Raw genomic sequence first — 144,179 nt, 5'->3', positions numbered from 1 at the left:
CTTTCTTTTCATAGGGGAATCGTAAGTATTCAACGAATGGGACAGACAAAAAAAAATCACTGCCAAAAATGTCTGTTACATGGATATAACAGCCAAGCTGACGAGAGGGTGTAGATATAGGTGTAGATATAGGTGTTCAGTGTTTTTGGTGACAACAACAAAACAAAACTTTAAATCATGATTCTTGTTCCAAAATAATGTATTTCAATGTTAGAAAAAGATGTTACCATGAAACATTCCACTGTTTTACTCTGTCTCTCCTCTCCCCTGTTCACAGTTCAGTCCCTGTCTTTCACCAGTCTCACCGTTTACAAGTTTGTTGTTTTTCCTACCTTCTCTAGGCCTATTCTTCCTGTGTGACTGTCGTCTCTAACTTGACCTGCTGTTTGTTAACCTGTGTCTCTAGCTGTACTGACCTGTGTCTCTAGCTGTACTGACCTGTGGTTGCTGTGATGGTCTTCATGACTAATGTATAGGGACAGGGTTGTGACCAAAGGGAGTATAGTCTACTACCGGAAGTTACTTTTCATAGCAGTTTAGGAGAAAATTTGAGCTAATCCTAACCTTTTTCCTAACCTTAACCTAAGTATCCTAATCTGCTACGAAAAAGTAACTTCCGGTCATAGCTGTACTCCCTCCAGTCAGAACCTAGGGACAGCAGTTATTCCTAACCATGTGACTTAGAACAACTCTGGGCCCTGGTTATAGTCAATACCAGAGACGGAAGAGGAAGCAAGACATCTCGTTCCCTCGTTTTTTTCTGGTTCATATACAGTCAATTAACTAAGTAGACCAGACCCAGCTGCTATCACATAAGATATCTTCATTTATCCACAGTCTTTGGTCTAAACCTATAACCAGGGCCCAGACTTCCTGTTCAGGTCACATGATCCTGAAAAACACCTGTCCCTAGTGAAGGGAAGAACAATATGATGTATTAATAAATCCCTTTAATTATCAATAATCTCCTTCCTCTCCTCTATCATCACAATGTGTTTCAGAAGAAATGGAGTGAGAGGTCTAGAACAAACCGTAAGATCTAGAGTCTCTGTCAGGATTCCACAAGCTTTGCTTCTAATAGAACCCATTTGAAAGGATCTCCCTGCTTGTAACATAGCAGCCTATCACAGAAGGGAATCGGGTTTTGTGTAACACTGCATAGACCATAGTTATGCTTGGTAGCTAGTAGTTTGAGGGGAGGATTCTAACACTTGTGGATTTGGAGTATTTTTTGAGTATTTTTGCACATGCCATTGTTTCTTCAGCAGCTTTTTTTTGCCTTTTGCCTATAAACAATAATAATGCTTGTACATACAAAACAAATGTACTTCTGTAATGTATCTTAGTCCTTGTTTTTTATTTGAAATCTTTTGTAGTACTGCTTTTTTATGTTTATGTTGTGTGATGGAAAAGTGGAACCGTTCATTGTTTTTTAAATAAATACTCCTGATTTTTATGTCCTCTGGTGTATTTTCATTAATTTGAAAGTAATCTAGGAATTAACAACCTATTTTATAAATGTAAATTCAGTTAGTTTTTCTGGCATCTCTAGACAGTGGTGTAAAGTACTTAAGTAGTACTTTAAAGTATTTTTACTTAAGTCGTTTTGGGGGGTATCTGTACTTTACTATTTATATTTTTGACAACTTTTACTTTTACTCCACTACATTCGTAAATAAAAATGTTGTCGTTTTTACTCCATACATTTTCCCTGACACCCAAAAGTACTCGTTACATTTTGAAGGCTTAGCGGGACAGTAAAATGGTCCAATTCACACACTTATCAAGAGAACATCCCTGGTCATCTACTGCCTCTGATCTGGCCGACTCACAAAACACACATGCTTCGTTTGTAAATTCTGTCTGAGTGTTGGAGTGTGCCTATCAGTACATTTTAAAAACATGAAAATCGCGCCATCTACATAGCCTAATATATGTGTACATTAGAATGAAGAAAGGGAACACCTCCTGCCTCGACACCGTGCCCCTTCCCCGGGGGGGGGGTGATGTCATAACGCCAGGGCTGAGGCTGTGGATTGTGGGAGAATTCGGACAACAGCCATTTTCGGGTAGCGACTGTCATCCTTGGAACACACTTCTCAAACTGTGAGAGAACGTACCAGTCCCGCACTATCTTTAAAACAAATTCTGAGGATGGATAGAACGATGCCGACTCACGGCAAATAGTGTTCCTGTTTTTAGAGCGCTGTTCCGGTTCAAGTTACGGAAGACGAGAACATTGACTAGGCTAATTCGTGGCAGGCTCGAATTCATTAGCTAGCCAGCCAGCCATGCTAGCATAATTGGTTACAATGTATTGCTTGGAATTTGCTCGCTTTTAGACGGCAGCGACGTTATACAACGGGATTAAAGCCAGTGGTGTGTCGTGGGTTTATTTTTATAGTGCAGCAGACCGAGTAACGTGTCATCAGGATTTAACCGGCGGGTGGACTGGGGAGAGAGAAGGTAAATAGATGTTTATCGTGGTGCACAGACCCACTTTTGTTAAGTTACCTGACTACATTTAACAATTTGCTTAGCTGTAGAAAACGTATCATTTTAAAAATCGGTGATATTATACCGTCAATCTTTATGTAAACGCAGGTTAATATCGGTACCGTTATCTTTTCAGCCTTGCGGTTCAGGAGCGTAGCCCACTCTTACAAAGTGGAGCATCACAACAGTCCGTGGTGCTTTGTTTGAGCTCGAGGTTACCGGCTCTTGTCTTGGGGGAAATAGAACCGTTTCGATTAAGGTAACGTGTGGATTGAGAGTCATTACGAGGTTTGTCAGTGTATTTTTAACAGTATATGAATTGTATTGGCTTATATTCTTACGTCCAATCGAGAGAGTTAGGCTACAAAATCATACCTGTGCTCCTCTCCCAGACCAGGCTCGTCATATCACCAACGTTATACTATGTTGCCAATCGAGCTCTTCTTGGTTCGCTACGTTGTTTCGACGAGTCATCGCTTATTTTAAGTGTTGGGGAAATTGTCACGACCGCATCCATTGCAGAAAGCCCTTGCAGAAGCATATTTTGTTCTGGGCCTCAAACCTGCCTCTATGCTTACAAACATGTCGGAGTGTTTTTTTTTTATAGGACACGAGCCTGCGTGTGACATTAAGGCCTATCATTCTTTGTATGATAAAGGCCAAGATCTTATAATAGATTAGGTCTCTCAAAATACTGAATGTATTTTATTTCCTTGTAATGCTCTGCTCTGTCGATCTCCTTAATTCATCCTCTGACTCACATTTCTTGTCATCCCGTGAGAGGGGCGATTCCGAAAGTGTGTTGGTCCATATACTAGGCTACTATTGACAGTAAGATGGATCGACAACAAGCGTTGCAAATTTGTCAAACGTTCCATACAGCGTTTGAGAGATTTGTTAGTTGTGGCAATCGGATGGGAAATTACGGGATCGCTCATATTGGTGCATTGCAGTCAATGGATTGTGCGGGTGGGGAAGGGAGGAGGGAGGTGATTGTGTGGGCGAGGGCCTCTTGGCGACGCGAGAGGAGAACAGGTGCGCGTCTACAGCAGAGGAGTGGAGGAGAAATCGCGGAGTCGCGCATTTCTGCTCGGTCCAGCTATAAATCTGCGACGATGCCTGTCTTTAACTTCCATGAGTCCATTTAGTCAATTCTCTTCTCTCGCGAGTCGCGATATAGATTGACTATAAAGGTAGTGCCACGCAAACTATGTATCGAATAGCTTTGTAACTGAAATGCTCACAGCTCATTAATTGATTTATTCAAGCTCAAAAGATTCGAGCCCCATTGGAACAGAGGCAGAGGGCCCAGAGGAGTGAGCTGTGGCATGGTTGGTTGTTGGCAACAGACTGAACAGTTGTGTAAACATAATCTCTTGGAGGGATTTTGTTCCTCTAATGCTCATCCTTGAAATAATCTCATAATCGGACATAATTTTTTTCTGAGTCTTGTAAATATGATTAGATGGCTCGTCCTCTAACTAGCCTTGATTCTAAGAGCTTCGAACAAGAATATGCTAACTCAAAACTAATCTCTCTCCCCTCCAGTGTGTGTGAACTCAGGTTATGTCCACCATGGTGTACCCACACAGCGAGGAGGCCCTGGAGCGCCTGACCCAGGATGAGATCGTGCTCAACACAAAGACTGTGATGCAGGGCCTGGAGACACTCAGAGGGGAGCATGCCCAGCTCCTCACGTCCCTGCTGGACTGCACCCAGCCACCTGCTGCCCAAGAGAAGTCAGGCCTGCTGCGGAAGAGCCTGGAGGCCATAGATTTAGGCCTGGGAGAGGCACAGGTAGGAGAGAGATGTGGGGGAAAGAAGGGGTTGAGGGATTCAGTGAGGGGGGGGGGAGAAGAGAGACAGGAGAGATGGGTTGAGTGGAAGATGCTTACTACTCTGGTTTAGAGGTACAGGATGATGATGATGCAATGATGACAAATCATGAGTGAAGGGGGGAAAGATGATTCTGGTCCTCGACGACGACGTGGTACATTGTGTGACTAAGACTCAACAAGAGGATTTATTTAGAATAATGTCTCTTGTAGAAAGAGCGGACGTTGAATTATAGAGAATAGGGGAGTTGTTCTTCCTGTAGGAAGGTGCCAGTGGGAATCTGCCTTAGACACTGATGGACTGATATAACATGAAATGGGTAAAAGAACATCCCAAAAGACATTCAAAGCTTTCCCTCTGACTCAACTCCCTCCTTCACCTCCCCACCCTATTTTGAATAGAGTAGAATAGAACAATATATTATTGTCATCCAAAAGAGGACGTTATTTGCACTGGTCTCAGAATAGGTTACAACAAGCAGTCAGTCATGGGAGGTAGCCTAGCGGTTAGATCGTTGGGCTAGTAACCGGAAGGTTGCTCTTCGATTGCCCGAGCCGACAAGGTGTGCTCTTGAGCAAGGCACTTACCCTAATCGCTCCAGAGTCTCCGTTGATAATAGGATATGCAACAAAAAACCCATTTCCAATTAAACCATGTATTAAAACACACGTGTACATGTGTAAAATAGAACAGAAAAAACACCCACTAAATTAATAATATTATACACACGCGACCCCCCTTTGAAACCAAAACATTATCAAAGCTTTCCTGTATTATTTGAATCCACCCCCCCCCTATTTGCCAGGGTGTCATTTAAAATGAGTTAGCTCCTAATTGACCTGCCTAGATAAATACAGATGAAATAGATCAAACAAAGTCCCTCTCTTCAGGTGATCATCACCCCAAGGCTAGCCGCTTACTCTTTAGAAACGGAAACATTCTCAAAGCTTTCTCTGTTCCTTCAATTAACCCTCTTGAATCCATTTCTGTGGCCTTGCGGAAATCTAATTAGCATAATATAGTTCCCCATAAATATCTGTCTAAGCTAGAGATCTTCTTTTTTTTCCCGTGGCCTGCGTCTCAATCGCCAATATCGGCCTTCCGCATCTGCGGTGAAAGGTGGCAGAGCGACAGCGGTGTTTGGCAGACCATGAGACGTCTGTATGACTATATGTTTTGGGGGATACCTAAATGGGTCCTTATAAGGATTCCATAACTTAGTAGAACCCCCCCCCGGCTTAGACTCTAGAGGGTTAACCCCTCCTTCCATCCCTCCCCCTCTCTCTCCCCAGGTGATCATTGCCCTGTCGGGTCACCTGAGTGCTGTGGAGTCAGAGAAACAGAAGCTAAGAGCCCAGGTCAGACGACTGTGTCAGGAGAACCAGTGGTTAAGAGATGAGCTAGCAGGAACACAGGTACGTGTACAGCATATCACTACATACTGCTTGCACTGGTAGTTCACTCTAATATCAATGGTTTTCAGATGTTTCTAGACCCAAAGTGATTAAAGCGTTATGAGTCCATGTCCCAACGTACACCGTCGATGATGTGGGCTCATCTCGTCAATTTAGATTTTGGAGTATGCTATCATTTTATACCCTTCCAAAGCAAAACATTTGTCGAGCTTCACCTCCCTCACACTCATATCCCCTCTTCTTCCCCTCTTCTCCCCCTCTTCTCCCCCCAGCACAAGCTGCAGCGTAGTGAGCAGAGTGTTGCCCAGCTGGAGGAAGAGAAGAAGCACCTGGAGTTCATGAACAAGATCAAGAAGTTTGACGACGACGTGTCCCAGTCTGAGGAGAAGGCTGCAGGGGAGACGTCTAAAGACAGCCTGGACGACCTGTTCCCCAACGATGACGACCAGGGACAGGGTATGATGATAATTGACTGTTTTGATTGATTAATTGATAAAGAAGAGGACCATATAGGGGAATCCCACAAGTCTAAATGATTAACATCATTTAAAAAAAATCTAAATATGTTTACTATGTGTCCAACCCAGAGACTGTAATCAACACCCGCAGAGAGCAATAGAGAACCCAAACCTGTGTCCTCATCAGCTGTAGCAGAGCACTAACTTTGATGTCACAGGGTTTCATTCCCAAATGCCTATAGACATATTGAGTAATGTTTCCCCTCCCTTCTCTGCTGTGTTTCCCCTCCCTTCTCTGCTGTGTTTCCCCTCCCTTCTCTGCTGTGTTTCCCCTCCCTTCTCTGCTGTGTTTCCCCTCCCTTCTCTGCTGTGTTTCCCCTCCCTTCTCTGCTGTGTTTCCCCTCCCTTCTCTGCTGTGTTTCCCCTCCCTTCTCTGCTGTGTTTCCCCTCCCTTCTCTGCTGTGTTTCCCCTCCCTTCTCTGCTGTGTTTCCCCTCCCTTCTCTGCTGTGTTTCCCCTCCCTTCTCTGCTGTGTTTCCCCTCCCTTCTCTGCTGTGTTTCCCCTCCCTTCTCCGCTGTGTTTCCCCTCCCTTCTCCGCTGTGTTTCCCCTCCCTTCTCCGCTGTGTTTCCCCTCCCTTCTCCGCTGTGTTTCCCCTCCCTTCTCCGCTGTGTTTCCCCTCCCTTCTCCGCTGTGTTTCCCCTCCCTTCTCCGCTGTGTTTCCCCTCCCTTCTCCGCTGTGTTTCCCCTCCCTTCTCCGCTGTGTTTCCCCTCCCTTCTCCGCTGTGTTTCCCCTCCCTTCTCCGCTGTGTTTCCCCTCCCTTCTCCGCTGTGTTTCCCCTCCCTTCTCCGCTGTGTTTCCCCTCCCTTCTCCGCTGTGTTTCCCCTCCCTTCTCCGCTGTGTTTCCCCTCCCTTCTCCGCTGTGTTTCCTCTCCCTTCTCTGCTGTGTTTCCCCTCCCTTCTCTGCTGTGTTTCCCCTCCCTTCTCCGCTGTGTTTCCCCTCCCTTCTCTGCTGTGTTTCCCCTCCCTTCTCCGCTGTGTTTCCCCTCCCTTCTCCGCTGTGTTTCCCCTCCCTTCTCCGCTGTGTTTCCCCTCCCTTCTCCGCTGTGTTTCCCCTCCCTTCTCCGCTGTGTTTCCCCTCCCTTCTCCGCTGTGTTTCCCCTCCCTTCTCCGCTGTGTTTCCCCTCCCTTCTCCGCTGTGTTTCCCCTCCCTTCTCCGCTGTGTTTCCCCTCCCTTCTCCGCTGTGTTTCCCCTCCCTTCTCCGCTGTGTTTCCCCTCCCTTCTCCGCTGTGTTTCCCCTCCCTTCTCCGCTGTGTTTCCCCTCCCTTCTCCGCTGTGTTTCCCCTCCCTTCTCCGCTGTGTTTCTCCCTTCTCCGCTGTGTTTCCCCTCCCTTCTCCGCTGTGTTTCCCCTCCCTTCTCCGCTGTGTTTCCCCTCCCTTCTCCGCTGTGTTTCCCCTCCCTTCTCTGCTGTGTTTCCCCTCCCTTCTCTGCTGTGTTTCCCCTCCCTTCTCCGCTGTGTTTCCCCTCCCTTCTCCGCTGTGTTTCCCCTCCCTTCTCCGCTGTGTTTCCCCTCCCTTCTCCAGCCCAGCCCAGCGGAGAGGTGGCGGCCCAGCAGGGTGGCTATGAGATCCCGGCCCGCCTGAGGACTCTCCACAACCTGGTGATCCAGTACGCCTCCCAGGGGAGGTACGAGGTGGCCGTGCCCCTCTGCAAACAGGCCCTGGAGGACCTGGAGAAGACCTCCGGACACGACCACCCTGACGTGGCCACCATGCTCAACATCCTGGCCCTGGTCTACAGGTGTGTGTGTAGGATGGATGGATGTGTGGATAGTTTTAGATACACTTGCTCAGATGAATAGCTGGCTTGAAGACTTAATGATTAACTACAGGTAGCACATGTATTCATCTTCTAACATGAGATGTTTTGTTCCAGGGACCAGAACAAGTACAAAGAGGCAGCCCACCTGCTGAACGATGCCCTGGCCATCAGAGAGAAGACCCTGGGGAAGGACCACCCTGCGGTAGCCGCCACTCTCAACAACCTGGCTGTGCTCTACGGGAAGAGGGGCAAGTACAAGGAGGCTGAGCCCCTCTGTAAGAGAGCCCTGGAGATTAGAGAGAAGGTATGGATCATTACAGAGTTCTTCCTGGTCAGATAAATTCATAGCCCATGATAACTCACAAGTGAAAGTATATGTATGACTTGTCGTTTCCTGTAGGTAAAGTATTTAAATGGTTATGTGTTCAGGTCCTGGGGAAGTACCACCCTGACGTGGCCAAGCAGCTGAACAACCTGGCCCTGCTGTGTCAGAACCAGGGAAAGTATGAGGAGGTGGAGTATTACTACAGACAAGCCCTGGAGATCTACCAGTCCAAACTGGGGGCTGACGACCCCAACGTAGCCAAGACCAAGAACAACCTGGTGAGGAGGGAGGGAGGGAGAAGGGTTCTAGACATTGTAGTAGAGGGTTGACGAGCTATATTTTCAGTAATGAATTACCCCTGAGAGATTTAATCAAGTTTATTCAAATTGAACAGACTGATGTTTTTTTTTTTGCGATCTTGGTATTGTTACATTTATTGGCTTGTGTATTGAGTTGTATTTTCACATCAAACCATTTGAGGTTTCATCTCATCTCTCTAGGCTACATGCTACCTCAAACAGGGGAAGTTCAAGGATGCTGAGTCCCTGTACAAAGAGATCCTAACCAGAGCACATGAGAAGGAGTTTGGATCAGTCAACAGTGAGTCTCCTACGACCAGCAGTCCTACAGTGGACATTAACACAACACTCACTGACAAGCTAGGGCTGCATCCTAAATTCCCAACCTGGCCCCAGCTAATCATGGCCTCATTCCTAATGGGCATACATCACTCCTCACCTCTCCACCTGATAGATGATGTGTGGTGAACATTCTGGCACAAAATGGTTGCCATGCATCACCCAGGTGGGTACTACACATTGCTGGTGGATGAGGTGAGTTTCCCCCTACTATGTAAAGCTTTTTGAGTACCTCGATAGAAAAGCACTATATAAATCCAATCAATTATTATTCATTAAATGGCACCCTATTCCCTATGTAATGCACTACTTTTGACCAGAGCCCTGTGGGAATAGGGTGCAATTTGGAATGCACCCTACTACTACATTTACCACCAGACCAACGACCTCCATCAACTCTTCATGTAGCATTAGAAGATGTGTGAATCAACAGTATGTCCATTCTGGCCGGGACTACCCTGTAAACCCTGTGGTCATTGGCTGACCATGCGTGGTCGTGTCCTGGCCAATCAGTTCAGGGTTAATGCAGGCTATCTGTCGTGTGTAAAGCATGTTAATGCAGCACTGCCTTGAAGCCAATCAAACCCTTAAACACTGTCACGCTCAGTAGAGCACAGTACATGGGTCTGGCATGGGACACTTTGTGTTCCCACACACACTGTAGGTTTCACGGAGTTAGCGTTGAGGTGGAATAATCTTTAATGATATGCCATAAATTAATCCATTTTGGTTTTAAATACAAATACCTTTTATTTGTCGTGTGAGGGAGCATAAGTTATACCAAACGTATACGGTTCATAACATATGGTATACGGTTCATAAGGTACGGTATATGTGTGGTATACAGTTCATAACATGTTGTATACGGTTCATAACATATGGTATACGGTTCATAAGGTATGGTATATGTGTGGTATACAGTTCATAACGTATGGTATATGTGTGGTACACAGTTCATAACATGTTGTATACGGTTCACAACATATGGTATACAGTTCATAACATATAGTTTAAGGTTCATAACATATGTTATATGTGTGGTATCCTGTTCATAACGTATGGTATAAGTGTGGTATACGGTTCATAACTTGCTATACGGTTCATTACGTATGGTATATGTGTGGTATACGGTTCATAACATATGGTATACGTGTGGTATACGGTTCATAACGCGCGGTATACGCTTCATAACGCGCGGTATACGCTTCATAACGCGCGGTATACGCTTCATAACGCGCGGTATACGCTTCATAACGCGCGGTATACGCTTCATAACGCGCGGTATACGGTTCATAACGCGTGGTATACGGTTCATAACGTATGGTATACGGTTCATAATGTATGGTAAACGTATGGTATACGGTTCATAACGTGTGGTATACGGTTCATAACGTATGGTATACGGTTCATAATGTATGGTAAACGTATGGTATACGGTTCATAATGTATGGTAAACGTATGGTATACGGTTCATAACGCGTGGTATACGGTTCATAACGTATGGTATACGGTTCATAATGTATGGTAAACGTATGGTATACGGTTCATAACGCGTGGTATACGGTTCATAACGCGTGGTATACGGTTCATAACGCGTGGTATACGGTTCATAACGCGTGGTATAAGGTTCATAACGCGTGGTATACGGTTCATAATGTATGGTAAACGTATGGTATACGGTTCATAATGTATGGTATACGGTTCATAATGTATGGTAAACGTATGGTATACGGTTCATAACGCGTGGTATACGGTTCATAACGCGTGGTATACGGTTCATAACGCGTGGTATACGGTTCATAACGCGTGGTATACGGTTCATAACGCGTGGTATAAGGTTCATAATGTATGGTAAACGTATGGTATACGGTTCATAACGCGTGGTATACGGTTCATAACGCGTGGTATACGGTTCATAACGCGTGGTATACGGTTCATAATGTATGGTAAACGTATGGTATACGGTTCATAACGTATGGTATATGGTTCTGGTCCGTGACACACAATATATGAATATACAAATAAAACTATGCCACTCATCCCTTCTTCTCTTCATCCTCTTCTCTTGCAGATGACAACAAGCCAATCTGGATGCATGCGGAGGAGAGAGAGGAGAGCAAGGTGGCTGCAGTATGACTGATCTGAACCATGGTCCTTCTGTATACCTGTTAATGGCAGCTTATGAACTCTGATGGATGGGTAGACCAATAGGACTGAGATAAAGACGGAGAATATTCATGTATTAATAATTGAGGCTTCATAATAAGGTCATAATTCATGTCTACTGCTGCTAACTGCCCCTCTATTCTCCCGGCCTTTCCCCTCTCAAATCAAATTTATTTATATAGCCCTTCGTACATCAGCTGATATCTCAAAGTGCTGTACAGAAACCCAGCCTAAAACCCCAAACAGCAAGCAATGCAGGTGTAGAAGCACGGTGGCTAGGAAAAACTCCCTAGAAAGGCCAAAACCTAGGAAGAAACCTAGAGAGGAACCAGGCTATGTGGGGTGGCCAGTCCTCTTCTGGCTGTGCCGGGTGGAGATTATAACAGAACATGGCCAAGATGTTCAAATGTTCATAAATGACCAGCATGGTCGAATAATAATAAGGCAGAACAGTTGAACTGGAGCAGCAGCACAGTCAGGTGGAAGTTGAAACTGGAGCAGCAGCATGGCCAGGTGGACTGGGGACAGCAAGGAGTCATCATGTCAGGTAGTCCTGGGGCATGGTCCTAGGGCTCAGGTCAGTTGAAACTGGAACAGCAGCATGGCCAGGTGGACTGGGGACAGCAAGGAGTCATCATGTCAGGTAGTCCTGGAGCTCAGGTCCTAGGGCTCAGGTCCTCCGAGAGAGAGAAAGAAAGAGAGAAGGAGAGAATTAGAGAACGCACACTTAGATTCACACAGGACACCGAATAGGACAGGAGAAGTACTCCAGATATAACAAACTGACCCCAGCCCCCGACACATAAACTACTGCAGCATAAATACTGGAGGCTGAGACTTCCCCTCTCTCTTATCTCTTTCTCTATTTCTCTCTTGCCCCCCACTCTCTCTCAGGGGAAGAGGAAGGAAGCTAGTCCCTGTGTAGAGTATGGGAGCTGGTACAAGGCCTGCAAAGTTGACAGGTGAGACTTAGTATTAAACTTAATTTGAATGGGAGATAAATACACAGAACTCAGTGTTTTAAATTATATTAACATTGTGGTTTAATGATGACATGATGTTGACATGTACCTCATTCCTGTCAGTCCTACTGTCAATACCACCCTGAAGAGCCTGGGGGCGCTGTACCGCAGACAGGGTAAATTACAGGCAGCTGAGACACTGGAGGAGTGTTCTACCAAGACACGCAAGCAGGTACTGGTAATACGCTGTCAGGTACTGGTAATACGCTATCAGGTACTGGTAATGCGCTATCAGGCACTGGTAATGCGCTATCAGGCACTGGTAATGCGCTATCAGGTACACTGCTATCAGGTACTGGTAATGCGCTATCAGGCACTGGTAATGCGCTATCAGGCACTGGTAATGCGCTATCAGGCACTGGTAATGCGCTATCAGGCACTGGTAATGCGCTATCAGGCACTGGTAATGCGCTACCAGGTACTGGTAATGCGCTACCAGGTACTGGTAATGCGCTACCAGGTACTGGTAATGCGCTACCAGGTACTGGTAATGCGCTACCAGGTACTGGTAATGCGCTACCAGGTACTGGTAATGCGCTACCAGGTACTGGTAATGCGCTACCAGGTACTGGGAATACAGTATTAGTGATACATTATCAGTTACTAGCAATTCATTGTCAGGTACACAGTTGGGTACTAGTCATGCGCAATTGGGTACTCGTAATGTGCGATCGGGTACTCGAAATGCGCGATCGAGTACTAGTAATGCGCGATCGGGTACTCGTAATGCGCGATCGGGTACTCGTAATGCGCGATCGGGTACTCGTAATGCGCGATCGGGTACTCGTAATGTGCGATCGGGTACTCGTAATGCGCGATTGGTTACTTGGAATACGCTATCACTATCAGCTACTAGGAATACACTATCAGGTACTAGTAATTCACTGTCACTATTAGGTGCTAGTAATTCACTGTCACTATTAGGTGCTAGTAATTCACTGTCACTATTAGGTGCAAGTAATTCAGTACCAGGTACTAGTAATACACAATCAGGTACTTGTAATTCACGGTCAGGTACTAGTAATATGCTATCACTATCAGGTACTAGGAATACGCAATCAGGTACTAGGAATACGCAATCAGGTACTAGGAATATGCAATCAGGTACTAGGAATACGCTATCAGGTACTAGGAATACGCTATCAGGTACTAGGAATACGCTATCAGGTACTAGGAATACGCTATCAGGTACTAGGAATACGCTATCAGGTACTAGGAATACGCTATCAGGTACTAGGAATTCACAGTAACTATTAGGTGCAAGTAATTCAATGTCATTATTAAGTACTAGTAAATCATTATCCAGGACTTGTAATTCACTGTCAATATCAGTTACTTGTAATACGCTATCACTATCAGGTACTAGTACTTACGCGATCAGGTACTAGTACTTATGCGATCAGGTACTAGTACTTACGCGATCAGGTACTAGTACTTACGCGATCAGGTACTAGTACTACGCGATCAGGTACTAGTACTACGCGATCAGGTACTAGTACTACGCGATCAGGTACTAGTACTACACTATCCAGGACTTGTAATTCACTGTCAATATCAGTTACTAGTAATACGCTATCAATATTGGGTACTAGTACTACACGATCAGGTACTAGTACTTACACGATCAGGTACTAGTACTTACACGATCAGGCACTACACAATCCAGGACTTGTAATTCACTGTCACTATCAGTTACTAGAACTACACGATCAAGTACTAGAACTACACTATCCTGGACTTGTAATTCACTGTCAATATCAGTTACTTGTAATACGCTATCACTATCGGGTACTAGTACTTACACGATCAGGTACTAGCACTTACACGATCAGGTACTAGCACTTACACGATCAGGTACTAGTACGTACGCGATCAGGTACTAGTACGTACGCGATCAGGTACTAGTACTTACACGATCAGGTACTAGTACTTACGCGATCAGGTACTAGTACTTACGCGATCAGGTACTAGTACTTACGCGATCAGGTACTAGTACTTACGCGATCAGGTACTAGTACTTACGCGATCAGGTACTAGTACTTACGCGATCAGGTACTAGTACTTACGCGATCAGGTACTAGTACTATGCGATCAGGTACTAGTACTACGCGATCCAGGACTTGTAATTCACTGTCAATATCAGTTACTAGTAATACACTATCAATATCGGGTACTAGTACTACACGATCAGGTACTAGTACTTACACGATCAGGTACTAGTACTTACACGATCAGGTACTAGTACTTACACGATCAGGCACTACACAATCCAGGACTTGTAATTCACTGTAACTATCAGTTACTAGAACTACACTATCAGGTACTAGAACTACACTATCAGGTACTAGCACTACACTATCAGGTGCTAGTAATTCACTGTCACTATCAGGTACTAGTAATTCACTGTCACTAGTAATTCACTGTCACTATCAGGTACTAGTAATTCACTGTCACTAGTAATAGTACCTGATAGTGACAGTGAATTACTAGTACCTGATAGTGATAGTGAATGATTAGTACCTGATAGTGACAGTGAAATCATTCACTATCAGGCACTAGTGATACGCTGTCAGGTAGCAGTGATACGCTGTCAGGTAGCAGCGATGCGCTGTCAGGTAGCAGCGATGCGCTGTCAGGTAGCAGTGATGCGCTGTCAGGTAGCAGTGATGCGCTGTCAGGTAGCAGTGATGCGCTGTCAGGTAGCAGTGATGCGCTGTCACTATCAGTTACTGCACATTCAGTCAAAGGTTTTACTATGCAATCATTCAAAAAAGCAGGTCCTACACAATCACTGAAAAAGAAGGTACAAGCACTGAGACACTGGCAGTGCAATTATCAAAGGCTGTAGTCTAGAGTCTTGAAGCTCTCACACACTCTGTTTCAACCCTGCTGACATTTAGGATTCATTATCATGTTCTCCCCCAGGGTATAGATGCCATTAACCAGAGTAAGGTGGTGGAGCTCCTGAAGGATGGGGCCCCAGGAGGGGGTGAGCGACGGCAGAGCCGGGAGGGTCTCAACGGGCCCCAGCGAGGGGACTGTGAGGGGGACGACGGAGCAGAGTGGAACGGGGTACGAACCTCCTTTGTCTTATTATTGTTGAAAGATGAAGCATTCGTAAGTGTGAACATACAGTCAAATTTGGGATGGGCTATATATCGAATGAATTCCAATACATGTTGTTAGCAAGAATCAATGTTTTATGGTCTTGTCTCCTTCGCTCCTTCTGTGCTGTGTGTACTGTGCACCTTCCCACTCACACACAGACACCAAGCCCCTCCCCTACCACTCACAACAAAGAAACTAAATATCACCTTATTTCTCTCTGACAACAAGCAGTTTAAATTTGCAATTTGATTTCAACAACTAAACAAAATGAACAGGTTATGTTGTTCAAACAGTTGGAGACGGACTGGAGGGTGTATTCATAACAGCTCAACTGTTCTACCTTATTAGCAAGCAAATAGATCCAAGTTGGCCAGACTTTAAATATAAAGAATAGCTGGCTACTTACTAGCCATGGGCTTGTGCTTGAGAGGCTGTTAATGAGACCTGTGTTCATGTTCTATAATACCTGCTACCAGAAGATGGTCATTATTAGTGGATTTGCATGGTTCTGGTTACATTTGTAAGAAAAGGGGCATTTTCGTAGACTTGAATGCTTGATCAGTGATTATTTCAAAACAGCAGGTTAAAATAATGTAATTATTAGTGGGTCTTAAGGTTGAAGGCTTTTATTTAGCCTAGGTATAGTTTTACAATTCATAAAATTATTCAAAACTGTTTGAAATGCAGTGTATATACCTATAATTGTGCAGCAAATTGATTTAGAGAAAAAAAACAATTGAGATATATATTGTGAATAGCCCGTAAGTTTGAAGAAATTAAGTGTTTTGACACTAATGCCTATGTAGCTTAAATCTAGTGTGATGATTGTTGTGCCTGATAAAAACATTGATATACAGTACTGTGCAAAAGTTTTAGACAGGTGTGAAAAAATGCTCTGAAGTAAGAATGCTTTAAAAAATAGACATGTTAAAATATTATATATCAAGTAACTAAATACAAAGTTAGTGAACAGGAGAAGAATCTACATCAAATCCATATTTGGTGTGACCACCCTTTGCCTTCTCAACAGCATCAATTCTCATAGGTACACTTGCACAAAGTCCGGGATTTTGTAGGCATATAGTCAGGTGTATGATGAAACAATTATACCAAACAGGTGCTAATGATCATCAATTCAATATGTAGGTTGAAACACAATCATTAACTGAAACAGAAACAACTGTGTAGGAGGAATAAAACTGGGTGAGGAACAACCAAACTCCGCTAACAAGGTGAGGTTGCTGAAGACAGTTTACTGTCAAAAGTCATGCACCATGGCAAGACTGAGCCCAGCAACAAGACACAAGGTATACTGCATCAGCAAGGTCTCTCCCAGGCAGAAATGTCAAGGCAGACATGGATTTCCAGATGTCCAAGCTCTTTGGAAGAAGCACAAAGATACGGGAAACTTTGAGGACAGTAGACGCAGTGATCGGCCAAGGACACTTACTGCAGCAGATGAGACCCATCATGCTTACTTCCCTTCTCAACCGGAAGATGTCCAGCAGTGCCATCAGCTCAGAATGGGCAGAAAAGTGGGACCCTGGTACACCCATCTACTGTCCAGAGAAGTCTGGTCAGAAGTGGCCTTCATGGAAGACGTGCGGCCAAAAAGCCATACCTCCGACATGGAAACAAGGTCAATGACTCAACTATGCACGAAGACACAGGAACTGGGGTGCAGAAAAATGGCAGCAGGTGCTCTGGACTGATGAGTCAACATATTTGGCTGTAGTAGAAGGCAGTTTGTTCGCCGAAGGGCTGGAGAGCAGTACACAAATGAGTGTCTGCAAGCAACAGTGAAACATGGTGGAGGTTCCTTGCAAGTTTGGGCTGCATTTCTGCAAATGGAGTTGGGGATTTGGTCAGAATTAATGGTCCCCTCAATGCTGAGAAGTACAGGCAAATACTTATCCATCATGCAATACCATCAGGGACGCATCTGATCGGCCCCAAATGTATTGTGCAGCATGACAACGACCCCAAACATACAGCGAAAGTCATTATGAACAATCTTCAGCGTTAAGAAGAACAAGGAGTCCTGGAAGTGATGGTATGGCCCCCACAGAGCCCTGATCTCAACATCATCATGTCTGTCTGGGATTACATGAAGAGAGAGAGAAGCAGGCTGCCTAAATCCACAGAATAACTGTGGTTATTTCTCCGAGATGTTTGGGCCAACCTACCTGCCGAGCTCCAAAAATGGTGTGCAAGTGTACCTAGAATAATTGATGCTGTTTGAAGGCAAATGGTGGTCACACCAAATATTGATTTGATGTACACTACCGTTCAAAAGTCTGGGGTGACTTAGAAATGTCCTAGTTTTTGAAAGAAAAGCACCTTTTTTTTGTCCATTTTAAAATATCAAATTGATCAGAAATACAGTAGACATTGTTAATGTTGTAAATGACTATTGTAGCTGGAAATGGCTTATTTCTTTTTATGGAATATCTACGTAGGTGTACAGAGGCCCATTAAAAACAGACGCCTTCATTAAATAGTACCCGCAGAGGCTACTCTGGGATGCTGGCCTTCTAGCAAGATGGGCAAAAGAACACAGACACTGGACAGAGATACTCTGCCTAGAAGGACAGCATTCCGGAGTCGCCTCTTCACCTTTTGACGTGAACACTGGTGTTTTGTGGGTACTATTTAATGAAGCTGCCAGTTGAGGACATGTGAGGCGTCTGTTTCTCAAACGGGACACTAATGTACTTGACCTCTTGCTCAGTTGTGCACCGGGGCCTCCCACTCCTCTTTCTATTCTGGTTAGAGACAGTTTGCGCTGTTCTGTGAAGGGAGTAGTATACCGCATCATATGAGATCTTTAGTTTCTTGGCAATTTCTTGCATGGCATAGCCTTAATTTCTCAGAACAAGACTAGACTGATGAGTTTCAGAAGAAAGTTATTTGTTTCTGGCCATTTTGAGCCTGTAATCGAACACACATGCTGATGCTCCAGATACACAACTAGTCTAAAGAAGGCCAGTTGTATTGCTTCTTTAATCAAAACAACAGTTTTCATAACATAATTGCAAAAGGTTTTTCTCATGATCAGTTAGCCTTTTAAAATGATAAACTTGGATTAGCTAACACATTGGACCATTGGAACACAGGAGTGATGGTTGTTGATAATGGGCCTCTGTACGCCTATGTAGATATTCCATAAACAATCTGCCGTTTCCAGCTAATAGTCATTTACAACATTAACAATGTCTACACTGTATTTCTGATCAATTTGATGTTATTTTAATGGACAAAATGTGCTTTTCTTTCAACAACATATTTTTGAAAGCATTCTTACTTTACAGCATTTTTTCACACATGCCTTAAACTTTTGCACAGTACTTACTGTAAGTAATAAAACGTTTTTGAAAATAATAAATACATAAAAAATGACATTCTGTTAATATGCAGTGGTTGTCTTGTACTCTCAGGAAGGTAACGGTTCTTTGCGTCGGAGCGGCTCCTTTGGGAAGATCCGTGAAGCGCTGCGTAGGAGCAGTGAGATGCTGGTGAAGAAACTACAGGGCAGTGGCCCCCAGGAGCCCCGCAACCCAGGGTGAGAGAGACTGCGTGTATGTCTGCACCCTAGCCCATCACTGCTCATACTGTGTGAATCAGTTTTGTGTTTGCCTCAGTGGGTTTGTTCTTTATTGGGGAGCCGACAAGGCACTTGAGTTAGTAACCTAATGTTAAAGGAAAACCCAGGCAATAACACTGTTTCTATTGAGGCTAATTGAATCCTTAATGTCTGTCTGTTCTTCAGGATGAAGAGAGCCAGCTCCCTCAACTTCCTCAACAAGAGTGCAGAAGACCCCTCACAGGTACCTGGTGTTAGCCGTCCATCACTGTCACTGAGCTATTAACCTGTTAGTTACTAGCCAAGGACTGCTGTCACTGAGCTATTAACCTGTTAGTTACCAGCCAAGGACTGCTGTCACTGAGCTATTAACCTGTTAGTTACCAGCCAAGGACTGCTGTCACTGAGCTATTAACCTGTTAGTTACCAGCCAAGGACTGCTGTCACTGAGCTCCTGAGATGTACGTCTGAATGAAATGATTTGACTTTCATTAGTGTCAGATTTAGTTAACACTTGTTTGGTGCCTACCCTTTATCAAACATTGTAAGTATTTTCACCTCTAGAGCCTATTTATTGCCTACCTCCCTACTCTTCTACATTTGCACACACTGTACTTCTATTTTTCTTTTCTATTGTGTTATTGACTGTACCTTTATGTGTAACTCTGTTGTTTTTGTCGCACTGCTTTGCTTTATCTTGGCCAGGTCGCAGTTGAAAATAAGAACTTGTTCTCAACTGGCCTACCTGGTTAAATAAAGGTTAAATAAATAAATAAAAACATCCTTTCTATTTTCTCCCTCCCTCTCTCCAGGACACCAACACCGGCCTATCAGAATGCAGAGGACTGAGTGCCAGCAATGTGGACTTGTCAAGACGCAGCTCCCTGATTGGTTAAACAGAGACAGGAGGCGGGACCAGGAGGAGGAAAGCCCAATGAGGAGAGGCAGTTTGCCGCCCAAAGCGATCAAAACACTTCCGATCCAACACTCACATTCAAGACATATTTTCTAAAGAAACAAAGAAACCTGACTTGACGCTTTTAGTGACTCAGACGTCTCTGTGTCTGCTTTACTGTATACTTCGCTGGCATCTATCAAACAAGTAGAGAAAATCCTATTTAAACGGCATGCTGCTTACTAGAAGGTGGAATTTTTGCACTAGACACTCATCATGGTGAGTCTGAGGCATAGCATCATGACAGAATCCATATTGTTATCGCAGTGTGACGAATTTCTATCTTAACCCGCACACTCTCATGCAGACACTCAACCTTAGGTAGGCTAGTTCTATTCTGATTTCTATCTTAGAGAAGTGTAACCGACGTCAGTGTGCCGCTAACGGTTTAGCTTCCTCCACCGTCCCTGTCTCCATCCCTGGCTCAAACCAGTGATCCTCTGTTTTGCAACACACGTGTCCGCCTTCCATGACAACGTGGGAACACGATTGAGCTATACAAAAGGCACCAATTGGTTAGCTCCATCGGCAACATTTCAAGCTAGCTGCGGAGCATTACGGTACATTCCTAACTCTGTTACAGAAGCATCACACTCAGCTCACTAGTGGCATGATTACTGAAAATGCTAACAACCCATTCAATGGAAATCACAGTGAAGAAAGCCATATAAATCATATACGTTTTTAAGACGAGGTATGAACTACAGCTGTTAGAAACTTCAGTGATGTAAAAGACAGATGGTACACAATCTTTTTGGGATGTCAAGTAATTGTATTTAAACATCATCTGGGAGAAAAAAACAGTGCTGACCAGTTTAACCTCTCCTTTTTGCTATCTGAATGGCTATGTATATACAGGTTTAAGTTATTTTCTATTTCTTTCTTTGTATATAGCGCACAGACAGGTTCTTGTTTAAACTGGTTAGAGGTTAGGAGAACCTCTGATTTGGAGACAGACGCTGGAAGAGGACAGTCAGAAAAGTGAAGAGAGAAACGGGGAGAATATCGGCACTTAATGGGTGTCCTAACTTCTAGTCCAATTTTCACTTAGTCTCCCACTGATAGGAAGTGAAATTTTGACAAAATGGAGGTTAGAATTTCCCCCTGAATCTATAGCCTGATCTGGTCAGATATGTTTGCTCTAATCAACTACTGTTCCGTTTGTTGCCTTGTCAGACAACTATGAACATGACAGATGAGAGTTGGCTAAAGGTCAAACATATCAGAGACCAGGTTTGTATTCATTAGGCACTAAATAGAAGAAAACGGACTGAAACAGGGAGGAACTACCTGGATTTTTACAATAAGAAACTCTCGTTTTCATTTTCTGTTGCAAAAAGGTTTTGTACGGTGTGCACTAATGAATGGCGAGACCAGGCTAACTTCGTTCATCTCAGACCTGGGGAATATACTGGAAATGCTGACGTGACAAGCAGTACCAGTGTATCTCAGTCCGTGTGCAGCCTGTTAGCAAGGCGTGGTACAAATGCCTGTTTAACTCCACCACTGAAGTCCCATTTCTCTTACGTGATCTGGTGGTGTTGGTACTGAAAAACACATTATTAGCCTGACTGATGCTGTGGAGGTGAACGTACTCCTATGTTGAGCGTTGGTTTTAGCAAATGCATGGTCACATGTCTACCACAGCACAACGTTTCTCCCCCAGCCAAATATTATTATCTCTACATAGTTGTAATGCCCTCGTATTAGTTAAGATGATACAATACAGTGCATCTGTTTCTGTAAGAGGGAAGCATTAGGCATGCCGTATGTACCGTATCATAGATATCTGTCCTTGGTTGGCCTTTACTGAATAATGAGAGCATGATATGTCCTTATCTTTTTATATACAACAGTGATCCTTTATTATAACTTGATGTTGTTTGGAAAGAATCTGATTGGTTTACAGAAAACATATCTCTGATCTAACCAATGACAGTCCTTCACCAAATGTTCTCATCATTTATGTCTTATTCTTGTCTGTGACTGGCTCCAACCTCGATTGACGATGTGCGGGGTATTGTTGTTGAACTCTGATTGATGATTTGAATGTTAGGTTTTACTTTGATGAGGGGCAGGGAGGGAAGAGGTTGACTGTGTACTGTGTTGTGTTGGCTATTTTAAGTGTCTGGTTTGTGAGTTAGGAGTCCCAAGACTGATACCAAGTGTCTTGGCCAACAGAATGTATATTAGTATATGTCCTAATGAGTTTCACTTCCTGATTGTGTTGCTCAGTGCAATGTAAAGTGGGAATGGGATGGATTTTTTTTATTTTTTACTGGGGAAACAGATGGAACGAAAGCTTAAGTATGTGACAAATACAGGCTAGAAGGGCTGAGGAGGAGAACACTGATGATGAATGATAACGGGGGAAATAGAAATATGAAGTGCTGTTCGGTGAGAAAAGCGAGAGATTCAATGATTGAAATGGAAAGTGGAACATTGGAGAGCGGAATATGGAAAAGTGCATTAAGTATCATTGCAGCAAATAATGTACAGAATTGTCAATCTCTGTCACACTCAACATGTGCAAGCACCCATGTTGTCTAGCTATGTAAAAGTCTGTTGAAACACTGGACTATAGTCTGTAGATCTCTGTAGATGCTGTATTTACACACCAACCTAAACAGTGCTCCTCCTACAAATGTATACCACATGTTCATGTAGAAGTAAGAACACCCTCACCATCTCTGAATCAGTGTGTCACTATGGAAACTAGAATGTAGCTGTGGGGGGGGGGGTCTCATTGTTAGTGGCCAACAACATTGTGTATGTTTTATTAAAGGTTCAATAAAGGAAAAACTCCACTTTTCAAGCTGATCCTGATCTGTTTGTTTCCTCATTCTTTTAACACAACGAAACGGCTTGATTTGAAATGAGTTTTAAATACAGATATTGCATGTGTAACCAGGGGCATCCTGGAGCACAAGTTACCAGATCTATTTCACATAAACGTGTGTGTGTGTGTTCATCCACACCCTGGGCTGAGGGTGTTAGTAGTGGAGGATGTACCACACAGAGGTGAGTTTCTCAGTGGCTTCCTGTCACTGTTATAAACCTACAGCTTCACAGGAGGAAACCAAAAGGTTCACAACAGTAACTGTACTTTTAAGAGGGGATGTTAAGGTGTCTGTTGAAGGAGAGGAGATCAGGCCTGGAAGGTGTTAGCTGGACCATATGGACTCTGGAATATCAAGTAAGCTTTTGTTTCACTCTTGGAAACCAATGTACTGTAGGTTAATGGAACCTGAAGAAGTGATGCATGTTCTCCGTAGCTTAAAGTGCCAGCAAAACATCTTCATTTGCAGCTACTACATGCAGTTGTATGTGTAGTAGATTCATGCCCTCAGTTGTTTTCATTTAAACGGTGCTATATGCAATAATCAGTAGTCTGATGCATTAACAAACCAATCAATCATATTGTTTATTGCTTTTCTGCCATGTCCCTCTGTCTGCACCTGTAGGTTCTCTCTCCAGCATGTCGATGACCCAGTCCAGCCCTGGTACCCCTGGTCGACCCCACCACGCTGCCCCCGGGCCCCTCCAGGCTCCTCTCGGCACTGCTCTGGTCCAGTTCCAGCTAGGCCTCTTCAGGGAGGTGGTTCGGGTGTCTGGGGGGCAGCTCAGCTACTGCCATGCCAAGAGACTGGCTGCAGAGATCATAGAACGCAAGGTAAACCCATAGACCTACATAGACCTGCAATCACCTCAAAGTACTGTCACCCCTGATAGAGATGAGAACAAAATACCATCAAATAAATAATACAAATACTGAGCTATAATGTATGCTCAAAATAAATGAGAGAATTGTATTATTTTAAGCTAAAATAGAAAAGTAGATTTTGTTTATCAAGTAACCATTTTTTTCCCCAAAATGCAAGGTGTAAAGGTTATTGCTACTACTAAAGATTCCTAGAGATGAAATCAAACAAAATTGAATCTGCATTAACATTTTACTTTTTTAAGAAACTGTATTGTGTCCTTCCATGGTTTCCTGTGCCACTGGGATATAAAAAAATGAGTTAACACACATGTAAAATCCATTTGTCATTCATCACCACGGGGAAAGCCATGGTGTAAAGTACTTAAGTATTTTTTGGGGGTATCTGTACTTTACTATTTATATTTGACAACTTTTACTTTTACTCCATTACATTCCTAAAGAAAATAATGTACTTTCTACTACATACATTTTACCTGACACCCAAAAGTCCTATTCACACACTTATCAAGAGAACATCACTGGCCATCCCTACTGCCTCTGATCTGGGAGACTCACTAAACACACAGGCTTCTTTTGTAAATTATGTCTGAGTGTTGGAGTGTGCCCCTCGCTATCCGTCAATAAACATTGTTTTTAATTGTGCCGTCTGGTTTGCTTAATGTAAGAAATGTTTTATAAATGTTTCTTTTACTTTTGATACTTATATTTGCGCAATTACATTTACTTTTGATAGTTAAGTACATTTAAAACCCAATATTTTGAGACTTTTACTCAAGTAGTATTTTACTGGGTGACTTTCACATTTACTTGAGTCATTTTCTATTAAGTTATAACGAAGAGAGAAAAATGGTTAGTGACCCTCATAAATCAGGCAATGGGCAAAACAAATTTGCTAAAAATATATATCACTTTCAACTATTAAGGCGGCAATTAAGAAGTTTAAAACCACTTGAACAGTGGTAAACTTGCCTGTGTATCTTGTCCCCACGCACAGTGAGGAAGATGGTTCTGGAAGCAAGGAAAAGTCCAAGGGCAGTTGGAGAAATACAGAACTGGGTCTCATCTTGGGGTCACCAAGTCTCTTAATCTACAATTAGATGCCAGCTCCATGGCAATAGGCTCTTCAGGGGGGTGGCCAGTAAAAAGGCATTTATTTACAGTGATTAACAAATGTAAACTCCTGGAGCTTGCTAAACTGCACTGGACCCGGCGCTATGGTGATATGATACAGAAATAGAGGTATTTGTCCACCCACACCAGCAGTGGGGTTGGCATTGAAAGATGGATGCAATGTGCAGAAAATAACCTCATATCTACTGTAAAATATAGTGGTGGATATTTGATGTTATGAACTTGTTTTGATCCCACTGGTCCTAGCTGCCCTTGTTAAGGTCAACGTCATCATGAACTCTACCAAGTACCAGAACAATCATTCAATCATTTAGCCAAAAACCTGGTTGCTGCTGGCAGTAGGCAGAAACTTGGCCACAAATGAATCTTCCAACAAGACAAGGACCCCAAGCATGCATCCGAATCCACCAAGAAATGTTTAATTGACCACAAAACCAACATTTTGCAATGGATTTGAGCCCCATTGAAAACCTTTTAGTTTTGAATTGAAGAGGGGAGTCCATAAGCACAGACAAAGGATATCAAGGATCTGGAAAGATTCTGTATGGAGGAATGGTCTAAGATCCAACCCAATGTGTTCTCCAATCTCATAAAACATCAAAGAAAAAGGCCCAGTGCCATTATCCGCTTGCAAGGGGAGGGTGCACCAAATATTGAAAATCATTTGACACCCATCTTTTTGAGAATCAAAAATATTACTTGTTAAACAAAATCTCTTTCTCTGACCAAATGTATTAGTGTGAAATGTTCTACTGTTTTGCAGCATACAATATAACTAAGTATTTGTATTTATTTTATTTTATACAACATTTTTTTTGCTCATCTTTAACAACTGTGCCAATAATTCTGGAGATGACTGTATAGACACTGAGTGTACAAAACATGAGTTTCACCCACTTTTGCCCTCAGAACAGCCTCAATTCGTCCCATTGGAAAGCATTCCACTGGGTTGTCCTTTGTGTGGTGGACCATTCTTGATAAAAAGGAAACTGTTGAGCTTGAAAAACCCAGCAGCATTGCAGATCTTGACACAGACCGGTGTGCCTGGCACCTATCATCCCCATTCAAAGGCTCTTAAATCTTTTGTCTTGCCCAATCACCCTCCGAATGGCACATATTTTTTATTTTATTTCACCTTCATTTAACCAGGTAGTCTAGTTGAGAAGAAGTTCTCATTTACAACTGCGACCTGGCCAAGATAAAGCAAAGCAGAGCGACACAAACAACAACATAGAGTTGCACATGGAATAAACAAGCGTACAGTCAATAACACAATAGAAATAAAACTAAGTCTCTATACAGTGTGTGAAAATGGGGTGAGGAGGTAAGGCAATAAATAGGCCATAGTAGCAAGTAAATATAATTTAGAAAATGAACACTGGAGTGATTGATGTGCAAGTAGAAATACTGGTGTGCAAAAGAGCAGAAAGTAAATAAAAACAATATGGGGATGAGGTAGGTAGATTGGATGGGCTATTTACAGATGGGCTATGTACAGCTGCAGCGATCGATTAGCTGATCGGATAAAAAAACGTATTTTGTAAATACACAATCCATGTCTCAATTGCCTCAGTTTAAAAAATGATTCTTCTTTAACCTGTCTCCTCCCCTTCATCTACATTGACTTGAAGTGGATTTAACAAGTGACATCAATAAGGGATCATAGCTTTCACCAGGATTAACCTGGTAAGTCTGTCATGGGAAGAGCAGGTGTTCCTAATGTTTTGTACACTCAGTCCCAGACCTGTGTGTTTTATTTTAGCCAACTACTCTGACTATCGTTGTGATACCATACAGTGGCTATATATAATCTTTCTCTTTCGGGCTCTCCATCTCTCTGTTTCTCTCTGTCTCTGTTAATTCAGTTCAGTATACTTTATGGACATGGAAAGAAAACACATTGTCAAAGTAAATATATAACAACGATGATCAAAGACCAACATATACTAAACTGTTTGTCATTTGTATTGCTTAATTACAATGTCACTTATATTAACAGCAATTCCTACACATATTAATAAAGAATAATCACACTCTTCTCACTGTCTGTCCCTCAGGTTGTGGCAGGAGGCCACACATTTGGCTGATTAAAACACAGCATTTAGTTTTTTTCACCAAGTTTTGTATTTAAGTTTGTCTTCATCATTTAAGATTTTTGCGAATTCTTCATATTGTTTTTTATAATTTTTGGAGAATAATGTATTTCTTATGTCAGAATATCTGTCACAGTTTGACAGAAAATGCAGCTGTCTCCATCTCTTCCTGGATGCAGAATGAGCACATCCTGTCCTCTCTGGGCAGCCAGATGTGCCTGTGACGACCGGTCTATGGACAGTGCTGTGCTCCCTTAGTCTGTACATAGTGTTTTCCTCGGTTTTCAGTCGCAGTGGTCAAATAGCATTAAAGTTTACTTCAAATTTTTTTGTGGTTGGGCCAGGTTGTGAGTGCCTGAGGCTTTGTTGGGCCAGATTGTGAGTGCCTGAGGCTTTGTTGGGCCAGATTGTGAGTGCCTGAGGCTTTGTTGGGCCAGATTGTGAGTGCCTGAGGCTTTGTTGGGAGTGCCTGAGGCTTTGCCAGATTGTGAGTGCCTGAGGCTTTGTTGGGCCAGATTGTGAGTGCCTGAGGCTTTGTTGGGCCAGATTGTGAGTGCCTGAGGCTTTGTTGGGCCAGATTGTGAGTGCCTGAGGCTTTGTTGGGCCAGATTGTGAGTGCCTGAGGCTTTGTTGGGTTGGTAGTGAACCGAGCCTCAGAAACAGCTGGCTGGTGAATGACATGTGTTGTCTCTTTTTAGGATAATAATCAGAACTAGGAATTGGGCTGATTCAAATTCAATCAAATTTTATTAGTCACATGCGCCAAATACAACAGGTATTACAGTGAAATGCTTACTTATGAGCCCTTAACCAACAATGCAGTCTTAATGCAAATAGTCTGGTTAGCCATTCAATTAGATGTTCAGGACTCTTATGGCTTGGGGGATAGAAGCTGTTTAGAAGCCTCTTGGACCTAGACATGGTGATACGGTACCGCTTGCCGTGCGGTAGCAGAGAGAACAGTGTATGACTAGGGTGGCTGGAGTCTTCGACCATTTTTAGGGCTTTCCTCTGACACCGCCTGGTATAGAGATCCTGGATGGCAGGAAGCTTGGCCCCAGTGATGTACTGTGCCATAAGCAGTACGCTCTGTAGCGCCTTGCGGTCGGAGGCCGAGCAGTTGCCATACCAGGCTGTGATGCAGCCAGTCAGGATGCTCTCGATGGTGCAGCTGTAGAACCTTTTGAGGATCTGAGGATTCTGCTCTGCATGTGTAGTTTGGAGTTTTTCTCTGTACTCTGAGGATGCTCTTGCAGAGTTTTAATTGGGTGTTTGTCCCATTTGTCAAATTCTTCTTTTGTAAGCGGACCCCACACTTCACTTGAATATAGTGCATTTGGTTATAGTATTGAGTTGAATATTTTGAGCCAGATGCTAATTGGTATGTTTCATTTAATAGATATTTTTAATGCCATAGAAAACCCACCTTGCTTTGTCTTTCAGTTCCTTCACAGCCAGGTTGAATGTGCCTCTGGAGCTGATTCTTATTCCTAAATATGTGTAGATGTGTGTTGTATATGAGTAGAGCCCAGTAAAAATGAATATTTTGGTATTTTTGAGATTGACTGTTAGGGCCCAGGTCTGACAACTGTTTGCAGATGATCTAATTGTTGGTGTAACACCTCTTTTGTGGGGGACAGTAGCACCAGGCCATCTGCATACAGGAGGCATTTTATTTCTGTGTCGTTAAGAGTGAGACCAGGGGGGCTGTTGTTCTAGTGTTTATGCCAATTCATGTATACTGTATATGAATAAATAGACTTGAGTTCAGGTTGTTCCTGGTTCACTCCGCACCCTTGGGAAAATGCATGTCTATGTTTATTTCCAATTTTGACTGTTATTTCTATACATTGATTTGATTACATGTTTTTCCAATTCGTCCAATTCCCCCCCACCCCTCTCTGTCTCTACCTCACCTCTGTGAGAGATGGCCATGTTACTTCATCAGCCAGAGGGGCTGCCGTGTGGTTTAGCTGTGTCTGCAGCTAACTTTCCAACCACAGCCTTCCACACACACACACACACACACACACACACCGCTGTGCCTGTCTCGCTCAAATCAGCCCCCTTATCCTTTGATCTTCTGACTGTTTCCAGGCAGCAGGTCAGTGTGCCCGTGTAGTCTTTGTGTGAGAACTTGTATGCGGTTTGTGTGAATAATCTGTATCTCTCAGATCATTGCACTTCTCCTGTCTATAGGAACAAACACCCAAACAAACACACACTCACACTTGTTTCCATTTCATTTGAAAATCTATTTTCTCATTTTTTTTATTTAACCTTTTATTTAACCAGGCAAGTCAGTTAAGAACAAATTCTTATTTACAATGACGGCCTAGGAACAGTGGGTTAACTGCCATAGTCAGGGGCAGAAGGACAGATTTTTACCTTGTCAGCTCAGGGATTCTATCAAGCAACCTTTCGGTTCCTGGCCCAACGCTCTAACCAATAGGCTACCTGCTGGTTCCTGGCCCAACGCTCTAACCAATAGGCTACATGCCACCCCTAACGACAGCGCTCACATTGTTCCGTGACCAGTCTCTCTCTATAATGGCCTACCCCTCCCTCAATGCCAACGTCTGTCAGCATGCTGTCTCTTCTGCTCTGCCTTGATTGATCGATCAGCCGATGTATAGATTTATTGACTAACTGATTGATCATGTTCTGTGTACTGCAGGCTCCAGACTGTAGTGTGGTGGGTGTTGGGGAGAAGGTCCTCCTGTTCAGACATCAGACAGGCTCGGAACACCTCCTCCACAGACTCACGGACCAGGATGCACTGCTGGACGGCGACCTCATAGAGATCATCCTCTCAGGTCAGCCCGGGGTTGTGTCCCAAATGGCAAGCTATTCCCTTTGTAGTGCACTACTTACGACCAGGGCCCACATATGGTTCATTGAATGTACTGAAATGTAGTACGTTAAGTGTCCAGATAAAGTAATGGAATATCTGCTCTTTATGATCTGACTCAGGATCAGCTACTGTGACGGGGATAAAGATCCGCCCACACTCCCTGGCTGTCCAATCATATCGCACCCCCACCTTCTGTCATCACTGTGGGGAGATGCTGTGGGGGTTGGTACGTCAAGGGTTAAAATGTGAAGGTAAGGAAGTAGATACAGTAATAATTGGTCCTTCATGTCATTAATCGCAGTAAGAACCTTCACTATTCATTTCATGTTGAATTGTGTTGAATTCTTTGTCGTATCTACCATTTTACCTAAATAGATTGTCTTAATTATGTCTCACATCTCTCTCGTCTCTGTAGGTTGCGGGTTAGACTTTCATAAGCGCTGTGCGCTGCAGTTGCCTAGTGACTGTAGCCGTGCACGCCGTCGTGTGTGTGGCCCCAGCCTGTCCTTATTCCCCCCTGCCAGGCCCCGGACACACTCCCTCTCCACACCTGCAGGGGGCAGTATGGAGGAGGTCAGCACCAGTTATTATGGGCCTGAATCCATTCCGCTGTTTAAGTGACATTTATGTGTGTGATACTAAAATCTGACATGAAATCTTTGTTATTCTCTCTCTCCCCCCTCTCTCCATTTCCCCCTCTCTCCCTCTTCCAGATCAGTATGTTCAAGCCCAGGCCCAGACCTCCGTCGTGGGCAGATCAACCGGTGTGGCTGGGGGTGGTCCAGGGAAAGGGTGGCGTGGCGGGCAGGGCCAGGGTGCCACACACCTTCCACATCCACAGCTACACCAAGCCCACCGTGTGCCAACACTGCTACCACCTCCTTAAGGGCCTGTTCCGTCAGGGCCTGCAGTGCTCCGGTGAGAGGGGCCTGAGGTCAGGGGTTGAAGGTCATAGTTCAGATTGGGAGGTTGGTCACTGGGGTACTAAATACATGTATGATGCTTTTTCTAATCATACGTTTCTGAAGCAGGTATGTCAATCACTTGGTCAGATTCCAGATCTTGTGTTACAGCTGTGTCAGTAGTCTATGTACTGAAGTTGATCCCTCACTTTCTCTCTCATTCATATATATATATATATATAGACTGTAAGCTGAACTGCCATCGTCGCTGTGAGTCCTCCCTGGTCCCCGCTGACTGTCCTGGAGTGAGGACGAATGCCAATGGGGAAGGAGGTGCGAGACAATGACAAACATAATGGCCTTAAATGTTAACTATTCCTAATGCTTTCAAGATGAAAGAAAAACTGCATATGTAATTGACTGTGTACTGTATTTACTTATTCAGTGACAGTTTAGTATTGCGGTTTAGTAGTGGTTTAGTATAGTGGTTTAGTGTAGTGGTTTAGTGGTTTAGTGTAGTGGTTTAGTGTAGTGGTTTAGTGTAGTGGTTTAGTGTAGTGGTTTAGTGTAGTGGTTTAGTGTTGTGGTTTAGTGTTGCGGTTTAGTGTTGCGGTTTAGTGTTGCGGTGTAGTGGTTTAGTGTTGTGGTTTAGTATTGCGGTTTAGTGTTGCGGTTTAGTGTAGTGGTTTAGTATAGTGGTTTAGTATAGTGGTTTAGTGTAGTGGTTTAGTGTTGCGGTTTAGTGTTGCGGTTTAGTGTTGCGGTTTAGTGTTGATGTTTAGTGTAGCGGTTTAGTGTTGTGGTTTAGTATTGATGCAGTAAAGATGTTACACAGACTCCGTGGCCAGTCTGGGCTATAAGGACGACACAGAGGAGGAGGATATGAGATGCAGTATGACATCACTAGAAGACCATGACGATGAGCCGTCTACTGAGGACCCATTCGCTGAGATCAAGGAGGTGGGACACCAGCCACCAATCACGTAAGAGGGATAACAAAATGCTGGGCTTTGATAGGATGTAAAGTTCAGTATGTTTCCACTTTGAGTTTTGATGATTACTTATGATAGAGTATAGTACATCAGTGTCTGTCAACTGAAGTTGTAATAGTTCTCTCTCCCTCTTTCATCCCCCCCTCCCTATCCCTCCATCCTTCCCTCTCCCCCCCTCCCTCCCTATCTCTCCATCCTTTCCTCTCCCTCCATCCCTCCCTCCCCCTCAACCCTCCACCCCCTCCCTATCTCTCCATCCTTCCCTCTCCCTCCCTCCCTCTCCCACTCCACCCCCTCCTATCTCTCCATCCTTCCCTCTCCCTCCATCCCTCCCTCCCCCTCAACCCTCCACCCCCCTCCCTATCTCTCCCTCCATCCCTCCCTCCCTCCCCCTCCACCCCCTACCTCTCCATCCTTCCCTCTCCCTCCATCCCTCCCCCTTCCCACTCCATCCCCCTCCATCCCTCCCCCTCCCTATCCCTCCATCCCCCTTCCTATCCCTCCATCCCCCTTCCTATCCCTCCATCCTTCCCTCTCCCCCCCACTCCACCCCCCTCTCTCCCAGTCCGTGTTTCAGTAGTTATATTCCTCTGATGCGGGTGGTCCAATCAGTTTGTCACACTAAGAGAAGGACCAGTGGAGTCCTGAGAGAGGGCTGGCTACTGCATCACACCAACACCGACACACTGGTGAGAACACACACACACACACAGTAGCTGCGGAGGGGGGAGGGGGGATGCAGAAGGACATTTGTTTTGCCCGCGCTGAAGACGTCTACATCGGTCTGCTAATACAGGACCAGTAAAGGCCCAGTGCAAAATATAAAATCCATGTATTTGTAAATGTAACTTATTTCTATGTGAACTGAAATAGTCTATTCATTTATTTTACTAGACTCTCTTAACCAGAGCAAGGTTCTAAGGTTCTAACCTAGATGACCAGCCTATATACAATACAGTAACGTACATTTACTTTAAGTGGTTTGTAAGGATGGTAAATGAAAACTGCACAGAAAGTGGTTGTTTTCCATTGTTATTTCATCAAGACAAATATGAATTTGACATGGATGTTTTGGGTCTTTGCCTAAAACAAAAGAGGGCTCCCAAGTGGCACCAGCGGTCTAAGGCACTGCATCTTAGTGCTAGAGGTATCACTTCAGACCCTGGTTCAATTCCAGGCTGTATCACAACCGGATTTGATTGGGAGCCCCATAAGGCAGCACTCAATAATATATATTTTTTATCCCCCCCCCCACACACACACAGAGAGAGACAGAGAACACCTATAACATACTTTCCTATTGTTTTTGTCAGAGGAAACGTCATTACTGGATATTGGACTGGAAGAATATTACTCTGTATCAGAATGAGACAAGCACCAAGTACTACAAGGTAGGTCACTGGTTGTTGCTTAGCCTCAGACCTCACTGCCTCTATCTGAGATATCTACTGCAGCCCTTTGTGCTGTTGTCTGTGCCCAACAATTTTTGTACCATGTTTTGTGCTGCTACCATGTTGTGTTGCTACCATACTGTGTTGTCATGTGTTGCTGCCATGCTATGTTGTCTTAGGTCGTGATGTGTGTTTTATCCTATATTTTTATTTAATTTATTTTTAATCCAAGCCTCCATCCCTGCAGGAGGCCTTTTGGTAGGCCGTCATTGCAAATATTAATTTGTTCTTAACTGACGTGCCTAGTTAAATAAAGGAAAAATAAAACATTTAAAAAGTTACATGGGATGAGAATCATCTAGCGTTTACCAAACCAAGGCCAGTCAAGGCACTGACCTCTAGTGGCCAAATAGAATATCAACATCAACAAATGTTTTTTTCTGTCTTCCACCGTTCCTTATTTTGGGCTCCCGAGTGGCGCAGTGGTCTAAGGCACTGCATCTCAGCGCTAGAGGTCTCACTACAGACCCTGGTTTGATTCCAGGCTGTATCACAAACGGCCGTGATTGGGAGTCCCATTGGCCCAGCGTCGTCTGGGTTAGGCCGGGGTAGGCGGTCATAGTAAATAAGAATTTGATCTTAACTGACTTGCCTAGTTAAATAAAAGTATCCCATGTCTCAGCCTTTTCCTTACATTTTCATCCATTCTCCTTCCCGTCTTCCCTCCCTCCATCTCTAGGAGCTTCCTCTGTCTAACGTGCTGCAGGTGCGAGGCCCCGCTCAACTGTCTGGCCCCTTGTTGCCAGACAACGGTGCGCACTCGTTCGAGGTGGTGACGGGCACGCTGGTATACTGTGTGCTGGCGGGCAGGGACGGGCAGGCCTGGGAGACCGCAGTACGCCAGGCTCTGATGCCCGTCCAGAGCAGCCGGCAGGCGGGCAAACGGGGACAGGGTGAGTCAGAGAGTTAGCTAGCATATTTGGACTGTGGTAGAAGTGTAGTCAAAGACAGTACCGTATAAAGATGGGCAGAATCACACTTGTAGGCGATGTCATAGCGACGTTGGCCAGCTAAACTCATGTGCATAAACATGTCATCGGGTCTAACGGTCGACTCGCGGCGAACTGCACATGTACAGGCCGTCAAATCAAATGCACTCCATCCATATAAAGTTGTTGATGAAAATGAAAACGTTAGTATGTCACTTTTTTACGAGGTAAAATAAGGACTGAAAACTACGGCTTTTTTTTTCAGCAGCTAGAGAGAAGTTAGCACAATTATTCAATAGGTTTCTCCGCAATGACAATCTCAATACGGTCAAATTGCTTCTCCGCATTTCTCCCTTTGTTATTGGTTAATCAAACCAAATGATTTAATCTGAACTATAGAAGTGAATGGTTAAGAGGTGGGGACCCTCAGCAACAGGGTTCCAGCCAGTGAGGGGCTGAAGGAGGTACATGCTGGTGATCCCCATGCCTGTTTGTGCTGCTGCCATTCCCCATCACCACATGAGACACAGAGAGTAGAGGAACAGACATAGATGTCAATGGGCAATTTATTTTCATGAAGAAACTGGAACAAGGCAATGGTAATGGTCATTGAATTACCAGCTGGAATGTTGATTATTTCTCCAAATCTGCTTATGATTTGAGAGTTTATTGCTGTGGTATCTTATCACCACACAGTTGCTTTTTGCTTGTACGTTTCATCAATAATCAACGAGTAAGACTCATTCCCAATGTCCTTTATTAGCTTAGGCCCTATAAATGCATTTATGAGCTCTGTGCATTTTGTTCTGTGGATATTGATTCCTTTATTAGCAATGTCTTCAACAACACATCCCAGGTGATCCACAGTTGCAATGCTGGAGCGACATGTAATATGTGCAGCCATCTGTAACTCTGATCGTATAACTGTGTTATTCTCTCGTACAAATGTAGTTCCTGTGCCAGACAATGTTCTTGCATTAGAAAATGGAGCCGCATTTCTCTTGTGGTTCTCCGTTTGTGCATGAGAATTAAGATCGGCGTGATGGACTCGATTTTTTTTGCAATAACGTTACACACCGTAAGCTTGTCTGTCATCTCCTGGGGTGCTCTTAGTCCATTCCTTTATATCCCGTTCTCTTTCCCAGTATTTGCGATATTTTCGCCCATATTTTGCCCATTTACCTGGCATTCTGACAGTAGAATCGTATCTTGCCAGTAAACTGTCGCGTCAAACCGGTTCGTTCCTCTGACTTCAACTTTCTGCCCAATGTTCGCTAGTTAGCTGGATACATACACAGAGGAAGCACATTGTTCGATCCTCTTTGAAACTATTGGACGATTATTTGTCAGTTTCTCTCCCTTCCTGTGTTGGCTTTAAATATTGGTAGGACTGGGGGCGGTCAGGATACAAAGAAAGAAGCACATCATTTTGAGGGAGAAGTATGTAGCTATCTAGCGCTGCTGTTCGTTGTTGAATTCATGGTGCGGTCACTCTCTCGACTGTACCACACACTCCCCCCCCCGTTCGCCCCTCACTTCCACTGACTGTACATGAAGCTCCTTCCCCGCCACCACTCACTAACTCTCAACAGCAGCCTGCCTCATATGCCTTACTGCCTGGTAGTCAGCAGCAGCCTGCCTCATATGCCTGACTGCCTGGTAGTCAGCAGCAGCCTGCCTCATATGCCTGACTGCCTGGTAGTCAGCAGCAGCCTGCCTCATATACCTGACTGCCTGGTAGTCAGCAGCAGCCTGCCTCATATACCTGACTGCCTGGTAGTCAGCAGCAGCCTGCCTCATATACCTGACTGCCTGGTAGTCAGCAGCAGCCTGCCTCATATACCTGACTGCCTGGTAGTCAGCAGCAGCCTGCCTCATATACCTGACTGCCTGGTAGTCAGCAGCAGCCTGCCTCATATACCTGACTGCCTGGTAGTCAGCAGCAGCCTGCCTCATATACCTGACTGCCTGGTAGTCAGCAGCAGCCTGCCTCATATACCTGACTGCCTGGTAGTCAGCAGCAGCCTGCCTCATATACCTGACTGCCTGGTAGTCAGCAGCAGCCTGCCTCATATGCCTCACTGCCTGGTAGTCAGCAGCAGTTGGTCACAGTGAAATTCATAGATGATAAAAAATACAAATGCCGTGGCGGCCGCAGTGCAATATAGAAGTAGCCCCAAAACCCGCAACCCATATATGCTCACCTGCGATATCGTTTTCAAAGTAGAACAATGTACAAGGAAAACCGCGAACATGGCAAACCTTAATAACATGTTCAACTACGTAAGACATTGGAATCTAGGTCATGCCTTTTGATTTTGAGAACATTTTAAATGAAGGAAGCATGTGTCACTTCTCTCAATGGCCGTGTTCGAGAGCATCAAAACGACTGCAGGTGACTGCCGAATGACTGATCTACAAATCACCTCATCATAAATAACGACTCGTTATCATTTGTAGATCAGTCAGTCAGTCACAATTTATCCCTGCTATACATTGCGTTTTTGATCCTCTTGAACACGGCCTATTGAAACTCAGCGTGGTCTGTTTCGCAAATGTTCCCGGTAGCCTCACAATGTTGCACCTCTGGGTTTAGAAACTCTGTGGTGTCGTATTGTTCTGAGACATGCAAATGAGTGACATCCGAGTAATTTATTTCGACAATTTGGTCATTGAGGTTTCTGTCTGAACCTTCTGTGAGCACCCCGCATCCTGTGTCACTTGGCCAAACTCTCCATATCTCTGTGACATGCCAAGGGATGGTCTCTCACATGGTTTGCATAAAGATGTTGAAGTAAAGCTGTCATCGTAAGGGATGTTAGATTTAGTTCATGTCCATATTCCTTAACTTTTGATCAAAGAATACTCTTTCTGTTATAGACCATGGACCCCAGAGTGGAGAGAAACCGGTAAGTGGGAGGGGTTGGTAGGATGGAGGGTAATGGATCTATATTGTGTATGAACTCTCAAAGACTCGTTGCGTTTGTCTGAAATGGATAGATAAGTAACTAACACTGTATTTGTGTGTTCTGTACATTCGTGTGTGTGTGTCTTTCAGGACATCAGTTCAGTGTATCAGATCTTCACCGATGAGGTGCTTGGTTCAGGACAGTTTGGAGTGGTGTATGGAGGTGGGTTTGACATCACTCTAGATACGATACGTTACACTAGAAGAGATCCTTTCTATACTGTTACCTGTTAGGAACCTTTAGTTTCTTCTATTCAGATGATATACTGTATTATCATTGTATTAGATGGCTAGCTGAGAGTCTACTCTCGTCCCCAGGCACCCACAGACAGTCTGGTCACCCAGTGGCCATCAAGGTCATCGACAAAACCCGTTTCCCAACCAAACAGGAGAGACAGTTGAGGAACGAGCAGGCAATTCTACAGGTGAAGGATCTGTGGGTTTGGATTCAATTTGTATTACAGGGAGTTAGAGTATTTGAAATGAACATTTTGGGGCGGCAGGGTAGCCTAGTGGTTAGAGCGTTGGACTAGTAACCGGAAGGTTGCAAGTTCAAATCCCCGAGCTGACAAGGTACAAATCTGTCGTTCTGCCCCTGAACAGGCAGTTAATCCTAGGCTAACTGACTTGCCTAGTTAAATGAAGGTTAAATAAATAAAAAATCCATTGTGTGTGTGTGTCCAGAATCTGTCTCACCTGGGTGTAGTTCTACTGGAGGGGATGTTTGAGACCCTGGAGCATGTCTTCGTTGTCATGGAGAAGCTCCATGGAGACATGCTGGAGATGATTCTGTCCAATGAAAAGGGCCGTCTGCCAGAGCGCATGACACGCTTCCTGGTTACACAGGTACTGGTGACGTAGCAAGGGAACACTGATTGTTTCTTCAACGGTCTGCGGTACTGAAGTAGTTCTGGGGAAAAGTAGTACTTTTATAATACTTGTCTGTCATAATTTGGTGCATATATGTGTGTGTGTAGATTCTAGAGGCCCTGCGCTACCTGCACTTCAAACACATTGCTCACTGTGACCTGAAACCTGAGAATGTATTGGTGGCCTCCCCAGATCCTTTCCCTCAGGTCGGTGTGTGTACACTTGTCAATCACCCTCAGTTTGTCTGTGAGACTCTCTACTTGGTTAATAATCCTTCCAACATCAGACTTTACGCTGACTCCTCTCCTCCTTCCTCCCAGGTTAAGCTGTGTGACTTTGGCTTCGCCCGAATCATCGGGGAGAAGTCTTTCCGCCGCTCAGTGGTGGGCACGCCGGCCTACCTGGCGCCCGAGGTCATCAGTATCCATGGTTACAACCGTTCGCTGGACATGTGGGCGGTGGGCGTGGTCCTGTACGTCAGCCTGAGCGGAACGTTCCCCTTCAACGAAGATGAGGACATCAGTCAGCAGATCACCAACGCTACCTTCATGTACCCCCGTCTGCCCTGGTCTAACATCTCACTAGAGGGTAGGTCTGCACCCAGCCTGCCCTGGTCTAACATCTCACTAGAGGTTAGGTCTGCACCCAGCCTGCCCTGGTCTAACATCTCACTAGAGGGTAGGTCTGCACCCAGCCTGCCCTGGTCTAACATCTCACTAGAGGGTAGGTCTGCACCCAGCCTGCCCTGGTCTAACATCTCACTAGAGGGTAGGTCTGCACCCAGCCTGCCCTGGTCTAACATCTCACTAGAGGGTAGGTCTGCACCCAGCCTGCCCTGGTCTAACATCTCACTAGAGGGTAGGTCTGCACCCAGCCTGCCCTGGTCTAACATCTCACTAGAGGGTAGGTCTGCACCCAGCCTGCCCTGGTCTAACATCTCACTAGAGGGTAGGTCTGCACCCAGCCTGCCCTGGTCTAACATCTCACTAGAGGGTGAGCAGAGTTTTCCGCTAGTGTTTTGTCAAAGGCGTGGAGCAGAGGCCAATGAATCAGCATTCAGGGCTGACATTGCCTCTCTCTCTCTCGCTCTCTGTCTCTGTCTCTGTCTCTCTGTCTCTCTCTCTCTCTCTGTCTCTGTAGCGGTGAGTCTGATCAACAACCTTCTCCAGGTGTCAGTGAGACGTAGGTTCAGTGTGGGGAAGGCCCTGGGACACGCCTGGCTGCAGGTAAGAGACCTCAACCTGTATGAATGGACAATCACTGACAGCCTGGGGGGTTATTTAGGATACTGTGTGTAGAGGTAGGGATTCAGATGTTTTCTGAAGATGCCAGGGACTCTGCTCTCCTAGCGTCATGGGGAAGCTTGTTCCACCATTGGTGTATCAGGACAGAGAAGGGATTTGACTGGGCTGAGCGGGAGCTGACCACCCGTAGGGGTGGGAGGACCAAGAGACCCTAGCCATAACGCTAACACATACCCTAACCCTATCCCAACCATTCTCCTAACCATTTACCATAACCCTATTCTTAACCAAAACCATGACCTTAACACCCCAGGACTTCCAGTTGTGGTGTGACCTGAGGGAGTTTGAGCAGAGGATGGGCTGCCAGTACCTGACCCATAAGGGAGACGAGGACCGCTGGAGACACCACGCCCAGGAGAGAGGCCTGCTCTTCCCTTCTCACCTCCCCTGGACCCCCGGGCATGACAACAGCCTGTGACCCTAGGCCCAAAGGTGAAAGGTCAATGGCCGGACAAGATGACTACTGGTGTGTTTCAGTGGTGACCAGCAAAAAGAAAATGAATTCTGATGAACTGATAAAGAAGCACACAGCGACCTATGTTTTTTTTCTTCAGCTCGGGTGGCTGAAGTCCTCGATGATCTTCTTGGCCTTCCTGTGACACCTGGTGTTGTAGGTGTCCTGAAGGTCAGACAGTGAGCACCCGATGGTGCGTTGGGCTGAGCGTACCACCCTCTGTAGAGCCTTGCGATCAGCGGCGGTGTGGTTGCCGTCCCAGGCCGTGATGCTCTCGATACCCCTGTCCACTTGATGGTGCTGTTCACCAAACAATAAACAGTCCTTCTCTCGGTCCCAGCTTTGAAGCACCTGTATTGACCTCGCCTTCTGGATGCTAGTGGGGTGAACAGGCCGTGGTTCGGGTGGCTGAAGTCCTTGATGATCTTCTTGGCCTTCCTGTGACATCGGGTGCTGTAGGTGTCCTGGAGGACAGGCAGTGTGCCCCTGGTGATGCGTTGGGCAGACCGCACCACCCTCTGGAGAGCCCTGCGGTTGCAAATCAAATCAAACTGTATCTGTCACATGCGTCTAATACAACAGATGGTGCTATATACAGCACCTGGTGTTGAAGGCTGAGCTGTAGTCAATGTACAGCATTCCTACATAGGTATTCCTCTTGTCCAGATGGTAAAGGGCAGTGTGCAGTGCGATGGAGATTGCATCATCCATGGATCTATTGGGTCGGTATGCAAATTGCAGTGGTTCTGAGGCAATGATGGGCAACTGGCGGCCCGCAGACCAATAAAAATAAATGGTTTATTTTTATTATTGGGGGGGTGGGGGACTCAGTCGGGGTCTCAATTTACTGTTGAGATTCAGAATAATAGAATACAGAAGGTGCCATTTATAAATTTGGTTGTGCATCAGCAGTCACTCAGTTATCCCATGTCAGATATTTTATTTATTTATTGGTAAGTTAGTCTAGCAGCCAGCTATCTCAACTTGTAGTAAGCATTACTGCCCGGGATGAGGCACATTGATCATCAGTTATCATATAAAAAAATTGCAAACATTTGCCTCACCTTATTGCAAAATCTGTAGAATTGCAGGAAATTAGCTGTAAAACGGAACATTTTTCTCTCCGCCCCTATGGCATAATGAGTAGAATTGTTTGAAATGAGGTATAAAATTGCAAAATGTTCTCTCAGCCCCATGGCATAATGAGTAGAATTGTTTGAAATGAGGTATAAAATTGCGAAATGTTCTCTCAGCCCCATGGCATAATGAGTGTAATTGTTTGAAATGAGGTATAAAATTGCAAAATGTTCTCTCAGCCCCATGGCATAATGAGTATAATTGTTTGAACTGAGGTATAAAATTGCTAAATGTTCTCTCTGCCCCATGGCAAAATGTGTAGAATTTCAGCAAACTTGTTTGAACACAACAGCATTGGAGTTGTATCATGCAGCATTGCAGGAAATTAATAAATAATAATTTTCGCTGTCATGAGGAGGTCCGCTGAAATGTTTTGCTCCCAAGTGAGGGGTGGGGTGGGGGGGTTCGGAGTGGTTACACAGACCGACAAGCCACTGCGCCCCCTCATGATGAGTTCCAGTGTTTTGTGGCTCCCACCACCATAAAAGTTGCCCATTCCTGGTGTAATGTGGAGGTGATATGATCCTTGACTCTCAAAGCAGACCAGAGAACAGTTCTTAAAATGTGGGTCTGTTTATCACAGAGATACATTCAATTGTTCTATTTAATTGTGTGCTCTTTATCCTGAAGTAACTAACAGTGTCTATTTACTGACACTCCTCACAAACCCTAAAATTTACATGTAAATATATAACAATAGTAGATATAGTCAGACTAGTTAGCTGCTTATCTGATTTTCATATTTCTAGAATCTCTACTCGGCTATAATCCGAGACAGGGCAGTATTTGACTTAACAATCTTATGAAAGCTTCATAAAGCCTTCATATTGGCTTCCTAAGCGCTACATAGATGCTTCACAAATCATCTATAACTGTTATGTGGTATAACTTAGTGACATAACCATACATTTATTTGCTCACATATATTAATCTATTATCGACCATGAAATACGGTTATAGATGACTTGTGACCCATTTATGCAGTGCATATGAAGCATTCATAAGATGCACTTCAAATACAGTGGGACCAAGTTAACTTATTGTTCTATTTATCTCCCGTCATTGGTCTCTGCTCTGCTATAATCAGAGACAGGGTAGATACAGTATGTGACTTAGAACAATAAGTTATCTATATCCCATCATTGGTCTCTGCTCTGCTCTTCTCCTAGACTCCTGTCAGCTCACACTGGACTCAAACACAGCACACAAACTGTCTGAGGAGAACAGAAAGGTGACATATACAAGACAACCCCATCCATATCGTGACCATCCAGGTCCAGTCTGGACGCTGTTACTGGGTGGTTGAGAGGAGTGTTCAGTATGTTCATACAACAGTCTCCTATAAAGACATCATTAGAGGGTCATCACTGAAACGTCCTGGAGTTTAAACTGCGCTAGCAATGATGATAGTCATAACAGTATTGTGGTAGAAACTAAAGTATCAGGGCCTCTGTCTTCCAGAGTAGGAGTGTACCTGAATCACAAGGCAGGTACTCTGTCCTTCTACAGCGTCTCTTCTGATACAATGACCCTCCTCCACAGAGCCAAGACAACATTCACTCAGCCCCTCTATCCTGGGATTATGCTTTGACATAAACTGTGGTAGAAATCCACATGCTTTTCCCCCCTCAAAGAATAGATATTTAGCTATATAATTCCTTCACCGTTGCTCTTTGGAGATTGAAGGAATTCAATATATTTTGATAAAACAATGTTTTAATCTTATACTGCATGTTCAAATTCATCAAGTGTTTCTGACACAATGACCCTCCTCCATAGAGTTCAGACAACATTCACTCAGCCCCTCTATAAGGAGTTTGGGGTTTGTTATCAGCACATTCATGATACTTCAGAGCTGTGTAAACTGTGGTAGAGGTCACCACACTAGAGTGAAGCTTTATAATGCTCTTTTCTGATTTGATCATGAGATATTTATTGACTTTGTAATCTCAGATTCATCACGATATATTTTCACTTTTATGTCAAATACTGAATATTGTTAATCATCACCAATTATCATCTATGTACTGTATGTCAATGAATCAACATAGGTTCCTTGGTATTAATCTGTTTTCCTACTAGCATGTAATGTGCTGTAATACGTATTTAGGTGAGAATCATAAACTCTACTCCGAGTTACATTTTCATTTATTCATGCATTGATGTCAATAGGAGACATAGTGAACATTTGGCTAAAGTGGAAGTTAGGATTTGCCCCTAATATCTTTGGATAGATTTCATTGAGATAGTTTGCTCTTAGGTTGCACATACCGCTTGATCAACTATCATAAACCTTTCCAGCTGATGGGGCTGTTTGCCAAACAATGAACAGCATTGCTAATCTGTAGATCTGACACTCAGTAAGTCAGTAATTAGCTACATTTTCTATGAAATCTTTGAAGATGTAGGGCGTTTCTAAATCTCTATTGTAGTGAATATTAGATTAACTGATTCTCCTGTTCAGGGGCTTGATAATAAAGGCTTTAAAACTCTTGTCTCTCTCTGTTGTTTCTTATTAAGGTGTGAATTTAACGCAGTGTGACTGGCTAGAGCGTTCCTTGAATTACGTCTAGAATGTTTGTTCGTTTTGTAAATTCTCATTTCCCCATTTAGTCAAAGCTAATTATTTATGTCTCACTCTCTCTCAATTCAATTCAGGGCTTTATTGGCATGGGAAACATAGCCAAAGCAAGTGAAATAGATAATAAACAAAAGCGAAATAAACAATCTGAAATTAACAGTAAACATTTGTAGGGTTAAAGTTGATTTTGGGGGTCTTCTAAAGAACCCCACTATTGATTATGTTGTTATGAATTTGCTTATGTGCCGTTGCACTTATGCTCACTGTATGGCTGAATACTGAGGCCTCTGTCTGTGTCTAGCTCTCTGCCAAAACCCACAGCCCCGTGTCTGTGAGAAAAGAGACTGCGTGTGATAGCGAGACACAGAGAGACAGCTTCTGTTTTTCTCAAACTAGGGTAGATTTGCATATTGCTGAGGCCGGTTCTCAGAAACCTTGGGTTAAGAATAACTTGTTTTTTAGCTGCACATGCAGGGTTTGACATAGGAGATCACACCGTAAGGTTTCGGGTATATAAGATGCTATCTTTCTTTTGTTCGGGGCAGAACTCAGGAGAGACAGCAGTTGTATGTTTGGTCTTTGACTTCCGTCTACAGCTGTATTTTCATTAACATTGTTATGATTTCTAAGTGCACATTTTGAGTGTTCCTTATTTAAGTAAATAACGGAGCCCAGAATAGTGGAACCAACACATTACACTCACAAATGTCTCAGATGAATAGAGACATTTCAAATGTCATATTATGGCTTTGTACATTGTCGTTATTCTTTCAATGACAAACCATCTAACTACTTAGGTAAACATATGAATTACCTGTTGCACAACGTTCACAACAATTTCTTACTATTCGAAAGTCGTCCTTATTCTCGCTAAATAAACTCCCGTGGTTTATTTTTTCAAATTGTCATGTTTCATTTCTAAATGTCTGTACAAGAGTGAAGGTTTCCCGTGAGAGAGTAACGGTTAATGTGATTGGGTGTTAATTATTTGACTAGGATACCTGTATTTGACATTGTTTTTATTTAGCTGAACACTAGATAGTTTAATTTTATTTTTGGTAGTGAAACGAGGCTACTCGGGCAAGAAAAAAAACTCACCCAAATGTATAGCCCCGTTGGAAAATATAAATGTACTGTTTGAAAATGTGAAGAAAAAATGATTATTAATTTTTTTTTTTTTAAATGAGGTTAGGAAGTGCAGCTAAGTTTCTCAGGAGAGAGGAGGACAGGAGGTGTGGGGGGAAACTACTGTGTAAAATTAAAGTGCTCTTTAAAAATGTGAGTATTTATACATTGCCTTTATCTTCACCAAGCAAATTAAAAGCCAGTTATTTCTCATTGTTTCATGTGGGCTACAGTTGGACTGATGGAAAACGTGCTGCAATGTGGATATAACGGCACAATCAGAAATGTAACTAACTATTTAATAGGTTATTGTTAGATGATTGCAAACAAATTTCCACTTGGCATCACTCCGAGTTTTTCCCATTAACGATGTACTGTTGCTACAGCACAGGTATCATAAAAAGTAACTGATCTGATCAGCCTGTGAGAAGCCACTTTTATACCTGCTTCTATCATGAGTCCTTTGTCCTGATGTGTAGACGATTAAAAGATGCATTGTGAACTGATTTTGATTAGATTTTATAAGTGTAAACTGGCAAGATCAAGACAAGGACAGGATCAGTACAAGACCAGGACAGGATCAGTACAAGACCAGGATCAGGACAGGATCAGTACAAGACCAGGATCAGTACAAGACCAGGATCAGGATCAGTACAAGACCAGGACAGGATCAGTACAAGACCAGGACAGGATCAGTACAAGACCAGGACAGGATCAAGACCAGGACAGGATCGCATATAAGTGGCAGGTATAAACAGTGCTCCTGAGCCTGAGTGTGTGATTGTGCTGCTCTGCTAATGTCCACTGATACTGTACTTCTTCTATATACCTAATAAACTCAGTGTTTCATATGATATTTTCTGCCTTTAGTGTTTATGCTAAATAACAAGTCTCAGTAGTCTTGCAGTAGTAGGCAGTCTGTCTGTGCCTCAACACTATTGTCTCTTCCTTAATTCTGACCAGGCATGAATGTATGAAGACCTTAACACAATGCTTGTGATGTGAAGGACATTTTTGTCTTAGTTTCTGTGATTTTTGTTTTGTTTACACTACCATTGTGTGGTGTCTCCACAGCACTGCATTGTTTTTGTGCAGATAAACTCTCTGTTGTATCACAACCATTGTGCCAAATGTGTGGTAGGTGAGTTGTACAAGTTGAGTGTGAACAGGGCCGTGTGTTTACATATTCAATATGGTCCTGTTAAGAATGACTTAGTCTGAGTGTCTGGTTGAGGTTCTCTGCTAATGTCCACTAATACTGCATTTCTACTATACCCCTAATAAACTCTGTGTTTAAATATGATATTTTTGTCTTTGAGTGTTTCTGCTATAAAGTGTGTATTTTAGTTGTCTTAGAGTCTCGTCAGAGTGTTTACATTTGAACAAACCTTAAAGAGTTATTTCTTGTACTTCTTTATTATAACTAGGAACTGTCCTGGACATGTTTTGTACTTCTGAACAGCTGCAACTGAACTAACTTCAACACTATTGCAACTCCCTTTATGGTGAGCTATGGGAAATAAAAACACAACACAAATACACATATAGTAATATACTGTCCTTTTAATATATAGTAATATCATTTTCCTTTTCCAAACGTGCTAGCGATGGTTACAACCACTCGCTAGACATGTGGGAGGTTGTGGGTGTGGTCCTGTAAGTCCCCTTCAACAAAGACAAGGACATCGCACAGCAGAAAACCAACGCTGCCTTCATGTACCCCCACCGGACTTGGCCCCGGGATAAAGTGGCTGAGGGGCAATTTACATTTTATTTGAATGATATAGAATCACAATGTACCAAAATAAATATAAGGTTCAAATGCAGAGATCATTAGGTTATTTTGAAATCTGTAGCCTATCTCTGATACACTGCAACAGCACAATGGACAGCACCCTACAGCAAGGCCTTTGGTAATGAATATAGGCTACAATATAGCTAGGCTGTTTGTAATAGGTGAGTTACCTTATGAGAATGCAGCTGCACACACAGCTGTCTTACCAAGATAATACAAACTAAATGCTGAACGTAGTAGCCTAGTTATTACTGCATGCCAACTAATATAGTGGATAGCAGTTTGTCCTAGAATACTTACACAACTACGAATGCGAACAGAAGAAAAACTGCGGTACCAAGTAGTAAGCCTATTAAACAAAATACCAGATCGATGAAGGAATGACACAATTTACACTGGGTACACCAAACATAACCACCTTCCTAATTCGGCCTCAGTTCGTCAGGGCATGGACTCTACAAGGTGTTGGAAGCGTTCCATAGGGATGCTGGCATTTGTTGACTCCAATGCTTCCCACAGTTGTGTCAATCTGGCTGGATGTCCTTTGGGTGGTGCACCATTCTTGGTACACACGGGAAACTATTGAGCTTGAAAAACCCAGCAGCGTTGCAATTCTTGATGCAAACCGGTGTGCCTGGCACCTACTACCATACCCCATTCAATGGCACATAAATATTTTGTCTAGCCTATTCACCCTTTGAGTGGCACACATACATAATTAATGCCTCAATTTGCTCAAGGATTACCGACCTCTGCCTGCCCTTGACCTATTGTTTGCCTGCCCCTGTTTTTGTTAATAAACATCTGTGATTCGACCTGTCTGCATCTGGGTCTTATCCTAAGGCCATGACTGACCCAGCAGACTCAGACCAGCTCCCCAACACCGTCTCCTCCTAAGGAGACACCATTGGAAGACAAGAGGAGTTACTTCAAGGTCTTATGGGAGGATTCCAGACCTTGGCGGAACGCCATGACCGTGCTTTCCATACATTGCTGGAGCAATTCTGCGGATTGTCTGTTAGGCAGCTCGCCACTACAGTAACCTCCCAAACTGTCAGTTACCGCGCTACCATCGGCACCTCACCCCAAACTACCCCAGCTTCCCGAGAACCCCACGGCTCCTATATTGATCCATCCCGACCCGTACCGTCAGCTTGTGGTGGAGGTAGATGGTTTGGATGTTGGAGTGGGGGCCGTCCTGTCCCAGCGTTCTGCCCTGGACCGTAAGCTGCTTCCCTGCGCCTTCTTTTCCCATCGTCTTAATGCCACGGAGAGGAATTATGATGTGGGGAATCGAGAACTAATCGCGGGGGAGATGGCATTGGAGGAATGGAGACTCTGGTTAGAGGGGGCGGAAACATCCATTCATTGTGTGGACGGATCACAAGAACCTGGAATAACTCCACACCGTCAAGCGTCTCAACTCCAGGCAAGCTCGATGGGACCTGCTGTTCACCCGGTTCAACTTGACCATCTCCTACCGCCTGGGGTCCAAGAATGTTAAGTCCGATGCATTTTTTCACGCCATTATAGCCCCGCTGTTACACCCTCGAACCCTGAGACCATCCTTTCTACCTCGTGTCTGGCGGCTTCACTGATCTGGGGAATAGAGAACCAGGTACGTGAGGCGCTTTTGGTGGCCCACCATGGTCCCTGACGTCTCTGCGTTCATTGTCGCTTCTACTGTCTGTGCTCAGAATAAGATTAAATCTAACCTCCCCCTGACAGCAGCAACCATCTTGTCAGCAATTAAAAGCTCAGAAGTGGGTTTGACCGAAACTTGATCTTTCTTGTGTGCTCAGTAAACCAGTGGTATTCTCAAAACCTCAGATAGCCACGACGGGGCCCAGACAGGAGGAGTATGAACGTACACGGTTTCCACCTTCTGATAGTGTCTGAAGAGCACAACACTCAAAACAGGTGTTAACACACACAAAGAGGTCTCCTAAAGAGGAGACCTTGCAGTTTATCATCACACGATTTGTTAACCCTTTAAAGGGTATATGAGGCCTTGGTTTAACCCCTCCACCTGCCCTGACCCTGCCTGCCCTGACCCTGCCTGCCCTGACCCTGCCTGCCCTGACCCTGCCTGCCGTCTCTGCATCTATCTGACACTGCCCTGGATTATCGACCTCTGCCTGCCCTTAACCTGTCATTCGCCTGCCCCTGTTTTTGTTCATAAACATCTGTGATTCGAACTGTCTGCATTTGGGTCTTATTCTGAGGTCTTATAAATACATGTGATTTCTTGCCAGCTGCTCATCATGAACAAGTTTTGACACTGGTGTTTCCATAGCACGTCAAAATAGTTTTTCTTTCCACAGTGCAGTGCATATAAATTGTTCTTTGTTTGATGCGTGCCTAGCAAATACTTTAGTACTGTCACTAGTATTCTTCCAGTTAGAATATCCACCTTGGGAGAAGGCCTTGTCTGCGTTAGTATTGGACCCAACACAGAACTTTCGACATTGACATTTCCAGCAGCACGCTGACTCACCTAATGATGAAGATGAAGCCATAGTCTAATCACAGATTAGTCTTCTCTTTTCAGCAGTAAGCATTTGCTTTCCAAACTATATGCTTTTCCCAGTGATCATATTTTGAAATCTTCAAAAGGCAAACCTACAGCCACAACCAGCCATATAAATAGAAACCATAGATGGCAGTTTTTTTCTCCGCTCACAAAGGTGTACAAATTTTGTTGGAGAAAAATATTTTTATTGTGATTTATCTGGGTGTGCTGCACCACCCTCAGCACCCCTACATCCCCTGGTTATGCATACTTGTATCTCCACCCTGTCTCTCCATATGACCCCTGCCTGCCCTGGTCTGACTGTAAGTAGCTCTGGTTAAGAGCGTCTACTAAATGACAGAAAAATGTCAATGTCAAATTTGATCTCTAGATTTGACAATCAGTAACTTTTTTTTTTTAATAATTGGAAATGTATGATGTTAAAAATCCACTATCTAGAGTGAAAATAGATCAAGTAACTGATTCTACTGTTTAGGGGGTTAATAATAAAGGTTTTAAAATAGTTTAAATCTCTTCTTGTCTATCTCTCTCTCTCTCTTACTCTCTCAATTGATTGTTATGAGAGATGCATATGTACAACTCACTGTGATTGGCTGTCATTTAGTTACTCCTAGAATGTTTGTCAGTTTAATAAGTCCACATTTTCCCCTTACTTCTCTCTCTATCTCTGTCTCTCTCAGTTTTAATTCAATTCAAAGGGCTTTATTGGTATGGGAAACACATCTTTACATTGCCAAAGCAAGTGAAGTAGATAATCAACAAAAGAGAAATTAACAATCAGAAATGAACATGAAACATTATACCCACAAAAGTTTCAAAAGAATAAAGGCATTTGAAATATTATAGTATGGCTATGTACAGTGTTCTCTCCCTCCTTCCCTCTAACCCCGCCCCTCTGGAAGTACCCCTCCTACACTATCTTCTGAGGAAACTGATCTGAGTATCTGTGCTGTCTGTCTGTGTGAGAGTGAACAACAGTCCAAATGGCTCAACAAGGATGTCTGCTGAACCAGGACCAGCTCTGTTGTTGTTCTTTCTGTTTGGATCTACTGAAGGAGCCAGTCACAATCCCCTGTGGACACAGTTATTTTCGAACAGTGGTACTCATACGGCCCTTCGTTTGCGGCCTGTGGTGATTATCCTATTTTCACATTCATAATACATAACAATGATACATTTTAAATTCAATGTGTTTAATGCAGGCCTGAATCACTTCTTTTAATATATCTATTGTTCCCTGGATGGCAGATAGATGACAGTATAGCGCAGCTGTTGAACAGAAAGGCCAAATAGAACGTTTACTGAAATAGAACGCAACTGCTCAGCTTCAGCGACCGACACATATCAGTTTGCTACTAGCATCAATTTATTATTTAAAAAAAGAACGTAACTCTATTGACAATGAGGGGGACGAGCTGGAGGACAACTTGACAGTTATGAACGAACAATCACTGGAGAACCAGGAGAACCAGGAAGATGGCTGCAGGGAAATGCAGCTAGTTAACGTGGCTCCGGTGGCAAAGAGAAGGATACCGTCGATTCAAGCAGAACACAGACAGTTTGAAGAGAAATGGACAGACAAGTATTTTGTGTACTGCATGATGGGACTTGGCTCACTTTGTCTTATTTGCTAGAAGGCAGTCAATTGTTTTAAATGAGCAAATTTAGAGCGTCATTTCCAGTCACACCATGCCCACTTTCACAAAACATATCTGCCACAAAGCTACCTCAGAAACAATTCAATTGCGCACCTCAAAGGACAGCTCAAAGGACAGCTCAAAGGACACCTCAAAGGACAGCTCAAAGGACACCTCAAAGGACAGCTCAAAGGACAGCTCAAAGGACAGCTCAAAGGACACCTCAAAGGACAGCTCAAAGGACAGCTCAAAGGACACCTCAAAGGACAGCTCAAAGGACACCTCAAAGGACACCTCAAAGGACAGCTCAAAGGACACCTCAAAGGACAGCTCAAAGGACAGCTCAAAGGACAGCTCAAAGGACACCTCAAAGGACAGCTCAAAGGACAGCTCAAAGGACACCTCAAAGGACACCTCAAAGGACAGCTCAAAGGACACCTCAAAGGACAGCTCAAAGGACAGCTCAAAGGACACCTCAAAGGACACCTCAAAGGACAGCTCAAAGGACACCTCAAAGGACACCTCAAAGGACAGCTCAAAGGACACCTCAAAGGACACCTCAAAGGACAGCTCAAAGGACACCTCAAAGGACAGCTCAAAGGACACCTCATAGGACAGCTCAAAGGACACCTCAAAGGACAGCTCAAAGGACACCTCAAAGGACAGCTCAAAGGACACCTCAAAGGACAGCTCAAAGGACACCTCAAAGGACAGCTCAAAGGACAGCTCAAAGGACACCTCAAAGGACACCTAAAAGGACAACAACAAATGATGGAAGGATCTAGCACTGTTGCAGAGAAAACGACAAAGCCAACATATGAGATTGCTTGGATACTCGCGAGAAACAAGAAGGCCTTCACAGACGAGGAGATTGTCAAATGATTGTATTTTGGCCTCAGCCAAAGTATTGTACACTGATTTCACAAACAAGGAAACTATTTTAAAGCAAATTAAGGGACTTGCAACTCTCAGACTCTACCATAACAAGACGCATAGAAGACATCGGCTAGGACATTGCTAAGAAACAGATTACTGACACATCCGTGGCTCCGTGTTTTAGTATTGCGTTTGACAAAAACACTGATGTAGGTGACATTGGCCAATTATGTGTTTAGGTCTGCTTCCCTCAAAAGGAGTCGTTCAGAGAGGAACTATTATGTTTACTGCCCCTTCAGGGACCAACACGAGGAGAGGATATTCTGAAAGACCTTTTTACATGTTTTGCTGGTAATAATATTGACTGGTCAAATCTGTCAACTGTGTGAACTGACGGCTCCCCAAACATGCGAGGGAAGGAGAAGGGACTCCTAGGCCTGATGAGAAAAAGAGAGGATATGCCCAAATTTGTTACGGTTCATTGTGTCATTCATCTGTGACTTACAGAATGCGATGCAGCAAGTTGTGTGCGTGGTGAACATTATTATTGCGAGGGCACTGAATCACCGGCAATTCCGTGAGTTGCTGGAGGAATGCCAGACAGAATACGGAGACTTGATATTTCACAATGAGGTCTCGTGGTAGAGTTTTGGAAAGATTTCTCTCTCTCCTCCCTCAAATCCATGAATGTGTTGCAAGCCAGGGGAGAAAGGAGAGAGAGCTGGATGATCCACAGTGGATATTAAAGCTGGCTTTTTTAACAGACATCACCTGCCACCTGAACATGGCAAGACACACTGCAACATTTTAGCTATGATGCATTTGTGCGTGTGTTAGAAGAGTCGAAGTTGGAGTCTGAGTCAAGATTCAAGGATGTCATGGAGTACAACAAGTTTTTCAACTTCTTTGAGAACCCCTTTCATATGCCAGTGTCATCTCTGACCCCAGTCATCACAGCCCTCTGTCCTGTCTGTGCTGGAATAGAGAGTGAGATAGTGTCATCTCTGACCCCAGTCATCACAGCCCTCTGTCCTGACCGTGCTGGAATAGAGAGTGAGATAGTGTCATCTCTGACCCCAGTCATCACAGCCCTCTGTCCTGACCGTGCTGGAATAGAGAGTGAGATAGTGTCATCTCTGACCCCAGTCATCACAGCCCTCTGTCCTGACTGTGCTGGAATAGAGAGTGAGATAGTGTCATCTCTGATCACAGCCCTCTGTCCTGACCGTGCTGGAATAGAGAGTGAGATAGTGTCATCTCTGACCCCAGTCATCACAGCCCTCTGTCCTGACTGTGCTGGAATAGAGAGTGAGATAGTGGAGCTGCAGGCAAGTGACACATTGCTAGGTGAACTAATATCAGGTGTTGCCCATTTCTGGAGCCTTGTGTCAGACACAGAGTATCCACTTCTGAAGCAGTGTGTGCAAAAGGTGACATCATTTTTTGTCAACACATTTTCCACAATCAACATTGTGAAACAAAAACAGAAAAACAGACTGACCAATGCACACCTGGATTGCCTCACAAGGATAGCAACAACAGACTATACATTTAGAATGAATTCAGTCAAGGAGCAGAAGGGGCATTTTCACTCATCCATCTACTGTGGTAACCCTTAGTATGGGTCTTATACATGTGATGTAGCTCATTTGATGTGTGTATGTAAATATTGTGATGTGCTGTACATCAAATCAATTGCATGTGCTCTATTGCTCTGAATTTGTTCTGAATTGGTAGTTGACCATTTTGGAAGAAAAAGTACAACAAATAAAGATCTGTGTAGCCCTCTGAATGATTGTCTCAACCCAAAGTGGCCCCCTTACAAAGAAATGGTGAGTAACACTGCTGTAGAAGATGTATTGAGGGACGCTGGGATCAAGATGTTCTGAAAGGGTTCTACAGCTGTGCTCAGTGCAGACAGACCTTCACTCCAAGGCCTACTCTGAGGAAAAATAACATGTTGGCTGAGTTGGTGGAGAAACTGAAGAAGACATGACTCCAGGTGCTTCCCCTCCTGCTCTGTGCTATGCTGGAACTGGAGATGTGGCCTGTGATTTCTGCACTGGGACCAGAAACCCCTCATGTCCTGTGTGATGTGTCTGGTGTCTTACTGTGAGGCTCACCTCCAACCTTGCTATGAAATTCCTGGACTTAAGAAGCACAAGCTGCTGGAGGTTTACTGTCATACTGATCAACAGTGTATCTGTTATCTGTGTGTTATGGATGAACATAAAGGCCATGATGCAGTGTCAGCTGCAGCAGAGAGAACTGAGAAACAGGTAAGACCAGAACAACTTGTTGAGGATTAATAAATAATTTAAGATACAAAGGGAAGGACGTCTGAATATGAGAGAAACAAGAATCATTAGCTATTCACATGAAAGATATTCTCCAAATGTATTACCATTTTTGTTGTCAAACACCATCTTATTTTATTTATTATTTCTACATTTTTTCTCCCCAATTTCGTGGTATCCAATTGGAATTTACAGTCTTATCCCATCGCTGCAACTCCCGTTCGGTCTCGGGAGAGGGGCGAAGGTCGAGAGCAGTGCTTCTTGACACAATGCCCACTGAACCCGGAAGCCAGCCACACCAATGTGTCGGAGGAAACACCGTACACCTGGGGACCGTGTCAGCATTCACTGCTCCCATCCTGCCACAGGAGTCGCTAGTGCACGATGGGACAAGAACATCCTTGCCGCCAAACCCTCCCCTAACCCAGACGACGCTGGGCCAATTGTGCGGCCGGCTGCAACAGAGCCTGGACTCGAACCAGGATCTCTAGTGGCACAGCCCATCATTTATTTTATGAGTCCCAAGTTCAGTCTGAGCTCTCTGATACATGTACTGTAAAGCTAAAGTCATTGACCTAACAACATAGATAATATGACTTTGCAAAGAGACTTCCTCAATATTTGAGCCCTATACCGGTATCTGTATGTTTGTAAGGATATTAGCATATTGGACTATTGGCTGTACAATATGGTATCACTTTATTTTGACATAAAACATTGACATTAGAAGAGTTTCTACCAATAAAGCTTGATTGGTCAATGAAGAGTGTTTCTCCACAGAGCCAGCTGGGGATGAGTCAGCAGTTCCAGCAGAGAGTCCAGGACAGAGAGAAGGTTCTGAAGGAGCTCCAACTGGCTGGTCACATAAACATATTATACAGATTTTATTGCAGGTGTAGAGGAATGCTTATGTTCCAATCTCCAATAGTTCAGAGATATCTAACAACACAAAACAAAACAAAAAGAATGTAGTAACTTAATAAGAAATATATAAATATTAGGACGAGGAATGCCAGAGTCCGCAAAATAAATAAATACATATATATGTATATAATGGGACGTATAGACATTATGGACATAAATATATGGATTGAATATGTTGTTTATTTGTAGAATATGTAGGATAGAATAGTATTTGTACAGCAATTATTATGTAGGATAGGTCTTGTCTAGAGTACAGTATATACATATGAAGGGTGTAAAACAGTATGTAAACATTACTGAAGTGACCAGTGTTCCATGACTATGTACCTAGGGCAGCGGTCTCTAAGGTGCAGGGTTGAGTAACTGGGTAGTTGCTGGTTAGTGACAGGAAGGCCAAGAAGATCATCAAGGACCTTAGACAGGGCATGGTACTGGGTGGAGGCTGGCTAGTGGTGACTATTTAACAGTCTGATGGACTTGAGATTAAAGCTGTTTTTCAGTCTCTCTGTCCCAGCTTTGATGCACCTGTACTGACCTCACCTTCTGGTTGATAGTGGAGTGACAAGGCCATGGTTCTGGTGGCTAAGGTCCTCAATGATCTTCTTGGCCTTGCTTTGGCCAGACCGCACCACCCTCTGGAGAGCCCTGCAGTTGCCAACGGTGCAGTTGCCGTAGCAGGCGGGGATACAGCCTGACAGGATGCTCTCAATGGTACATCGAATTTCTTCAGCCTAATGAGGTCGAAGACGCACTGTTGAGGATTCTTCACCACACTGTCTGTGTGTATGGACCCTTTCAGATTGTCAGTAATGTGTACGCTGAGGAACCTGAAGCTTTTCACCTTCTCCACTGCGTCCTGTCGATGTGGATGGGAGCGTGCCCACTCTGCTGTCTTCTGAAGTCCACGATCAGCTCCTTCATTTTGTTGACGTTGAGGGAGAGGTTTTTTCCTGGCACTACTCCACCAGGGCCCTCACTTCCTCCCTGTAGGCTGTTTTATCATTGTTGTTAAGGCCTACTACTGTTGTGTCGTCTGCAAACAATGATTGAGTTGGAGGCGTGCGTGGCCATGCAGTCATGAGTGAACAGGGAATACAGGAGGGGGCTGAACACGCACCCATGTGGTGCCCCTGTGTTGAGGATCAGCGTAGTGGAGGTGTTGTTTCTTACCTTCACCCCCTGGGGGCGGTCCGTCGAAGTCCAGGACCCAGTTGCACAGGGCGGGGTTCAGACCCAGGGCCCCGAGCCTAATGATGAGCTTGGAGGGTACTATGGTGTTGAAGGCTGATCTATTGTCAATGAACTGCATTCTTACATAGCTATTGCTCTTGTCCAGATTGGATAGGGCAGTGTGCAGTGCGATGGCGATTGCATCATCTGTGGATCTATTGGGGCCATAGGTCACGACACTAGAGTGAAACTTTATAATGCACTTTTCTGATTTGTTCTTTAGATATTTATTTACATTACTGTTGTATATCTTGTACATTCAGGTTAATCTCAAAATATTTTTTACTTTCATATCAAAGACTGAATATTGTTAGTCATCACTTATTATTATCTATGTATGTTTTTGAATCAATATGGGGTCTCTGATATTAATGTGTTCTTACTGACCTGTAACTTGTAGTAATAGGTACTTAGTTATGTGAAAATTCAAATTAAGATTTGATTGGGACACTTCGCAGATATTGCTTGATCAACCATCATCAGCCTGTACAGCCGATGGCAATGTTCACCAAACAATAGACACCGTTGCTAATCTATTGACGTAATAATCGTGGTCGATTAAAACTCAAAACCCCCTTTGCTACATACATTTTTAGAATACTCTAAAATCTCAAGGTATAAAATGAATGCTGAAAAAATCAAATGATTCATGGCAATAAGAACAATCGAATGAATAACTTATGATCTACAGCGATCCTTTAAGTGGACAACAACAAATATCCAATACAAGTCACTTAATGAGTGACCACAAACAACAAATATATTTATCCCATTACTCAAAAGTGTGAAAAAACATATACAGGTAACTAAATTTAACAATCTTCCCATAAATCTTACAGGTGGAATAAACCTCTTCAGAGTGGCATGGCTCCCAAAGTTTAGCTTATTATTCTCGATATAGTCATTTGTTCAATGCACTAAAGAGGAACAATGGGTACATATTGAAGATGCTCATCCCCAAAATCTTTTCAGGTGCCTATTTTCAAAAAGTAAAGCTGAGAACATGCATCATTTCATAGTTAAGAACACTAATTCAAAATTCAAAAGGCACTTACACATCTGAGCAATCTTTTTTTGCAGGTGCCTGGTAACAGTTGAACAAGATGAAGGAAAAAGGAAACCGCACACTGCTCTTGATAGTATCACTGAACTTTAATAAGCTTAAGTATCGGCCTCATGGCCTTCGTCAGAGATTTCTTTCACAAAAGCTTATTAAAGATCAGTGATACTATCAAGAGCAGTGTGCGGTTTCCTTTTTCCTTCATAGTTAAGAACACTATAACAACATGGAATGTAATTAAACGTATTCTACATGAATTAACATCACTGCCTAAAACACAAACCTATGGATCAATCGTTGGAAGCTTTTCACAATTCACCGACACGTTGGTCCACATGACTTGTAAATGACTTGATAATAGGAAATACACGTATTTCCGTGACAGAATTAAAAGCAATTATGGACTGACCAATGTAGATCATTTCAAATACATAAAAAAATGTAACATCCCGAAATGTTGATATCAAAGCTGTCTTTGGGGAATCCTTTTTGTATCAGGATGTTCATATAGTAAGTAAGATATAAAACCTTGCAGAGAGCCTATGCAACTGACAAAAATAACTGATATTGGCACTAGATGAAGGGAAAGTTGGAAAATAACTAACGAAATTACAGTTAACGAAAATGTATGCAGAATAAAGGAAAGTAAAGAATTTATAATAAAAGACACAACATTCACTAATTCTACAGCACGATGCATAATCATGTTTTAAGTGTAAAATAATTCATGTCTTCTGGGAGTACTTTCAAGTCCAAAAGTTATGTGCGGAGTTAGAAAGTTGGCTGTCAGAGGTTTTAGACCCACTGGCTCCAGGTCATCTATAAGTCCATGCTAGGAAAAGCTCCGCCTTATCTCAGTTCACTGGTCACGGTAACAACACCGACCCGTAGCACACGTTCCAGCAGGTATATCTCACTGATCATCCCCAAAGCCAACACCTCATTTGGCCGCCGTTCCTTCCAGTTCTCTGCTGCCAGTGACTGGAACGAATTGCAAAAATCGCTGAAGTTGGAGACTTTTATTTCCCTCAACAACTTTAAACATCAACTATCTGAGCAGCTAACCGATCGCTGCAGCTGTACATAGTCCATCTGTAAATAGCCCACCCAATCTACCTACCTCATCCCCATACTGTTTTTATCTTATTTACTTTTCTGCTCTTTTGCACACCAGTATCTCTACTTGCACATCATCATCTGCTCATTTATCACTCCAGTGTTAATCTGCTAAATTGTAATTATTTGCTCCTATGGCCTATTTATTGCCTACCTCCTCATGCCTTTTGCACACACTGTATATAGACTTTATTTTTTCTACTGTGTCATTGGCTTGTTTATTGTTTACTCCATGTGTAACTCTGTGTTGTTGTCTGTGTCACACTGCTTTGCTTTATCTTAGCCAGGTCGCAGTTGTAAATGAGAACTTGTTTTCAACTAGCCTACCTGGCTAAAAAAAAATTAAACTTTTAAATCCGTCTATCTGCAGATTTCAAGACAACATATGAGGGTGTGATGAGACACCCAATGGGGTGGACCATACTTTTCTTGTCAATGATTTTGAAAAAACGTCGGCCTAAAAACTTGAAATAAAATGATCCTCCATCATTACCACTGTGGATGAATCAAATGTAGTATTATTTAAATATTGAAAAGGTGTGGGCTATGGAGAAAAATATATATTTTTAAATTTTTTAAATTTATTTAACCTTTATTTAACAAGGAAAGGCTCATTGAGATTAAAATCTCTTTTTCAAGAGCGCCCTGGCCAAGATAGGCAGCACCAAGTCATTACAAAAAAATGACAGACAGACAACATGAAAAACTACAAGTAATCCAGTAAAAACCATTGAATTCACAAGAGTATAAAACAGCAAATTAAAAACATTGACAGGTCAGGGAATCAGCCTCAAAATCCTTCATCAGTGATTTAAAAACACCAATCGGGACAAGTTCTTCCAGTTTAAAAGTATTTTGTAAGGTGTTCCAAGACGATGGCGCAGAGTGCATAAAAGCCCTTTTACCAAATTCAGTTTGGACATTTGGAACAGTTAGCAGGATAAAGTCCAGCAAATGAAGAGAGTAGCCAACACATTTCTGAACTATAAAAATGCACAAATAAAAAGGTAGTAAACCCCAAATGGCTTTGTAAATTAGTAAGTATACCAGTGACTGAGCCTACGAGTGACTAGAGAAGGCCAGCCAACCCTGGTATACAAAGTGCAGTGGTGCGTAAGGGTTTTGCAGTTTAAAATAAATCTCAAAGTGCCATGGTAAAGAGTGTCAATTGATCTCAAACACTGAGCGGAAGCATTCATATATAAAATATCCCCATAGTCTAGTAAAGGCATAAATGTAGCTGACACTAGCCTCCTTCTGGCTTCAAAAGAAAAACAGGCCTTATTCCTAAAACAAAATCCCAATTTCAGCTTCAATTGTTTTGTAAGTAGTTGAATATGCAATTTAAAAGAGAGGCCGTCATCAATTAAAATTGAAAAAATACATTTATATGAGGTTACAACCTCAATCTCCTTGCCCTGACAGGTAGTAATAGGTGAAAGGTTCAGAGGTCTATTTCTTGCATTAGAAAACACCATTAGTTTAGTTTTGTCAGTATTGAGGATAAGCTTCAATTGACACAAGCTATGTTGAACAGTATAAAAAGCAGTTTGCATGTTCTGGAAAGTTTTTGTAAGAGACAAGGCACAACAGTAAATAACAGTATCATCAGCATAAAAATGAAGTTGTGCATTTTGTACATTTTTGTCTAAGTCCTTTATATAAATAGTGAATAAGAGAGGACCAAGTACAGAGCCTTGGGGCACACCATTCAGGACAGACAATTTAACAGACACTCGACAATCTCTGCCTTAGTATAGCATGATCAACTGTATCAAAAGCCTTAGAGAGATCAATATAAAGTGAGACACAGTGCTGTTTTTGTCAATGGCTTCAGTGATATCATGTAAAACCTTCATGGCTGCTGTAATTGTGCTATGTTTCTTCCTGAAGCCTGATTGGTACATTGATAAAATAGAGTTAGTAAATAAAAACTATTTTAGCTGTTCACTTACAAGGGTTTCAAGTATTTTCACCAGGGATGACAGCTTTGAGATTGGCCTATAATTATTTAAAAGAGTTGGATCTCCCCCTTTTAAAAGTGGTAGGACAAATGCTCATTTCCAGACCTTTAGAATTTCATTTCATTCCAGGGTTAGATTGAACAGAGATGTAAGTGGTTCAGCTATGAAATCAGCTGCCAGATATAAAAAAGCAGGAATCCAAAAGATCAGGACCTGCAGGCTTTCTCTGATCTAAGGATTTCAGGGCTTTATGTACCACCTGCACTGAGAATGGCAAAAAGCTCAAAGTTTGACCAGCTTTCACTGGTTCATCCACACAGGGTTGTACAGAGACAGAGGACACCGAATCAAACAGCCTACCAGATGATACAAAGTGCTCATTGAAACAATTCAGCATTTCAGTTTTGTCATATATAGCAACAGAGTCCTTCAAAACTCATGGCGGTAATTCATTAACATTACTGTTACCAGACATAGACTTAATAGCCTTCCAAAACGTTCTAGGGTCATTCAGGTTATCCGTGGTAACAGACATAAAATATTCAGACTTGGCCTTCCTGAGAAGAAAAGAACACTTGTTTCATAACTGCCTAAAAATAAGCCAATCAGCATCAGAACATGATTTCCTTGCTTTAGCCCAGGCTAGATTACCGTTGTGAATAATACAAGACAGCTCAGAAGAAAACCATGGATTATCCCGCCCTTTAACCCTGAACCTGCGGAATGGGGCATGTTTGTTTACTATTTGGGAAAAACCATCATGAAAGAATTTCCAGGCAGTTTCCACATCAGGGATAAGCTCAATCTGTTCCAGTCCAAATAAAACAAATCATGAAAGAAAGCCTGCTCATTAAAACACTTCAAATGTATCTTACGAATAAAACGTGTGTTTGTCTTAGGAACCTTAGTATTTCTAACAGCAACAACAGCACAATGGTCACTTAAATCATTACAAAAAACACCAACCGCAGAATATTTATGTGGAACATTTGTCAATATCAAATCAATCAGGGTAGATTTATCTGGGCATTTAAGATTTGGGCGAGTGGGTGAGTTAATTAACTGGGTAAGATTCATAGAATTACAAAACATTTTTAAATCATCAGACACCGGCTTTAACCAACACCAGTTGAGATCACCAATCAAGATCATTTCACTGTCAAGAAGTTTAGACATAAGGTGCGTCAAAAAAGAAAATGCATCACCGAGAGCAGAGGGGGGTCTATAACAGCCAATCACAGTTATAGAGAGCAGAGGAGTGTCTATAACAGCCAATCACAGTTATAGAGAGCAGAGGAGTGTCTATAACAGCCAATCACAGTTATAGAGAGCAGAGGAGTGTCTATAACAGCCAATCACAGTTATAGAGAGCAGAGGAGTGTCTATAACAGCCAATCACAGTTATAGAGAGCAGAGGAGTGTCTATAACAGCCAATCACAGTTATAGAGAGCAGAGGGGGTCTGTAACAGCCAATCACAGTTATAGAGAGCAGAGGAGTGTCTATAACAGCCAATCACAGTTATAGAGAGCAGAGGGGGTCTGTAACAGCCAATCACAGTTATAGAGAGCAGAGGAGTGTCTATAACAGCCAATCACAGTTATAGAGAGCAGAGGAGTGTCTATAACAGCCAATCACAGTTATAGAGAGCAGAGGAGTGTCTATAACAGCCAATCACAGTTATAGAGAGCAGAGGAGTGTCTATAACAGCCAATCACAGTTATAGAGAGCAGAGGAGTGTCTATAACAGCCAATCACAGTTATAGAGAGCAGAGGAGTGTCTATAACAGCCAATCACAGTTATAGAGAGCAGAGGAGTGTCTATACAGCCAATCACAGTTATAGAGAGCAGAGGAGTGTCTATAACAGCCAATCACAGTTATAGAGAGCAGAGGAGTGTCTATAACAGCCAATCACAGTTATAGAGAGCAGAGGAGTGTCTATAACAGCCAATCACAGTTATAGAGAGCAGAGGGGGTCTGTAACAGCCAATCACAGTTATAGAGAGCAGAGGAGTGTCTATAACAGCCAATCACAGTTATAGAGAGCAGAGGGGGTCTGTAACAGCCAATCACAGTTATAGAGAGCAGAGGAGTGTCTATAACAGCCAATCACAGTTATAGAGAGCAGAGGAGTGTCTATAACAGCCAATCACAGTTATAGAGAGCAGAGGAGTGTCTATAACAGCCAATCACAGTTATAGAGAGCAGAGGAGTGTCTATAACAGCCAATCACAGTTATAGAGAGCAGAGGAGTGTCTATAACAGCCAATCACAGTTATAGAGAGCAGAGGAGTGTCTATAACAGCCAATCACAGTTATAGAGAGCAGAGGAGTGTCTATAACAGCCAATCACAGTTATAGAGAGCAGAGGAGTGTCTATAACAGCCAATCACAGTTATAGAGAGGCCCTTTGAAACCTCAATATTCGAAGCAAGAAATTCCAACTGTTTACAAATAGTTTAAGACTTTGCCACACTTACAGGGAATTTAGATTTGACATATAACAGGCTGCGTACATTTAAATGAAAATCCAAAACCAGATCTTGGTTTAAAATCAGAGGGGGCTTGGAGACATTGCATATAAGGGCCAGGGTTAGGTTGCACGTTACCTGATATCAACAAAAGAAGAATAACTAGTCACCTCTGTTTAATAACCTTGTACGGCCTCTCTTTTTTAAGAGACCTACTGCAAGTGAATTCTACAAGTGAGTTTCCAGACAATACAAAACAGTCATTTAAAACCCTTAGACTTTGGTAGTGACACAAATTCTGTACTGTTCACATCATACCACAAATACATCGGCACTTGGACGAGTGGACCGAGTGAAAAAGAGCGAGTTCCTGCAGACAAAATGGCCAATGGACGGGAGTGCACATTGTCAAATGTATTCACCCAACGGCAATGTTCGTTTTCTCCAGAGTTCAGTAAAGTCAGTGCACAAAGCAATACCATGAAAACTGTAATTTTATCTGACAAAAAAAAAAAAAAAAAAATTAGAGGCCAACGAAGGTAAGGGGAGAGAGAGACAGCGTGTATGTATGAGTCTGAATGTGAGTGTTTGCACGTGTGAGTAGATTGGGTGTTGAGGTCGATAGAGAGAACGGGTTGGGGATTGTTGAGCTGCCACTGACAGCCAGGCGAAGAGCACAAAGGAGCAGCTTGGACGAGACACTCCGCAGACAAAGGAGGAACTAGCCAGAGATAGCCAGAGATAGCCAGAGATAGCCAGAGATAGCCAGAGATAGCCAGAGATAGCCAGAGATAGCCAGAGATAGCCAGAGATAGCCAGAGATAGCCAGAGATGGGGGTTACTTTGGGAAACGTCAAGTAATGAAGTGCCGACTTGAGGAGGACCCGTGATCTTTACACCAGCCAAAACAAAATAGTTTGCACTACACAACAACGAAGTTACGCAACCATAAATAAATAGGTTATTAGTAGGTTAAAATGTACTAGTCACAGACAAACGACTTGACATGCTGCCATCTTGGATTTGAAGTTGATCGAGTGTGTGAATAGTGCGATTTAGTGCGATTTGAGGCCATATAGAGTGCTACGTACACTGGAAAGTTCCAGAGAATGAAGGATGTGGGGGAGTGTTGTTGTGAGAATGAACATGATGTGCATGGTTGTGTTAGCAGCATGTGGGTCTGACCAGGTGTAATGTCATTGACGTTTGTTGAAATCCTTCTATGGTTTATCTATGGTTGTTATTGTTTGAGAAAGGAAAATAGGACCACAAATTAAAATAATAATTTGGAGATGTATGGTGTTTATGATCAACTATGTAGAGTAGATCAAGGTACTGATGATGCTGTTTGAGGGGTGACTAATAAAGGTTATAACAGGGTTTACGTATTTTATTGTGTCTCTTTCTCTCTCTCTCTCTTACTCTCTGAAGCAATTGTTAGAATTAATAACAATGGATTATTATATGTAGAACCCACTATGATTAGTTATAACATCATTGAATTACTCATGGTAAGTTCTGTTTATGTCTCTGTCTCTGTCACTGTCACTGTCTCTCTCTCTTTCTCTTTCTCTTTCTCTTTCTCTCTCTCTCTCTCTCTCTCTCTCTCTCTCTCTCTCTCTCTCTCTCTCTCTCTCTCTCTCTGTCTCTCTGTCTCTCTCTCTCTCTCTCTCTCTCTCTCTCTCTCTCTCTCTCTCTCTCTCTCTCTCTCTCTCTCTCTCTCTATGAAGCAGGATGTGATGATTGATTGTGAAACAGCCAGATGTGGATGAGGCAATGGTCTGATTCATCTGTTTTTCTTGTGTGTCTGTGTGTCTGTGTGTGTTTCACCCTTATCTCTATGACTAGGAGGGGTCATTACACATTAACACTACATTACAAAGCTACATTATCTCAGGTAACAAGTCGAGGGAGATGTTGAATGATAGACAGGCTGGGTGAGGAGGGAACACATTAATGTGGATACTACCATGATTATAATAATCCTGAATGAATCTAGAATAATTATGATCATACCCCCAGAAATACAGAAATGTTCAAGCATTTGAATTTTGGATCTTAGAGCCTCTGCAACTTTCTCAGTCATCATTATTCATGATTCATTCATGAGTATTCTTCACCATAGTTGCGGCTGTTGTGGTCATGCATTTGTGTGTGTTTTAGGACATCAGTTCCGTTACCTGTTAGGAACATTTCGTTTCTTCTATTCAGATTATATACTGTATTATGTTTACTGTTTCATGGTTACAACAACTCGCTGGACATGTGGGCTGTGGGCGTGGCCCTGTGGGCGTGGTCCTGTACGTCAGCCTGAGCGGAACGTTCCCCTTCAACGAGGATGAAGACATCAGCCACCAACACTACCTTCATGTACCCCGTCTGCTCTGGTCTAACATCCCACTAGAGGGTAGGTCTGCACACTGCCTGCCCTGATCTAGCAATTAACTAGAGGGTAAGTCTGCACACTGCCTGCCCTGATCAAACAACTAACTAGAAGGTAAGTCTGCACACTGCCTGCCCTGATCTAACATCTCACTAGAGGGTAAGTCTGCACACTGCCTGCCCTGATCTAACAACTAACTAGAGGGTAAGTCTGTACCCTACCTGCCCTGGTCTAACATGTCACTAGAGGGTAAGTCTGTACCCTGCCTGCCCTGATCTAACATCTCACTAGAGGGTAAGTCTGCACACTGCCTGCCCTGATCTAACAACTAACTAGAGGGTAAGTCTGTACCCTACCTGCCCTGGTCTAACATGTCACTAGAGGGTAAGTCTGTACCCTGCCTGCCCTGGTCTAACATGTCACTAGAGGGTAAGTCTGTACCCTGCCTGCCCTGGTCTAACATGTCACTAGAGGGTAAGTCTGTACCCTGCCTGCCCTGGTCTAACATGTCACTAGAGGGTATGTCTGTACCCTGCCTGCCCTGGTCTAACATGTCACTAGAGGGTAAGTCTGTACCCTGCCTGCCCTGGTCTAACATGTCACTAGAGGGTAAGTCTGTACCCTGCCTGCCCTGGTCTAACATGTCACTAGAGGGTAAGTCTGTACCCTACCTGCCCTGGTCTAACATGTCACTAGAGGGTAAGTCTGTACCCAGCCTGCCCTGGTCTAACATGTCACTAGAGGGTAAGTCTGTACCCTGCCTGCCCTGGTCTAACATGTCACTAGCGTGTAAGTCTGTACCCTACCTGCCCTGGTCTAACAACTAACTAGAGGGTAAGTCTGTACCCTGCCTGCCCTGGTCTAACAACTAACTAGAGGGTAAGTCTGTACCCTACCTGCCCTGGTCTAACAACTAACTAGAGGGTAAGTCTGTACCCTGCCTGCCCTGGTCTAACAACTAACTAGAGGGTAAGTCTGTACCCTGCCTGCCCTGGTCTAACATGTCACTAGAGGGTAAGTCTGTACCCTGCCTGCCCTGGTCTAACATGTCACTAGAGGGTAAGTCTGTACCCTACCTGCCCTGGTCTAACATGTCACTAGAGGGTAAGTCTGTACCCAGCCTGCCCTGGTCTAACATGTCACTAGAGGGTAAGTCTGTACCCTGCCTGCCCTGGTCTAACATGTCACTAGCGTGTAAGTCTGTACCCTACCTGCCCTGGTCTAACAACTAACTAGAGGGTAAGTCTGTACCCTGCCTGCCCTGGTCTAACAACTAACTAGAGGGTAAGTCTGTACCCTACCTGCCCTGGTCTAACATCTCACTAGAGGGTAAGTCTGTACCCTACCTGCCCTGGTCTAACAACTAACTAGAGGGTAAGTCTGTACCCTGCCTGCCCTGGTCTAACAACTAACTAGAGGGTAAGTCTGTACCCTGCCTGCCCTGGTCTAACATGTCACTAGCGTGTAAGTCTGTACCCTACCTGCCCTGGTCTAACAACTAACTAGAGGGTAAGTCTGTACCCTGCCTGCCCTGGTCTAACAACTAACTAGAGGGTAAGTCTGTACCCTACCTGCCCTGGTCTAACAACTAACTAGAGGGTAAGTCTGTACCCTGCCTGCCCTGGTCTAACAACTAACTAGAGGGTAAGTCTGTACCCTACCTGCCCTGGTCTAACATCTCACTAGAGGGTAAATCTGTACCCTGCCTGCCCTGGTCTAACATCTCACTAGAGGGTAAGTCTGTACCCTGCCTGCCCTGGTCTAACATCTCACTAGAGGGTAAGTCTGTACCCTACCTGCCCTGGTCTAACATGTCACTAGCGGATGAGCAGGGTTTTCCCCTAGTGTTTTGTTAAAGGCGGGGAGCAAAGGCCAATGAATAAGCATTCAGGGCAGACAAAAACTAATTGTTCTCTCCATAACCCTGGGCTAACATAGTATATGTGAGAGGGTAGGATCTGTGTCGATTGCAGAAAAAAGAAGATTCAGGTGTTTGAAACATGCTAAATTCTCCACCTCCCTCCAGAACTCCCTCAAGCCTCCTCATGTACTTTGTTCCCCCTCAGATTTTTGGGCTGCAGGTACAACATCTCTTCTGACACAAAGACCCTCCTCCGCAGTCCAGACCATGTTCACTCAGCCCCTCTATCCTGGGTTTTACCCCACTGGTACTGTAGCGCTGTGTAAACAGTGGTAGAGGAACACAAGCTAGACTGATGCTTCAGCAGTAAAAAAAAAATCTGAAAAGTTTGATTATTTTTCTGAAAAGTTTGATTATTTTTCTGAAAAGTTTGATCTTTAGCGATTGAATTCCTTCACTGCTGATCTTTAGAGATTGAAGGAATTAAAATGACTTTGATCAAACTAATTGTGTAAATATTTAACATTCACAATCAACTAGAGTTTCGGACACAATGACCCTCCTCCATAGAGTTCAGACAACATTCACTCAGCCCCTCTATAAGGAGTTTGGGGTTTGTTATCAGCACATTCATGATACTTCAGAGCTGTGTAAACTGTGGTAGAGGTCACCACACTAGAGTGAAGCTTTATAATGCTCTTTTCTGATTTGATCATGAGATATTTATTTACTTTACTGTTATAATCTTGTCCATTCAGGCTCAGCACAATATATTTCCACAATATATTTCATGTCAAATAGTGAATATGAATATTAATCAACAATCATTACTAATCATTATGTATATATGTTGATGAATCAATATGGGTATCTGGTAATAATGTTAAATGTTAACTTATTGGTGTGTTACATGTGGTATTACTAAACTCCACTTAGGTTGAATTTTCAATTAGTCACGCGTTGATGTCAATGGGAATGGAAATTCTAATTAGGTGGAAGTTAAGATTTGCCCCTGACTGATCATTGGATAGATTTGATTGGGCAAGTTTGTTCACCAAACAATAAACACCACCGCTAATCTATTGATTTAATACCCACTGTCATGACTTGCCTCCTTCAACTAGGTTGCTGTGGTCAGAGAGACGTCGTAAATTCCTGAGGATCTCCTCATGGACACACAGTATAAGAGGCAGAGTAAATTTTCATTTACAAAGGAATTCCTTTCACCTCACAGAACTTGAGGTACGAACAAATGTCATGTTCCAGAGAAAGTATAAAAGATCGGTGAAGAATCCAGCTACGAACTGGTCCGTTTGTCACAACTTGGGGAAGCTCTTGGGAGACGGTGTGGCCACATTACCATAACGCTGTTTATATAATAGCCTCAGATATGAGTTTTACATCTAATTGTTGTATAAGATGAATGAGTGAGTATGATACTGTTTGTATAATTGTGTAATATGATTTTGAACTGTTTAATGAAGAAAAATACAATTCCCTTTTGATTTGAACTAAATCAGAGGACCACCCCTGAGCCCAGTTAGGGTCAGGCGTCCTGGGACAGCCCTTTTCGGCCCTTCCGAATAAAACCCCCACTCGGGCTTTCGATCAGCAGACCAAGCTTACCTCAATTACGAGATGGCTAAAGGTTGCGGACCATGTTTTTCTCCATTAGGGGAGACAAAGGTTGTAGACCATTGCTGAATCTTTTAACCATACCACATGGTTAAACTCTTAGACTATCGATACCGACAGAATAAGAACAAGTCTTTGATATTAATTACTAGTCTGCAGCTAGGAATTCGGTATCATTGAACGCGAAGAACGACAACCGCCGAAACATCCATTCTATAACGATATGACGATATGACGTTTGACCTCTGTCATTGCCAACAAAGGGTATATAACAAAGTATTGAGATAAACTTTTGTTATTGACCAAATACCTTTTTTCCACCATAATTTGCAAATAAATTCATTAAAAATCCTTCAATGTGATTTTCTGGATTTTTTTTCTAATTTTGTCTGTCATAGTTGAAGTGTACCTATGATGAAAATTACAGGCCTCTCTCATCTTTTTAAGTGGGAGAACTTGCACAATTGGTGGCTGACTAAATACTTTTTTGCCCCACTGTATATATTGATTGCAATTATTCCCGAATGAGTGAGCGTTCATGTGCAAATGATTAGCATTTCAATTGTTATAATTATCACTCTGTAGTGACTTCTTAGTTGACCCCCACTTCCCCTTTTGCCTAACAAGCCACTATGCCGGTTTAGGCCACTAGGGCACATTCTCATTTCATGTAACCATATTTACCTTGTTTGTTTGTTTATGCATTTCTGTGAATTACTTAGTTAGTAATAAATAAATGATTGAAGACAATTGATGTATGGATGACTCATAGTGAAGACTGGGTTCGTACAGATAACCAACAATTTACGACGTTTGGAATGAGACTATTGTGAGGTAAAGTAAATAATTAATTAATTCGAAGACTAATTGATCAAATAAAATATCTGAAAAGTCTTCAGTTAATGATAGTAAAGACACGACACCACTAACTCAGCTACTTTCTTCAATTTCCTTTCAAATATCTGCAGTTGTATGGTGTTTATAATTAACTGTCTAGAGTAGATCAAGGTACTTATGATGCTGTTCGAGGGGTCAATAATAAAGGTTACAACAAGGTTTAAATCTCTGGTTGTACCTCTCTCTCTCTCTCTTACACTCTCAATCAATTGTTATAGTAATCAATTGTTATTAATTGTAGATACAACTCACTATGATTGGCTTTAGCATTATATAATTACTCCTGGAATGTTTGTCAGTTAATCAAGAAGTTCTCTCTCTTTCGATCTCTCTTTCTCTCTCTGTAAAGCAGGATGTGATGATAGATTGTAAAAGAGCCAGATGTGGGAGGGGCAAGAGTCTGATTCACCTGTTTTTACTGTGTGTGTGTGTCTGTGTGTGTGTGTGTGTGTGTGTGTGTGTGTGTGTGTGTGTGTGTGTGTGTGTGTGTGTGTGTGGGTGTGTGTCACCCTTATCTCTATGGCCAGGAGGTGTCATTCCACATTAACACTACATTACAAGATACATTACCTCACGTATGATAAGGTGTGGAGGGAGATGTTGAAAGATGAGGGAACACGACACACCCCCTTCCCTTTACTCTGCTACAGCATGCTACTGCAAGCATGACAGATCAGTGAAAATACAGAGTTAGAGAGAAAGAGAGAGAGAGAGATAGAGAGGAAGAGGGATAGAGAGAAAGAGGGATCGAGAGGAGAGAACACGTGGAGTGAAAGAGGAGTACTGAGAAAAGTAGGAAGAATATATACACCATCAAGACTAGAAGAAATGAAATAAAGGAAGTCTGTCCCTGCCTCTTCTCCATCTCTGTCTCTACCCCAGGATTAGGACTATTTGGTGAGTTTGTTTTCAGTCTTCCCTCTCTTTTGTCCCCAACCTCCCTCCTGATTGTGGTCCGGTCAGTCAATGGAAATAGACAGTAAAATTAAGTACAGTAATGTAATATAAAGTAAACTCTAGCAGGAGCTATCAGCATGTCCTCAGATAACAAAATATATAGAGATGGTTTGATAGTCCCGGGGCAGTATGTGTCCTATTAAGCCCCTCAAAGTGCTGATTTGGGATCAGTTTGCCTTTCAGATCATAATAAATACAAATACATGGACAGACGGGGACCTGATCCTAGATCTACACTCCTACTCAGACATGTGATACACACACACCCTGGTCTGTACTTGACACCACATCAAACATGATAATTGTTTGCGGAGAGTAGTACTGTTGTTATTTAACTGTTCGGTGGGTGCGACCAGCTGTTCTCAATGGAACATCATATGTGATAATAAGCCCAATAGCAACTCTATGAATCAGAGTCATATCCTCGCTCCTCGCTTTCTCTTCTCTCCCTCTCCCTTTCTCTCTAAGGTATGTATAATATGCTAGTGTGCGTAGGAGCTTTTCTACTGTTGTGCCCAAGAGCAGTCCTAGCTTGTTTCTCTCTGTGAGTCTGGCCTGTTTGAGTGTGTCAGCTGTTGCTCTCAATAGTGGGGAAAATGATACAGTGTTCTCTACACACAGTGTCCATTTTTTCGTGACCCCACTCTCTAAAAGGTTTCTCCCAGGGAGAGTTGGTATACACAAAACAACATACTTCCAATTCACAAGGTGTATAATACTGTCGTGTACATGTGTGAAAGAGGACAGATAAGCACTCTACAAATAGAGTTATCATGGTGACTGTGACTGGTTATCATGGTGACTGTACAATGCACAGGATGAGTCCTCTAGATAACTCTATGGGACTACAGTACAATGCACAGGATGATTCCTCTAGATAACTCTATGGGACTACAGTACAATGCACAGGATGATTCCTCTAGATAACTCTATGGGACTACAGTACAATGCACAGGATGATTCCTCTAGATAACTCTATGGGACTACAGTACAATGCACAGGATTAGTCCTCTAGCTAACTCCATGGGACTACAGTACAATGCACAGGATTAGTCCTCTAGCTAACTCCATGGGACTATAGTACAATGCACATGATTAGTCCTCTAGCTAACTCCATGGGTCTACAGTACAATGCACAGAAGTCTCCCTGAACTGTCTAATATTCTACAGATCTATTCCCTCACTACCTGTTACAGAGCCTAGCCAGCTGTGCACTTCTAAGCCATGCTTGATATTTAATGCATAAATGACATTGTAGAAATGAATGAATTGACTCCCACACCATAGTACACTCTCATAATCACTCAGAATGACAGCAGAATTACAATAAGAACTACTGTGAGGGTGCAAAGAGGTTCATTTGGGATGTGTGTGTGCACCTCTGAGTACTAGATTATAAGGATTGTTCTTTTACTGAGTAGCCTAGTGGTTCCAGTGTTGGGCCAGTAAATAAAAGGTTGCTTGTTTGAATCCCGAGCTGATGAGGTGAAAAATCTGTCAATGTGCCCTTGAGCAAGGCACTTAATCCTAATTGCTCCTGTAAGTCGCTCTGCATAAGAGTGCCTGCTAAATTACCAACATTGTAAACAACAATCATTGAAATATTTTCGACGTGCGTTGAATTTCTGTCAAGTTATTACTTGATAAAACAAGAACATTAAGATTTACTTAGATGTGCAATGTACTGTAATATTTGCATATAGCCCATGTATAGTACACAGTGTGTGTGTGTCCATGTGCACCACGGGAGGCTGGTGTGAGGATATACTGTATAGGAGGACTGGCTCATTGTAATGGCTGGAATGGAATAAATGGAATGGGGTCAAACGTGTGGTTTCCATATGTTTGATGTGTTTGAAACCATTCCACCTATTTAGCTACAGCCATTAGCATGAGCCCATCCTCCCCAATTAAGGTGCCACCAACCTCCTGTGATGTGGACGCATGTGAGTTCATTATTATTACAGGTGTGAGTGCATGGTATAAGAGAAGCCTATACAATACCATATTTGCAAGGGAAACACAGGATAGATTAGATTGTCATGTTAAATATTAAACATATTCTCACACCATGGGCTTCTCCACACCAAACACTAAGATATAGGATTGTCTGAAATAACATCTTATTCCCAATAGGGCCAACAGTAGTGCACTACAATAGGGTGCCATTTCGAAGGCAGACAGTGATTTGAAACAGTCCTCGGAGGGAGGTAGAATGATTTCTCAAACAAACATTGTAGCTACAAGACTTAGTGTTTATTTTACCAGTCAAGTCTGGTCATGCTGGTTTGGAATTAGAAACCTGTTACAATACCTCAACACACCTACACGTGGACTCCTCCCAGTGTTTCAGCCTCAGTCAAAATAAAAACACAGACGGAAGAAATAGGAAGAAATAACACACAGGTTTCGAGGCATTTATGTCTGCTGTGTTGAAGTTGATTCAGCAACCTAAAAGATGTAGACATCCGAATAAAAGCTTTTGCAGAATTTGAAGTCAAGTAATGTAGAGTAGAAGGAGTGTGTGTGCATACACACACACTCACACACACACACGTACACACAAGTGTACACACACTCACACAAACCCACGCATGTACATACACACACAGATACGCACACAAACACGCACGCACACACACGCACATACACGCACACACATACATACACACACACACACACGCACACATGCTTGTACACACATGCACCACCCAGTTGCTACCCAACAGGGGAATGTATTCTCCATTAGCGGATCACTCACAGCTATCTGTTAATACCACATCTAAACCCATATTAATCCCAGGATGTTTGAATTTGTCCTGAAGGTATTCTCTCTCTCACGCCCTGACTGTGTCTCACTGATCTCCTCTTGTCTTCTCTGTTTATAAATCTACATGATCTTCTCTCCTCTATAATAGCTTCTCTCCTCTCGCTACATGACCTTCTCTCATCTGTCTAAATTATCTTCTCTCGTCTACATGATCTTCTCTCCTCTATAATAGCTTCTCTCCTCTCGCTACATGATCTTCTCTCATCTGTCTAAATTATCTTCTCTCGTCTACATGATCTTCTCTCCTCTATATTAGCTTCTCTCATCTGTCTACATTATCTTCTCTCTTCTACATGATCTTCTCTCCTCTATATTAGCTTCTCTCATCTGTCTACATTATCTTCTCTCTTCTACATGATCTTCTCTCCTCTATATTAGCTTCTCTCCTCTATATTAGCTTCCTCTTCTGTATACATTATCCTCTCTCCTCTGTCTACAGGATCTTCTCTCCTCTATATTATCTTCTCTCCTCTGTCTACAGGATCTTCTCTCCTCTATATTATCTTCTCTCCTCTGTCTACAGGATCTTCTCTCCTCTATATTATCTTCTCTCCTCTGTCTACAGGATCTTCTCTCCTCTGTCTACAGGATCTTCTCTCCTCTATATTATCTTCTCTCCTCTATATTATCTTCTCTCCTCTATACTATCTTCTCTCCTCTATATTATCTTCTCTCCTCTATATTATCTTCTCTCCTCTATATTATCTTCTCTCCTCTATATTATCTTCTCTCCTCTATACTATCTTCTCTCCTCTATATTATCTTCTCTCCTCTATATTATCTTCTCTCCTCTATACTATCTTCTCTCTCTATATTATCTTCTCTCCTCTATATTATCTTCTCTCCTCTATATTATCTTCTCTTCTCTATATTATCTTCTCTCCTCTATATTATCTTCTCTCCTCTATATTATCTTCTCCTCTGTCTACAATATATTCTCTCCTCTATACTATCTTCTCTCCTCTATATTATCTTCTCTCCTCTATATTATCTTCTCTCCTCTATATTATCTTCTCTCCTCTATATTATCTTCTCTCCTCTATATTATCTTCTCTCCTCTGTATTATCTTCTCTCCTCTATACTATCTTCTCTCCTCTATATTATCTTCTCTCCTCTATATTATCTTCTCTCCTCTATATTATCTTCTCTCCTCTGTCTACAATATATTCTCTCCTCTATACTATCTTCTCTCCTCTATATTATCTTCTCTCCTCTATATTATCTTCTCTCCTCTATATTATCTTCTCTCCTCTATACTATCTTCTCTCCTCTATATTATCTTCTCTCCTCTATATTATCTTCTCTCCTCTGTCTACAATATATTCTCTCCTCTATACTATCTTCTCTCCTCTATACTATCTTCTCTCCTCTATATTATCTTCTCACCTCTATATTATCTTCTCTCCTCTATACTATCTTCTCTCCTCTATATTATCTTCTCTCCTCTATATTAGCTTCTCTCCTCTGTCTACAATATATTCTCTCCTCTATACTATCTTCTCTCCTCTATATTATCTTCTCTCCTCTATATTATCTTCTCTCCTCTGTCTACAATATATTCTCTCCTCTATACTATCTTCTCTCCTCTATACTATCTTCTCTCCTCTATATTATCTTCTCACCTCTATATTATCTTCTCTCCTCTATACTATCTTCTCTCCTCTATATTATCTTCTCTCCTCTATATTAGCTTCTCTCCTCTGTCTACAATATATTCTCTCCTCTATACTATCTTCTCTCTATATTATCTTCTCTCCTCTATATTAGCTTCTCTCCTCTGTCTACAATATATTCTCTCCTCTATACTATCTTCTCTCCTCTATACTATCTTCTCTCCTCTATACTATCTTCTCTCCTCTATACTATCTTCTCTCCTCTATATTATCTTCTCTCCTCTATATTATCTTCTCACCTCTATATTATCTTCTCTCCTCTATACTATCTTCTCTCCTCTATATTATCTTCTCTCCTCTATATTAGCTTCTCTCCTCTGTCTACAATATATTCTCTCCTCTATACTATCTTCTCTCCTCTATATTATCTTCTCTCCTCTATATTAGCTTCTCTCCTCTGTCTACAATATATTCTCTCCTCTATACTATCTTCTCTCCTCTATATTATCTTCTCTCCTCTATATTATCTTCTCTCCTCTATATTAGCTTCTCTCCTCTGTCTACAATATATTCTCTCCTCTATACTATCTTCTCTCCTCTATATTATCTTCTCTCCTCTATATTATCTTCTCTCCTCTATATTAGCTTCTCTCCTCTGTCTACAATATATTCTCTCCTCTATACTATCTTCTCTCCTCTATACTATCTTCTCTCCTCTATATTATCTTCTCTCCTCTATATTATCTTCTCTCCTCTGTCTACAATATATTCTCTCCTCTATACTATCTTCTCTCCTCTATACTATCTTCTCTCCTCTATATTATCTTCTCTCCTCTATATTATCTTCTCTCCTCTGTCTACAATATATTCTCTCCTCTATACTATCTTCTCTCCTCTATACTATCTTCTCTCCTCTATATTATCTTCTCACCTCTATATTATCTTCTCTCCTCTATACTATCTTCTCTCCTCTATATTATCTTCTCTCCTCTATATTAGCTTCTCTCCTCTGTCTACAATATATTCTCTCCTCTATACTATCTTCTCTCCTCTATATTATCTTCTCTCCTCTATATTAGCTTCTCTCCTCTGTCTACAATATATTCTCTCCTCTATACTATCTTCTCTCCTCTATACTATCTTCTCTCCTCTATATTATCTTCTCTCCTCTATATTATCTTCTCTCCTCTGTCTACAATATATTCTCTCCTCTATACTATCTTCTCTCCTCTATATTATCTTCTCTCCTCTATACTATCTTCTCTCCTCTATACTATCTTCTCTCCTCTATATTATCTTCTCTCCTCTATATTATCTTCTCTCCTCTATATTATCTTCTCTCCTCTATATTATCTTCTCTCCTCTATATTATCTTCTCTCCTCTATATTATCTTCTCTCCTCTGTCTACAATATATTCTCTCCTCTATACTATCTTCTCTCCTCTATATTATCTTCTCTCCTCTGTATTATCTTCTCTCCTCTATACTATCTTCTCTCCTCTATATTATCTTCTCTCCTCTATATTATCTTCTCTCCTCTGTAGTATCTTCTCTCCTCTATATTATCTTCTCTCCTCTATCTTCAGGATCTTCTCTCCTCTATATTATCTTCTCTCCTCTGTCTACAGGATCTTCTCTCCTCTATATTATCTTCTCTCCTCTATACTATCTTCTCTCCTCTATACTATCTTCTCTCCTCTATACTATCTTCTCTCCTCTATATTATCTTCTCTCCTCTGTCTACAATATATTCTCTCCTCTATACTATCTTCTCTCCTCTATATTATCTTCTCTCCTCTATATTAGCTTCTCACCTCTGTCTACAGGATCTTCTCTCCTCTATACTATCTTCTCTCCTCTATATTATCTTCTCTCCTCTATATTATCTTCTCTCCTCTGTATTATCTTCTCTCCTCTGTCTACAATATATTCTCTCCTCTATATTATCTTCTCTCCTCTATACTATCTTCTCTCCTCTATATTATCTTCTCTCCTCTATATTAGCTTCTCACCTCTGTCTACAGGATCTTCTCTCCTCTAAATTAGCTTCTCTTTTCTGTCTACATTATCCTCTCCTCTGTCTACATTATCTTCTCTCCTCTGTCTTGTGTAGACGCACACTAGCATTACTGTCCATTAGGTGTATTAAATATGTTTGAGAGTGAGTGTGATAAATCCAGTCAGTCGCTGTCTGCACTCCAGTGGATTAATTGCAAGTCAAACATGTATATTTTAGGCAAGAGTTTCCCAAAGTCGGTCCTGGAGCACACCCTTGGTGCAGGTTTTGTTTTTTACCCGAGCGCTACACAGCTGATTCACATGACCAACTCTTCATCAGGCTTTGATTATTTGAATCAGCTGTGTAGCGCTAGGGTAAAAAACAAAACGTGCACCCATGGGTGGGGGCTTGGGAAACCCTGGCCTAAGCTATACATGTTCGACTTGCAATTTGAACCCCCACAGTGTCTGAATGGATTATGGGACTGCATCCTCTTCAATGCAAACACGTCCTCTGTATCTTTACCACTTAAAGTCCTACGCTCACAGCCTCTCATACACCTAAGCTTGTTTCATACTCTATCAGACCTGCCTTCAAACACGATTTGAAATCTTTCAAATACTTTGAGTGTTTGGTCTACCATGCCTGGAGTGTCAGATGGGTGGGATTTGCAGTTTTAAGACTGTTCTATTGGGTTATTAAGCCAGGCAAGCTCAATCAAGCACAGATAAAGTATTGGAACCCAGGTCTGTATCCTATACCACCACTAACTATTCAACATTGCTGCTGATACAAGTTAGTGACATTTCTACCTCAGTGTTTTCATTGAACCTTTAACCTTTCTGTCCCTTGCAGATCATTGCCATGGCCCACAACCAAACCATCCCCCAAATCATCCCTCCATCCCTCACAAAACCCTCCTTGTCCCTTTCTCCGTTCTCCTCCACTACGCCCCCCTCCCTGTTCCTTTCAGCCTCCAACCACGTCCTTAACACCACCATGTCTGTTTTTGCGGCGAACCAAAGCATTGTGGGTAATACCACCTCCACAACCGTAGGGGCACTCATCCTGGGTCTGGTGTTTCTCCTTGGCGTCCCCGGCAACCTCTTCATCATCTGGAGTATCCTGGCACGCGCCCGCCGTCGCTCTGTCACCACCCTCCTCATCCTCAATCTGGCAGTGGCCGACGGCTCGCTCATGGCGCTCACGCCGTTCTTCATCGTGTACCTTGTGAAGAAGACATGGATTTTTGGCGATATCATGTGCAAGGTGGAGGCTCTTCTTTTTGTTGATTGCTGCATTCCAGGCTGACTACACTGTAGACATCTGCCAGATCTCACAACGCCTGTATAGGTGTTTAACATATCTGCTTACCACATCATATGAAATAGCAATCTGATGCCCGACTGCGCAGTCGATGACATAGCATGCAACCATTGGTTGATGCAACGCAATGACTGCAATTTTGTCGGCCTGGACTGCAAGCATTATGTAAATGTTCCAATGATGTCATTTTCTTCCCAGATGTTTGAAAACACCACTGACACTTGACATGCAGTGATTACATTGTCATTGAATCCTTATCCTTTTGAAATTACAAGAAAAAGCCACTCTCTTCTTGTCTGGACCAGATACTCTTCTACCTGTGCCTGGCCAACATGTACGCCTCCATCCAACTGATCATGCTGATGAGCCTGCACAGGCTGGTGGCCGTGGTGTGGCCGCGGCGTGTTGCTGCCCTCGCTGGCCGGAAGGCAGTACTGCGGGGGGTGCTGGTACTGTGGATCCTGGTGCTGGTCTCATCCATCCCCGCGTTGCTGTTCAGGCACAAACTGACGGCCACGTACCCCAACGGGAGGAGCCGTATGGTGTGTGAGTCATTTCACAAGCAGCAGAGTCAAGTGAGTGACACTTACTTCCTTATTTACCAACTGAATTCATTCCTTACTTTGCTAATTATCTTCACTCCTGGAGTGACTGACAGGGGAGGGGGAAAGAGCAACCAATCAAACCGTGAATGTATTTCAGGTGAGGGAACAAAAAAGTACAGAATTTACATGAGAGCTTTCTATCACCATAGTTACCTGTTTATTCACATTCTTATCTGTAGTCAGATCATCCATAAAAACATTGCAAGGTATGGAGTTTACAGTACCTCGATTTTGTATACAGTCAGGCCCATAAATACTTGGACATTTACCAAGTTGTTATTATTTTAGCTGTCTACCACAGCATATTGGAGTTGAAGTTAAACAATGAATGGGAGAGGGAAGGTCAGACATTCAGCTTTAATTGGAGGGTATTTACATCCAAATTGGGTGAATGGTGTAGGAATTACAACACTTTTTATATGTGGTCTGACCCTTTTTAAGAGAACAAAAGTAATTGGACAATTCGCTGCTCAGCTGCTCAGCAAATTCAAGTGCGGCACTTGAATTTGGAATCTGTTGCTGTTAACCCTCAATAGGAAGTCAAAAGAACTGTCACTGCCAGTGAAGCAAGCCATCATTAGGTTAAAAAATCGAAACAAACCCATTAGAGAGATATCAGAAACATTAGGTGTGGAACATAAAACAACTGTGGTGGATGACAGAAGAATTCTTTCCCTGGTGAAGAAAAACCCCTTCACAACAGTTGGCCAGATCATTAACACCCTCCAGGAGGCAGGGGTATCTGTGTCAATGTCAACGATGAAGAGAAGTCTTCACCAGAGTAAACACAGAGGGCTAACCACAAGATGTAAACCATTGGTAAACCTCAAATACATGAAAACCATATTGGAGTTTGCCAAAAAACACACTAAAAAAGCCTATACAGTTCTGAAACAACATCCTATGGACAGATGAGACAAATATCAACTTGTACCAGAGTTCAGATTCAGCCAAATGCTTCAAAACTCATTGGACGGCGCTTCACAGTGCAGATGGACAATGACCCAAAGCATACTGCAAAAGCAACCCAATAGTTTTTCAATGTAAAAATAGTGCAATGTTCTGCAATGGCCAAGTCAATCACCTGACCTGAATCCAATTGAGCATGCACTTCCCTTGCTGAAGACAAAACGCCCCAAGAACAAGCAGGAACTGAAGACAGCTTCAGCTAAGTCTTCAGCATCACCAGGAAAGAAACCCAGCACCTGGTGATGTCTAGGGGTTCCAGAATTCAGGAAGTCATTGACAGCAAAGGATTTGCAACCACGTATTAAATCTCACTATTTAATTTATGATTTTGTTAGTTTGCCCAATTACTTTTGAGCCCCACTTATACTTAACGCACATCTTGATTGTTTCCTTTCAAATCCATGGTGGTGGCGTACAGAGCCAAAATGATGCAAGTTGTGTCACTGTCCAAATACTCATGGACCTGACTGTATAAAGTGTCACTAATGCTAACCGATCAATGTGATCTCTATGCTGATACAGTACACGTCCCATTCTCTCAGCGCAGGTGGTGCTCCAGTACACGTTGGAGACGGTGCTGGGATTTGTAGTTCCTTACGGGTTGATTGTAGGCAGCTACATCTGCATCCTGCGGAGGATCAGACAAACCAGGTCCACTGCTGTTTTACTATCTTCATTTTATTTCTGCCTTCATTTCATATTTGTCTAGATGTATTGTTTTTATTTTCTCACTTTTTACAAGCCAGTGAAGTTGGGTGAAATCCTATTGTATTTGTTGGCATTCATTATTATTTAGATTCATTTGTGAAAAAGTTTGAGAATTTAAAAGAAAATCCTGTTTGATGGTAAGGCCCAGGAGGGGAATACATTGCATGATAGTAAAGGACCAAGGACCAAACACTAGCATGCAATGCCACGCCAATTGGCCACATGGTAAAGCTATAACAAGTGATTGAGAAAGCAAACGTTTTAAAGGCCTTTCCCCGTGTGATCTAGAGTCCTGAAATACGGTACATTTGCATCAAGGACCATTAAGGTCTGTCATGATTGATTTTCCACCATTTGGAATTCGGGGAAAAAAACACTTAAAACTGTATGAAAAAAAGTGTGATTTGATTTGACCAGGTTCAGGAGGAGGATCCACAGTGAGAAACTCATCCTAACCATCGTGGTCACCTTTGGAATCTTCTGGCTGCCCTACCATGTCATCAACATTGTGCAGGTAGTGTGTGTAACGTGCGTGTGTGGGGTGTTTTGTGTGTGTGCATGTCTGAGCTATAGCCCGGGCCTCACACTCCTAAACGGGGCTGAAACAGTAGGTCCCGCTGTAACTGGGCTGTCTGCTGTGATGAAATCTGTTCTCATAGATGAAATCTGTCCTTACAGGTTGCCGCAGCACTTTCTCCTCAAGATTCAGCTATAAAAGCAAGGTAGGCTTTCTGAAAGGTTTTTCCTAAATTACTGTTTCGTAAGATCCTCACCTCATCACAGGTATCATTTCTAGTGTATTGTTATCAAATCCCTAACTATATTTTAATAAAAAACAATGAACAACCATTTTTTTTTGCTGTTTTCATATCTACTCTTCCTCCAGACTGGACCCTATCTGGCAGTCCTGCCGTGCGGTCACATCAGCCCTGGCATTCATCAGCAGCTGTGCCAACCCGGTCCTCTACACCTTCGCCGGCAAGTCCTATATTCGGCGGGAAGGCTTTGCCTTCATGGCCCGTCTGTTCGAAGGCACTGCGCTGGACTCTGGGACCAGGAAGAACCGCCAGAACAGCCAGAACAGCCGAGAGAGAGACAGGGATGCAGAGGGGCTGAAAGAAAAGGAAGGAGAGCTAGAATCCACGACCAGCGCCAATGTTGTGAGCCCCATCTGTGTGAAACCTGTGAAAAATGTCAAATAGTGACCCTCTGGGCTGGTAGTTGGACGCTATGGTGGCAGAACCTATTTTGATGGGAAAACACTGCCTAAGACTGGTTTCCTGCAGTTCGCTCGATGGCCACTACATGTAAGTGTTTCCTAATGGGTCATGACTGACTTACTGACTGAACCATATCTCTGTTGTTAGAGGTGCTGCTTCAAGCTCAGCAGGTGAGGGGGGTGAATTTTATAAGTGATCTTACCGGGATGTCTTGTCTGTCTTACTGCCTCTCTTTCTACATGTGTGTGTGTGTGTGTGTGTGTGTGTGTGTGTGTGTGTGTGTGTGTGTGTGTGTGTGTGTGTGTGTGTGTGTGTGTGTGTGTGTGTGTGTGTGTGTGTGTGTGTGTAAGTACTGCTGTAGTAAAAAAGAGCACTGTAATATTTCCCTACTTCTTTTTGCTTCATATATTTTCTCAAAAGCATTAAGACATGTTGCCATGTTGGGCCAGATCAAGAAAATAAAACACCATTTTCTCAGATTAGATTTGGCTGCCATCCATTGATTAGGAAACTCTTAAAGGGAGAAGAAGACAACTCACAGAAGAGTCATGACTGGCTGGCAGGCAATAGCATGCAGGTCCTTCACAGTCTGTCCAGTCATTTCTTTACCTTCAGGCCATTCTTTTTCCTCTTTCTCCTCCCCCTCTCTTTCTCCTCCCCCTCTCTTTCTCCTCCCCCTCTCTTTCTCCTCCCCCTCTCTTTCTCCTGGAACCGTTCTCCTCTCTTTTACCTCTTCATCCTGCTCCTCAACTCCTTCGTTCTCCTCTTTTTCTCTCCCGCTCCCATCATCCTGGTCTCCTGCTGGGCGTGTCCATGTTGGAGGCTGTCAACCTCCAGCAGCTGTGCCGGAGAGACCGGTCCCCACTTGAAACAAGGAAATCATACATTTCATTTTTACTTTGAATAATGACAATAAAAAATACAGTTGATTTTTATATAAATGTGATTTTTTTTCAGTCTCACACTCCTACAGTGTGGTATTAGCTCTGGGTAATTATGGCATAGTAACCATTGCTCATGTGCAACACATTGACATGGTGGTATTTAGCCCAAAATAGGGCAAAGGTCACCACTATCACGGCAAGGATGCGGTTGGTCTTCCTGGTGGTGCCAGCAGGTGTGGCCGGACACTAAGGTGTGAGCAGATTGCCATGATGCCGAAGGGGACCAGGAACGCAGCGACCGTCTCTAGGGAATAATGAAACACCGGGTAGAATGGATGAGACAAGAAACAATTGGATTTGATTTACTTCATTATTAAAGTGTCTTGCATCTTCAGGATTCCCAGCCCACTTACGTTTTAGTAAGAGTGTCTTCAATGAATGTAATTACATATTGTATCTAGTCAAATTGCAGTTATTGTCTGTTACAATTAATTGCATTAAGAACAATGTTTGACTGATTGATTATACTGTGTTGAAGATATATCCATATCTGTTTAGAATACTTGTGGATAGAATAAACAAAAATCTGCAACATATTTTATGGACAACTGAGAACACAATATGAGAACATGTGCTGTACTAAAATCAATAAAAATGCAAGATGAAGGAATATTCTGGTGGGCGGACGCGCTTGGACATGAAGGTCCAATCCCCACGCAGGTGTCGATCGACGCCCATCAGGGTGACCAACAGGAGGCTGAGGTACATGAAAGATGCTGCAGATGTAGTGCAGGAGCTTACACACGCCCTCTCCCAACTCCCAGACTTCGCCCGTGAAGAACTGGCAAATTAAGAAAGGAGCGGTGAGCAGGATGATCGAGCAGGTTGGGAGGACCGGTGAGCAGGATGATCGAGCAGGTTGGGAGGAGCGGTGAGCAGGACGATCGAGCAGGTTGGGAGGAGCGGTGAGCAGGATGATCGAGCAGGTTGGGAGGAGCGGTGAGCAGGACGATCGAGCAGGTTGGGAGGAGCGGTGAGCAGGACGATCGAGCAGGTTGGGAGGAGCGGTGAGCAGGATGATCGAGCAGGTTGGGAGGAGCGGTGAGCAGGACGATCGAGCAGGTTGGGAGGAGCGGTGAGCAGGACGATCGAGCAGGTTGGGAGGAGCGGTGAGCAGGACGATCGAGCAGGTTGGGAGGAGCGGTGAGCAGGATGATCGAGCAGGTTGGGAGGAGCGGTGAGCAGGACGATCGAGCAGGTTGGGAGGAGCGGTGAGCAGGATGATCGAGCAGGTTGGGAGGAGCGGTGAGCAGGACGATCGAGCAGGTTGGGAGGAGCGGTGAGCAGGACGATCGAGCAGGTTGGGAGGAGCGGTGAGCAGGATGAGCAGGTTGGGAGGAGCGGTGAGCAGGACGATGGGGTTGGGAGGAGCGGTGAGCAGGATGATCGAGCAGGTTGGGAGGAGCGGTGAGCAGGACGATCGAGCAGGTTGGGAGGAGCGGTGAGCAGGATGATCAAGCAGGTTGGGAGGAGCGGTGAGCAGGATGATCGAGCAGGTTGGGAGGAGCGGTGAGCAGGATGATCGAGCAGGTTGGGAGGAGCGGTGAGCAGGATGATCGAGCAGGTTGGGAGGAGCGGTGAGCAGGACGATCGAGCAGGTTGGGAGGAGCGGTGAGCAGGACGATCGAGCAGGTTGGGAGGAGCGGTGAGCAGGACGATCGAGCAGGTTGGGAGGAGCGGTGGGCAGGACGATCGAGCAGGTTGGGAGGAGCGGTGAGCAGGACGATCGAGCAGGTTGGGAGGAGCGGTGAGCAGGACGATCGAGCAGGTTGGGAGGAGCGGTGAGCAGGACGATCGAGCAGGTTGGGAGGAGCGGTGAGCAGGACGATCGAGCAGGTTGGGAGGAGCGGTGAGCAGGACGATCGAGCAGGTTGGGAGGAGCGGTGAGCAGGACGATCGAGCAGGTTGGGAGGAGCGGTGAGCAGGACGATCGAGCAGGTTGGGAGGAGCGGTGAGCAGGACGATCGAGCAGGTTGGGAGGAGCGGTGAGCAGGACGACCGTGTCGGCGGCCGCCAACTGGAGGAAGAGGATCAAATCAAATCAAATTTTATTTGTCACATACACATGGTTAGCAGATGTTAGTGCGAGTGTAGCGAAATGCTTGTGCTTCTAGTTCCGACAATGCAGTAATAACCAACAAGTAATCTAGCTAACAATTCCAAAAGTACTACCTTATAGACACAAGTGTAAGGGGATAAAGAATATGTACATAAAGATATATGAATGAGTGATGGTACAGAGCGGCATAGGCAAGATACAGTAGATGGTATTGAGTGCAGTATATACATATGAGATGAGTATGTAAACAAAGTGGCATAGTTAATGTGGCTAGTGATACATGTATTACATAAGGATGCAGTAGATGATATAGAGTACAGTATATACGTATACATATGAGATGAATAATGTAGGGTATGTAAACATTATATTAGGTAGCATCGTTTAAGTGGCTAGTGATATATTTTACATCATTTCCCATCAATTCCCATTATTAAAGTGGCTGGAGTTGAGTCAGTGTGTTGGCAGCAGCCACTCAATGTTAGTGGTGGCTGTTTAACTGTCTGATGGCCTTGAGATAGAAGCTGTTTTTCAGTCTCTCGGTCCCAGCTTTGATGCACCTGTACTGACCTCGCCTTCTGGATGATAGCGGGGTGAACAGGCAGTGGCACGGGTGGTTGTTGTCCTTGATGATCTTTATGGTCTTCCTGTGACATCGGGTGGTGTAGGTGTCCTGGAGGGCAGGTAGTTTGCCCCCGGTGATGCGTTGTGCAGACCTCACCACCCTCTGGAGAGCCTTACGGTTGTGGGCGGAGCAGTTGCCGTACCAGGCGGTGATACAGCCCGACAGGATGCTCTCGATTGTGCATCAGTAGAAGTTTGTGAGTGCTTTTGGTGACAAGCCGAATTTCTTCAGCCTCCTTAGGTTGAAGAGGCGCTGCTGCGCCTTCTTCACGATGCTGTCTGTGTGGGTGGACCAGTTCAGTTTGTCTGTGATGTGTACGCCGAGGAACTTAAAACTTAATACCCTCTCAACTACTGTTCCATCGATGTGGATAGGGGGGTGTTCCCTCTGCTGTTTCCTGAAGTCCACAATCGTCTCCTTAGTTTTGTTGACGTTGAGTGTGAGGTTATTTTCCTGACACCACACTGTTGCAGGCAGAACAGGATGGTCCACACCACTAGGAGGTTCCCATGGAGACCCATGGCCATAGCAACCAGAAGAATGGAGATGCCAATAGAATAAGGAAGAGACGGGGATGGGTTTGAAGTGGATTAATTGGCGGAGAAGTAGGTGATGGTGGTATTCCTTGATGTGGCTTCCATCCTGAGAGAGAGAGAAAGACAGAGACAGGAAAGGGGAGACAGAAAGGAAGGGGACAGACAGACAGACAGACAGACAGACAGACAGACAGACAGACAGACAGACAGACAGACAGACAGACAGACAGACAGACAGACAGACAGACAGACAGACAGACAGACAGAGAGAGAGAGAGAGAGAGAGAGAGAGAGAGAGAGAGACATACAGATAGACAGACAGACAGACAGACAGACAGACAGACATACAGAGAGACAGACAGAGAGACAGAGAGACAGAGAGACAGACAGACAGACAGACAGACAGACAGACAGACAGACAGACACAGAGAGACAGACAGACAGACAGACAGACAGACAGACAGACAGACAGACAGACAGACAGACAGACAGACAGACAGACAGACAGACAGACAGACAGACAGACAGACAGACAGAGAGAGAGAGAGAGAGGTAATCATCAAGTGATTATGAAATGATTTGTCGTTGAGTGGGGGGGAAGTTGCTTGAGACATGATGTTGAGACACATAACTGCCCTTTACAACACACTTGTCGACTCGCCCTCACGGAAAATCACATGGACATTACCCAACACATCAGAGACAAAAACATTTTTTGCCATTTGAAAACACAAGAAATCATTCATAAAAATAACAAAATACCACATCTCTTCAGCGTCCCATTAATGTGTATTAGTCGGCCTATTTGGAATCATCATCATGTTGTTACCTGTATTCTCACTGTTCCACTGTAACACACACTCAGAGCAAACTGGCCACTGCTTCAACTGATCTGAGGAGTAACTGTAAGGGAGGCGGAACTGGTGGCAGTGAAGTCAGATGCAGGAGAGCAGAGATAGGTAGAGATAGGCAGAGATAGGTAGAGATAGGCAGAGATAGGTAGAGATAGGCAGAGATAGGTAGAGATAGGTAGAGATAGGTAGAGATAGGCAGAGATAGGTAGAGATAGGTAGAGATGGGTAGAGATAGGCAGAGATAGGCAGAGATAGGTAGAGATAGGTAGAGATAGGTAGAGATAGGTAGGGATAGGTAGAGATAGGTAGAGATAGACAGAGATAGGTAGAGATAGGTAGAGATAGGTAGAGATAGGTAGAGATAGGCAGAGATAGGCAGAGATAGGTAGAGATAGGCAGAGATAGGCAGAGATAGGTAGAGATAGGTAGAGATAGGTAGAGATAGGTAATAGCCAGAGCAGTTTAATTACAAAACCCACGGCAATGTAAACCTACATGGGTACAAAACCCACGGCAATGTAAACCTACATGGGTACAAAACCCACGGCAATGTAAACCTACATGGGTACAAAACCCACGGCAATGTAAACCTACATGGGTACAAAACCCACGGCAATGTAAACCTACATGGGTACAAAACCCACGGCAATGTAAACCTACATGGGTACAAAACCCACGGCAATGTAAACCTACATGGGTACAAAACCAGACACGCACCAGTAACATAGCGTACAATTGAGGCTGTTCTGAGGACAAAAGGGGGTGGGGGGGGGCAACTCAATATTAGGAAGGTGTTCCTAATGTTGGGTATACCCAATGTAGTAAACATCATATAGTGGACTTGTAAAAACTGTGATGTCTGATCACAACCAAACACATTCATTTCTCAAAGCTATCATGTGAGGGCTGGAGGTTATCTACGATTCAGCTCACACGGAAAAATGGAACGGATTGTCAGAAAGATTACACAGTGATGCAGAATTTTTTTTGCCACCATTAAGCTATTTGTGGACTTAACATGGGCTTATGTACAAAAAGGTTGACTTAAGTCCATGTTTTATTGAATTAAGTACATGCTAAGTGTACTTATCTCTAGTCTCTAGCTAAGTGTACTTATCTCTACTTATCTCTAGTACTTATCTCCAATCAGGCCCAAAGAGAGCAAGCAGTAAGGCAGACAAACAGACTAGACAGCCTTGGGTGAATGCAGTCATATATAGAGAGAGTTAGGGTGAATGCAGTCATATATGAAGAGAGTTAGGGTGGACGCAGTCATATATAGAGAGAGTTATGGTGGATGCAGTAATATATAACTCTCTGGTGGACGCAGTCATATATAGAGAGAGTTATGGTGGATGGAGTCATATATAGAGAGAGTTAGGGTGGACGCAGTCATATATAGAGAGAGTTTGGGTGGATGCAGTAATAAATAAAGAGAGTTTGGGTGGATGTGTAGGAAGTACACAGTCAAATGTGATGATCACAGACTTCCTTCCTGACTTGTGGTGATAGCATGTATTTAGTGTTTTCAGACTGACAGAAGGGGAACAAGAAAGAGGAGAGAAAAAGGAGTCCAGTGTAGACGGCCGGACGGACAAGAGGTCAGTCAGACAGGCGGACAGACATACAGTCAGATAAACAGACAGGCAGTAAGACAGTCAGACAGGCAGACAGACACTTCTTGTGGATTTGAGAAGATCCAGGTTAAAAGGAGAATTAATCCATCTCATAAAGGTCAGTGATGTATCAAGCTTTTTTGAAGTGATACTGGCATTGTATACACTGGCTGGAATGAAATGTTTTGGAGAGGATGTGTGCTTTACTGTCCCTTGTCTGTAAATATAATGATGCATGAGTGATTACTTGTATGTAATACTGTGTGTGTTTATTTTTTTTAACCTTTATTTAACTAGGCAAATCAGTTAAGAACATATTCTTATTTTCAATGACAGCCTAGGAACAGTGGGTTAACTGCCTGTTCAGGGGCAGAACGACTGATTTGTACCTAGTCAGCTCGGGGATTTGAACTTGCAACCTTCCGGTTACTAGTCCAGCGCTCTAATCACTAGGCTACCCTGCCGTGTGTGTGTGTATGACTGTATTTGATGATGTGTACGTGTTTGTGTGTGTGTGTGTGTGTGTGTGTGTGTGTGTGTGTGTGTGTGTGTGTGTGTGTGTGTGTGTGTGTGTGTGTGTGTGTGTGTGTGTGTGTGTGTGTGTGTGTGTGTGTGTGTGTGTGGGTGGGTGTGGGGGGGGGGGTGGGTGGGGACTTTGCTTGTCCAAGATAAGTACATGATCTTTGCATGTCTATTAGTGCCGAATGGAATTACAGCTACAGTGACCCAGTTGGCCTTTCTATCTTCTGCCCCCTTCCTTCTAAGGAGTTTTCCTCCACCAAAGCTTCTGCTTGGTCTTTGGGGTCTAGGCCAGGTTACCATAAAGCACTTGTGAAAACTGGATGTTGATGTAAAAAGGGATCGATGAATACATTTAATTGAATGATAGATTCTCTTCTCAGCGATTATGTGATATCCTCATCTCATACTGTGTGTCTCTCATCTCTCTGTGTGCTTCCCATTGTTATATCTCATCCGGTGTGTTCTAATTATATTTCTATCCTATCCTACAGTGGATTATCCCAAAAGTCCAGAAAATGGCGTCAGACCTCTCCATCTCCATTTCCGCTCCTCCCCCACTCCCCTCCACCCCTTCTCTTGTCTCCTCCTCCCCTCCTCTCTCCATCTCACACCAGATCGGTATCTCCATTCTGGTCCTGGCCTTTGTCTTTGGTTTCCCAGGCAACCTGTTCGTGGTGTGGTCGGTGCTGTGCCGCGTGAGGCATCGCTCTGTCACGTGCCTGCTCGTCTTAAACCTCGCCGCGGCCGACGCCCTGGTGCTGCTAAGCGCCCCGCTCTTCCTGCACTTCCTGGCAGGCAGGCGAGGCTGGGAGTTCGGGACGGTGGCCTGTAAGACGGTACACTACCTGTGCTGCGTCAACATGAATGTCTCCATCTACCTGATCTGCTTGATGAGCATGGATCGCTGGCTGGCCGTGGCGAGGCCCTTCCTGTCACAGAGGATGAGGACCAAGAAAACCCTGATGGCCGTTCTCCTGGCTATCTGGGTGCTGGCATTCGTCTTAGCTCTGCCCATGCCCTTCTATCGCAGGTGGGGCTGTGTGTGTGTGTGTGTGTGTGTGTGTGTGTGTGTGTGTGTGTGTGTGTGTGTGTGTGTGTGTGTGTGTGTGTGTGTGTGTGTGTGTGTGTGTGTGTGTGTGTGTGTGTGTGTGTGTGTGTGATTTACACTGATTGAAGTGGGTTTGGAAAGAGCAGGTGTTGGAGAGAGCAGGTGTTCTTAGTGTTTGTATACTCAGTGTATGGTATATATAAGTATATTACAAGGTATAATATGTCTGTGTGCTGTCTATTCTGCAAAAGAAGAACTGAAATAGAGTCTAAATGTTTACAGGATGTTGATGCAACATCAACATAAGTTTCAGTGGAGGCTGCTGAGGGGAGGACAGCTCGTAATAATGGCTGGACTGGAATGGTATCAAACACATGAACACCATGTATTTGGTACCATTCCATTCACTCAATTTCAGCCATTATTAGCTGTCCTCCCCTCAGCAGCCTCCACTGATAAGTGTATCTGTGTGAATTTGTTCTCTGACCACCATGGATCTGTGACTGGTGTGGTTACAGAGAGAGAGAGAGAGAGAGAGAGGCGAGAAAGAGAGAGAGGCGAGAAAGAGAGCGAGAGGGAGAGATCAAATTCAGCCTTGCCCAACAGTCTGTATTGTTGTGTCTATATGAATAACTGTGTATCTGTGTGAGAGTGATTTGAACAAGCCTGATCTGTAAATGTCAAAACATTTTCTAAACAACTATGTCATTATCGAATACAAATCCTAAACTTTTCTGCGTTAATCTGTTTCAATGGTTGTGTTCCAGGTCATTTTTATTGTGGTTCCTGTAAAACACTTTCCATTATAACCTGCCCAGCACAAGTACAATGAAAAAGACCTGGAACGATCCCATTGTCTCATCCAAACAATCCCTCTATTCTCTATTCTCTCTCTCTCTCTCTCTCTCTCATTCTCCCTCTCTCTCTCTCTCTCTCTCTCTCTCTCTCTCTCTCTCTCTGTGTGTGTCTCTCTCTCTCTCTCTGTGTGTCTCTCTCTCTCTCTCTCTCTCTCTCTCTCTCTCTCTCTGTCTCTCTCTCTCTCTCTGTGTCTCTCTCTTTCTCTCTCTCTCACTCATTCTCTCTCTCTTTCTCTCTGTGTCTCTCTCTCTCTCTCTAATACTAATATTAATACTAATAATATGTAGAATAATAATAATAATGATAATACTGTATGTATAATAATATGAATAATAATAATTGGTAGAACCTCCCTCCCTCCCTCCCTCCCTCCCTCCCTCCCTCCCTCCCTCCCTCCCTCCCCCTCCCTCCCTCCCTCCCTCCCTCCCTCCCTCCCTCCCTCCCTCCCTCCCTCCCTCCCCAGTAACCTGAAGCCCTTCCTTCACAAGAACATCTCCATGAGCATCTGCATGCCGTACCACTGGGGAAGTGTGGGTCACCAGGTGTTCCAGTACCTATTCGAGACCGTCCTGGGCTTCTTCCTCCCCTTCACCTTCATCATCGTCTGCTACACCTCCGTCATCTGCCGGCTACGCAGCGCCATGTTCCAGCGCAAGGGACGAGGAAACCGTCTCATCCTCCTCATCATCGGCGCCTTCGCTCTCTTCTGGCTGCCCTACCACCTGGTCAACATCTTACAGGTACGTCAGTTCTTCGATGTATTTGAAAGGTGCTATGTGTTATGTAGCAGTTCATTGTGTCATACAGGTAGAATAATACTAATACTGATAATACGTAGAATAATAGGACTAATAATAATGGGTAGAATTAGAATAATACATAGAATAATAAGATTAATAATAATGGGTAGAATTAGAATAATGGGTAGAATAATAGGATTAATAATAATGGGTAGAATTAGAATAATACGTAGAATAATAGGATTAATAATAATGGGTAGAATTAGAATAATACGTAGAATAATAGGATTAATAATAATGGGTAGAATTAGAATAATGGTAGAATAATAGGATTAATAATAATGGGTAGAATTAGAATAATGGGTAGAATAATAGGATTAATAATAATGGGTAGAATTAGAATAATGGGTAGAATAATAGGATTAATAGTAATGGGTAGAATAATAGGAATTATAATTAGAATAATGGGTAGAATAATAGATGTAATAACAATAACAGGTAGAATACTAGATATAATAATATTAATAGGTAGAATAATAATAATGGTAGAATAATAGGTATAATAATAATAGTAATCGGTAGAATAATAGGTAGAATAATAATAATGGTAGAATAATAGGTATAATAATAATAATAGTAATGGTACAATAATAGGTATAATAATAATAATAATGGTAGAATAATAGGTATAATAATAATAATAATGGTAGAATAATAGGTAGAATCCCTATCAGTCTCTCTGATGTTTATCTGTCTCCTCTCAACTCTTTACCTCCTTCTCTTTACATTTTTTTTTCCTCCTCCTCTCTCTCTCTCTCTCTCTCTCTCCCTCTCCTCCCTTCTCTCTCTCACAGGTGATTGGTCTACTGGGTAGCAACGCCACTCTCTCCAATGCTGCTGTATTGGCCCGTCCCAACGTCACGGCGTTTGCCTTCCTGAGCAGCAGTGTGAACCCTGTGCTGTACGTGTTGGCCGGCAGCTCCCACATCCGCCAGGCCGGCCTCAGCTTCATGGCCAAGCTGTTCGAGGGCACCAACTCCGAGGGAGGTACCTCTGCCTCCTTCTCCCGCAGCACGAGGTGCAGCCGGAGTGGTTCCACAGCCCCGGACGAGAGCTCCGCTCTGCGCTCGCTGACACTCAAGCTGGGGTGGTTGGGGAAGGAAAAGGATGGGGGTGGGGATAGTGGAGTGGAGCTGCGTGGAGTTGAGGTCTCCAAGGTTAACTCCAAGCAGGAGCTCAAGACTTTGACATCCAGTGATCAGTCAGAGTAGTGTTTTTTAAAACTTTTTGCGGCCTACTGTATTACTCCTAGATTATTATTCGTATTGAATGTATTTCATGAACAGATTTGTGATATATGTACTTCATAGCAAGTGTTTCTGTGAGGCTGCCTTCATGCAATTTCTGAATTAAAATATTATACCATTAGTTAATAAAGTTTTCACGTTGACAAATCGAGTCAGATTATCGATTTCTTCAAGGAAGAGGGGAAGGAACAGTTCTAGACTCTGACATGCGAGGTCTAGCCAAATGACGTCAGTGACTGGAGCGATGTTTGGAAACTCACATTTCCATGATGACCTCACTAATGCAATTGTGGTTAACTATTAGAAAATGTTCCGGGTAGCCGGTTTAAGTTGCACCATTTTTCCAACACTTTAAACACACACAAAGCATTACATTCAGTGACTTCTAGTTAATCTAACATAGCGTGACAAACAACAATTTGGTGGAATTGGATAACTTTTTGTTATCAACGGTGTCATAAAACGAGCAGTAAAAAAAACCCACATACTGTAGTAAGATAATGAAACAGATTTGATCTTATGCCTCTGTCGACACGCTAACAATATCTGTGTGCTAGAGTTCGTGGCCCTAACTGCAAGGCAAGACCACCCGTACCACAGGAGAATTAGAATTATTCTTGACAAGGCAAAACATTACCATGTAGTTTACCAATAAAATGTATACATTTCCTGAAAGAAAGAAATTATCTCACTCCAATACATTTTTATAGAAAGTTAGCAAATATAGATAGGATTTTACTACCATGGAAAGGACAATGGCTATTTGAGGAAAAATCACCCTGATTAACTCTTGGTCACATCCCAGTTGACCTATTTACTTATGGTCTTGCCTACATCTAGTGACGTTTTTTAAATTATATTGTCACGTCGTGTATGTAGGTGGCAGGGAAGTCAAGCGCAGGAGAATTAAACTTGGTATAGTTGGAGTATTTTAACTTCTTATGGCTGCAATCCCGCGATTTGACAACAGCCAGTCAAAGTGTAGGGCGCCATTTTCAGAACATAAAAAATCTCATAATTAACATTCCTCAAACATACATGTGTCTCATACCATTTTATGTAAAATATGTTTTGTTTTCTGAATTTTTATAATGATTATTTCTGTATTTGAATTTGGCGCTCTGCAATCTCACTGGATGTTGGCCAGGTGGGACGCTAGCGTTGTTTAGAAGTTGTTTAGAAACCCTAGAGAGGTTAAAACTGTTAACAATGGGATCAATGTAGCCAGTATGCTCTAGAATGTATTGTAGTTACCCCAGAAAATCTTAGGTTTTATTACATACAGTCGGGAGGAACTATTGGATATAAGAGCAAGGTCAACTCACCAACATTACAACCAGGAATACGACTTTCCTGAAGCGGATCCTCTGTTTGGCCCACCACCCAGGACAATGGATCGGATCCCAGCTGGCGACCCAAAACAACGGCGCCGCAGAATGGGCAGACGGAGTGGTCTTCTGGTCAGGCTCCGTAGACGGGCACATCTCGCACCGCTCCCGAGCATACTACTCGCCAATGTCCAGTCTCTTGACAACAAGGTAGACGAAATCTGAGCAAGGATAGCATTCCAGAGAGACATCAGAGACTGTAACATTCTTTGTTTCACGGAAACATGGCTCACCCAATACACTCTGAGTCGGTACAGCCACCTGGTTTCTTCACGCATCGCGCCGACAGAAACAAGCATCTCTCTGGTAAGAAGAAGGGGGGGTATGCCTTATGATTAACGAGACGTGGTGGGGTCACATCAACATACGGGAACTCAAGTCCTTTTGTTCACCTGACTTAGAATTCCTTACAATCAAATGCCGACCGCATTATCTACCAAGAGAATTATCTTCGATCATAATCACAGTCGTGTATATTCCCCCCAAAGCAGACACATTGACGGCCCTGAAAGAACTTCATTTGACTCTATGTAAACTGGAAACATATCCTGAGGCTGCATTTATTGTAGCTGGAGATTTTAAAAAGGCTCATCTGAAAACCAGGCTCCCCAAATTCTATCAGCATATCGATTGTGCTACCAGGGCTGGCAAAACCCTAGATCACTGTTATTCTAACTTCCGCAATGAATATAAGGCCCTCCCCCGCCCTCCCTTAGGAAAAGCTGACCACGACTCAATTTTGTTGCCTCCAGCCTATAGACAGAAACTAAAACAGGAAGCACCCGTGCTCAGGTCTGTTCAACGCTGGTCCTACCAATCGGATTCCACGCTTCAAGATTGCTTCGATCACGTGGACTGGGATATGTTCCGCATAACGTTGAACAACAACATTGACGAATACGCTAATTCGGTGAGCAAGTTTATTAACAAGTGCATCGTTGATGTTGAACCTACAGCGTCTATTAAAACATTCCCCAACCAGAAACCTTGTATTGATGGCAGCATTCGTGCAAAACAGAAAGCGCGAACCACTGCTTTTAACTTCTTGACGCACCCATCTCGTTAGCATCTCAGTAGACAAAATATTACAAACACCTAGCAGCCAAGTAGATTGATCACGAAAGTCAGAAAAGCAATAGATTAAATCGCTTACCTTTGATGATCTTCGGATGTTTTCACTCACGAGACTCCCAGTTACACAATAAATGTTCCTTTTGTTCCATAAAGATTATTTTTATATCCAAAATACCTCCATTTGTTTGGCGCATTATGTTCAGAAATCCACAGGCTCGAGCGGTCATGACATCGCAGATGAAAATTCCAAATAGTATCTGTAATGTCCACAGAAACATGTCAAACGTTTTTTATAATCAATCCTCAGGTTGTTTTTAAAATATATAATCGATAATATATCAACTGCGACTGTCGCTTTTTCAATAGGAGAGGGAGAGACAATGGCTGCCCCACTCTGTTGCACAAGCAAAACTCATGCGAACACCCAGCTATCCACTGACGCGATGTTATCTTTCTCGCTCATTTTTCAAATAAAAGCTGGAAACTATGTCTAAAGACTGTTGACACCTTGAGGAAGCGATAGGAAAAGGAATCTGGTTGATATGCCTTTAAATGGAGCGAAGGCAGGCTATGGAACATGGAGCTTTCAAAATAGAAGCCACTTCCTGATTTGATTTTCCTCAGGTTTTTGCCTGCAATATCAGTTCTGTTATACTCACAGACAATATTTTGACCGTTTTGGAAACTTTAGAGTGTTTTCTATCCTAATCTGATAATTATATGCATATTCTCGTTTCTGGGCCTGAGAAATAGGCAGTTTCAAATGGGTACGTTGTTTAGCCAAAATCAACAATCCTGGCCCCTACACTCAAGAAGTTAAACAGGGCAAGGTGACCGGAAACATGACCGAATACAAACAGTGTAGCTATTCCCTCCGCAAGGCAATCAAACAAGCTAAGCGTCAGTATAGAGACAAAGTGGAGACGCAATTCAACGGCTCAGACACGAGAGGTATGTGGCAGGGTCTACAGTCAATCACGGACTACAAAAGAAAAACCAGCCCGTCGCGGACCAGACAGACTAAACAACTTTTTTGCTTGCTTTGAGGACAATACAGTGCCACTGACACGGCCCGCAACCAAATCCTGCGGGCTCTCCTTCACTGTAGCCAACGTGAGTAAAACATTTAAACGTGTTAACCCTCGCAAGGCCCTCCCCCGCCCTCCAGACGGCATCCCCGGCCGCATCCCCGGCATCCCCGGCCGCGTCCTCAGAGCATGCGCAGTGTTTACAGACATATTCAATACATCCTTATCCCAGTCTGCTGTTCCCACATGCTTCAAGAGGGCCACCATTGTTCCTGTTCCCAAGAAAGCTAACTGAGCTAAATGACTATCACCCTGTAGCACTCACTTCCTTCATCATGAAGTGCTTTGAGAGACTAGTCAAGGACCATATCACCTCCACCCTACCTGACACCCTAGACCCACTCCAATTTGCTTACCGCCCCAATAGGTCCCCAGATGACGCAATCACCATCAAACTGCACACTGTGTAAGAATGCTGTTCATCAATTACAGCTCCGCATTTAACACCATAGTACCCTCCAAACTCGTCATCAAGCTCGGACCCTGGGTCTCGACCCCGCCCTGTGCAACTGGGTACTGGACTTCCTGACGGGCCGCCCCCAGGTGGTGAGGGTAGGTAACTACATCTCCACCCCGCTGATCCTCCCCACAAGGGTGCGTTCTGAGCTCTCTCCTGTACTCCCTGTTCACCAAAAGCACTCACAAACTTCTACAGATGCACAATCGAGAGCATCCTGTCGGGCTGTATCACCGCCTGGTACGGCAACTGCTCCGCCCACAACCGTAAGGCTCTCCGGAGGGTAGTGAGGTCTGCACAAGGCATCACGGGGGCAAACTACCTGCCCTCCAGGACACCTACACCACCCGATGTCACAGGAAGGCCATAAAGATCATCAAGGACAACAACCACCCGAGCCACTGCCTGTTCACCCCGCTATCATCCAGAAGGCGAGGTCAGTACAGGTGCATCAAAGCAGGGACCGAGAGACTGAAAAACAGCTTCTATCTCAAGGCCATCAGACTGTTAAACAGCCACCACTAACATTGAGTCGCTGCTGCCAACATACTGACTCAACTCCAGCCACTTTAATAATGGAAATTGATGGGAAAAAATGTATCACTATCTCCTTTAAACAATGCCACTTAATATAATTTTCACATACCCTACATTACTCATCTCATATATATATGTATATACTGTACTCTATATAATCTACTGCATCTTGCCATCTTTATGTAATACATGTCTCACTAGCCACTTTAAACTATGCCACTTTATGTTTATATACCCTACATTACTCATCTCATATGTATATACTGTACTCTATACCATCTACTGCATCTTGCCTATGCCGTTCTGTACCATCACTCATTCATATATCTTTATGTACATATTCTTTATCCCTTTACACTTGTGTGTATAAGGTAGTAGTTGTGGAATTATTAGGTTAGATTACTCGTTGGTTATTACTGCATTGTCGGAACTAGAAGCACAGGTTTATGCAGAGTGTAAGCATCCTGCTCTGCTAGCCATTCATTCACTTGAGCAGCGCCTAACCTGCTACCTGTTTCTACAGCTATAGGTCTCTGGAATCGCTCCTTCCCCCATAAGACCCTGTGTTAGAGGTGGTATAATACATGTTTTTCAACATCTGCTCTGCCATCCTTCTTGCCTGTCTGATGAACAATAACATTAATGAGCCCCGTTCAAAAATAACGAGAACATTTCATTTTAATTTTTGCAAACATTAAGTATTACGTATACAGACACTTCAGGATATTAGTACCCGTTTTCTCAACGATCCATGCATGCAACACCTTGTATACTTGGTTTACATTTACAGGCTTGTATCGCTGAATTTTTAAAACGCATACATCCGTTATATAAGTATATAAACAACAAATATGTTACAATTAAACGGTGTTTCAAACAAATAAAGTAAAATCTTAGACAAGGTTGTTTCTAGTTCTTCAGAATCATCCACAAGACGGGGTACCAGTTGTGTCCATTGTAGAGTCTTACATGTCTTACATGACTCATGATTTGCTCCATTTTTAGCACACTCTCTGCATTAGCCCCTGTATTGTGGGTTGTGTAGAACGATACATTGTTCACTTTATTTTCAATAGTTTTCTGCATAACATTTGTAAGTTCTTATTGCGGGTCATACTTATTTCCCTCATTAAAATGCAAATCAATTTATAACATTTTTGACATGCGTTTTTCTGGATTTCTTTGTTGTTATTCTGTCTCTCACTGTTCAAATAAACCTACCATTAAGATTATAGACTGATCATTTCTTTGTTAGTGGGCAAACGTACAAAATCAGCAGGGGATCAAATGCTTTATATGTATATGAATATCCATGGTATATGCTGAAATTAAAAACCGGAGGCTTTATGGTCACCCGTTTTATTGTTGGACCAGTCCTTTGGTATTGGGGCGTGGTTAACGTAGCAGCCGCGTACTTAGTTTTCTTCAGGGGCTGACCCTTCTGAGGATGAACCTTCTTGGGTTTCCTTTGAATCATAATCCTTAGGATTCGTATATATCATGCACTTCCTTTGTTGAAAAATACTCTGCCATTGTTGGCTCTGTACAAAAAGAGCATCCACTAACTCTAACATTATCAATTCCATTATATCCCAACTTTTAAAAGGAATAAGCATACGCAACCTAAAATCCCCAGTCAGGCCACCATCACTGTTGTTTTCGTTGCGGAATTTCTCGTTGCTGATATAGAACTCCACGCATCCACATGGAAGTCCATTCTTTCTTTTTTCACCCTATGAAATATTCTCCCTGAGGAGTCAGGGGCACCTTCCCAATGGGCCTCGTAGCCGTGAACAAGCTAAACCCCTTTGTGATAACTCTCAGTTCGGGACACACCACCTTGCGAAACACCTGCCAGTCTTCAAACATGTAGTCCACTCCTAAAGTCTGGTCTGTATATTCTTCTTCTTCGGCTACGGTACGGTTCCACTCTGCAGGCCGGGTAATCAAACAGATAACCCCATAGCTGTCAATTAGACATCAACACTTGATCTTTCAGCACAGTTGCAGGCGGTATTTGGGTTCTGTACATATTTAGAAACCGTTTGTTTGGCACATCATATATTGATGCTCTATACTCTTCCCGTTCTCTATGTTTTAACCAAGGTCCTGCTTCAGTTGTTACGGTCATCACGTGTGTCACTGATCACAAAATCCATGTTTCATTTCTTTAGTGGTTTGTCTAGGTCGATTGTAGTGTTCAGCTCTTATTTATAATGCGGCTTCCCCCAACATTCCTGTTTCATAGACAACAGCCCTAAGGTCACTACAACAGGGGGGAGGGGCAACAGGGGGTGGGGGCATACTCTTTCAAATGTTCAAACACATCCCCCAGTTCAACGAGGTCCCTACACATCAATCATCATGACAGTTTCAAAGGAACAGATGCACTATCTGGTTAAATAACCACTTCCTGTACATGTACAGATATGGGCACTCCCTAGAGAGCGTGAGAACTTCCTGACAGGATTTCCTGCAGGATGATATGGGCATACACACCGGACCATAAAAATAGGGTCATAAATCACACGTTTGACGTGTGCTGTCTACAGTATTCTCTCTTATACAATATAAACTTAGTCTATAAATGTCTGCTAACCAACATAATAAAGTCGCTTTAAACTTAATAAATACCCCATGTGTTTTAATTGAAAATATTGAAAAGTATACAGAAACAGTTATGTATTTATTTAACCTTTATTTAACTAGGCAAGTCAGTTAAGAACAAATTCTTATTTAAAATTACGGCCTACACCGGCCAAACCCTAACCCGGACGACGCTGGGCCAATTGTGTGCCGCCCTATGGGACTCCCAATCACGGCTGGTTGTGATACAGCCTGGAATTGAACTAGGGTCTGTAGTTACACCTCTAGCACTGAGATGCAGTGCTAGAGGTGCAGACATATATTTTTCTGGCCACATCTGCATTTTCCATGGTTGATACATAAATAATCAATACAACAGTAAAACAATAGCCAATTAAACAATTAAACATAATCAAACTCTGCATTAAAGACCTGCTCCAAGTCACCTCTACTGGTGGTAGAAAGAACAACATCAACATCATTTACTATCATCATTCAATTTCAAAGATCAAAAATAAACATCAAAAGTGTTACGTAAGGATGTGAATATGAGACTAATACAGATTTAGAAAACAAGGTCAAATCGATGAAAAAACGAAATTCAAAGATCAAAAAAAGTATATATATATATATATTTTACATTAAACATAATCTATAACAACAAATACAATTATTATTAAATAGCACACAATATAGTCAAATGTAAAACAGAAAGTTGAAATTCTTCCACAGGAACAAACCACTAGAAAGGCATTTCAACATGTTCTTTTAAACCCTGTGACAAGTGAGTGCTAAATAAGTCTAACCTGTCGACGTTGATGACTTATTCGTTTGTGGCTCAAACATTTTTGTGTGAAGACATCTTCGAAATGACTGTGGGCATCAGAAGGTTTCCAACGACTGCCGTAAAAACTGTGGATGTCGTGAGAGTCTCCGCTATCAATGATGCAGTCGTATGAGTTGCTAGCTCAAACGGCTTGGGTTTTAAATAGGATTTTGTGCTGACTTTCTTGTCCGGATCCTCTCTTGTGTAGAAAAACACTGCTTTCAAAGGCCCCGTGTTATGGAATAGGCGCAAGCTTTATGTTGGCGTTAAAGAGGGGATTGATCTGCGGTTAAGTCTCTAGCAAAAACACACAGGGAGCTATTCAATAGTCAAGATGACGTCACGTGTGACGTGTGGGGCATCCAATCGACTCTTTAAAAACACACTTTGACAAGTAGGAAAGATTTGTTTCTCTTTTGGTCCATTCAACAACAGAGCGATACGATCCTTGTTTCAGCAGGATGTTGTATCTATACCTTATGTCATGCCTTATTGGAATGGATTTATTGATAATATCTGTTGGAAAAAAGTTTGGATGTTGCCACACACATACCTACTTGTTAACAAAATTAAGGAAGTTTCCTTTAAAATGATTCATAAATATTATCCTGCCAACCACTATATGAAGAAGTTTAAGGAAAACATCAACTCAAATTGCTCCTTTTGTAATGACCACCCAGAAACAGTTGTGCATCTTTTTTGGCATTGTATGCATGTAAGAAAACTGTGGCAAGACATCAGTAGGTTTATAATTGAACACATTTATGAAGATTTTACACTATTGTGGAGAGATGTACTGCTTGGATTCTTTACATACAATAGAAATATGCGGAATCATTTTTATGTAATTAATTTCATTATTCTTTTGGCCAAATTTCATATACACAAATGTAAATTTACAAACAGAAAACCACATTTTCGTACCCTACAAAAAGAAATTGAACTGTATTTTAAGACGGTTAAATGCTCTACTAACAAAAAAGCTGTTAGAATTGTAAGTATATGCATGTCCCTTAAGGTCCTTGTGTAATTGTAATGTGATATTGTACCCCCTAGCGCGATTGTCCATTGTTTGTAATCTATGTATGCTTGTGTTCCCTCATGTGCTTTATGTATTGATTTGTTGTTAATAAAAATACAATTAAAAATACAATTTTTTTTTTTTTTTTTAAAAACACACTTTGACAGCATCGTGATTGTATAAAGAAACAATACTCTCATAATCTATAACATTATTATTAAATCACACACAATGTTAGAAAATGTTAAACTAAATGTGATAATTTTACAACAGGAAAATACTATTAGAATGTTCTAGAGCCTCCAACAGAATCAATGAATGGCAGAATCCAAATCCTGTATGGCCACATTGTTAAGCGCCATCAAATACTCTCACCTACCAGCTACAATAGCTACTCTCAGTAAAAGTTACCTGGTCAGACAACCTCTAAGTATCTTTAAAGCTGAATCTAAATATTAATTTTACAACAGGAAAATATAAAGGGGATTGGATGTCAGCCTCTGGAGCTCCACAGCGCCTCACTATGGCCATCTGCTGCTGTAGAAATACACTCTGTTGACTCCTGCTTCAGGACCTGAGGACAGAGAGACAAGAGACAGTCAACATGGTCTCTAACCAATAAGAGTGTAAACCCTGCCTAAGCACCAGGGGGGATATTTTTAGGAAGTTCATACCAAGGATGATTTTACTATTTGATTTTGAATTTGAAGACCCCTTGCAGGATAAAAAAAAGATTTGATGAAAAGTTGTATTAGCCCATACAAACGCATGGAATAACAGATTCACTACATGTACAAACAGAGCCCCACGCAAACAAATCGAATGGAAGTTTGTTCTGAAGTGTCTGTTACGTCTGAAAACATTTGTTATTCTTTTACCCTTTCTTTTTGGCACTAAACAGTCTCCATATATACTTCCATGCATTTTTTCAACTGATACTGGGGGACCTTCAGACCAGGCTTATGAGGCCTGTGGGCCAAGCCACTCCTACGTTGTCTTGGCTGTGTGCTTAGTGTCGTTGTCCTGTTGGAAGGTGAACCTTCGCCTCAGCCTGAGGTCCTGAGTGTTCTGGAGCAGGTTATCATCAAGGATCTCTCTGTACTTTTCTGATTAGTCTCCCAGTCCCTGCCGCTGAAAAACATCCTCACAGCATGATGTTGCATTCACCATGCTTCACCTTAGGGATGGTATTGGCCAGGTGACGAGCATGACACTAGGCTATCAGGCCAAATAGTTCAATCTTGGTTTCATCAGACCAGAGAATCTTGTTTTTCTTGGTCTGAGAAGTGGCTTCTGTCTAACCACTCTACCATTAAGGCAAGATTGGTGGAGTGCTGCAGAGATGGTTGTCCTTCTGGAAGGTTTTCCCATCTCCATAGAGGAACTCTGGGGCTCTGTCAGAGTGACCATCGGGTTCTTGGTCACCTCCCTGACCAAGGCCCTTCTCCCCCGATTGCTCAGTTTGGCCAGCTGTAGGAAGAGTCTTGGTGGTTCCAAGCTTCTTCCATTTAAGAATGATGGAGGCCACTGTATTCTTGGGGACCTTCAATGCCGCAGACATTTTTTGGCATCCTTCCCCAGATCTGTGCCTCAAAAAAATCCTGTCTCGGAACTCTACAGACAATTCCTTCAACCTCATGGCTTGGTTTTTGCTCTGTGGGACCTTATATAGACAAGTGTGTGCCTTTCCAAATAATGTCCAGTAAAGGGAATTTACCACAGGTGGACTCCAATCAAGTTATAGAAACATTTCAAGGATGATCAATGGAAACAGGATGCACCTGAGCTCAATTTTGAGTCTCATAGCAAAGGGTCTGAATACTTATGTAAATTAGGTATTTCTGTTTTTTTCGCTTTATCATTTATTGTGTGTAGATCGACGAGGAAACCCTTTAGAATAAGGCTATAACATAACAAAATGTCGAAAAAGTGAAGGGGTCTGAATACTTTCCGAATGCACTGTATTATGAGAACAGCAGGTACCTGAGTAACAGAGGAAGTTGTAATGGTCATCACAGAGCCGCTCCACCCAGAGGAAGTTCCCTCCGTTGGCCCCGTTGGTCATCGCTCCACAGGGGTTGCAGATGTCCTTCCTAGGGGCGACACCGTTCACCCAGTGGGTGTAGTTCATACGGTCTCCGGTCATCCAGTACCACGTGTCTCCCAGGATGTACCTGCAGGGAGAGAAAAAACTGCTGAAAAGTTGCCTCACTTTTAAACCAAGATGCATGAACAGTGGAGCAAAGTGAAGATGAAAAGATTTTCAGCAAATGTTGGTACAGGATAATGGATGTTTGCTTGGAAAATCTATATTTTTAAAACCATCAGGTAGTGTACCTGGACAGGCTCAGCCACAGATGGGAGGTGAGGGGGGTGATGAAGTTACTGCCATTCACCAGTTTCTCCAGCTCCCTCTGCTCTGTCTCGTTGCGAACACTGACCAGGTCCCAGTCATGGTCTCTGCAGTAGAACAGAGCATCGGACCAGCACAGCTTCTCCCTCACCACCATTACCTTCCTCCTCAAGAAGGTGACACTGGTGGAAGGAGGAGGTGGAGTGGAAGTGGAGGGGAGAAGGGTAGAAGCACTGGTGGAGGTGGGAGATTGAGAGGAGGAGTGTGTTGGAGTAGTGGTAGAATTTGTGGTGGTGGTTGAGTCTGAAACAGAAGGTCAAGAGTTCAGTTATTATTTGTGGACATTAATTTCACATTTCAACTTAAAATTCTCAAACCTACATACAATAATAATTACTTTGTATATTTATTTGATTAATACACCTACCAAATCTCCCTCCCCCCCGAAAAAAGGGTCAGTCAGTTCCAGTACCATTTTTACAATGAATTACTGGATCGATAGATATGTATAGGGGTAAGGTAACTGGACATCAGGATATATGATAAACAGAGTAGCATCAGCATATTTGATGATTGTATGTGAGTTGGTGTGCATGTGTGTAGAGTCAGTCTAAAAGTATGTGCCAATTATGTGTGTGAGAGCAAATGATGGAGTGTTTGTGTGTGTTGGAGTGTCAGTGTGTGTGAGTGTGTAGGGCCCTCTGAGTGTGCATAGAAACAGTGCAAAAATAAGAATCAAATACAAGGGTCAAGTCAGATAGTCTGTGTAGAAATTCTGTTAGCTATTTAGTTAGCTATTTAGCAGTCTAATGGCTTGGGGATAGAAGCTGTTCATGAGCCTGTTGGTGTCAGACTTTATGCACTGGTATCGCTTGCCATGCGGAAGCAGAGAGAACAGTCTATGGCTTGGTTGGCTGGAGTCTTTAATTAATGATTGTCTAGGCCTTCCTTTCACACCACCTGATTTAGAGGTTCTCGATGGCATTGAGCTCGGCCCCGATGTACTGGGCTTTCCACACCACCCTCTGTAGCGTCATGCAATCGAGGGCGTTGCTATTGCCATGCCCAGCAGTGATGCAGCCAGTCAATATGCTCTAAATGTTCCAGCTGTAGAACTTTTTCAGGATTTGAGGGCCCATCTCAAACCTTTTCAACCTCCTGAGGGGGAAGAGGACTGTTGTGCCTTTTTCACGACTGTGCTCTTGTGTGTGGACCATTTTAAGTCCTTAGTGGTTTGGGCACAGAGGAACTTTGAACTCTCAACCTACCGATGTGGATGGGGGCGTGCTCTCCCACCCCCGTTTCCTGTAGTCAACGTTCAGCTCCTTGGTCTTACCGACATTGAGGGAGATGTTGTTGTGGCACCACACTGCCAGGTCACTCCCTATAGGCTGTCTCATCGTCGCCGATGATCAGGCCTACCACTGTTGTGTTGTCAGAAAACTTGATGATGGTGTTGGAGTCGTGCGTGGCCATGTAGTCATGGGTGAACAGGGAGTACAGGAGGGGACTAAGAACACACCCCTGTGGGCCCCCGTGTTATTCTATTTTAAAACATACAATCTACCTGCAGTGAAGCAGCTCAACATTTACATTACATTCATTCATATAGCAGACTCTCCCATCCCGAGCAAACCACAGGAGCAACAAGGGTCAAGCCACCCACAGGAGCAATCAGGGTCAAGCGCCCCGCCCAAGGGCACAAGGACTGATGCCCCATCCAGGCGAATCGGGGACCAAACCAGCGACCTCTAGGCCACCGGCCCAAGCTCCCAAATGCCAGGCGACCAACTATCCAAGATCCCCCATCAGTTCCCCTTGAGAGCTGCCCCTCAACCATCCAAGACCCCCCCACAAGTCCCTCCCAAAAAACCTCACCTTCCACCTCTCACCCCTAAAACCCCCCTCCCAAGCCACCGTCCTCCTCCAACCCAACTAAAATCACCACCGACCCAACGCACCAACAACCAACAAAAATAACAAAAGAGAAAAAGGAGAAAAACAAAGGAAAACAACAACAGAAAACAACAATGCGATAACCAACGACATCAAGGACAACAAAAATGTAAACAGCCAACTGTATGCATTTGTGTGCATATGTGGCACTATTTATGTGTGTATGTGTCCGTTTGTGTGCACGTGGGAAAGCGCTTGCGTGGCATCCCCCCCCGCCCAGCAACTGGATGATGGAGTTGATGTGTGCCATAACCAGCCTCTCAAAGCACTTCATGTTTACTGATGTGAGTGCTATATGGTGGTAGTCATTGTGGCATGAGGTCTTAGAGTTCTTGGGAACAGGAATCTTACAGTGGATTAATTCCTCATGTTAATTAAGATCAAGTTGTAGATATGACAACTTTCTATTTTCCCACCTGTCACAGCATTGACCATCTGGGCTAGCAACACAACTCCTGTAAATAAATCAGAATTTGCATACATTAAAATCATCTTCCTTGTTTATCCATTCTGTACTTCATTTTGCCCTGTCTGTATGAGTCGTTGTAGAGGCACTACAGTGAAGCAGAGGTATGATTACCAACTATTGCTACAGAAGTAGTGATGGAAGGTAGGAGGTAGAGAAATGTGATAAAGAAGTAAAAGGAAGCAACACTGTTTGCTGTTGTTGTGCAAACAAAGCCCACACAAAACAACAACAGCAGGCATAGACGTCTGCTGTCACGCCCTGATCTGTTCCACATGTCCTTGTGCTTGTCACCACCCCCCTCCAGGTGTCGCCCATCTTTCCTATTATCCAATGTTACTTCACATAGTCTGCACTTGGTCTTACCTTGATTCCTGATAGTCTGCATACTTATGCATTAGAAACTCACCCATTAAAGGGCAGAGAGAGACACTCCACAGCATGTTTAGTGGTTGAGGCTTCATTCAACCACCTGTCTCCTGTCTGTAATGACAAAACAAAGAGAATGGGGTTAGGTGCCCTGGGGCCCATAATGCGTTAGTCCGGCACTGGTCAGCAAAGGTTTAAATCCAACCCACTGCCCTTCTAACTTGCACTCCCTCCTACTTTTCCTGTCTCCTCTTCCCTGTTCTATCTCAGTACAATATATTTAAATAGTAATAATATGAATAATAATAACATGAATAACACTAATAATATGAATAATATTACTAATAATATGAATAATAAAACAATTGGGTGACTATGCATATTTCATTACAATTTGAATTTGCGTCACATACTGCATACTGTTGGTGATGTTATGCTTGGCTATTGTTTACGGTAAACTAAACAAGACACTCTAATAGATTGAATATCCAAATGGTAAATTCACTACAGGAGGTACACAATACACAGTAAACAAATGTGACCAATAAAATCCTTCAGGTTGTAAAATAAAACAAATAAAGTGAACAACATTGAATGTTCTGTCATTTAAAAGGATTTTAAAACAATTCTAAAAATAATAAAGTTGTATAAATCAAATCATAATTCATTTTAAACATTGTACATGAAATAACTCAGTACCTACCTGCTGTTTGAAGAAGTTGAAATTTTGAAGAGTTGAAGTAGCTCTCTGTGTCTCTTACCCCTGTCTGTTCATCAGTCACCTTGTGTGTCCTTCTATCATTCTTTGACCACAATGTAAATCTTTGATAATATATTCATATTGTGGGCTGTGTAGCCTTCTGTACTGTACCTAACCACATTTATATAATTAGTTGTGTAATGCAAAACAGTGTTTTGGGTACAGCAGAGCATCCCAGTGCTCATATTGACACCATTCATCTGCTTTTAACACTTTGTTGTCCCACATTGTTTCTCCACGTTGCTCCATGGAAATAATGTTTATTTTTAATTTTCCTTGGTAACACAGTGCGTGACAGTGCATTGTACACTCCTCTCCTATTGAAATAGGCTTCTACTCGTTCCAAGGGTTCAAACAAGGACTGATACACTCATTCAATCAGGTAGATATACATGTATTGAAATGCACTTTGCTAACAGAAAGACACAATTTCATGACAAAGGTCAGTGTATAAGCTCTGATAAAAAAGATTGAATCCAGTCTGATGTCTTGTAGGGAGCCTAGGAGGGTAGTCCACCCTGTGCCCTTCCTCCTTTCAACCTAATTTTACCTTACATGCGTGCGCGACGCAAGAACGCAATTAGCTATGCAAAATGTCAATCCTGAGTAGTTGAGCGGAGTTTATAATTGTGGGGATGCACACGTCTGAGTATTGTTGCTACATAACAACGCAGGATCACCATTTTGAGTAGCCTAGAGATTTTTTCCATCACTTTTGTTTTATGAAAGTGGTAGATTTTCTAAACTCTACATATAAACTCTAAACTGATAACACTTGTAATGCCCATGATATTATGTTCAGAACCTTTGATTGTGCATTCAATGGGGTTTCACAAATCTTTCATCCCTGAGTCATTCAATACATCAGATAATGACAGGCTCACCATGTAGTCATTTTAACTACCATGTATTCCAATAGTAAAGAATACAAGATACACATTTAAAACTGTTATTTTTTTAATAGAAAGAATAGTAGATGGTAAATAGAATTGTCCATGCAGTATTCAACTATAACTTGACATGCACAAGTGTTGTATAATTTGTATCCAATGGCAGGTTGTGAGCCTGTTGAGAAATATGTGAGTCTTACAGTTTCATTATCCCGATACGGTACATAAGTAGGACAAATCATCAGAAATAGAGGTATTGTAAAGTGGCTGGCCACTGTAAAAACGTAGCACGGCACCATTTCTACCTCGAGCAATATTGTACAAGATAACATTTTCAAGGTGCCCTGTCAGATGACTTGTCACCTGATACAGTATCACCTGTCTCTCTGCTTGAATTCATTAGCTTACAGTGTATCGTAAAAATCCAGATAATGACCTGAATATATTGTTATAACCCAGGTATTTCAGCAGTACGTTGTACAAATGATGCTATGATTCCAAATTCAAAATGTCATACAACTATTAATACAGTTTATACAGGTTTTATGCAATTGTTTTGTATAAATAGCCTCTAAAATATATGTAAACAGACCACAAATGTCTACATTTTTGTTTTCCTGGAAAGGTATATGATACAATATCAGTACTTTTTGCCTTAGAGGGCCTGGGCCGCCCTACCGTACCTCCTTGCCCATCCAAATAAAATATTTAAATATTGATATTTTATTTGATCGAGATGCGCACCGACAGAAAGCGTCAATCTCAGATAAAGCATCCGAGCCAGCGAAAACAGCACCCCTGTCTCAGTATGTGTAGACCATGTATCTGATGCTGTCTGGACCAAAATAATATGGCATGTCATACTGTTTCTGGACAGATCTGATCAGATTCACCGGTTACTTATGGTAAGGGAGAGGGGAGCTGATTGGCTCGCTCGCATGCTTTCTCTGATGATTCAGCAGAGAGGAAGAGGCAAAGCTCTAGACAAAATATTTCCAGAATAAGCCTAATGCGTTTTTATGGGCATAAACTGCAGACCTAAGCTGGTCGCCTGCCTTCCCGCCTTTGGGACAACGACTCTCATTGTAGTGCGGAGATGCATCTTGTTATTATATACAGATCTTTGGTTTCACCCTCTTGTGAATTGGAAAGGAAAGTTGCCGATTGCACAGTGCACTGTTTGGTTGTTGACTTCCCCTAAAGTAAATTGAAGATTTGACAAAATTATTTAAATAATATTGTTTAAATAAAATAATTCAAAATACTTCACCAGAGATCATGACTTAGCCACAGAGGATCATTAGAATGTTTTGTTGTTGCTGTGGATAGTTTCAAATCACAACTTCATAGGCATATGCCTATTTGGGAGGCCCGCAATTTGGCCAGCGTTTGTGGCAATAGGCCTAGCTGATTGAGTTGCGGCTGTCAGTGATAATTTTATTTCACCTTTATTTAACCAGGTAGGCTAGTTGAGAACAAGTTCTCATTTGCAACTGCAACCTGGCCAAGATAAAGCATAGCAGTGTGAACAGACAACACAGAGTTACACATGGAGTAAACAATTAACAAGTCAATAACACAGTAGAAAAAAAAGAGAGTCTATATACATTGTGTGCAAAAGGCATGAGGAGGTAGGCGAATAATTACAATTTTGCAGATTAACACTGGAGTGATAAATGATCAGATGGTCATGTAAAGATAGAGATACTGGTGTGCAAAAGAGCAGAAAAGTAAACAAATAAAAACAGTATGGGGATGTGGTAGGTAAAAATGGGTGGGCTATTTACCGATAGACTATGTACAGCTGCAGCGATCGGTTAGCTGGTCAGATAGCAGATGTTTGAAGTTGGTGAGGGAGATAAAATTCTCCAACTTCAACGATTTTTGCAATTCGTTCCAGTCACAGGCAGCAGAGAACTGGAAGGAAAGGCGGCCAAATGAGGTGTTGGCTTTAGGGATGATCAGTGAGAAACACCTGCTGGAGCGCGTGCTACGGGTGGGTGTTGCCATCGTGACCAGTGAACTGAGGTAAGGCGGAGCTTTACCTAGCATGGACTTGTAGATGACCTGGAGCCAGTGGGTCTGGCGACGAATATGTAGCGAGGACCAGCCGACTAGAGCATACAGGTCGCAGTGGTGGGTGGTATATGGTGCTTTAGTAACAAAACGGATGGCACTGTGATAAACTGCATCCAGTTTGCTGAGTAGAGTATTGGAAGCTATTTTGTAGATGACATCGCCGAAGTCGAGGATCGGTAGGATAGTCAGTTTTACTAGGGTAAGTTTGGCGGCGTGAGTGAAGGAGGCTTTGTTGCAGAATAGAAAGCCGACTCTAGATTTGATTTTCGATTGGAGATGTTTGATATGAGTCTGGAAGGAGAGTTTACAGTCTAGCCAGACACCTAGGTACTTATAGATGTCCACATATTCTAGGTCGGAACCATCCAGGGTGGTGATGCTAGTCGGGCGTGCGGGTGCAGGCAGCGAGCGGTTGAAAAGCATGCATTTGGTTTTACTAGCGTTTAAGAGCAGTTGGAGGCCACGGAAGGAGTGTTGTATGGCATTGAAGCTCGTTTGGAGGTTAGATAGCACAGTGTCCAAGGAAGGGCCAGAAGTATACAGAATGGTGTCGTCTGCGTAGAGGTGGATCAGGGAATCTCCCTCAGCAAGAGGGTGACCAAGAACCCTGACAGAGCTCTAGAGTTCCTCTGTGGAGATGGGAGAACCTTCCAGAAGGACAACCATCTCTGCAGCTCCATCGGTCAGGCCTTTTTGGTAGAGTGGCCAGACGGAAGCCACTCCTCAGTAAAAGGCACATGACAGCCCGCTTGGAGTTTTCCAAAAGGCACCGAAAGACACTCAGACCATGAGAAAAAAGATTCTCTGGTCTGATGAAACCAAGATTGAACTCTTTGACCTGAAAGCCAAGCGTCACGTCTGAAGGGAACCTGGCACCATCCCTACGGTGAAAAATGGTGGTTGCAGCATCATGCTGTGGGGATGTTTTTCAGAGGCAGGAACTGGGTGACTAGTCAGGATTGAGGCAAAGATGAACGGAGCAAAGTACAGAGAGATACTTGACGAAAACCTGCTCCAGAGCGCTCAGGACCTCAGACTGGGGTAATGGTTCACCTTCCAACAGGACAACAACCCTAAGCACACAGCCAAGACAACACAGGAGTGGCTTCGGGACAAGTCTCTGAATGTCCTTGAGTGGCACAGCCAGAGCCCGGAATTGAACCCGATCAAACGTCTCTGTAGAGACCTGACAATAGCTGTGCAGTGACCCTCCCCATCCAACCTGAGCTTGAGAGGATCTGCAGAGAAGAATGGGAGAAAAATAAAATTGAATCCATTTTAGAATAACACTGTAACGTAACAAAATGTGGAAAAAGTCAAGGGGTCTGAATACTTTCCAAATACACTGTATTTCCTGAGTTTTCTTATATCGCCTAGAAATAGGACAGACACTTCAGAACCTTGTTTCTTATGATTCTTAACTGTTCTTTTTGCCATTTATGAATGTGTTATTCAATGGGTTTCTATGGGCTTTAGTAGTAAAGGCCCAAACCTTTTTTTATACCAAAACGGTTCCTACAATTCTAATGTATGTTAATTAACTAGCTAAGTTAGATATATTATGAATACAACTATCATCTGCTGTGACATTAGGACATGACTTGATAGAATAGTTAGCTCCATCCAGTGGCAAGCCACACTACAAACGTCATTGTACAAGGTCCCCGGGAAGTAAGAGTAATGACAATCCACCACAACATACCCAATAGTCTAATGATTAGCAAGAGGTAGTCTGTGTTCATTTTATTGTGCATTAAAAATACTATTTGAGATCGTTGTGAGGGGTTTTCTCCAGTTGTTTGAACGGGGAATGGAGCTTCACTGAAAAATGTTGTCATAGGTTGCAACAGTAACCAAAGGTGGTGGGGCATATTGTTGGGTTAATTGCAGTATTTATTTTTAGACACCAGCAACTTTTGACAGTGTAATGCGTCTGTGTATAGGTGGTGACATGAGTCAGTTGCAAGGCAGCAAATATGAGTAAGGAAAGCAATTTAATCAATAAATTCACAATACACATAGTAAAAATACAAGGCCACACAATACGGCCCGCAATACAATAAACAATTACTCACAAACAAACATGGGGGAACAGAGGGTTAAATAATAAACAAGTAATTGGGGAATTGAAACCAGGTGTGTAAGACAAAGACAAACAAATGGAAAATTAAAAGTGGATCAGCGATGGCTAGAAGGCCGGCGACGTCGACCGCCGAATGCCGCCCGAACAAGGAGAGGGACCGACTTTCGGCGGAAGTCGTGACAGTACCCCCCCTTGAAGCAGCGCGCCGACACTGACCTCGGGGACGACCCGGGGACGAGGCGCAGGGCGATTCGGTTGGAGACGATGGAACTCCCTTAGCAACGAAGGTTCCAAGACGTCCTCCACCGGCACCCAGCATCTCTCCTCTGGGCCGTACCCCTCTCACTCCATGAGGTACTGAAGGCCCCTCGCCCGATGCCTTGAGTCCAGGATGGCTCGAACAGTATACGCCGGGGCCCCCTCAATGGAACCTCCTGCACCTCAGACTTCTGGAGTGCGAACACCGGGGCCTCACTGCGGTGAGGCACTTGCCTTCTGCCACCTCACGGCCCGTTGCAGGTGCACATGGGCAGCGTCCCAGGTCTCCTCCTTGCGTTGAAACCATTCGTTCACAGCAGGAGCTTCGATCAGCTCTGATGCCAAGGTGCCAGAACCAGCTGATTTCTGGAAGGGAGAGAGGTTAGTGGAGGAGTGGCGGAGTGAGTTTTGGGCCATCTCTGCCCAGGGGATGAACGCCGCCCACTCCCCCATCCTGTCCTGGCAATATGACCTCAGAAAACTACCCACATCCTGGTTTACTCTCTCCACCTGCCCATTACTCTCGGGGCGAAAACCTGAGGTGAGGCTGACCGAGACCCCCAGACGTTCCATGAACGCTCTCCAGACCCTGGACGTGAACTGGGGACCCCGATCAGAGACTATGTCCTCAGGCACCCCGTAGTGCCGGAAGACGTGAGTGAACAGGGTCTCCGCAGTCTGTAGGGCCGTAGGGAGACTGGGAAAAGGGAGGAGACAGCAGGACTTAGAAAAACGATCCACAATGACCAGGATCGTGGTGTTGCCCTGTAAGGGAGGAAGATCCGTGAGGAAATCCAACGACAGGTGCGACCGCAGCCGTTGTGGAACGGGTAAGGGTTGTAACTTCCCTCTGGGCAGGTGCCTGGGAGCCTTGCACTGGGCGCACACCGAGCAGGAGGAAACAAACCCTTACGTCCTTGGCCAAGGTGGACCACCAGTACTTCCCAATAAGGCAACGCACCGAGGGTGATGTGTGGGCCCAATAGATTAATCGGTCGCGGACAGCAGGTGGAACGTACAGGCGCCCAGCTGGACACTGGGGGGGATTGGGCTCTGTGCGTAACGCCCGCTCGATGTCCGCGTCCAGCCCCCACACCACCGGTGCCACCAGGCAAGAGGCCGGAAGTATGGGAGTGTGATCCATGGACCGCTCCTCTGTGTCATACATCCGGGACAGTGCGTCTGCCTTAGTGTTCTGGGAATCTGGTCTGTAGGACAGAGTGAAAAGAAAATGGGTAAAGTACATGTCCCACCTTGCCTGGCGAGGGTTCAGTCTCCTCGCCACCCGGATGTACTCCAGATTGCGGTGGTCAGTCCAGATGAGAAAAGGGTGTTTAGCCCCCTCAAGCCAATGTATCCATGCCTTCAGAGCCTTTACAACAGCCAACAGCTCCCAGTCCCTAAGGGCATTTGTGGCATAGATTCGTGACAGGGAGACACATCCATCATGCATGATGATTTATACGGGTAAGATGGTCTAGCTAGCTACATTTTCAGATATTACACATTTCTAGTTTTGACAGAAAGTGAGTTTCATTTCAAGCTAAAGTGTATTGTTAGCTAGTTAACGTTAGCTGACTGTTCCCTAACTAACGCTACATGTATGATGTTATTATTCAATGTTGTTTAGCGAGGCTAACGTTAGCTTGCTGGCTTGTGATGTGTGTGACATTACACATTGTTTACCTAGCTAGGTTCAATGTTTACCTAGCTAGCTAGCTACATGTCTTAAGCTAAAGTGTACTGTTAGCTAGCTAATGTTAGCTGGCTGGCTCCCGAGCTAACGTTGCGTGTATGACATTATTATTTGTATCCCAGATCCGTTAGCTTTGCTAGTTAGAGCCTACTGTTAGCTAGCTAACATTGAACCTGGTTGGTTAGCTCCCAGCAGATTCATGCAGGGTAGTAATGACATGATTTGGCAATGTTCATTGTTTTTTAACTAGCTAACGTTAGGTGGCTGGCTCGTTAGCTAACGCTGTGACGTGTGTGATATTATATGTTGTTTATCTAGCTGGGTTCATTGTTTACCTCGCTAGTTAGCTACATATCTTATTTTAAAGTGTACTGTTAGCTAGGTAACGTTAGCTGGCTGGCTCCCTAGCTAACATTGTGTGCATGGCGTTATTATTCGTATACCAGATCCATTAGCTTTGCTAGTGTAAAGGGTTGCGCTGATTGAATCTGGTATCAGGATAAGTATGACAGAGTAACCAATTGTATACTATGTTTTTTAAATTAGCTAAGCAATAAGTGGTAAATGCAATTTTCGTATATACGGGTCCGCTGTAACACCACGCAGGGTAGAACAGAGAACTGGCCAACACCCTAAAGATATCTTCTGACAATACTCTGACAGTAGTAGTTCCTGCTTCCGAGCTGGCCTGTCAGAGTAGAGATCAAGTGTGGTTTAAACTTACTCGACCTATGTTGATTGTTGGCGCCCCAACTGGTCCCAGCCCCCGGGCGCTCCCATTGGCAGGTGTAGTTGTTGCTGGGCAGAATATCTATGCGCTCATACCTAAATACCTTACCATTATCTCACATCTGGTTCTTGTTACTGCTAAGTTTGAGTTCTAACAAAAGACAGTCTGTTTAACTGCCTACGTGCTGTAAGTGTCTCCCACAACTCATGATAGCTGCCTATAGGTCAAGGCCAGCCACAGCCTTTCCGCTAGTCACATCATATGTTGCAAAATGTTGCTTTTAACATACACAGACACCCTCATGATAGGCCAAGTATATTTTCAATCCTCACACTAGTTAGAGCCTAATGTTAGCTAGCTAACATTGAACCTGGTAGGTTAGCTCCAAGTAGATTCACACAGGGGAGTATTGACGTGATTTGGCACTGTTCATTGTTGTTTAACTAGCTAACGTTAGTTAGGTGGCTGGCCCGTTAGCTAAAGTGATGTGATGTGTGTGATCTTACATGTTGTTTACCTAGCTAGGTTCATTATTTACCTAGGTAGCTAGCTACATGTCTTAATAAGCTAAAGTGTACAACACACCTTGAAAATGTCCGGTGTCAGTAAATGTCGGCAAATAAGCATATTTACATTTTTGCCAGCATAGCTGGTTAGGCTGTTTTCATGTTATCCAGAGGTAAACAAATCATCAGCCAGAGCGTCAGGTGTGCTCTCCGAGAGCGAAATGAGATGGGTGGGTGTGAAATATGCTGAATGGGTGTAGACAAAGAGCTCTCTCACTGAAACACTAAAGTGACATTTTCTCAAAAGTGAGTTTACAAGTTTACCAACATTCAAAGCAGAATGACTTTCCCATTGTTCTTCAAAAATGCAGTGCATGATATACCATTTTGTAGCTCTGAGTCTCTACTTTTATCCAATGTAAAAAACAGAAATGCAAATCTTGCTACATAAGACCGAATCCAGGTGGTGAGTCACATATGGACTTTGTCTTTTACCAAATAGGGCTATCTTTTGTACAAACCCTACCTTGTCACAACCCAACTGATTGGCTCAAATGCATTAAGAAGGAAAGAAATTCCACAAATTAATTTAAATGCATTACAGGTGACTGTCACGTTCGTAAGAATTATCGGACCAAGGTGCAGCGTGATATGGTTTCCACAAGTTTAGTAACTGAAACGCACAAAAACAGTAAAGAATTAACGAAAAGTGAAGACAATGCAGTGCTCACAGGCAACTACACATAAACAAGATCCCACAAAACACAGATGGGAAAAATATCTTCTTAAAAATGATCTGCAATTAGAGACAACAATTACCAGCTGCCTCTAATTGGGAATCATACAAAACCCCAACACAGAAAAAGAACATAGACATAGATATACTAGATCACCCCCAAGTCACGCCCTGACCTACTACACCATAGAGAAACAATGGCTCTCTATGGTCAGGGCGTGACAGTGACTATCTAATGAAGCTGGTTGAGAGAGCCAGAGCGTGGAAAACTGCCAAGGAAAGGGGTGGCTATTTGAAGAATCTCAAATATAACATATAGTTTGATTTGGTTTGGTTACTACATGATTCCATATGTGTTATTTCATCGTTTTGATGTCTTCACTATTATTCTACAATGTAGAACATAGAAAAAATTAAGAAAAACCCTTGAATGAGTAGATGTCCTAAAACCTTTGACCCGTAGTGTAAGTATTCAGACCCTTTCCAATGAGACTTGAAATTGAACTCAGGTGCATCCTGTTTCCATTGAACAACCTTGAGATGTTTCTACAAATTGATTGCAGTCCACCTGTGGTAAATTCAACTGATTGGACATGATTTGGAAAGGCACACACCTTTTTATATAAGGTCCACATATGACAGTGCATGTCAGAGTAAAAACCAAGCCATGAGGTCGAAGGAATTTTCCGTAGAGCTCCAAGACAGGATTGTATCGAGGCACAAATCTGGGGAAAAGATTATCCAAACATTTATGCAGCATTGAAGGTCCTCAAGAACACAGTGGCCTTCATCATTCTTAAAAGGAAGAAGTTTGGAACCACCAAGACTATTCCTAGAGGTGGCCATCTGGCCAAACTGAGCAATCGATGGAGAAGGGCCTTGGTTAGGGAGGTGACCAAGAACCCGATGGTCACTCTGACAGATCACTAGAGTTCCTCTGTGTAGATGGGAGAACCTTTCAGAAGAACAGCACTCCACCAATCAGGCCTTTATGGTAGAGTGGCCAGATGGAAGCCACTCCTCTGTAAAAGGTACATGACAGCTTCTTGGAGTTTAACAAAAGGCACCTAAAGGACTCTCTGACCATGAGAAACAAGATTCTCTGTTTTGATGAAACCAAGATTGAACTCTTTGGCCTGAATGCCATGTGTCACATCTGGAGGAAACCTGGCACCATCCCTACGGTGAAAAATGGTGGTGGCAGCATCATGCTGTGAGGATGTTTTTCAGCGGCAGGAACTGGGTAACTAGTCAGGATCGATGGAAAGATGAACAGAGCAAAGTACAGAGAGATACTTGACGAAAACCTGCTCCAGAGCGCTCAGGACCTCATACTGAGGCGAAGGTTCACCTTCCAACAGGACAACAACCCTAACCACACAGCCAAGACTTGTGGCTTCAGGACAAGTCTCCGAATGTCTTTGAGTGGCCCAGCCAGAGCCCGGACTTGAACCCGATCGAACATCTCTGTAGAGACCTGAAAATAGCTGTGCAGCGACACTCCCAAACCAACCTGACAGAGCTTGAGAGGGTCTGCAGAGAAGAATGGGAGAAACTCCCCAAATACAGGTGTGCCAAGCTTGTAGAGTCATACCTAAGAAGACTCTAGGCTGTAATCACTGTCAAAGGTACTTCAACAAAGTACTGAGTAAAGTGTCTGAATAGTTTTTTTTATATACATTTGCAAATATTTCAAAAAACCTGTTATTGCTTTGTCATTATGTTTTGTATTGTGTGTAGATTGATGAGAAAAAAAACTATTTAATACATTTTAGAATTAGGCTTTAACGTAACAAAACGTGGAAAAAGTCAAGGGGTCTGAATACTTACCGAATGCGCTCTCTATATATATATATTTTCAAGTTTAAAAAATTCTGAAGTCGAGGTACGGACCACGGTGTCCTCATATGTAGTTATGGCCATGTTTAAGATGCCGATTTCAGAATTCAGAAAAGTGTGCACTGCACTGACATTTGCATGAATCATTCCTTAAAGTCAATGGGAGAATTAAGTACAAATTTGAGCTAAATCACAGGGTTTGCCACGAAGACTTTTTAAATTCTTTTCCATCAGAGTTTATAGAATGATCAGTGTCATTTAGCAAAGTGTCTTTCTATATCTGTTGATCTCCTTTATTGAATAAGTATCGATATCTGAGTATCAGTCCTTGTTTTCACCCTTTGAAAGGGGAAGAGTGAAACCTATTTGAAAAGGATAGGAGTGTACAATTCACTCTCACACACTGTTCTGAAGAATAAGAAAAAAATACATGCCTTCTTGGTCAAATTGCTGCAAAGAAACCACAGGCGTACTTCCTAACTCAGTTGCTGGAGAGAAAGGAAACTGCACAGGGATTTCCCCATGAGGCCGATAATAATTGTAAAACAGAGCTTAATGGTTGTGATAGGAGAAAACTGACAATGTACAAACAATGTCGTAGTTATTCCACAATACTAACTTGTTATGGCTGGGGGCAGTAATTGAGTAGCTTGAATGAATAAGGTGCCCAGAGTAAACTGCCTGCTAATCAGGCCCAGTTGCTAATATATGCATATTATCAGTAGATTTTGATAGACAACACTCTGAATTTTCGAAAACTGTTTGAATGATGTATGTGAGTATAACAGAACTCATATGGCAGGCAAAAACCTGAGAAAAAATCCAACTAGGAAGTGGGAAATCTGAGGTTTGTAGTTTTTCAAGTCATTGCCTATCGAATATACAGTGTCTATGGGGTCATATTGCACTTCCTAAGGCTTCCACTAGATGTCAACAGTCTTTAGAATGGTGTTTGATGCTTCTACTGTGAAGGAGGGGGGAATGGGAGCTGAATGAGTCAGATGTCTGTCAGAGTGGCATGAGCTGATCACGCGCGGTCACGTGAGAGTTAGCTTGCGTTCCATTGCATTTCTACAGACCAAGGAATTCTCCAGTTGGAACATTATTGAAAATTTATGGTAAAAACATCCTACAGATTGATTCTATACTTTGTTTGACATGTTTCTACGAATTGTAATATGACTTTTTGTCTGAACTTTTGCCTGGACTGGCCCACGCGTCGTGAGTTTGGATTGTGTACTAAACGCACAAACAAAAAGGAGCTATTTGGACATAAATGATGGACTTTATCGAACAAATCAAACATTTATTGTGGAACTGGGATTCCTGGGTGTGCATTCTGATGAAGATCATCAAAGGTAAGTGAATATTTATAATGCTATTTCTGACTTCTGTTGACTCCACAACATAACGGATATCTGTATGGTTTGTTTTGTTGTCTGAGCGCTGTACTCAGATTATTGCATGGTGTGCCTTTTCGGTAAAGCTTTTTTGAAATCTGACACAGCGGTTGCATTTTAAGGAGACGTTTATCTAAAGTTCCATGCATAACACTTGTATTTTCATCAACATATATGATGAGTATTTCTGTAAATTGTTGTGGCTCTCTGCAAAATCACCAGATGTTTTGGAACGACTGAACATAACACACCAATGTAAACTGATGTTTGGATATAAAGATGAACTTTATCGAACAAAACACATTTATTGTGTAACATGAAGTCCTGTGAGTGCCATCTAATGAGGTTCATCAAAGGTTAGTGATTAATTTAATCGCTATTTCTGACTTTTCTGAGCCCTCTCCTTGGCTGGAAATGGCTGTATGGTTTTCTGTGACTAGGTGCTGACCTGACATAATCGTTTGGTGTGCTTTCGCCGTAAAGCCTATTTGAAATCGGACACTGTGGCTGGATTTACAAGAAGTGTATCTTTAAAATGGTGTAACATACTTGTACGTTTGAAGAATTTTAATTATGGGATTTCTGTTGTTTTGAATTTGGCGCCCTGCAATTTCACTGGCTGTTGTCGAGGTTAGCGTCCCACTTGTACCAGACAGCTTAAGATATTCTCTAGCGTCCTCTCGTGTTCTCTAGTCCAGTGGATAAAGGCTGTATCTTAGGCCATGATGTGTAGATGTAATATTCTAATGTAATTTAACATTAAAGACAAATATATGTTGGATGTTTATTTTTTCTATTTCCTAATTCCACTTTAAAAATAAACAGAAAAGAAATAGTTTGTACATCACATACAAACTGCATTACAGACCTGCTCCACATGACCACTACTGATGGTAAAAAGAACATCGTCATATAAAATCATAATTTACCATAATTTACTATGACCATTTATCATCATCATGTACTATCATCATTTACAATAATTTACTATCACTCATTTACAATCGTAATTGATCATAATCTAACTTCATAATTTAACATCAATTCAATTCAAAAATCAAACATCGAAAGTGTATCATATACAGTATATGTAATGATAACACCAATAAAGAGTTTGAAAACAATGTCAAATGGATGTAAATATGAAATTCAAAGATGAAAAAGTATATTATTTAAACCTTAAGCATGATCTATAACTCACACACAAGATCGTAAAATGTCAAACAAAAAGTCAAGAACATGCTACTAGAAATGCACAGCATTATATTATGTAATATATTCTGTAACATGAATTACAATTTGTATTAAGTTACGTACAATATTGTAAAATGTAAAACAAAAGTGAGCAGGAACTTACATCTAGAAAGTTCTAGAGCCTCCAACAGAATCAGGGAATGGTCAAATCCAAATCCTGTATGCCCACATTGTTAAGAGCCATCAAATACTCTCTCCTACCAGCTACAATAGCTACTCTCAGTAAAGGTTACCTGGTCAGACAACCTCTAAAGATATGGAATAACTTAAAGCTTAACCTATATATTAGAGATATATTCATCACATTGTATGATTTTTATGTAATTAACTTGCATTTTATTTTATGACATAAGTATTTGAACACCTACCAACCAGTAAGAATTCCGGCTCTCACAGACCTGTTAGTTTTTCTTTAAGAAGCCCTCCTGTTCTCCACTCATTATCTGTATTAACTGCACCTGTTTGAACTCATAGGACTACTTACAAAGCATGTTTGTTTTTTAAAAACATTTTATTTCACTTTTATTTTACCAGGTAGGCTAGTTGAGAACAAGTTCTCATTTACAACTGCGACCATGTAGAGGTCTGTAATTTTGATCAAACCTGCAAAATCAGCAGTGTATCAAATACTTGTTCTCACCACTATATATTCTCATGCTAATGCAGTTGTTTGAATGGTTGCATAGTATTCATTTGATTTTTTGAAATATTTGATTTGATTGCTATATATATATATGATGAGTGGTATAGTCTTAAACCAATGCTTAAAGACTTAACCCCCTTAGCCCCGCCCGTATGATGAATGGTATAGTCTTAAACCAATGCTTAAAGACTTAAACCACCCCTCTCATATGAAGAGTGGTATAGTCTTAAACCAATGCTTAAAGACTTAGCCCAATGCTCCCCCCCCCCTCGTATGATGAATGGTATAGTCTTAAACCAATGCTTAAAGACTTAGCCCCGCCCCAAACCCCCCTCTCGTATGATGAGTGGTATAGTCTTAAACCAATGCTTAAAGACTTAAACCACCCCTCCAATATATTTCAGGATGATGTAGGAGACGTCCCCGTCCCCCCAAGAAGTCACAGCATGTCACATCAGCATCCAGCTCTGCAGGATCAGGTACTGTATAGGCTATTAGCTAAATTAAGGTGCATTATTGTATACACATCCCTAGAGGTTCCCTTACATTACTTAATGACCACAATCTGTTTTCTGTCTAGACGATACTGAAAACAAAATGCACGGCGAACTGGGAGCTGTGAACTGGGTATGTAGTCTACTGTGTGTAATGCTGAAGGCTTGACGCATGGCAAGATATAATAGTTGTGATTACTTGATGAGTAGTTATAGATATCACTGAAAACCCCTTTAGTAATAGTAGCTTTTACTTTGCATGGTGGTTTTGTGAAAGTGGGGTGTAATTTGACTTGATCACCCAACGAGGCACTACTCTTAATATTTATTCTTCAAGGAAGCAGGTGTTATTCTAAGGGACATCCTAGAGGCAGCTAGGTGGTGTGAACTCCCAACATTTAAAGGCACCGTTTACCTCCCTAGTGTAATTGGGATGGACGGGGAAGACCGCATTACAAGCCTTAAAGAACAACGGTTGTATGATGGCCAGGATGAAGAGGAACATATTATCCTCTAGGAACCCTTCATGTTCTCGTTCCACTTACAGAGAGATGATGAGATGTTCTATGTGGAGGCAGTTGAGAACAAGAAAAGGAGTGACCCCGCCCTGTGCAACTGGGTACTGGACTTCCTGACGGGCCGCCCCCAGGTGGTGAGGGTAGGCAACAACATCTCCTCCCCGCTGATCCTCAACACTGGGGCCCCACAAGGGTGCGTTCTGAGCCCTCTCCTGTACTCCCTGTTCACCCACGACTGCGTGGCCATGCACGCCTCCAACTCAATCATCAAGTTTGCGGACGACACAACAGTGGTAGGCTTGATCACCAACAACGACGAGACGGCCTACAGGGAGGAGGGGAGGGCCCTCGGAGTGTGGTGTCAGGAAAATAACCTCACACTCAACGTCAACAAAACTAAGGAGATGATTGTGGACTTCAGGAAACAGCAGAGGGAACACCCCCATCCACATCGATGGAACAGTAGTGGAGAGGGTAGCAAGTTTTAAGTTCCTCGGCATACACATCACAGACAAACTGAATTGGTCCACTCACACAGACAGCATCGTGAGGAAGGCGCAGCAGCGCCTCTTCAACCTCAGGAGGCTGAAGAAATTCGGCTTGTCACCAAAAGCACTCACAAACTTCTACAGATGCACAATCGAGAGCATCCTGGCGGGCTGTATCACCGCCTGGTATGGCAACTGCACCGCCCTCAACCGTAAGGCTCTCCAGAGGGTAGTGAGGTCTGCACAACGCATCACCGGGGGCAAACTACCTGCCCTCCAGGACACCTACACCACCCGATGCTACAGGAAGGCCATAAAGATCATCAAGGACATCAACCACCCGAGCCACTGCCTGTTCACCCCGCTGCCATCCAGAAGGCGAGGTCAGTACAGGTGCATCAAAGCTGGGACCGAGAGACTGAAAAACAGCTTCTATCTCAAGGCCATCAGACTGTTAAACAGCCACCACTAACATTGAGTGGCTACTGCCAACACACTGTCAATGACACTGACTCTACTCCAGCCACTTTAATCATGGGAATTGATGGGAAATGATGTAAATATATCACTAGCCACTTTAAACAATGCTACCTTATATAATGTTACTTACCCTACATTGTTCATCTCATATGCATACGTTGATACTGTACTCTATATCATCGACTGCATCCTTATGTAATACATGTATCACTAGCCACTTTAACTATGCCACTTGGTTTACATACTTATCTCATATGTATATACTGTACTCGATATCATCTACTGTATCTTGCCTATGCTGCTCTGTACCATCACTCATTCATATATCCTTATGTACATATTCTTTATCCCCTTACACTGTGTATGACAGTAGTTTTTTTTGGAATTGTTAGTTAGATTACTTGCTCGTTATTACTGCATTGTCGGAACTAGAAGCACAAGCATTTCGCTACACTCGCATTAACATCTGCTAACCATGTGTATGTGACAAATAAAATTTGATTTGATTTGATTTGAGTGTGTCAGTACGTCTATATGGTGTAGTCTGTCTTCATTCTCATGAGGAAAGTAAACAGCATTAGAAATCAGGATAGGTATTAACTGTGTATATATGCTCAATTAAATAATATCATTACAAAGTTATAACATTTATCAACACAATTTTAACAGTACATGACACACATATCAAGTATGTTGTTCACGGCAACAATAACAGTAGCTTGTCTCAAATATAGCATGGAGCAAAAAGTGTGACAACACATGTGCTGGTACCACTTTACATCATATTTCTCAAACGTCTGATTCCGCCCACATTGAGCCAGCCGAACTGCACACTGCAGTCAGGGGTACTTGGACTTTTTTGGCAGCCCTTGACTTTCTGGGGGGAGAAATGAAACCGGAAGTTGCAAAGCAACACTCACGTTTGGGCTCGAGATACTATCTAATTTCGGTTCATGTCCTTTGCTGATACCACATTCCTGACAAGTTTGTACATATAAAAAATATATATATAAACGAGTAAAGGCATACATAAAGTAAGAATTGAACGTGTAAATGTTCATTCATAGTCGTAACATAGCGTTTGTACGTTTACAAATGTGATTTAACGGTTACGTTTCATCTTTCACGGATCGCTTTTCTTACAATCCTAACAATTTCCCTATGATCAATCTACTTGCACCCGCTGCAAAACACTCCTACCTTGGCGCCCGGGACATATTAATCGAATCCCCTCAAGAGTGCAACAAATCCACGGAAGTTGATTTGGGGATTGTCTGGACTGACAAAATCTGGACCAATAATAGACGTCTATTTTTGGGCCAGGGCGGACCATATCTAAAGTTCAGGCAAATATGATAAAAATATAGGAGTCCGAGTGTGCATGTAGTGTCGTCTACGTATTCTCCTCGATCGACTGATTTGCTCTTTCTAATAGGGTCAACGACAAATAATAGCCAGGCTACTTCATAATATGGAAGTTTTCAAATACCCTGTTTTCTTCGAGTGCCAGACTCTGGACCCACCACAGAAACATATGATAAAAAGGTACTTTGGAGTTAAACGTAAATCCGGTGGCGGAGATTGTGGACCAGTAGAATCAGTTGGTGACAAAGTCTACAAGATCGCATTTATTGACCAGACAGGTACGAAAATGTTTAGGCTAAGTGATTGAATATGGAGTGCGGTATTACCATATAGCCAAGTCTTGCCAAAGTCGTTCATAAGTGAACGTTTGTTTTTCAATATGTTATTCTACATGTTTAATATGTATTATTTGAATAGGACTACACTTGGGGAAAACAATAATATTTAAAGTAGTATTTGTAGTAGGATTTGTTGAATCTGAATGTTTTTCAGACATACACAACATATAAATCTGGTATCGGCTTAAGTTTCACTTTACCATAGCCAGGCTACGTTTATGCAGACAGGCATGCGCACATGCATTACTTTGGCTTTTCATTATATTGATTAATTCTACAGTACTTTATCAATCTAAAAAGGGAGAAAGTTGTTATTTTAATAACTTTTAAGATTATTTAATAACTATAGATATACATACAGTATATTAATTAATAACTTTATAGATATACATATACATACAGTATATTACTTAATAGATTATAGTACAACTCCTCTAGGCCTATGTAGCCTTTAACTCTTCAAGTCCTGGAGTGAATGCAAAAGGCTTAATATATAGTACAACTTATTATTATTGTTGGTATTGTTATTACTAGTACTACATGACAACAACAACTCATTATGACTCTATCTCTTCCAGTCCAGGAGAGGGTACTTCAGAAACCTAATCATGTTTTGGAGATGCCTGGAGGACCTCTCTTCCTCACTCTGAGAGACAGCCTGGAGCCACCACCCACAACAACCTCCCCAGTCAGTAGTCAGGTGAGGCCAGACTATACAGACACACCAAAACAGAGTCACATATCACCATGACGACAATGCACTGTTATTGTATTTGCACTGTTAGCCCACACTTGGATGTTTGCCAGTTTGTGAGGTATAAATGTATGGTTTTGTAATATTGAGGGAATATAGTCATTTTAACTAAATATAACCATGTTAAAGTAAACTGAAAAATACCTCCACGCTAGAATGGAGAATCATCAGATATCCCAGAAGCAGTTGTACTGTTGAACTGCAATAATACATAGAAAGATAATAAAATATTGTTGTCATGACCACAGTGAAATTACCCTGCAATGACTCACTTGTTTTCCAAATCTAGAGTCACCACTCCCTCACGGTCGAGACATCTCCACCTGGTGGTCATGAACATGTACTCCATCGTCTGAGCACAGGGAAGCAGGAGAAGATCAGGACCACCTGTCATCTGGGACAGGTCCAGCTCCTTCTTCTAGGTGAAGTGATAGAGAAGGATCTAGGGGAGGTTGTTCCAGGGGTGAAGGTGACACGCGGTGACTCAACTCAGCTGGTGCTGCACGGCTATGCAAATGAAGTCCAGGCAGCCAGACAGTTAGTTACAGATAAAATCTCTCTGGTGCTGGAGCGGGTGGTGCCTGAGGTGTCCCCCCACCTCCTGTCCTTCCTGAGGGAGGAGTATGGGAGGCCTGGGAACCTGAGCAGTCTGCTGGGGTTGGGACTCCATGTGGAAGTAGAGTTGGGGGATACAGAGCTCCATCTGTTCTCCCTCTCCTCTGGGAAACTGGACCAGGCTGAGAAGGATCTGCTGGGGGAGTTTGGGGAGGAGAAGATTGACGTGCCCAACGGTGCCCTCCTGGCTGAACTGAAATCTAAGCTTGAGACAAAGGTGAAGGAGATTAACCAGAGCAGATGCAGGGTGGTAGCCAGGTATGGTCCTGGGTGTAGAGTGCAGCTTCTGGGCCACATGAAGGAGGTTCAGGAGCTGAGGGAGGAGATTGGGGCCTTTCTGATGGGCAGGTCCAGTGTAAGAGTCGTGAGACACCATCAACAGAATCAGGATGGCGTAGTCAGCGAAGCAGGAACCGGATCTATACAGGAGGAGATGGTCGCAGCCACCAGCTATCGCCTCCGTCTGGGACTGCAGGTAGTTGTTTGTCAAGGTGACATCACCAAGGAACAGGTGGATGCGCTGGTGAACGCAGCCAATGAGGACCTGGATCATGCTGAGGGCGTGGCTGCAGCTCTGAGCCGGGCGGGGGGGCCTGAGGTACAGCGGGCCAGCAGGGATCTGGTTAGGCAGATAGGGAGAGTGCCCACAGGTACAGTGGTAGAGACTACAGGGGGGAATCTGCCTTGTAAGATGCTGCTGCATGCAGTGGGACCAGTAGGGGGCAGCGTAGGTGGGAATGAGCGCCCTCTGCTGGAGAAGACAGTAAAGACAGTCCTGGATCTGGCAGAGACCATGGAACTCCAGACTCTGGCCATGCCCTGCATCAGCTCTGGGATATTGGGCGTTCCTCTGAAGGTGTGCTCTGAGGCCATAGTCTCTGCAGTGAGGGACTTTGGGAGGAAACAGCACATCCTTACCAAGGTCACTCTGATTGATGTGAGTGGAGAGGCAGTGAGAGCCATGCAGGAGGCCTGTGATAGGCTGTTACAGGGGAAGAGGGAGTTTCCTGGATGGGAGGTAGAGTCCAGCACCACCACTACCACTACACATGCTCCTCAGAGAGACACCACTGCTGCCTCCACCAGTGGACCAGTGGCTCCAGAGGTCTGTGTCCAGGTGGAGATCATCCAGGGAACCATAGAGAAACAGCAGGTGAGAGAGAGACACACTGACATGGCCACAGCCTTGATTCAACAACATTCTGTGAATTAGGTTGACTTCATACTGACTCAATGTTCTCTCTTTTTTTCCCATCTCTTTTTTGCTGAAGGTGGATGCCCTGGTTTCCCCCATGGTTGGTAGTGACCCTCTCTCCTCCCGAGTGGGTAATGTCTTGTTGGATGCAGCTGGACCGGCGCTGATGACAGCATTTCTGAGGGAATTAGGGGAACGGACTGCACCTGGTGAGAACGTTCTGGTGGAGGGACTGTCTGGTCTCAGCTCTGGCCGTGTCTTCTTCCTCAGATGTGCACACTGGGACAACAATCCCCAAGGACCAGCAGTACAGGTGTGTCCCTTTATGTGTGTGTGTTGTGACCATTGATCCTCCATTAACCCTTGACCTCTGGTCCTCTCTCAGGCTCTGAGGCAGGGTGTGAGGAAAATTCTGACCTCTTGTGAGAACCGGGGCTTCCGTTCCGTTGCCTTCCCTGTAGTTGGAACTGGTGTGGTTCTCCGGTTCCCACACAACGTGGTAACACAGGTTCTGCTAGAAGAGATCCGTAGGTATGAGCAGAACCGAGCAAACAGAACCCCCTTCCTTGTCCGCATCATTGTCCATCCAAATGACAGAGATTCTACCAAGGTGAGCAGAGACTTTTGAAGAGGGTCTCACTCCGTGCATTGGGGGAAAAATCCTTTAACTTCACTATTTCAGCCAAGCCATTCAATAATACTGTCATACATTCATAATTATAGATTTTTTCAATAATAACAGTTACAGTCCTTCATTGCAGTTGTATTGTTTGTTCTAATCTACAGGCTTTTCAGACTGCCCAGAATGCTTTGCATCTCAGAGGGTTCGTATTAGGCACTCGACCAGAGCAAGGTGAGTTACAACACTTCACCCCCACCTTTAAATCAAATACATTATTACGATATGATTGATCCATTTCAAGTTATAATTATGAACCCTCCCTATAGACATCAGGATTGTGCTGCTGGGGAAAACTGGAGGAGGTAAAAGCATTGCTGGAAACACCATCTTCGGACAAGATGATGTGTTCCTCTCAGACAGTTCCTCCATCTCCGCAACACAGAAATGTAAAGCTCATACCAAGAACATCAAAGGGAGAAACATCACCCTGATTGACACACCTGGATTCTTTGACACTGACATCCCTGAAGAGGAGCTGAAACCTAAAATAGTTAAATGTATAACAGAGTGTGCTCCAGGACCGCATGCCTTTCTCATTGTACTGAAAGTGGAACGGTACACAGTCCACGAGAACGAAGCTGTAGTGAAAATCGAGACGTATTTTTCACCAGAGGCCTTCAAATATGCTACAGTCCTCTTCACTCATGGTGACCAGCTCAATGGTTTGACCGTTGAGAAGTTTGTCCAACAGAATGCTGATCTGAACAAGCTTGTGGAGAAATGTGGAGGCCGCTATCACGTCATCGACAACAAATACTGGAACACCAATCAGCAGGGTCGGTACAGTAACCAGTACCAAGTAGCAGAGTTACTCAACACCATAGAGAAGATGGTGAGAGATAACGGAGGAGGGTTCTACACCAACGAGATGCTCCAAGAGGCAGAGAGATTAATACAAGCAGAGATAGAGGGTCTTAGGAAGGAGTTAAAAGGCCAGATATCAGAGAAAGAGATGAGAAAACAAGCCAAGAAAAGAGCAAGGGAGAAACTCCTGATCAAATGGTCAGGGATAGCAACAGGTGCAGTGGTAGGAGCTTTTCTTGGGGTGGCACTGGTGATAGGGATCCCACTTCCATTCGCTACAAAACCACTGTTTAATTTAGTCAAACGTCAGATGGCATCTTCAATGACAATAGGGCCAGCAGCCGTGACAAAGGCAGTACGACCAGTACTTGTAGCAAAGGACGGGGCGACCATGAGAGGGGATTCAAAGACAGGTGCAGGGGTAGGCATAGCTGCAGGAGTTGTCGTTGGGATGGCCGCAATAGCAGGAGCAGTAAGAGGAGGGATAGTAGGAGCTACTGCAGCAGAGGAGGCAGAGACAGTACAGGAGGCAGCAGAGAAAGCAGCCAATGCTGTCTACCATGAAGCTACGCGTCTTCATGACCAAGCAGGACACCTTCTGCTAAGGGACAGTAACTCTAAGTAGATGAGATATTATTATTATTATTATTATATATATATATATATATATATATATTTTTTTTTTTACCTTTTATTTAACTAGGCAAGTCAGTTAAGAGCAAATTCTTATTTTCTATTACGGCCTAGGGGTGGGTTAACGACAGATCTTTACCTTGTCAGTTCAGGGATTCGATCTAGCAACTTTTCGGTTACTGGCCCAACACTCTAACCACTAGGCTACCTGCCGGCCCACTCAGTGAGCTGTACTCTGCCATAAGCAAACAGGAAATGCTCATTCAGAGGCGGCGCTCCTAGTGAACAATAGCTGCTTGTCCAACATATGTAGCTGCTTGTCCAAATATATATATATATATTTCATAGTTTTGTAAAAAAAAATCGAGGGATACGGTAGCACATAGGGCTGTGGCAGTCATGAAATGTTGTCAGTCGGTTATTGTCATGCAAAAGACTACTGGTCTCACTGTAATTGACTATTAATGAACATAAACACGTTTAGCATTTGGATGCCTCCACTCATACCAGCTGCATTACAAGCCACTGATGTGCACTTTTGGAACATCTACATTTAAAAAGTTTAAATCAATTGAATATACACCAAAGCAAAAAACCTATTTATTTTAGGAATGTCTATATAAACATTATGATATGAAGAAAATGTATTTCAGAAAAACAGAATGTTATCTGGCTAAATGCTTCATCTGGCTATGCGCCATACCATAGTCTGTAGGCTTGTTCATTTAGCAGACAAGATATGCTTGAGTCCCGTTCCAATAGTTTATTACATGTGATTTTATAGTAAGATTAATGTAATTGAACTTAGCCGAATAAAATAGATAGGATATTTGTCATTCTGGAGCGAGTGCGCATATGAAGTGGCTATGTTGAGCGTAAAAGTGATCATTTGAAGCAGGTCCTAAAGAGTTATATTGTACAAACCTTAAAAATCAAAACATATGGGCTGCATGACGCGACTATAGGCTATTGATGATTTGAGAAAGTCGCAAAAAAACTTGGCGCTCCGGTCCTTGCCTGTGGCTGCACAAGCTGTTCTCTCATCGAGTGATCATATTTTTATTTAGTATTATTTTTTTCACCCACAGTTTAATCTAGCCTTTACTAATATGTCAAATTTAATTTAAATTTAGAATGGGCCATTATCAAATGGGCAGGAACAGAGGCGGGGGAATTATGTCATCAGTATGCACTCGAATAGCGAATAGAAGCCGCTCTCCTGACAGTATTTTTTATTTTTTTTTTAACTAATGAGGTAGGCTACTCGGTTTTTTCACCCCACACATCAACCACTAAATTAAACCACTAAACACCAATTCTCCGGAGTTGAGTTCCGAAAATTTGCTGCAGGATGGGAATTCGAGCACGTCACTTCATCACCACGACACCCAAAAGCTAATGGGAAGGCAGAGTCCGCAGTAAAAATCGCAAAGAACCTCTGCAAAAAGGCTCTGCGAGAGGGCAAAGATGCCTGGAAAGCAATCCTGCAGTGGCGCAATACCCCGACAGAAGGCATGGACAGCAGCCCGACACAGCGCCTCATGGCACGGCGCTTAAAAGCAGCTCTGCCAGTAGCCAGCACTCTCCTGGAGCCATGTGTGGTGACAGACGTGCTGGTGAAGCTACGTCACAGAAGACAGGTCTCCAAGTTCATCTACGACAAATCAGCAAAAGACTTACCTGAGCTCAGGGTGGGTGAAACGGTGCGAATGAAGCCACTACCAGGGGACCGGACAGGCCTCTGGAGACTCGGATCCTGTGTACAGAAAGTGGCACCACGCTCCTACTTGGTCGAAGTGAATGGATCACTGTACCGTCGTAACAGGGTTGACCTTCGGATTGCTGAGCCAGCACCTACTCAGAACCCTGATGGTCAAAGGGGTCGCATGACAAAAGACAGAACCCCAGCAAGTCACATGGGGCCTGAGGCACTGGGCGAAGAGCCAGGGGATCACAGGTCGGCCGCTCCTTCGCCCATCAATTCTCCCCTTAGACATTCAGGTGACACGCCTGTGCGGGAACCCACAGTCCTCGCAGACAAGCCCCCTGTCTTTTCACGCTGCGGGCGTCTGTCCCAGCCACCAAAAATACTTAATCTGTAGGTTTCCCATCAGGGATTGTTGACAGAGATAAAAGTGAAGAGAATATCAAAATATGTTGTTGTTACCTGGAAAAAAAAACATTACTAAACTGTTCATGTTGGAAATTGTTACTAGGTTTGTTTTGTTAGTGAATTGACACCTCCTGTCCTATTTTATTAAATGGAAGATGTTATGGGTGTAAGATGGCACAGTGATGCCATCTGTTGGTAAATGTTCATTACCGCTACTCTTGTGTTTTACCGGGGTGCTTGAGATACCCGGATGCGTTGTCATGTACTGAACAAGACTGGTTACTCGCATCAATGCCTCTGTCTCGTCATTTAACATTCAAACACCTTAGCGCTGTCCATTTCATTGTGTTAGGCTTTGAAGCGACATCCACGTCCATGTTTTCCACTCAGTTTCAACCTGTCGTTGAACCTCTTTCTTCAAACTGATAAATCAAATCACATTTATTTGTCACATACACATGGTTAGCAGATGTTAATGGGAGTGTAGCGAAATGCTTGTGCTTCTAGTTCCGACAATGCAGTAATATCTAACAAGTAATCTAACCTAACAATTACAGTGAGATGAGTTTTAAAAGCACATACTGTTTTGATGATGTGATTTTCGATTGCATTTGCATTGATTTCAGAGTGGTTAGAGGGACAATAGTGCAATCTGATGACCGCGAGTTGTGTACTACCAGACCGCACAAAGGGAGATTACCGTGACTCTAAGGTCACATGGCATTTTACTGCGTTCATGACAGCCAGTGTGGCGGTATAATATAGTCACCGCAACAGCCCTAGAAAATGATTATATATTTTTTTCTGGGCCATGACCATCCATAGGTTTATGGTTCACACACCTGAATTATTTTATTTTATTTCACCTTTATTTAACCAGGTAGGCCAGTTGAGAACAAGTTCTCATTTACAACTGCCACCTGGCCAAGATAATGCAAAGTGGTGCAACACAAACAACAACACAGAGTTACACATGGAATAAACAAACATACAGTCAATAACACAATAGGAAAAAAATATATATACAGTGTGTGCAAATGAGGTAGGATTAGGGCGGTAAGGCCCTAGTGGGGAAATAATTACAATTTAGCAATGAAACATTGGAGTGATAGATGTGCAGAAGATGAATGTGCAAGTAGAGATTCTGGGGTGCAAAGGAGCAAAAATAAAAAAAATAACAATATGGGGAGGAGGTAGTTGGTAGGTAGTTGGATGGGCAGGACTACACCTTTAGCTTGTACAGTTAGTATGACTGTTTATGCATGCTCTGATTCAATCTTGGAAGTGAATGCCCGAAGACAAGTCTTAGTGGATTATTAGTAATTAAGATATTAAGGATCATTGAGCAAAAACATGAATACCCAAGAGCTAGAAGGTCTCATGAGCCACTTGATTGGAAAACAATTTTGTGGAGTATGGGCTTGTGATGAACTACCTATTGAGAAAGGGAAGGATCGACCGGCCATGTTTATTGTCAATACCCATCCTAAACACATGCCTGGTGAACATTGGCTAGCTGTGACTTTAGAAGATGAAGGAGGTAGAAAAATCTAAACTTTTTTCACTCCTATGGAATCCCCCCGGTTTTTCCCATTTCCCCCCCATCTATTAAACAGTTTTTGGACAAAAATGGATCAAATATCTACTACAGCATCAAACAAGTACAAGATAACCTTTCTACTACATGTGGTCAACACTGTGTATTCTACCTATGATAAAGAGCCCATGGAGTTTCTTTTGAAGATATGTCTCTTTATAATGATGATTTAAGAAGTAATGATAGCACCGTAGATTGTTTGGTTAGAAAATATCAAACGTTTTTATGTATGTGTCCTTTTAAGACCCTATAATCAAGGTGTAGGCACAAGTCAAATGTTTAAATGATGTCACAAATGTTAAATTGTATAATTTTTTTAAATAAAATGTATTGAATTTAATAAAAAAGTCATTCAGAAGTCATTCAAAAGTCTAACCTCCCTGAGAGATCAGGATTAGGAAAAGGTCCGGAGGCGTTCAGGGGTGAAGACTCCATAAATTAGTTATTATTGACCCATTCAAAAGGGGGAGGGGTTCCAAGAACATCTTTAGGGGTGCTGTAGCTCTTTGAATGGTTTTGTTTTAAAGTTTGAATCTGTTGGTGAAGCTTATAGTTTGGTACAACCGGGAGTGGAATGTTGAGGATTGCCAGGGCTTTAAGACACTGACGCCACCGAGGAGGTCTTCTGTCATCAGCAATCTTGTGGGATGCTGTGGTACTTTTAAGCAAGTCCATCATATGAGAACCCTTGACAACATCTCCCTGAAAGATAAACTCTCCTTTGCCATTCCAAGTAGCGGCCCCCTTTAAGTTTTTTATTTTGTTCATAATGCATCTAACATTTTTCCTGTTACGTGCTGGAACATGTGTCAGCATGTCATGCATAACAATATCTTCAACATGCATTTGATCTTCAACCGGTAAGATCTCCAGTCCAGGAATTACAGGGGCAGGGCTCTCTCTCTATGCTCTTCATCCTTTAAGGGTTCCGTTAGGGAAAGCGATAAATGGTTGGTTTCTCTCTCACTGTCAAAACTCCCACCGAAGGTGGGTCCTTTTCCTGTTCGGGCGGCGCTCGGCGGTCGTCGTCACCGGTCTACTAGCTGCCACCGATCCCCTTTTCCTTTTCTGTTAGTTTTGTCTTATTGGTTACAACTGTTTCTTGTTTGGGTTTTGGTTAGGGCCATTTAAGCCGGTTAGGCCCACCTGCTTTTGTGCGGGCTTGTTCCTCTGTTAGTTTGTGGATGTGCATTTGTATTGTATTTTCTCCGGACTGTTTGGGTCCTGTTTTTGGGTCGGTCAGTTTTATGCGCCTGGTGTTTTTGGCGATGGTCGTTTTGTACCGGAATAAATACGATTGTCCTAACCCTCTGCTCTCTGCGCCTGACTCCAAACCCACTACTCATAGAAGACCTGACACTCACCTTGTTTTACCAAGGCCAAATACCTTTGCAATAGTTTTGTGTATTTTTGGACCTTATCATAGGGATTCAATCCTTTTCTGTTCAAAATATCCCTCATGGTCGTATCAAATCATTTTCCGCTGTCTGATATTTACAGGACCCTGTAATTGCTGTTTCAGTCTATCCAACTCTTGTTGAGGCACTAAGTACATTTGATTGGCCATCACACTCTGTGTTCAACCCTCACGTCTGGCAGCAATAAGGCTGGTGATGAAGGGCACGGCTATACTTAGTAAAGGTAGAAGAAAACCCACAGACTGTTGTATGGTGTGTATTTTCTTTTGAAGACTGGCTCTTTTATTGGCAAAGAGTTTGATCGCTGTCTTTTGTCTCTTTAATTTTGTTAATTGGGTCAGGGTGATTGGGATGCGTCCTTTGAGAAGATTCAAAGTAATCTCACATAGTGATAATATGAGATCTGAAGAATAATGACCCAAGATGGCCTTACGTTCTTTATGGGTAGCCCCAACTAGGGATCTCAAGAGCGATAGGCTTCTTTTTAAACACAGAGACATATTTGTACTTTTTCGGAATGTACACAGCCGGCCACTCCCACGGAATAAATCCTGTCTGAGCCTCAGGTGTTCTGGAGTATTTCATTTTAAATCCACAATTAAAAAGAAAATGGCGCTTTGGTAGCGTCCTCATAGCTCTCCATAAAGTAGGATTTCCTTCCAGGGTACATCTGCTGAGCTAGAATGTTTATTTGTAGTTTGTCTCTACGTTTTTTAACAAAACCATGTAATTGGCGTTCAAACTAATGGTACGGCTATTTTTAACTTGGAGAAACACATTTTGTACCAAGTAAAGCACGGACAGGTTTCGATGATGAGTATATTGAGTAAAAGCTTGTGCAATTTCAGGATGTTCACTACCGGCAAAAAGCATATCATCCAAAACCAGCCTATTGTTTTTATGAGGAGGGCAAAGTTCATCATCAGACAGGGATTTCGGGTATTCCTTCAACAAACTTGACTTTTATTTTCTTCAACAACTCATCATACAAAGGTTGATGACGTGAATAACAACACACAATGTTGTCAGGTTTCTGAGATAATACATGTTCAGAATTCTCTAAAATACGTTTTACAAAACAAGTTTTACCGCTATTGGATGGACCTGCGATTAAGGCCGAAAAGGGTAGTTGCAACCTGGGACAATAGGCCATGGTAAATGCTGCAAAAAAACACGTTTACATTACCTGGGGGTAGAACCCACTTCTTGATACGTCTCCATTGCACCAGGGGAATGTTTTGACTCAAGAATGAAAAATGTGAAATTTCACATTGGTCTGAAAAAACAAATTCCATAAATTATTCGGGATCTTTAAAGTGACTATGCATATATGATGAACAGAGTAGAAGTATCGTAAAAAGAGGCAGTTTAACCACCAACAACTGCGCCGGTGACATCAATTAAGGCAGCACCTCTCTGATTCAGATGGGTTTGGGTTAAATGTGGAATATTTCTGTTGAATGCGTTGTTGTGCAACAGACTAGGTATTCCCTTCTCTCTGTCAAAGCATGGATATAAATGGCCGACTGCATTTTCACAAGGGTTATCACATTTTTTGAGTACTTTTTATTTTTTTTACAATTGGAAATAAAACAACCGCGTAGCCTACAGTCGAGAAGCCCGCAATTTCGGCACCCAGGAACATGTATCAAATGGAGTGGCTGCAGTTCCAAATTATCTGGAAGCTATTTTAGCCGTGCCCGAAATCTGTCTTGCCTACTACTTACTTAACCCTTGTGTGGTGTTTGGGTCTGTGGTACCCATTTTCAATGTTTACTAAAATAAACTAATTGCTGTAGTTTTTATAGTAAAAAAGCACAGTAATTCCCTGTTTTATCCATGAACAATATGTTGTAGACTGCAATGCAACTTGGGCCGTCAAACAATTAGTTTGTAACAGTGAATGTTACAGAAAATGTTAAAGCAAACAAAATACAAGCATGATTATTTCCAGCTAATAACGGTTAATCCTAGGCCCATTGTATTATGGGATTGCGCTGTCTTTTCGGGTGAATTCTTGTACAAGACCTCTACACCGAAGCAGCCATCAAGGGGGTTAAATCTTATTACCGAGGTAAAGACAGTTTCAGGTTGGATATTCAACCGATAATCGCCTGTAGTCTTCCTTACATCCACCAACAGCAGTTAGGGACCGTTAACTAGTGACAAATCAAATTTTTCAAATTTCAATAGTTATTTAACCATTACTTCTAAAACTTTCAAAACTGGTTCTAGCTAACCCGATGGCATAGACACATATTGCACACATTTATTTTTTGTTGATTTAAATCTCACACTATTTTTTAAAATTTCAATAGCTCCTTGGTCATGTGACCTAATGATTTCAAACAAGGTTCAGCATGTCCACTGACTACCCTTCTATATTGCACACCCTTTAGTTTGTCCATTTTCATCTCACAAGATTTTACATGAATTTTTCAAAATGTAACATTTCAATAGCTCCTTGGTCATGTGACCTTCTGACTTCAAACATGGTGCAGAATGTACCCTTCTATATTGCACATGCTTGTTTATGTACTGTAAAATCACGCAGTATAACGTACATTTGTCACCGGGCTGTGGAGGAGCACTGGAGCTCTGGTGCTTAGCCCTTGCACCACTCCTCTTGGCTGCATGCCCACTTTAACCCGGCACGTGCGGGGAACTGGAACAGGCCGCACTGGGTTCTCCTGGCAAACTGGGGATACCGTGCGTAGAGGCGTGGTGCGTGGGTCTGGCACAGTCTCCACCAGATGGCTAGCACGCATCTCAGGACAAGTATGGAGAGCTGACTCAGGTGACATCAAACCGAGGACACGTAGGGCAAATGTCGTGCCTCATGCACCAACACAGCAGCTCTCTCATAGCTCTCTCCTCCAATCTCCCCATCAACTCCTTCACTGTCTCTGCTTCACTCCCTTCGCTCCCCTCCAAGTTCACCCCAACTGACTCTGGTTTCATCCTCGGCTCCGCCGACCGTGCCGTGTGCCCCCTGGCAACGCTGCTAGGTCCTTTGGTGGTGGGTAGTTCTGTCACGGCCGTCTTCCTGGAAGGAATAAGTAGACCAAAGTGCAGCGTTGTGAGCGTACATATTCCTTTTATTTGAATGAATGTCGCCAACAAAACAACAAAACAAAGAAACGACCGTGACGCTTAACTGGGCGAAAATGCCCAATCAGAGAAAATGATAGACAGCTACCCGGCCAAAACATAGAAATACAAACACATAGAATCAGAACATGGAATGCCCACCCAAATCACACCCAGACCAAACCAAATAGAGACATAAAAAAGGCTCTCTAAGGTCAGGGCGTGACACCATTGGACTAGCTAGCTGATTGTTGAGTTGCGGCTATCAGTGAAAATAATCTAAAATAGTTATAGGCCTATCGTAATATTTAAAAAAATATTGCAGTTAAAACACAAGAGAAAAGGAGACACAGAAAAAACTATAATCTGTCTTTAGTTATCAAAATTCTCACCACCCAATACTGAAACAGCAGTAGGCGTAGACTAGGCCTAGTCTATCTTGGCGCTAGCAATGAGCATTGGACATATTCTTGGCGAGTGCTCATATTTACTGTCTTTATCATTGGGTGAGTCAGTGCCACTGGAAAGTAGATTTTTTGTCTTCCAGGCCAGATGGACGTCATATTGAACAATATATGTCTCCCCTTTTCATAGGCCTAGATTCCATGGCTGCGTTCAAAGACGAGGGCGTTTTCATTGATCTTTCTCCGTATCAGCAGAGTATTATTGCTGTGTTATTAAAGTAACTTTCCAGTGAAAATCCCACTTTTAAAAGTTCATATTCTGTTAACTCATAGCCAAATAATGTTGTTGACTCATCCTCATCCTATGTGACATGCATCGCCTAACTGTGATTTCCCCCAGGTGCGTCTCATTGTTGGGGGGTGGGGTTTGCCTTTTAAAATGACAATGTTTCCGTGTGCCAGCAGATATATTTAGACGTGTACAGGTTGGCGTACCTGGGGGGGATGAGACTGGTGAATGTGTCTTCAGTCCAAATTCCAGTGTGGCAACCTGGTTGCCTAATCTTAAGTATGTGTTGTTCAGACGATTGGCTCTCCTCCCTACGGCACACCTCCCTCAACAATGCACTTTCTTTGTATGCTCTTGTTATGTCAAGCTAATAACTGTGAATGACTCACATTGCGACCAGATATCCTGGTCCCTCCCTGTATGCAAGTTATTTGTGGATATTCTTTCAAAATATTTTTAATTGACTTGGTGGTACCGCATATCAAGGATATTAAAAGATGGGACAATGATTATTTAAGTGGTTTCTCTGTCAATATCCGTCTCCACTTGTGAGATATCCAGATACAATGTGTACCTGACTACCTCCGGAGACGGTCAGGAAGATTGGATCACAATCGGATCACAATGTGTCTGTTGATCATCTACACCTGTCTACAGATGTGGGCACAATCAGGATGTAGACACAATCAGGACAAAGGATGTAGGATGGAACCACGTATACATGGGGCTTGAATGACTGTCAGTGAGTGACACTGAATGTACAACACATTATGAACACCTGCTCTTTACATGGCATAGATTGACCAGGTGAATCCAGCTGAAAGCTATCATCCCTTATTGATGTCACTTGTTAAATTCACTTCAATCAGTGTAGATGAAGGGAAGGAGACAGGTTAAATAATAATGTTTAAGCCTTGAGACAAATGAGACATGGATTGTGTGTGTGCCACTCAGAGGGTAAATTGGCAAGACAAAAGATTTGAATGCGGTATGATAATAAGTGACAGGCGCACCGGGTTCGTGTGAAGAACTGCAATGCTGCTGGATTTTTCACGCTCAACAGTTTCCTGTGTGTATCAAAAACTGTCCACCACCCAAAAGACATCCAGCCAGCTTGACATAACTGTGGGAAGCATTGGAGTCAACATGGGCCAGCATCCCTGTGGAATGCTTTAAACACCTTGTAGAGTCCACACCCCTGACAGCCTGAGGCTGTTCTGAAGGCAAAAGGGGGAAGGTGCAACTCAATATTAGGAAGGTGTTCTTACTGTTTTGTACACTCAGTGTATAACAAGAGGAAAACTGCTGATACACAACCAATTTTCCTCATATGTATCTATAACACTGAGTAGAACATGTCCTGTACAAAGTGTACAAATATGCCTCTAGTATATAGTACATGCAAGACTGCTAATAAAGTGGCAATAATTGTAATATTCTCAAATATCGACAGTAGTTCTTTCTGACATACATTTCAACTTCAAGTTTTACTGTTACGGTAATACCACCCTGGATCCCACTGCTGGCTTGCTTCTGAAGCTAAACAGGGTTGGTCCTGATGGGTCCCTAGATGGGAGACCACCCTGCATCCCACTGCTGGCTTGCTTCTGAAGCTAAGCAGGGTTGGTCCTGATGGGTCCCTAGATGGGAGACCAGATGCTGCTGGAAGTGGTTTTGGAGGGCCAGTAGGCCAGTAGGAGGCTTTCCTATGGTCTAAAAAACAATCCCAGGGCAGTTATTGGTGACATTGCCCTGTGTAGGGTGCTGTCTTTCAGGTGAGATGTTAAATGGTGTCCTGACTCTCTGAGGTCATTAAAGATCCCATGGCACTTATTGTAAGAGTAGGGGTGTTAACCCTGGTGTCCTGGCTAAATTCCCAATCTGGCCCTCATACCATCACAGTCACCTAATCATCCCCAGCTTACAATTGGCTCATTAATCTCCTCTCCCATGTAACTATTCCCAAGGTTGTTGCTGTTCTCAGTCAACTTACCTGGTAAAAAAATACTTAATAACTACTGTATACCAGTGGTGGTCGATGCCATTTAACATGAGGGAGGATGATTTAAAAAATGAATGAGCATGGCCTTATTTCTATTACAGCATATCGGATCACAGTCATTCATATTCTATTCACCCAGCTCAATGTAACATCGATAGGTTTAGGCTACTACATGATACTGGACATTTCCCTATACCCATCATGAGGTTCCTACAACCTAGCCTATGAATGAAAGTTTACAAAGTAGGTGCACAGCTCGAGAGAAAATTTGAGTAATCAAGGTGACAAACATTGACACATTCAATACCACCTTGCACAGTCTTGCCTACATCTAGCTGATGTCGGGTGTAATCATTAGTCCAACAGATGCAAGCCAGAGTTTCTATTGAACAAATTCAGGTATGTTTATCCCCGTTCCGTTTGCTTCCGTATAAGAAATGCTTTTCAACAGATTTGGTGGAATGAATACACCCCTGATCACAGGCAAAGACAGTTCACTTTCACGCTCTCTCCTCCTCCCACCTTTTCCCTTTCTTTGGTAGACTTCAGAGCACATTTCAGCTATCTGTGACCATGCGAACAAACCTTTCCATGCCAAACCTTCATATCATAACCCCTAACCGGTACACCCAGCCTACATCGTTGTCACCATATTAACTTCATAGTCAACATCGCTACTAGAACTAATGTGTTAGTAAACCCGCTACAATCATGCAGTACAGTCAGCAGCAAGCAGTTTAGCAGTTACACTGGCAGGCCCCTGTGGCAATACATTAATAAAGCATAAAGTTTACCTTGACTTTGAACAGTTCCAGTGTTGGATAGCCATAGCCAGTTAGCTAACAAGTAAGTGTGCCACTTCAGCTACATAATAAGTAGAGTTCATACGGCCTTCTTTAATAATGCAAATGTTGTTTCTGTAACAGAACAAAACCATGACAAACCTAAAAACCTATTTGAAATCCAGACCTGCTACAACCTACAAAGTAAAATGGGTGAGATTGTAAGAGGTACAGAGTAGTAATTAATTTACGTACATGGCTACATTTAAATATACATTATCTGATTAATACACTTTTGTCTCAAATAACCTGCATACACTGAAAATAGACTTAAATTATTGTCACCTTGAACATTATGAATATATACAGTTCTATGATAATCATTACTGTATTGTACTAATACTGTACAAAACATTCCCAATCTGTTCATGGTTATAATAAACTATTTTTTAAAATCTGTCTTTGAGTAAATAACATACATTTTATGTTATGTATGTACTGTATGTAGCAAAATATATTGGTCCCACTTTACAATATATTAAGTATCCAGAGCTCTATGTATTTACATGGTACTGTAGCTACGTAAGCAGGTACAGTCTAATTAAACAGTGTAGGTACACATTGTTATCCTGAAATGCAGTCTGTTTATGCTAACATTACACTCTTTGCCACTCCTTGCCATGTCAAACATAACCAAAGTTGTTGGCATGACAACTGGTGGAAAGGAATGGAATGCTAGCACAGAACAGACTGAACACTTTATTGTACACAGTGGTTTGCGAAAGTATTCACCCCCTTGGCATTGTTCCCATTTTGTTGCCTTACGACCTGGAATTCAAATAGATTTTTGGGGGGTTTGTATCATTTGATTTACACAACATGCCTACCACTTTGAAGATGCAAAATATGTTTATTGTGAAACAAACAATAAATAAGACAAATTAACAGAAAACTTGAGCATGCATAACTATTCACATTTAAATGTTTCCCCTTAAACCACTCAAGTGTTGCTTTAGCAGTATGCTTAGGGTCATTGTCCTGCTGGAAGGTGAACCTCCATCCCAGTATCAAATCTCTGGAAGACTGAAACAGTTTTCCCTCAAGAATTTTCCTGTATTTAGTACCATCCACCATTCCTTCAATTCTGACCAGTTTCCCAGTCCCTGCCGATTAAAAACATTCCACACTTTGTTACATTACAGACTTATTCTAAAATGTATTAAAACAAAAATGTCCTCATCAATCCACACACAATACCCATTATGAAAAAGCAGAAACAGGTTTTTAGAAATGTTTGCTAATTTATATATAAAATAAAAAAAATACCTTATTTACATAAGTATTCAGACCCTTTGCTATGACACTCAAAATTGAGCAGAGATGCATCCTGTTTCTATTGATCATCCTTGAGATGTTTCTTCAACTTGATTGGAGTCCACCTGTGGTAAATTAAATTGATTGGACATGATTTGGAAAGGCACACACCTGTCTATATAAGGTCCCACGGTTGACAGTACATGTCAGAGCAAAAACCAAGCTATGAGGTCGAAGGAATTGTCCGTAGAGCTCCGAGACAGGATTGTGTCGAGGCACAGTACTGGAAAAGTGTACCAGAAACTTTCTGCAGTATTGAAGGTCCCTAGGAACACAGTGGCTTCCATCATTCTTAAATGGAAGAAGTTTGGAACCACCAAGACTCTTCCTAGAGCTGGCCGCTCAGCCAAACGGAGCAATCGGGGGAGAAAGGCCTCAGTCAGGGAGGTGACCAAGAACCCAATGGTCACTCTCACAGAGCTCCAGAGTTCCTCTGTGGAGATGGGAGAACCTTCCAGAAGGACAACCATCTCTGCAGCACTCCACCAATCAGGCCTTTATGGTAGAATGGCCAGACGGAAGCTACTCCTCAGTAAAAGGCACATGAAATCCCACTTGGAGTTTGCCAAAAGGCACCTAAAGACCATGAAAAACAAGATTCTCTAGTCTGATGAAACCAAGATGGAACTCTTTGGACTGATTGACAAGCATCACGTCTGGAGGAAACCTGGCACCCTCCCAATGGTGAAGCATGGTGGTTGCAGCATCATGCTGTGGGGATATTTTTCAGCGGCAGGGACTGGGAGACTAGTCAGGATCGAGGGTAAGATGAACGGAGTAAAGTACAGAGAGATCCTTGATGAAAACCTGCTCCAGAGTGGTCAGGACCTCAGACTGGGGTGAAGGTACACCTTCCAACAAGACAATGCAGGAGTGGCTTCAGGACAAGTCTCTGAATGTCCTTGAGTGGACCAGCCAGAGCCCGGACTTGAACATGTCAAACATCTCTGGGGAGACCTGCAAGTAGCTGTGCTGCGATGCTCCCCATCCAACCTGCCAGAGCTTGAGAGGATCTGCAGAGAAGAATGGGAGAAACTCCCCAAATACAGGTGTGTCAAGCTTGTAGCCTCATACCCAAGAATGCTCAAGGCTGTAATTGCTGCCAAAGGTGCTTCAACAAAGTACTGAGTAAAGGGTCTGAATACTTATGTAAAGGTGCTATTTCAGTTTTGTATTTTGAATAAATGTACAAACATGTATAAAAAACAGTTTTTGCCTTGTCATTATGGGGCATTGTGTGTAGGGGTAAAAAACAAACAATTTAATACATTTTAGAATAAGGCTGTAATGTAACAACATTTGGAAAAAGTAAAGGGGTCTGAATACTTTCCGGATGCACTGTACATAATGTATCGTAATGTGTGTGATCTGATACACAACACCTCAGTGCAGT

At 43.0% G+C, this 144,179-nt stretch overlaps 7 protein-coding genes across 14 annotated transcripts in view; 6 read left to right on the top strand and 1 right to left on the bottom strand.

The window, feature by feature from the left end:
* LOC112260978 (phosphofurin acidic cluster sorting protein 1) overlaps positions 1–1,456 on the top strand; it is a 94,956-nt gene extending 93,500 nt beyond the window's left edge. Inside the window, exon 24 of the mRNA XM_042328206.1 lies at positions 1–1,456. This exon is cut by the window's left edge and continues 2,110 nt beyond it. The gene's annotated coding sequence lies outside the window, so the exon portion shown is untranslated.
* A 525-nt stretch (positions 1,457–1,981) lies between these two features.
* LOC112260977 (kinesin light chain 2-like) lies at positions 1,982–22,644 on the top strand. 5 transcript variants are annotated; one of them, XM_042328202.1, is made up of 16 exons: positions 1,982–2,466; positions 2,633–2,755; positions 4,045–4,293; positions 5,625–5,747; positions 6,020–6,203; positions 7,790–8,006; positions 8,142–8,331; positions 8,457–8,630; positions 8,853–8,952; positions 11,062–11,111; positions 12,051–12,118; positions 12,242–12,350; positions 15,104–15,250; positions 18,724–18,848; positions 19,056–19,113; positions 19,682–22,644. In XM_042328202.1, the coding sequence occupies exons 3-16, from the start codon at positions 4,063–4,065 to the stop codon at positions 19,763–19,765; spliced, it is 1,860 nt and encodes a 619-aa protein (XP_042184136.1). In that variant the 5' UTR covers positions 1,982–2,466; positions 2,633–2,755; positions 4,045–4,062; the 3' UTR covers positions 19,766–22,644. The 5 variants fall into 5 exon arrangements, with proteins under 5 accessions (XP_042184136.1, XP_042184137.1, XP_042184138.1 ...); XM_042328203.1 differs by having other exon boundaries at positions 2,633–2,784; XM_042328204.1 differs by lacking the exon at positions 2,633–2,755 and having other exon boundaries at positions 1,982–2,106.
* Positions 22,645–22,878: 234 nt separating this feature from the next.
* LOC112260976 (serine/threonine-protein kinase D3) lies at positions 22,879–43,126 on the top strand. 2 transcript variants are annotated; one of them, XM_042328199.1, is made up of 19 exons: positions 22,879–23,020; positions 23,289–23,497; positions 29,450–29,588; positions 29,746–29,877; positions 30,042–30,199; positions 30,340–30,544; positions 30,772–30,861; positions 31,364–31,511; positions 32,086–32,209; positions 32,834–32,911; positions 33,651–33,864; positions 36,781–36,809; positions 36,959–37,031; positions 37,187–37,293; positions 37,553–37,714; positions 37,846–37,944; positions 38,059–38,326; positions 38,879–38,964; positions 41,803–43,126. In XM_042328199.1, exons 1-19 carry the CDS (start codon positions 23,002–23,004, stop codon positions 41,866–41,868), a joined length of 2,406 nt encoding a protein of 801 aa, XP_042184133.1. In that variant the 5' UTR covers positions 22,879–23,001; the 3' UTR covers positions 41,869–43,126. The 2 variants fall into 2 exon arrangements, with proteins under 2 accessions (XP_042184133.1, XP_042184132.1); XM_042328198.1 differs by lacking the exon at positions 41,803–43,126 and adding an exon at positions 39,296–40,222.
* Positions 43,127–69,631: 26,505 nt separating this feature from the next.
* On the top strand, positions 69,632–81,595 carry LOC112259844 (leukotriene B4 receptor 2). Of its 2 annotated transcripts, none has more exons than XM_024434504.2 (7): positions 69,632–69,916; positions 77,275–77,688; positions 78,021–78,320; positions 79,867–79,970; positions 80,445–80,541; positions 80,706–80,749; positions 80,914–81,595. In XM_024434504.2, the coding sequence occupies exons 2-7, from the start codon at positions 77,284–77,286 to the stop codon at positions 81,227–81,229; spliced, it is 1,266 nt and encodes a 421-aa protein (XP_024290272.1). In that variant the 5' UTR covers positions 69,632–69,916; positions 77,275–77,283; the 3' UTR covers positions 81,230–81,595. The 2 variants fall into 2 exon arrangements, with proteins under 2 accessions (XP_024290272.1, XP_024290273.1); XM_024434505.2 differs by having other exon boundaries at positions 69,636–69,916; positions 78,051–78,320; positions 80,914–81,592.
* A 5,331-nt stretch (positions 81,596–86,926) lies between these two features.
* Positions 86,927–92,503, top strand: LOC112259845 (leukotriene B4 receptor 1-like). The gene is made up of 4 exons (XM_042328197.1): positions 86,927–87,999; positions 88,895–89,433; positions 90,773–91,049; positions 91,904–92,503. The coding sequence occupies exons 2-4, from the start codon at positions 88,919–88,921 to the stop codon at positions 92,318–92,320; spliced, it is 1,209 nt and encodes a 402-aa protein (XP_042184131.1). The 5' UTR covers positions 86,927–87,999; positions 88,895–88,918; the 3' UTR covers positions 92,321–92,503.
* An 8,922-nt stretch (positions 92,504–101,425) lies between these two features.
* Positions 101,426–107,267, bottom strand: LOC112261029 (dromaiocalcin-2). Of its 2 annotated transcripts, XM_024436387.2 has the most exons (6): positions 107,181–107,267; positions 106,518–106,591; positions 106,059–106,097; positions 103,671–103,989; positions 103,317–103,507; positions 101,426–101,907 (listed from the first exon to the last, which is right to left on the bottom strand). In XM_024436387.2, exons 2-6 carry the CDS (start codon positions 106,570–106,572, stop codon positions 101,855–101,857), a joined length of 657 nt encoding a protein of 218 aa, XP_024292155.1. In that variant the 5' UTR covers positions 106,573–106,591; positions 107,181–107,267; the 3' UTR covers positions 101,426–101,854. The 2 variants fall into 2 exon arrangements, with proteins under 2 accessions (XP_024292155.1, XP_024292156.1); XM_024436388.2 differs by lacking the exon at positions 106,059–106,097.
* A 17,333-nt stretch (positions 107,268–124,600) lies between these two features.
* On the top strand, positions 124,601–132,118 carry LOC112259840. Its single transcript, XM_024434500.2, has 7 exons — positions 124,601–124,974; positions 125,613–125,734; positions 126,078–127,556; positions 127,675–127,911; positions 127,984–128,208; positions 128,385–128,451; positions 128,547–132,118. Exons 1-7 carry the CDS (start codon positions 124,803–124,805, stop codon positions 129,707–129,709), a joined length of 3,465 nt encoding a protein of 1,154 aa, XP_024290268.2. The 5' UTR covers positions 124,601–124,802; the 3' UTR covers positions 129,710–132,118.
* Positions 132,119–144,179: the final 12,061 nt, after the last annotated feature.

Source organism: Oncorhynchus tshawytscha, linkage group LG10 (genome assembly GCF_018296145.1).
Source record: "Oncorhynchus tshawytscha isolate Ot180627B linkage group LG10, Otsh_v2.0, whole genome shotgun sequence".
In the NCBI taxonomy this organism is placed as follows: domain Eukaryota; kingdom Metazoa; phylum Chordata; class Actinopteri; order Salmoniformes; family Salmonidae; genus Oncorhynchus; species Oncorhynchus tshawytscha.
This window is presented reverse-complemented; position numbering and strand designations above follow the sequence as displayed.

What these genes read in the sequence shown, in the direction of transcription:
- LOC112259840 (XM_024434500.2), top strand. Translation starts at nt 124,803, where the DNA reads ATGGAAGTTTTCAAATACCCTGTTTTCTTCGAGTGCCAGACTCTGGAC. An exon ending in GAACCATAGAGAAACAGCAG is followed by an intron (nt 127,557 to 127,674) that starts GTGAGAGAGAGA and finishes TTTTTGCTGAAG; the next exon opens with GTGGATGCCCTGGTTTCCCC. An exon ending in ATGACAGAGATTCTACCAAG is followed by an intron (nt 128,209 to 128,384) that starts GTGAGCAGAGAC and finishes TCTAATCTACAG; the next exon opens with GCTTTTCAGACTGCCCAGAA.
- LOC112260977 (XM_042328204.1), top strand. Translation starts at nt 4,063, where the DNA reads ATGTCCACCATGGTGTACCCACACAGCGAGGAGGCCCTGGAGCGCCTG. An exon ending in CCAAGACCAAGAACAACCTG is followed by an intron (nt 8,631 to 8,852) that starts GTGAGGAGGGAG and finishes TCATCTCTCTAG; the next exon opens with GCTACATGCTACCTCAAACA. An exon ending in AAGGCCTGCAAAGTTGACAG is followed by an intron (nt 12,119 to 12,241) that starts GTGAGACTTAGT and finishes CATTCCTGTCAG; the next exon opens with TCCTACTGTCAATACCACCC.
- LOC112259844 (XM_024434504.2), top strand. Translation starts at nt 77,284, where the DNA reads ATGGCCCACAACCAAACCATCCCCCAAATCATCCCTCCATCCCTCACA. An exon ending in TTGGCGATATCATGTGCAAG is followed by an intron (nt 77,689 to 78,020) that starts GTGGAGGCTCTT and finishes TGAAATTACAAG; the next exon opens with AAAAAGCCACTCTCTTCTTG. An exon ending in CGGAGGATCAGACAAACCAG is followed by an intron (nt 79,971 to 80,444) that starts GTCCACTGCTGT and finishes TGATTTGACCAG; the next exon opens with GTTCAGGAGGAGGATCCACA.
- LOC112260976 (XM_042328198.1), top strand. An exon ending in GGACACCAGCCACCAATCAC is followed by an intron (nt 31,512 to 32,085) that starts GTAAGAGGGATA and finishes CCTCTCTCCCAG; the next exon opens with TCCGTGTTTCAGTAGTTATA. An exon ending in ACGAGCAGGCAATTCTACAG is followed by an intron (nt 37,294 to 37,552) that starts GTGAAGGATCTG and finishes GTGTGTGTCCAG; the next exon opens with AATCTGTCTCACCTGGGTGT.
- LOC112261029 (XM_024436387.2), bottom strand. Translation starts at nt 106,572, where the DNA reads ATGAAGCCTCAACCACTAAACATGCTGTGGAGTGTCTCTCTCTGCCCT. An exon ending in GATGGTCAATGCTGTGACAG is followed by an intron (nt 103,990 to 106,058) that starts GTGGGAAAATAG and finishes CTTCTGTTTCAG; the next exon opens with ACTCAACCACCACCACAAAT. An exon ending in CAACTTCCTCTGTTACTCAG is followed by an intron (nt 101,908 to 103,316) that starts GTACCTGCTGTT and finishes CTCTGTCCTCAG; the next exon opens with GTCCTGAAGCAGGAGTCAAC.
- LOC112259845 (XM_042328197.1), top strand. Translation starts at nt 88,919, where the DNA reads ATGGCGTCAGACCTCTCCATCTCCATTTCCGCTCCTCCCCCACTCCCC. An exon ending in CCCATGCCCTTCTATCGCAG is followed by an intron (nt 89,434 to 90,772) that starts GTGGGGCTGTGT and finishes CTCCCTCCCCAG; the next exon opens with TAACCTGAAGCCCTTCCTTC. An exon ending in ACCTGGTCAACATCTTACAG is followed by an intron (nt 91,050 to 91,903) that starts GTACGTCAGTTC and finishes TCTCTCTCACAG; the next exon opens with GTGATTGGTCTACTGGGTAG.